This window comes from Felis catus, chromosome C1 (genome assembly GCF_018350175.1).
Source record: "Felis catus isolate Fca126 chromosome C1, F.catus_Fca126_mat1.0, whole genome shotgun sequence".
Classification (NCBI taxonomy): Eukaryota; Metazoa; Chordata; class Mammalia; order Carnivora; family Felidae; genus Felis; species Felis catus.
This window is the reverse complement of record NC_058375.1, coordinates 205,763,703-205,907,272: the sequence shown is the minus strand read 5'-3', so window position 1 is coordinate 205,907,272 and position 143,570 is coordinate 205,763,703. Positions and strand designations below refer to the sequence as shown.

The 143,570-nt window shown below is 45.2% G+C and overlaps 2 protein-coding genes and 2 long non-coding RNA genes across 8 annotated transcripts; 3 read left to right on the top strand and 1 right to left on the bottom strand.

Annotated features, from left to right (window-relative positions):
• Positions 1-21,144: 21,144 nt before the first annotated feature.
• Positions 21,145-24,876, top strand: LOC123379289. The gene is made up of 2 exons (XR_006583564.1): positions 21,145-21,525; positions 23,410-24,876. It is a non-coding gene; the product is annotated as an uncharacterized LOC123379289 (long non-coding RNA).
• Positions 21,545-24,876, top strand: LOC123379288 (forkhead box protein D1-like). Its single transcript, XM_045034530.1, has one exon. The coding sequence runs from the start codon at positions 22,108-22,110 to the stop codon at positions 23,152-23,154; it is 1,047 nt and encodes a 348-aa protein (XP_044890465.1). The 5' UTR covers positions 21,545-22,107; the 3' UTR covers positions 23,155-24,876.
• Positions 24,877-44,658: 19,782 nt separating this feature from the next.
• PAX3 (paired box 3) lies at positions 44,659-142,070 on the top strand. 2 transcript variants are annotated; one of them, XM_011285657.4, is made up of 9 exons: positions 44,659-45,026; positions 46,312-46,547; positions 47,869-47,995; positions 49,148-49,282; positions 109,542-109,747; positions 119,819-119,984; positions 121,081-121,295; positions 139,776-140,022; positions 140,523-142,070. In XM_011285657.4, the coding sequence occupies exons 1-9, from the start codon at positions 44,942-44,944 to the stop codon at positions 140,555-140,557; spliced, it is 1,452 nt and encodes a 483-aa protein (XP_011283959.1). In that variant the 5' UTR covers positions 44,659-44,941; the 3' UTR covers positions 140,558-142,070. The 2 variants fall into 2 exon arrangements, with proteins under 2 accessions (XP_011283959.1, XP_019694290.1); XM_019838731.3 differs by having other exon boundaries at positions 47,866-47,995.
• LOC111561908 lies at positions 89,009-101,612 on the bottom strand. 4 transcript variants are annotated; one of them, XR_002744937.2, is made up of 5 exons: positions 101,185-101,612; positions 99,071-99,126; positions 96,783-98,064; positions 95,556-95,640; positions 89,009-90,215 (listed from the first exon to the last, which is right to left on the bottom strand). It is a non-coding gene; the product is annotated as an uncharacterized LOC111561908 (long non-coding RNA). The 4 variants fall into 4 exon arrangements; XR_002744938.2 differs by lacking the exon at positions 99,071-99,126; XR_006583562.1 differs by lacking the exon at positions 96,783-98,064 and having other exon boundaries at positions 89,014-90,215.
• Positions 142,071-143,570: the final 1,500 nt, after the last annotated feature.

Here is a 143,570-nt window from a genome sequence, read left to right as displayed (position 1 = left end):
AATCAAAGAAAATGTTCCACTCTGATTCTTAAGAGAGGCTAACAGAAAGAACTGAGGGGGGAAATCTGTACTTAAAATTTTTTTATATTAAGAACTACTTAGAATCAACTGCTCTATGTTTCTTATGTTTGATTATTGTGCAAACACACAGTTTAGATTTTATAATGTGATATCCTTATTTTTAAAAAAATTTTAGGGGTGCCTGGGTGTCTCAGTCAGTTAAGCATCCGACTCTTGATTTCGGCTCAGGTCATGATCTCACGGTTCCTGAGATCGACCCCTCGTCAGGCTCTGTCCGTGCTGACAGTGAGGACCCTGCTTGGGATTCTCTCCCTTTCTCTCTGCCTCTCCCCAACCTGAGTGTACTCTATCTCAAAAATAAATAAATAAACATTAACAAAAAAATTTTTTTTAATTCCAGTATAATTAACATACAGTGTTATATTAGTTTCAGGTGTCACAATTTCTTATGTTTTTAAGGAAAAGAGAAGGAAGCCTAGACCTATGCCTTTGTTTTAGTAATTAAAAAATAGTTTGCAAGTTGAAGGTTTCCTCTTACTTCCAATCGGCCCATTACAATGTAACCTGATGATACTTACCACAGGGTGGGTTTTCCTGATACTGATACACTGATAGGCTGATACTGCAGATACCGAAACAAAGTCTGGGGTTCAAGATGTCTACTAAGGACCAACACTTGCGAAAGCATGTGGAAGAACTGGGCACAGGGAGAAACGGAGCTTCAGGCCTCATGAAGCCCACGGACCGGGTGGGAATCTAGAGCAAGTAACGCATATCAAAGTTGTCCTTCATTGGACCAAAGTGGCTGGGCCTTTGCACTTTACCTCTAGGGGCGCCTGGGTAGCACCGTCAGTTAAGCGTCCGACTTCAGCTCAGGTCACGATCTCACGGTTTGTGCGTCTGAACCCCGCATCAGCCTCTCTGCTGTCAGCACAGAGCCCGCTTCAGATCTTCTGTCTCCCTCTCTCTGTGCCTCTCTCTCTCCCTCTCAAAAATAAAAGAACATTTATACTCTACATCTAGAGACAGGCTGCCTCGGACGGGCACGACCTGAGACCCCGTTGCTCTCTGCAGCCCAGGCAGGCCCTGAAGGAGCCACCAGCTGGGAGCTGTGTGGTGCTCGACCTCCCCACAGCCGAAGTGAACCTCCCTTGAGGGGGATGTGGGCGGCCCATCTCCGGGTCTACCTTGCCACTGACTTGTGATAGTTAAGTGCACCTGTCTCATCATGGAGCTACACGTGTGGCCAGCTGAGGGCGTGGTTAGGGGTGCTGTGCCCTGCTGTGGCTACAGGAGGTGGCCTTGCCAGTTGTTTTAGCCATCCCTGCTCCTGCTCAAAAATTACTCTTGCATCCACACCTGCATGTACTTGGAAACATCGTGTCCACCTCTGTTGACTTGGCCTCCTTTGGCTTTGGATCTTGACTCCACCTCTCCACATAGCCTCCTCTGGTTCACAGCTTCGTTTTGGACGATTGCGAAACAGCTTGTAGGAACCTCACCCAAACAGGAAGTGGAGAGCTGCGGATCACCAGACAGGTTCTGGAGCACCTCGCCCCATGCCCCTGATTGTGAGGAGCAGGGTGTCAGACACGCGTGGCACCGAGGCTGGGCAAGTCTGAGAACTTGGCAGAGACAGAGTGAGTCTGCCCTCCGTTGGAAGTGGCTCCAGAGGTCATTGAGCCAACCACCCATTCATCAGTTTGCTCCTGCCTGCAAACTTAGGGGAACAACCACCCCCTTTCTTGGGTCACATGGGTCAGTGAGGCTGACCAACCTTGAGCGCCTGAGGAGGTCTTCTAGCCCATGGTCTGGCTATAACGATTGGGTCAGAAATGGACACCTGACCCAGCCAGGGCAATAAAATTCTACTCCAAGACTTATTACTGAAAGGGGTGCTTTCTCTCCATGGGAAATTCTCTGTGTAAGGATGTTAAACATCGATTCAGCCAGGCCTGACATGGGCCTTTCAGCCACAGGGGCCAATATATTCCTTTCTGTGCCCAAATTCCTTTCTGTGCTTGAAATGGGTTTTTCTATCCTATCACAATCTCCTTACGAAGTGCTGGTCCAGTTGATGGGATGGGGAACTCACCTTGCTTGCACCAGATCAAAACCCTCTTTGGAAGTTCACCTTGTATTCAGGTCCCATGGAGCTGTAACAGGCACAGGCATTCATCCAAATATTCTGTCTACATCAGTGGTTCTCAAACTTAGCAGCACATCAGAATTAACCAGGAAACTTGAAAATGGGAGAGTCCTGGGCCTCACCCTGGGTCTATGGAATCAGAATCTCTGGGTTTATTGGCCAAGGAATGTGCCTTTTTAAAAAGCTATGTAGACAATTTTAACCTGCTGCTAGAGTTAAGAGCTACTGATCCCATCATGCAGAGTCATTGTTTTATTGAGTGTACCATTAAATTGGCCAGCTGAAATATGGTCATGTGCATGCCTCCTACATGTTTGTGTCCTATTTCCTACAGTTACGGTCCTTAACTTCAATAAGCAAACATGCAGCCTCCCCAAAGAAACAACAGCAGCTCTGGTGGAAGAAAATCAAGAAGTGGATTTATCATGAAACCAATAAAGCTTAGGTTTCATGGCCCCTCATGTGAAGCATCTGTGTTTTCACGGCCATGTGTTCTTGTAAAATTTATATTTTAACCACCAATGGTTGAGGCCACTGTCTCTTTCCTACTTCAGTTTCTCCTCGGTCATACTCCCCTTCCTCAGTCACGATGGGTTACGAGCCACGGGCATTTTTCGGACCATGACTGAGGAAGTTGATGGGGATACATATAGTTTTGGTTTAGTGGAATATTTCTGTGCCTCACAGCGCCTTCTGTGTATAGTTTAGTTATTGCTAGCTGCCCCAGTACAAGAACAAGTTTAGTAATGGTCCTAACACCCACTCTACCCACACGGTCCACCCTGATAAATGAAAGTGCAGGGTCTGACATGGCCCTCATAATATACCACAACATTAGGAACACCAAGGACAAGCTGGTCCAAGAGTGTTATCAGTTCACAAAGTATTGAAGCTTAGTTCCTATAACAAACCTCTGAAATGCCTTGAAATCCTGCAAGTCTGTGAAAGACACTTGAGAGAAGTTTTCCTGAAACTGGTAACAGTCCTAAAAAATGTACCAATAATAAGTTGTGAAGCCAAAAGAAACCTTTCCACACTCTCAATAATAAAAACACACACACACACACACACACACATCATTTTGGGGTGCCTGGTTGGCTCAGTCAATTAAGCATCCGACTTATGGGGCGCCTGGGTGGCTCAGTCGGTTGAGCGTCCCACTTCAGCTCAGGTCACGATCTCGCGGCCCGTGGGTTCAATCCCTGCATCAGGCTCTGGGCTGATGGCTCAGAGCCTGGAGCCTGCTTCCGATTCTGTGTCTCCCTCTCTCTCTGCCCCTCGCCCGTTCATGCTCTGTCTCTCTCTGTCTCAAAAATAAATAGACGTTAAAAAAAAATTAAAAACAAAAAAAAGCATCCGACTTTTGGTTTTGGCTCAGGTCCTGATCTCAGGGTTCGTGAGTTCGAACCCTGCCTCAGGCTCTGCACTGTCAGCGAAGAGCCTGCTTGGGATTTTACTCTCTCTCCCTCTTTGCCCTTCCTTCAATTGCTTGCTCTCTTATAACAAACAAATAAACTTAAAAAAATTTTAAAACAAACAAAAATATCATTTCACCCATGGAAACAAAACATCATTTCATCCACCATGATGATTCGCCATCAATCCATTATTGGATTGATCCAATAAGAGGAATGTCTGATTTTCTCCTTCTATTCTCTCAGTGAAAAGTATGACAAAATCACTGTTGCAAGAATAGGCAATCAAAGGGCGTTTGGGTGGCTCCGTCGGTTGAGTGGCCAACTCTTGACCAGCTCAGGTCATGATCTCCCGGTTCGTGAGTTCATGCCCCCGCATCAGGCTCTGCACTGACGGTATGGAGCCTGCTTGGGATTCTCTCTCTCCCCCTCCCCCACTGGCTCATTCACACACTCCTCTCTCTCTCTCTCTCTCTCTCAAAATAAGTAAAGAAGAAACAGTAGGCAATCAAACATATGCAGGCAATAATTTTATTGGGTGGTGTATCAGATAGCCAAATATTAAAAAATGTTATTGTCTGAATTTGGAGATCTTTCCAGAGTTTGTCAGCTTTAAGTCTTTTGTTGTTATGGTGGTGGTTTATATTACAATTCTAAGTGAACATTCAATTCCCTAAGAATTTGAATTCCTCTTCTTCAGTAGGGCCTCCAAAACTGTCTGAGCTTCAGGCCCACAGACATTCCCCTGCTTTGGAGTGGGCATCTCGCCCCTGCAGGCCGGTAGTGGGTGTGATCAGGTCTCATGGATCTGCCCGTTACAGCCTGCCTGAGTCTCCCCAAAACCAAATCTGCTTATCAATAAGTCAGCGAGTGCACTGTGGATGAATTTAATGACTCTGTGGGAATGAGTCAGTAGTGACTCTGAAGGAATCTGTGTGGCCAGACAGATAAATAATACATCATTTAAAGGTTTTTGAAGTCTTAGTGTTTTGGAAGAAGCCATTCTCTAAAAGAAGTTAGGAATGAGAATCTATCATGGCCGGGGACAGAAACAGATAAACAACCAATATGATTAACCATGCTGGATGCAGGGTAATTTAGCCTTTACTTCCCTCTATAGGAAATACTCCAAATCATCGTCATGTGAAGAGACGATTAGGTAGATCTCCTCTAACATCTCATCTGGCCTGGCTCAAAATAACTTCAGAACCCAATGGCTCTTTTTCAGCAAGGGCATTGCTGCAAATAAGACAGTACACGGTTTCATGTAGATGATGGGGCCGCATATGGAAGAAATGGCCCAGGTTCTTTATTACAAACACGCCCGAGTCTCCACGCATGCTGAATGGCACCCCCAGCTGTAGCTCCTTAGGGGCATTCCGGGAGAAATCAGTTCCTATGTCGATGGATGTGCTCCCCTGCCCGATGCATCTTATTTCCAGTAACACTGCACAAACTCAGTATTTGCAATACAGCATTTAAAAATCTGTTCATTTAAATTCTCTGCTCTGAGTGTCTTTGGCCATACCTTAGATTCATGGCACATTAATAGGTTTACTACAAACAAAACAAAACACCAAATGGTGGCCATAACAGTTTGGTAAACACTGGTTTATACAGTACTGAACTGATTTCTTCGTATATACCTCGGCGGGACTTCTCAGAGTTTTAACAATGAATCTCTAAGTGCCGAGTATAAAAGAATGTAGTTTGCAACACTTCCCAAATTATTTGATCACAAAACCTTTTTCTGAGGTAACATTCCAGGGACCATAACTTTGGGACATGCCGCTTTGGACTGAAATAAAAGGAGATAAAGGACTGTCCATGCTTTATACAACATAACGGCAGAACAAGCTGTATGATACCATGACAATCACTATTATTATTGTTCTAATTAAGATTTCTATGCTCGGGGCACCTGAGTGGCTCAGTCGGTTAAACATCTGACTCTTGATCTTAGCTCAGGTCATGATCTCATGGTTTGTGAGTTTGAGCCCTGGGTCAGGCTCTGCACTGACAGCATGGGACCTATTTGGGATTCTCTGTCTCCCTCTCTCTCTCTGCCCCTCCCCTGTTTGCTTTCTCTCTCTCTCTCTCTCTCTCTCTCTCTCTCTCTCTCTCTCTCTCTCTCTCATAAATAAATAAATAAATAAATAAATAAATAAATAAATTTTAAAAATATTTCTATGTTCAAAGGAAACAGCTGATTCTCTCTTCTCTTTCTCCTAGCGACCATTTGATCAGTAGCGACCTGAGAAAAAGACAAACTAAGACAAATACATTTACTTGCATAATTTTCTGCTGTGATCGTTTTGTTTTACAAAGAGGTTGAGAAAATTATACACACTTCTAGTTATCAAGCTTCTGTCTGCTGCCTCAGTAGCTTTCCCTGCTTTTTGAGATTCTCCACTGCATTTAGTAACGAACAGTGGCTGTCAGGGCAATCGCTGTCAAAATCCCCCTGGCATTTTTTGAAGACATAGGAAAATTCATCCTAAAGTTCATATGGAGTCTTAAGAAACCCCAAATGGCCAAAAAATTTTTTTGAAAAATAACAAAATTGGAGGATTCACACTTCCTGATTTTAAAAAAAAAAAATCACAGGGGCACCTGTGTGGCTTAGTTGGTTAAGTGCTGACTTAGGCTCAAGTCATGATCTCACAGTTTGTGGGTTCGAGCCACACATCAGGCTCTGTGCTGACAGCTCAGAGCCTGGAGCCTGCTTTAAATTCTGTGTCCCCCTCTCTCTGCCCTTCCCCCACTCATGCTCTGTCTCTCAAAAATAAATAAACATTAAATTTTTTTTTTTTAAATTACAAAGCTATAGCAATCAAAGCAGTGTGGTACTGGCATAAACACAGACCAACAGGCCAATGGAATCGAATACAGAGCTCAGAAAAGAATCCTCACAAATATGGTCAAGTGATCTTCGACAAGGGTACCAAGATCACCCAATGGGGAAAGCTCTTCAGCAAATGGCGTTGAGAAAACTGGGTAAGTACAAACAAGAGAATGAAGTTGGACTCTTATTTTGCACTCAATACAAAAATTAAATAAAAATGGATTGAATCCCTAAACATAAGACCTAACACTGTAAAACTCCTGGAAGAAAATGAAGGAGGAATCTTCATGACACTGGATGTGGCAAGGATTTCTTGGATATGACACCAAAAGCACAGACAACAAAAAGCAAAATACACAAATGGGAAATGTGTGCATCAAAGGACACAATCAACAGAGTGAAAAGGCAACCTACAGAATGGGAGGAAGTATTTGTAAATCATGTATCTGAAAATGGATTAATATCCAGAGTATATAAAGAACACCACAACTTGGGGCGCCTGGGTGGCGCAGTCGGTTAAGCGTCCGACTTCAGCCAGGTCACCATCTCGTGGTCCGTGAGTTCGAGCCCTGCGTCGGGCTCTGGGCTGATGGCTCAGAGCCTGGAGCCTGTTTCCGATTCTGTGTCTCCCTCTCTCTCTGCCCCTCCCCCGTTCATGCTCTGTCTCTCTCTGTCCCAAAAATAAATAAATGTTGAAAAAAAAATTGAAAAAAAAAATAAAAAATAAAGAACACCACAACTCAACAACAAAAATCAACCAATTAAAAAAATAGGCAGAAGACCTGAATAGACATTTCTCCAAAGACGACAGTATAAAAATGGTCAACAAGTATATGAAAAGATGCTCAACATCACTAGTCATCAGAGAATGCAAATCAAAACAATAAGATATCATTTCATTCCCATTAGGATGGCTACTGTCAAAGGGGGGGGGTAACCACCAGAAAATAACAAGTGTCATTGAGGATGTGGGAATATTGGAACTCTTGTGTACTGTTGGAGGATTGTAAAATGGTATAACTACTATGGAACACAGATTAAGTTGCCTTGGAAAATTAAAAAGAGAACTCCCACATGAGCCAGGCATCCCACTTCTGGTTTGTATCTAAAAGAATGGAGGGGCGTCTGGGTGATTTAGTTGGTTAAGCGTACGACTCTTGATTTTGGCACAGATCATGGTCTCACAGTTCGTGAGTTCGAGCCCCATGCCCCGAGTTGGGCTCTGTGCTGATAACACCCAGCCTGCTTGCGATTCTCTGTTCCCTCTCTCTCTGCCCCTCCCCTGCTTGCACATGCACATGCACATGCACATGCCCACTCTCTCTCTCTCTCAAAAATAAATAAACGTTAAAAAAATAAGAGAATGGAAAGCATGATCTTAAAGAGATACGTGTGTGGGCTGCGTTTGTAGCAGCACTGATTACGAGAGCCAAGATGTCCATCGACAGATGAATAGCTACACAGAATGTGGTGCATACGGACAATGCGATGGGATTCAAACTCTGCAAAGGAAAAACATCCTGACACATGCTACAACATGGGTGAACGGTGTCATGTATGTGAAACAGCCGGTCACAAAAAGACAAATACTGTATTTATATTCCACTTGTAGGAGGTATCTAACGTAGTTCAAGTACTTACTCCAAGTCATAGAAACTTCAAGTAGAATGGTGGTTACCACGGGCTGGTGGGAAGGGGAGAGGGGAGCCGTTTAATGAGTTTAGAGTTTCAGTTATACAGGATGAAATACCTATTTCACAACAATCAACAATGTGAGTATTCTTAAAACTACTGAACACTTAAGAATGAAACACTTAAGATGGCGGGGGGGGGGTGGTGGGGAGGGAGGAGGGGGCGCCTGAGTGGCTCAGTCAGCCAAACATCTGACCCCTGATATTGGCTCAGGTTGTGATCTCGAGATCATGAGATCAAGTTCTGAAATGAGCCTCCAGTCGGGCTCTCTCTCTCTGCCTCTGCCCCTGCTTGCACTCTGTCTCTCTCTCTCTCTCTCTCTTAAAATGAGTAAGTAAACTTTGGGGCCTGGGTGGCTCAGTTGGCTAAGCATCCGACTTAAGTTCAGGTTATGATCTCACAGTCCATGAGTTCGAGCCCTGCATAGGGCTCTGTGCTGACAGCTCAGAGCCTGGAGCCTCCTTCAATTCTGTGTCTCTCTCTCTCTTTTTGCCCCAACCCCGCTCGCACTCCATCTCTGTCTCTGTCGCTCTCTCTCTCAAAAATAAACGTTAAAAAATGTTTAAAAAAATATATAAACTTAAAAAATGGTTAAGATGATAAATTTTACGTTATGTACTTTTTACCACACATACACAAAAGAACAGTGACTGTCCTAGAACTACTCACAGATGAATCGAGGTCATTTACATCTAGACTTTTAGTGATTCTTCTGTTCACCTTTGTTTACCTTTCTTCTAATCAAATGCAGAAATTCCTTTTAAAAATTTCTCTTGGAGCTAAAATACTTAAGAACTTATAAATTGATCATATATGTGTGTAAAACAAGAGAGCTACAGAGTGAGAATTTCAGGGGTGCCTGGGTGGCTCAGTTGGCTAAGCATCTGACTTCAGCTCAGGTCATGAACTCACGGTTCATGAGTTTGAGCCCCACGTCGGGCTGTGTGCTGACAGCTCAGAGCCTGGAGCCTGCTTCAGTTCTGTGTCTCCCTCTCTCTCTCTGCCCCTCTCCTGCTCACACTCTGTCTCTCACTCTAAAATAGATAAACATTAAAAAAAAAAAAGTGAAATTTCACAATGGGTCTGAAATGTTTTTTGGGTTTTTTTTAATGTTTATTTTTGAGACAGAGAAAGTGAGTGCACACAAGCAGGGAGGGGCAGAGAGCTTGGGAGACAGAGAATCCCAAACAGATCAGCCTCTAATCTCTGCTGTCAGCGCAGAGCCTGATGTGGAGCTCGAACTCACAAACCATGAGATCATGACCCGAGCCAAAATCAAGAATCCGAAGCTTAATCGACTGAACCACGCAGGCGCCCCCGGGTCTGAAATGTTTTTATTTTAAATTCCCTTTCCTTTCAAATTTTGCAGTCGAAGATTAAGCTCATCGAGGAGCTGCCTGGCCCTACAGGGTCTGGGAAGCCTTTCACTACTCAGGACGTTGCAAAGCATCCCAGAGACAGCAGTCTCGGAGGCTGGGCCACCTCCTCACCGCTCGTGGTCCAGGAGCACATGCAATCTCTTTCCTTTCCGTGGAAGGTATGGTAAGATACTGCTCACATGGATTTACACCATCTTTGGCTTTTCATCTCTTTAGAGGTCAGGACAATCCCTGGTGTTAGGTCGGAAACGCGAGTGTCTTATATTTCACCACATGTGGGCAGCCTTTAGAGTCTTGGGATTCACTGCAGTGACTGAAGCATCAGAACAAACAAGGGTGAGAAATGCCATCCGGTAGCAGCTTCGTTTTCTCATTTGTGGCATCCAAGAAGCTGATTTTCTTTTTATTAAAAATACTGCACTTTAGCCTCCCAAAGAGGAGATTCATCGCTCAAGGAGAAAGAGCCTTTCTAACTTTAAAACATATTCTCTACCTAATTATAATTTTTAAAAAATGTTTTTGATGTTTACTTATTTTTTGAGAGAGAGGGACAGACAGAATCGGAAGCAGGCTCCAGGCTCTGAGCTGTCAGCACAGAGCCTGACGCAGGGCTCGAACCCATAAACTGTGAGATCATGACCTGAGCTGAAGTTGGCACTCAACCTACTGAGCCACCCTGGCGCCCCTCTACCTAATTATTTTTATAGCATTTAATTAAAGGGCAGACTTACCAGAAGGAAAATATTTTTTTTCTATCAACCATACGGATTTGATTAATAGGGCCCGGCTGTGGAAAGGCTGTTTGGAGATATGTATGTTGCATGTCCCGTTAATTTTGCCTTTGTCATGCGAAGGACACCAAATGACTGGAGGAGGAGAAAGCGTATGGAACTGGGGCTGCGGCTGGCTGCCCCGGGAGGCATGATCTCCAGCAGCTCTCAGAGATTAAGGTGGGGCAATCTGAGCCTCCGAGACTTTCCAAGGTGAGGACGGGCCCCGCCTCCAAGACCCGCATCTCTTTGAATCTTCGAAAAGATCGGAGTAACAAACAGCTTCACTGCACAGGACGGTCCGGTTCATCCATTCTGCTCACATAGCATTCGTTGATAACCTCCTAAACATCCTCTTCCATCTCCCTTGATTCACTCATTCTGGGATTTGGAGCAACGACTCAGAGATATCTAGAATGCTAAGGGTGGGGCTCCGGGCTCTAATGGCTGAGCAGCAATGCAGGAGAAAAGACAGGAGGAGAGAGAACCTGTACATCTTGCACTGGGCAGTGAGCTCCGAAAGGTTCGATTTAGCACCTGGGTTCCCTGCCTCCCTTAATTCTTTCTTTTCTTTTCTTTTCTTTTCTTTTCTTTTCTTTTCTTTTCTTTTATTTTATTATTTCATTTAATTTTTATTTTTTTTAATTTAATCTTATTTTTTTTAATTTACACCAAAGTTTGTTAGCATATAGTGCAACAGTGATTTCAGGAGTAGATTCCTCGATGACCCTTCCCCATTTAGCCCATCCTCCCTCCCACACCCCCTCCAGTAATTCTCTGTTTGTTCTCCATATTTAAGAGTCTCTTCTGTTTTGTCCCCCTCCCTGTTTTTATATCATTTTGTTTCCCTTCCCTTATGTTCATCTGTCTTGTCTCTTAAGGTCCTCATATGAGTGAAGTCATATGATTTTTGTCTTTCTCTGACTAATTTCCCTTAGCATAATACCCTCCAGTTCCATCCACGTAGCTGCAAGATTTCATTCTTTTTGATTGCCGAGTAACACTCCATTGTATATATCTACCACGTCTTCTTTACCCATTCATCCGTCGATGGACATTTGGGCTCTTGCCATACTTTGGCTATTGTTGCTAGTGCTGCTAGAAACATGGGGGTGTGTGTGTCCCTTCGAAACAGCACACCTGTATCCCGTGGACAAACACCTAGCAGTGCAACTGCTGGGTCGTAGGGTAGTTCTATTTTCAGTTTTTTGAGGAACCTCCATACTGGTCTCCAGAGTGACGGCACCAGCTTGCATTCCCAATTCTTTTATTTTATTTTTAAATGTTTATTTTTTTGATAGGGAGAGAGAAAGATTAAGTGAGCATGAGCAGGGGAGGGGCAGAGAGAGGAGACAGGGGATCTCAAGCAGGGTCTGTGCTGTTAGCACAGAGCCCGCCGTGGGGCTCGATCCCATAAACCATGGGATCATTGACCTGAGCTGACACCAAGCGTCAGAAGCCCAACTGACTGAGCTATCCAGGTGCCCTATTTTAGTTTTTTTTTTTTTAATGTTTATTCATTTTTGAGAGAGAGCATATGAGTGAAGAGGGGCAAAGAGAGAGGGGGACAGAGGATCCAAAGAGGGCTCTGAGCCCTCAACTAACTGAGCCACCCAGGTGTCCTATTTTTTTTATTTTAGAGAGAGGGAGAGAGGGCACAAGCAAGGGAGAGGGTCAAAGGGAGAGAGAGAGACAGAGACAGAGACAGAGAGAGAATCCTAAGTAGGCTCCACGCTTAGCGCTGAGCCTGACGCGGGGCTTGATCCCACAGCCCTGGGATCATGACCTGAGCCGAAATCAAGAATTGGATGCTCAACTAAGTGAGCCGCCCAGGTGCCCCAGCTCTTCCTTGATTTCTTAGAAACGGCTGAGACAAGAGTCAAGAAAACATTAGGAATAAAAGAGCTAAACTCAAGACGATTTTCTTTAGACCCTTAAAACCATAGTGCCAGTGAGACCTTCAAAAACATGAGCATTATCAGTGCTATTTTTGTAAGAATGCTGCCAATTTTGAGTCTAAGATTAACAACTGATAGGAACATCTGCAAATATCACAAGAGAAAGTAGTATAAGGAACACCCGAATTCCTTTCATCCAACTTCAACAATTTAAAAAAAATTTTTTTTTACAGTTTATTTATTTTTGAGAGAGAGAGACAGAGACAGAGCATGAGTGGGAGAAGGGCAGAGAGAGAGAGAGAGAGGGAGACACAGAATCTGAAACAGGCTCCAGCCTCTGAGCTGTCGGCACAGAGCCCGACGCAGGGCTCGAACTCCCAGACCGCGAGATCGTGACCTGGCTGAAGTCGGACGCTTAGCCGACTGAGCCACCCAGGCGCACAATTTTTATACATTGTGACAATCTTATTTTTTCTGTTCTCCCACGTTTATATGTATTTATCTATGTATTCGTTTTTGCTGGGGTGTATTAAAGCAATTCAAGACGTCATACTCTTTCTCCTATAATACTTAGTAGACAGAGAAGATAAGAACTTTTTTCATAATCCCATTGTTATTATTATAACAAGCAAAATCAGCAATAATCCCTTCATATCACCTAATAAGTTCTGGGCTCCATCTCACCTGTCTGGGCTCACTGGCCTAAAGGAGGGAGACAGGACACATTTGTCTGACACTTGAGTCTCCACTCTTCCTTCTCCCTGCAGACCCGTCTCAGGAGAGCCTTCTCTGAGCTCCTCAGGAATCCTCTTTTTCAAAGTGGTACTGATTCTTCCACTTCCTTGGAGCTGTAAGGGCATAGTGACTCAGGGGAACTGTGTGTGTGTGTGTGTGTGTGTGTGTGTGTGTGTGTGTGTGTGTGCGCGCGCACATGTGTGTGAAGATTGAAAAATAAATTGGTTTTAGTTTAATATACTTGTGTTATTCCACATTGTCCAATTAACCTGTGCTTTCCTAGGGTTACTTTCATGGGGCCACATGAATGGTAGACCACAGTTAAAACAAACAGGGGGAAGGGCGTCTGGGTGGCTCAGTTGCTTAAGCATCCGACTTCGGTTCAGGTCACAATCTCACGGTTTGTGAGTTCGAGCCCCGTGTCGGGCTCTGTGCTGACAGCTTGGAGCCTGCTTTGGGTTCTATGTCTCCCTCTCTTTTTTTCTCCTTCGCCGCTCACACTCTGTCTCTCTCTCCTTCAAAAATAAATAAACATTAAAAAATTTTAAGACCTTCTCCGACAGCAGGTGCAGTATTATATGCTCCTGATTTATCAGCCTTCCCCCCCATTTTTTTTTAATAACAGTGAAGAACAAAGTTAATGTTGCCAATAACTTGGTCACTTCTTTTCCAGTTTACAAATCACCTTTTTGGGTAACAGGTCAGTCAGTTCCGGACCATGACCCTCTCTCTCCTTTCACTCTGGATGGCATCTGGGGGTCAAGGAGGGCAGAGGCAGGACATGGGGAGGAGCAGATTGGTCCTTGCTGGCCTCTGTTCAGGTGGCCACCATCCCACCTTGGTCCCTTGTATGCCTAACGCCCTGCTGCTGAGACCTCCTGCCTCAGGCCCACCTGCCTCTTCCGTCTCCCAACCATAATCTCCCTCTGGACCATCTCAGACACATCTGCTCCCCTCAGCGCTCAGGAACATTTGTGTGTGCTCTCCAGGAGTGCTCTGGAGCATCGAGAGACTCGACACTGTGGAACAAGCTGTGTCTGATTCTCCCCACGTGGAACTGCTCCTACCCCATCACTACACCACTCTGGGCCTGTGGGTGCGGCTTCTCTTAGGGGCTTAGAATCTCCCCAGGATATGTTCTAGAGGCGAGACACAAACATTCATGTCCTGGAACCCCCTACAATATATCTATGGGCTACAATTACCCCCTCTCCAGTTTTTACTTCAAGAGGGGCTCAACCAGAAAAGCTTTCGAAAACGTGTCTGAACATTTAAAAATTTTTTCTTACCATTTATTTATTTTTGGGAGAGGGAGAGAGAGCATGAGCAGGGGAGGGGCAGAGAGAGGGGGACAGAAGATGTGAAGCTGGCTCTGTGCCAACAGCAGCGAGCCTGCTGCGGGGCTTGAACTCAAGAACTGTGAGATCGTGGCCTGAGCCAAAGTCGGATACTCAACTGACTGAGCTACCCAGATGGCCCTCAACATTCTTTTTCTGCTCTCCCTTCTTTTCAAAGATTTTCCCCATGTCTTAACTTTTCCCTATATCTTCTTCCAGAAGCAGACCCTGAGAGAAGACGTGATCCCCAAGGAACAGCAAAAGGAGAGTAAGAACAGGAAGCTGGGAAGAGAAGACAGCCACTAAAGGGTACCCTGTCAAGCCAGCTCCCACTGTGACTGTCTGGGCCTTAATTCTGCTGGCAGAACTCAGAGAGCAAGGAGAAAGTAGACACCTCAGAATTCACTTGGCTGAGGAGGGAGGAGGGAGCTGGGGTATGTATACACCAGCCTCTCACTAGTCCTTGATTGAGGGCTACTCCCGGGGGCATTAATTCCTCAGTACTCCAGGCAGCAAAGGAGACTGGTTGCAGGAGAAAGTTCTCAGGGATGGAAATTCAGGTGCTGACACTCTTATGACCCAAATATCGGCTTTTACGTTATTATATTTTATGTTGAAGTTTCTCACCAGTTGTACTGCAGTGCACTGGTGTGCCGTTAACGGACTGGGAAATACTGCTTCTCTCAGCTCTTTCGCAACTGAGTGGGGTCTGGGGTGGATGTGACCCAAGGACCAGTCACCAGCTGTGACAGCCTGATGGGGCTGCAGAGCTTACACGGTCAAGAAAGGAATGACACGTAAAGATATCCACATCCTAATCCCACAACCCCATGAATATCTTACTTTACATGCCTGCAAAAGGGACTTTGCAGATGTGGTTAAGTTAGAGGTTTTGAGACAGGGAGGGTATCCTGGATTATCCAGGAGGGCCCAGTGCAATCATGGGTTCCCTATAAGAGAGAAGCAGGAGGGCCAGAGACAGAGCTAGAGATGATGTGAGCTTGGAGCGATGTGGCATGAGGCAAGGAATTCAGGCGTCCCTCAGAAGGTGGAAAAGGCAAGGAAGCGCATTCTCCCCTACAGCCCTCAGAGAGATACAGCTGGTGATTTTAGCCAAATTTACCCCATGGCCTTGGGTAAGCGATTTGGACCTTCATGGTCTAAATATCAGCACCCCTATTATAAAATGGGAGTAGAAAGACATAGAAATTGTGAAATACTGCTGGGAAGGTCTACAAATTTCAGAGCAGAGAAGTCATTTTTCAAATTTCTTACACAAAAGAAAAACATTTTAAGACACAACAGTTACCCAGGTGCCCCAAGAAAAAGAAGAATCTTTTTTTTTTAATGTTTTTTAACACATTCATTTTTGAGAGACAGAGAGAGACAGAGCATGAGCAGGGGAGGGGAGAGACAGAGGGAGATACAGAATTTGAAGCAGGCTCCAGGTTCTGAGCTGTCAGCACAGAGCGTGACGTGGGGTTCAAACCCATGAACCATGAGATCATGACCTGAGCTGAAACTGGACACTTAACCTACTGAGACACCCAGGTACCCTGAAAGCTAAGACTCTTAAAAGCAAATATTAATAGTCCCTGGGGAGCACAACAGATATGTATTGTCTTGCATAAACTACAGTTTAAGCAGAGAAACACACAAGAGTGCCAAAGTATCAAAACGCCACGAATCCAGTGAAACAAGAAAATATATGCGGAAACAGGATGAATTTATTATGTAAGCTACAAAATTTACCTGGTTATTCTTTCTTTTTACCCAAATCTTGCTGAAACAAAATTAAAACGTGCAATGGAAAAAGAAATGGTTTTAAGACTTACAATGAAGTTCTCGAAGAGAAAACAAATATTCTTTTAGAAAAAAGCTCTTCCTTCATAAATACTAATACTAACAGAATAAAAGCATTTTCTTGGATGACAAAATGTGTTGCTAAATAACAACTCAAACTGTCAAAGGATAATTAATGCTTACTATAAAGCAAAGTCATCCAGCCAATAAATTTTGCAAATTGCATTTTTCAAGGACAATGGCCTACAAAAATTCCACTTCTGAGAATCAGTCTTAAAGAATTAATCCAAAATATAGCAAAGGCTATATGATGAAGATTTTAATTGCTTGAGGCGCCTGGCTGGCTCAGACAGTGGAGCGTGTGTCTCTTGATCTCAGTGTTGTAGGATCTCAGTGTTGTAAGTTTGAGCCCACGTTGGGTGCAGAGATTACTTAAAAATATATATATTTAAATAAATAATAAAACTCTCTTTCCTAAATTTTCTTCAAAGTAGTTGAACAATTTCTAGACATTTTAAAAAATTACTATTATCTGCACATTGTAAAAAGTATTAAGATGCCCTAATGCAGTAAATACTAAATCAAATGTTTCCTTGGAAGGTTTTCCAAATCTTGCTTACTGGATTTTACTGGAAGCGATACAAATGCACAGTGAGCAGATACGTCTTAATCCCAAAGAACGTTAGTGGCCTTGTGATTGCAAATTGCCATTATTAACCACATTAAAAAATCATAATAAACTTTTTATCATAGAATAGTTTCAGATTTACAGAAAAACTGCAAAGATAGCACAGAGAGTTCCCATATACTCCATACTCCTTTTCCCCTATTATTTACATCTTATGTGACTAGGCCACATTTAATCACATCTAATGAACCAATCTTGATCTACGATGACACTGAAGTCCATGCTTTATTCAGATCTCCGTAGTTTTTGCCTAATGCCTTTGTTGTTCCAGTAGCCTATCCAGGATATCCCATAATATTTAGCTATCCTATCGCCTTAGGCTCCTTTTGGCTGTGATGTTTCTCAGACTTTCCCTGTTTTTGATGACCTTGACAGTTCTGAGGGGTCCTGGTTCGGGTATTCAGTAGCATATCCTTCTATTGGGATTTATCTGATATTTTCCCATGATTAAACTGGGGTTATTGAGAGGTTTTGGAGAGGAGAATCACAGAAAGTGCCCTTCTCAACACATCACATCCAGGGTACCTATGATTAACTTGACTTATCACTATTGACGTTAACTTGGATCACCTGGTCAAGATCGGTTTTTATTCTGAATTATTTTTATTTACTGAAAAGAAATGATAATTTCCCTAGAATAAGCATCTTTTTTTTTTTTTTAAATCATTGCAGTTTGGGCCTGGCTAGGTGGCTTCTTTTCTCAACATTTTTACGGCACTTTTCACGTACCAGGCACTGTCTGAAGCTGAATAAATATTAACTCATTTTGACCCTGCAGCAACCCTAGGAAGTGGATACTACTCCCCCATTTTACAGGAGAGAAGACTGAGGAACAAAAAGGTTAAGTGACCTTTTTTAGGACTATGCAGCTAGTAAGTGCTGGCAGCAGAGAACTTGTTCTTAACTACTAGACCATACCGTCTCTCCACAATGAGAGGAAACTTACACCAAAAATGAAATATTCATTCTTTTAAAAGTTGTATCTTTGCAGTATAGAGCAATGAGATCTAGCACCTAAAGTAACCTCTTAAATTGATCCGTGTGTCCCCCTTGAGAGTCAGTTCCAATTCTGGCCCACGTATCACTCTCAAGCTCAAAATCCTATGGGCACTCCTGCTATGTGTTGACCATCAACCAGCCAGTTGTCTGCAGAATTAAGCCCTACCCGGCCGGTTGGAAGCATTCCAGGCTTCCCTTGATGGTGCCCTACCCTCTGCACGCTCTCTCTCTGAAGCAGGCCACCTGCCATGCCCTCCACCTACCCACTTTCCCTGATGCCGCCACGAATGTCTTTCTGCATTTTTCTAAACCCTCTACAATTCACTGACCATGAGTCTGTGGAAACTTCTTACATCCCCAGAGCACCAACAATTTCTCTCTCCTCTTTATTCCCACTGGACCTCACCCCTGGACTACAAGCGTGCCTCATTCTGCCTCTAAGTTTTGCACGCATATTTAATATCCTCTTAGTTTCTGGAGGCCAGGTATCTTATCACATAGCAATAATGCCTGCCAGAATAGGACCTCAATACATGCCTAATTGACGCGATCCTGTTTCTATTTTAAAATGTCAGCTTTTTGATGGACTCCTTTACTACTTGCTTCTGAGTGGCACTATCTGCCTCTACATCTATTCTTCCAATATTACCAACGAGAGATTTCACTTTGTCCTCATATTTCATACAGGGCTTTATTTATTACCACTAATGGATCAATAATACGTGGTTAGATTCCTAGGTCAGGGTTCCTGCTCCTTGTCTTTCTGACCGAGTCGCTTCCTGTATCTCTACCTCTGAAATAATGGAAGACTTGGGTTAGGACCGCTCTGTCATTATTGGCGTATCGCCTTGGGTTGGTTGCACAAGCCTTCTGGGCCTCCCTCATAGGGCATTTGGGAGGATTGTTGAGATCAGGAAAAGAAACCCCTGATAGAAACAATAGTGAGTGTTAACAGGGGTTTGGGGTTGTGTGTGTAAGATACTCAATTTTCACAACAGACTTATGTTAACTACTCATCCGACATTTACAGTTTGGAAAACTGAGGCACAAAAAAGCGAACGAGGATATTGAACACTACACAGAGAGGGTGGGGGGAACACCTAGCATTTGGACACAGGACAATGAATCCTAAAACCGAAACATCCTCTCTGTTTGGACAGCTGATGAAGGGAATATATATACATATATATATATATATATATATATATATATATATATATAAAAGAGATTACCCAAGACCATTGGTGTCTTTCATTTACTCAGGTCTTCAAAAAGAACACAAGTCAGACAATACTGATTATCTAATATGTCCAAGGCAGGAGCAGGATTCACAAGCAAAGCCAATGCAAACCCGATGTGAATATTATGTTCCTCGTTTCTGACTTAAGATCCCTTTCAACACAGTTTTCGCCACGAGGAAAGCCTAATTCCTACACGAATGACCAAGCTTTACTATTTACTGCTGCAGGTAACTGTGAGCACTGGGCCCAAGAGCTCATTAGGGCAAATGCCTGCAGCACTCAAACTCACACCCTTCAGGAATGTCACGGCCCCTCACTGAACTGACGAAGGCTCCCATGGGACACCTTTATGAGAGTCCTAAATAATGAGGGACAGGCCCTGGGGTATAAATAATTGGGAGATGCTGGGTCCCTTTAAAAAGCTATCAAATTTCCAGAGAGTAAATTCCAGCATCGTTAACCGAATTCTGGCAATCACTTATGAGCCCGTAGACAGAATGTATTATGGATGAAAAGTGTACCTGGACCTCTCAAAGAGGATGCTATGGTGTCTAAGAGACCGTGAGCTGTAGAAGAAATGCTGGGAGCTGCTAAATTATTACTTTGCCTACCAACGTGCTCTTTGCTCGCACCAGTTAGAAGCTGGGAAACGTTTCTGCTTTTGGGTTCCCCATAACCAAATCTGTGATGTTGGTGGAGACCTGCGATCCAAGGACCGCCCCCCCCCCACGTCACCACTGGGGAAAGGGTTGCTCCTGACATCAAGTGGGTAGGGCCCAGGGATGCCACTACACCTCTGGCAGTGCAGAGAACAACAACAATGAACTGTCCATCTCAGAATGTCAATAGTGCTCAGGCTGGAAGACTTCACTACAGCCCCATGTTCCGTTTCTCCATTCTTCCATCCAGTGCTGAGAACGCAGAATAGAGTGAAAGTTCAAAATGTTCAGTTGTTTGGCCCAAATGCAGACATGTGGACTTTCAGAACTCTTTTTCCACCCCCTTTTGGCATGGAAGTTACACATGTCCCAAGAACTGGGTGGGTGGGAAGGACAAGACATAAACGCACAGGAGCCGTCCTGTTTTTGTGCTTGTTTTTCCCCCATGACCTGCTTTTAAACGTTTCCCACAACAGCACTATGTCTCTTCTCAGTACAGGGCTAGTCAGGGCTTACGTAGAAGGACCCAGTTTAAAACTGCATCCAAAATGCATGATTCCAGGCTCTTCACAATCCTGCAGCTCAAGGAGGGAACGAAAAGGACAGGAAGCTAGCGCCGCCACTCAGAGGCTGGTTGGCATAACTTTGTAATATCCCAAGGCCAGATGAGGGACTTCTCCTGATGTCCCGCCACCCTGCCCTCTACTCATCACAGCTCCCCCGTCACAAACTAACATACTGCAAAAAGAAACAGTATTACCCCAAGTCATAGTTATCAAATCTGAAACCAGGAACTAGAAAGCTAAAGTGGTCTCTAGTAAGTTGTCCAAAGACCCCTCACCCTTAAGACATCTATCACATTCACGATTCACGAAGAGTAAACAGTCAGTTTCGTTTCAAATATCATAGAAACTTACCAGCTGGTTAGGACAATTCCTGCGTTGGTAGCTTACTGGTTCCTTTCCGCCATTTTCCTTCAGCTGATTTTCCATTCATCTGTCCTTTCCACAAACATTCTCTGGAGCATCTTACTGCCTTCCGCAGATAACACGGAGAAGAAGTGGAAACATTCCCATCTCATGGGAACCCAGAGAACCCTCCTCTTCGCCTTCCTTGTTGTGGTTCTCTCTCTTTTCATGGGGGGAGGTCCAACCTGGAGAAAAAAGGGAAGAACTTTCTGGTTAGGAATATCTAAACAGCACCTTTCAGATGCCCCCCCCCCCCCGCCCCAGGCTCCCAAACCACCAATCCTATGTTCTACTGAGTGCTCCTTTCAAGAAACACTGCTTCTTGCTAAGCTGCCCAGTAGGGTTTCTATTAGTTTTAATAAATCAAGAGGATCTCTTCCAGTTACTCAGGGAATTTTTGGCTCTCTACATTCGCATATTAAAAGTTTAAGTGGAAGATGGTGGTGAGTGATGCCGGGGGGTTAGTTTAAGCTAGACTTTGAAATGCGTGAACCTGTTTGAGAACAGCAATTCCCACCCCCACCCCCCCCTCTGAAAACGCCTGCGCACCAACGAAAGAGCTACCTCCTCCCCTGTGGTCAGCGCCAGGAAATCAGCAAGACCTGGCTACGAGTCTCTGTCTTCTTGCCTCCTTAAATCCCAGCAAGCAATATTTCAAGGGGGAAAGAAAGATACCGTTTAGCTCCAAAATTTCCTCCAAACGGTGAAAGGAACATGCCAGCCCTCCGCTTCCACCCTGTGAATGCTGCAGGGCTACCTGGGCTTTGCTAATACAAGTGGAAAGTGTATAAATGGCAGGGTAATTACTGGCTTTCGCCCTTGGACGGAGAAATGAGATCACGATTTTCACGAACAGGAACCGGAGCTGCCGCCGCTGCCCTGGCTGCCGCTTCCCCTCCCTGCGCGGGTCCCGCATTACATCACCGGTGAGCTCTTGCTGGTGGGGGTGGGAGGGGGGCGGGCGAGGAGGCTCCGCCAGGGACTCAGCCCCAAACCCAGGGGAGTAAACATGGAATAACGAGGGTAAACGGGAGGAGGACGAGGGAAAGGAATAAGGAAAAAGCAGGACCAGGTTTCCCACCGCCACCACCACCCCTCGTCTGTTTGCCGGGGAGGGGGAGGGGGTGTGTGCAAGGGCGCCACATCCTGAAGCAGCCGCACCCCAAATTTCGTTCCTGCACCGCCCCCCCCCATCCTCCCTCCACTTCCAATTCCAACAAAAACTGACATCCAAAGGGGCCAGGAGAGCGGCCTTGAGAAGCTCAGGGGGGGACTGCGGAGAGACGCCAGGGGATTGGGAGGGACCGAGGCGCCCGCGCCTTGGGGCAACGTGAGGGAAGGCGGTCGTCGCTGCGCCCCCGCCCGGCCCAGCCAGCGGTGCCTCCCCCGCCAGGCGACAGCAGCCCGAGGGGGGAGGCAGAAGCGCCTCCTCCCTGCCGAGAGCCGAGGCGACGACCGAGGGGGAGGAAGACTCCTCACCTTGCCCCCGATGAGGGGCGGATCATGCCATGGCAGCGCCGGCGAGCGACAGCGGCGGCGGCGGCGGCGAGCGGAGCCCAACCAGCAGCCCCGGGAGCTCGACAGGAGCCGGGGTCGCCGCGGCGGGAGCCCGGGACGGCGGGGACGCGGCCGCTCGGAGCGCCGCCGTGACCGTCCCCGGCCTGCCTCCGCTCGAGGACTACGAGTGCAAAATCTGCTACAACTACTTCGACGCGGACCGGCGCGCGCCCAAGCTGCTGGCGTGCCTGCACACCTTCTGCCAGGAGTGCCTGAGCCAGCTGCAGCTCCGCGCCGCCGCCGCCGCCGCCGCCGCCTCTGCGAGCGCCGCGCCTGAGCGCCCGCTGCGCCCGCCGCCCTGGCACGGCCCGCCCGGCGCCATCGCGTGCCCCGTGTGCCGCCACCGCACGCCGCTGCCCGACAGCCGCGTGCACGGCCTGCCCAACAACACCAAGCTCGCCGAGGCCTTCCCTCTGGCCCTGCGCGCCGCGCACGACCCGCTGCCCCAGGACCGCCTCCCGCAGCTGCCCGCGCGCCGCGCCGCGCCCGCCGCCGCCGCCCTGCCGCCCGCCCCGGCCGCGGCCCCGCCGCCGCCGCCCGCGGAGGACGCCGCTCGCGAGCCCCGCGCCCGCGCCGGCCTGCGCGCCCCGGGCGCCTACGAGAGCTGCCAGAACTGCAAGCGCGCCGCGCTCACCGCCGGCTGCGTGTGCGTCGTCTTCTCCTTCCTCTCCATGGTGGTGCTGCTCTTCACCGGCCTCATCTTCGTCAACCACTACGGCGGCGGCGGCGGCGGCGGCGGCGGCGGTGGCGGGGGGGCACCTCCCGGCGGCGGGGCGCCCCCTGGCGCTGCCCCCGCTGCCGGGTCGCCCTCGCCCGTGGGGCCCATCTGTCTGTCGGTGGCCAGCATCCTGGCGCTCTTCTCGGTCGTCGTCACTTGGGTCATCTGTTGGCTCAAGTACCGGCCCGAGGGCGCGGCCGCTGGCTCGGCGGGGGGCGGCGGGGGCGGCCCGAGGGCGCGGGCGGCGGCTGGCGGCGGCGCGCGGAGGAGCGACACGTAAAGGGGCCTCAAGCCGGGCCTCCGCCAGCACCTCCAGCCCCCGCGCGGCCGGAGATGGGGGGGGGGGCTCCGGCTCCGCGCGCTCGAGCTGCGCCCCCTCCGTGCGGCACCGGGACGCCCGGCCACCACCGGGCCTCCCACGCCCCGCCTCCTCCGCGCGGGGTCGGCGACGGACCCCGAGGAGGCGGGGATGCTGCTGGGGAGTCCCGTCTCTGTGGACTGTGCAAGATCGCCCTCCGCTTCACGCACCACCCAGGTCCTCGCCAGAGTGCACGGCCGTCCCTCCCCCGAGTCCGAGGATTTGCAAAGAGAAGGAGAAGAGGAGTGGGCCCCCCGCCGCCCCGCCCGAGAGCTGATTTTCTGGCTGTCGCGACTGGAGAGTTTCAGGGGAGAGGTGCGCGCGCGCACGTCTGCCGCAGTTGTGAAAGGACTTGAATTGTCCAGAGCAAGGATGAATGAGATGTCCACGTGAAAGAAGGGTGTCCCCGCTTCCTGGCTGTCCTGGAAGGCGAGTGAGCCCGGGGCGCTGAGAGTGAAGTCCACTCCCCGGGGACACCAAGCGGGAGAGCGGGGCGGCGGCACACGAGGCCAGCCGCGCGCAGCTGGGCGCCCCCCGCCCTCCCCGGCAGGTGCGCAGCGCGCCTGCGCGCTGGGGCTGCCGCCACTCAGCCGACGGGAGAGGTGGCGGCGCGCGCAGGGCTGCCGGTGCCGCGGCTCCCAGCTCGGCGGAGTCCAGAAGTCCCATCCTGAAAACTTAGGATTGTTTTATTCACAGTGTTACTATACCAGGAAGTCATTTCATCTTCTGTAACTGGACTCAGGGAGCTTAAAGAGCCCGTTCTCTCTTCTCCTCTCAAAACTGACTTACTGTTGCCCCCACCTGGAAGATACTGAGAGCTATTCGCGCAGAATATAAGCTGTAGGCTTCCTCTGCCTTTTTTCTTCATTTCGTTTTTAAAATAATTTATTCTAGAATGTATACATCTGGAAATTTTGTGCATTTAAATTTCCAGGGAAGTGTTTGATAAGCAGTAATATTTCTCCCGTACCTCCAGTCCAAATACATTTCAAGATTAGGAGCAGAAAATAAAGGCGTGTTAGTGATTGGTTCAAGATTTTATACCGTGAACAACTACTGACTTTCAATTATCTGATAAAATAGAAAATAGCTCCCAAAGACGAAACTGACAAGTCTTTCTTCCTCTGATTACAAATATATGTCACACTTACCGGGAAAATATTATTTTGAATTTAACTGTTTGATATTGGAAATCACTGAAAGGTTCACATCGGTCATATTAGATGAAAAAGAATACATATCTACCTGATTTTGTAACTAAAAAGATGTATTACGAGTGTATGTTGCAGGTGGATTAGATGCCTTTTTAAAGAAAAAAAACCCACTGTTTCAAATGTATTTTATATGAAAACATTCTTTATTCCATCTCTTCAAATTTGGAATAAGACAAAGTTTTCATGTCTGAAAATCACAGAAGCTGTTGAGGGTATGCTATTATTCCTCATGTATTTAATGCAAGCTGTCTGCATGATATCCTGACATTATTCTATTAACTGAACTTGAATGGAGCATTTGTATCTATCATAGAGTGAAGTAATTTATTGGTCACTGATAAGTGATATGGCTGCAATTTAGGAATTGCAATATGGTGTGTTTTATGTCTGCGTTGTCTTAATAAAAACAAGAAGCATTTATAGAAAAAAACCCTATTTTCATGAAATTTATTTCATGGGGAAAGTGCTCCGAGTTATTTATGGCACTCTTCTTGAAATACTCATCCCCATCCAAATCCTAATTTCACATTTTGAATGAGGCTGAGAGAAATAAGTCACACATGGGAGGAATGTACATCGCGAGGGCAGGCATTTTATGGAATTGTTTCTAGGGTTTCACAGGACTTCTGAAGGCCAAGGGAGATCTATCCATTGTATTTTGAAGGGAGAAGCAGCTTACCCATCCACTAATATAACATCCACTAAAACTAAACTCTGCTGTCAGATTTGGTTCTCAGTTTCTGCTAAATGTTTTCAGGTTCCTAATGTTTTTATGTTCCTAATATTAAGAGTCACATTTCAGAAACTAGCTTGGATTTGTTTACACCTCCAGCAAGTAACTTGTGTTACTTCTATGTTCGTTTTTATCTGTTACTCTTTGTTTACTTCCAGTGCTGAGATTCTGTCTGCATTCATAACTGTTTCGTTGCACAAGTAGATCTACACGTGTGTGTGTGTGTGTGAGTGCTACCGACAGAAGTTGGCTTTGTGTATGTAATGATGTGTTCACATGTGCACACACACCTGTTACTTCACACTCTCAAATTGGCAACCTGGAAGTCTGTCTAAAGTTATTTGGGGACCAGCTTGCTTCTTACAGAGTTTATTTACATTCCACAGAGGAAGGTACACCAATGACATAAACTGAATTATTCCTTGTAAATGAGAAAGATGTCTGAATCGCCTCCGTCACAGTACAAGCCACATTTTGCTTCCTTCTTAGGTTGCACATGTAAATTTCTTATAATGAGAAATTTGAGCTAGAATACTCCTAAACAAAATAGACACAGTTAGTAGTTCAGTACCTAAACATGGTGACATTTATTTTTTCTTGGCTGACTTTGTATTGCAGCTCATTTCTGACCTCCTTATCAGGAATTAAGCGACAGGATAGAGCAGCGGAAAACATGTGGTCAATTTCCAGTTGCTTTCTGTTATTCAAGTAGTCCCCATTTTGCAGATGTGCTTTAGTCATCTTAAAGCACATCCTACATCATGCAGGAAGTCCTGGTACACCAGCTCCTAAGACAAAGCAGCTTAAAAGGTAATTATTGAAATGGTCCCATGAGTTGTAGAGAGGGCTCCTGATGACAGTGAGTGCTTTCCTCCCTTCTCATGGAAATTGTCACCTTCTTGGAAGTGCCTGACCCAATTCTGGACACATCTCCACCTCATGAGTGTTAACTGCCAATAAAATCACTGTAAAAAGCCAGCCCTGGGGGCTCCTGGGTGGCTCAGCCAGTTAGGACTCTTCGTTTTGGCTCAGGTCATGATCTCGCTGTTCCCGAGTTCGAGCCTTACGTGAGGCTCTGCGCTGGCAGCACGGAGCTTGCTCGAGATTCTCTCTCTTCCTCTCTCTCTCTCTCAAAATAAATAAACTTAAAAAGGCAGTCCTTCTCTGGCTTGCACACCTGCTCAAGAACTTATGGTTTCCATGGTCCAGGTTCTGCTTAGGTTCTGGAGCATCAGGTTAGAGTTACCATCATGATTCTGTAAAGCCTACGTTTCAAGCAAAAGAAACTCATCTTGCAGGTCATAGATTAAATACTCAGCCTCTGAATGCAATACGATTTGGTGAACGGTATCCATATCTAGAAAGAACATTGGTGTGGGATCTAAAGACTAGGAGCAGCACCCAGGAGATATGAGTCCATACAGGCTCTCCTTTCTTTGAAAGACCTGGTGATTAATTTAACCTCTTTGAGCCTTGGGCTCCCTCTGCTACAAGATGGGAACACCACGTATCAGCCCTGCTTACTTTATAAGACTGGCTTAAGGACTTGTATACAACACGAGGGCATATGAGTGAAAATGCTCTGGAAACTGAAGCCCTACCTATTGGGATGAGCATTAGGTGTTGTATGGAAACCAATTTGACAATAAATTTAATATTTAAAAAAAAAAAAGGAAACTGAAGCCCTGTGTGGATCTATGGCCTTATTTTCACTCAGATTTCCTAGGGTCTAATATCACCTCTCCAGAGAGGTCTGCTGTGATCACTCTGTGCCAAGGGAATATCTACCAAAATTTTCTTTTTTTCTTAGCATTTATTACTGTCTCCAGTGGTCTTATTAAAGGTTACATGCTTTATCTAAAACTCCAGGGCAGATCTTGCCCTCAATCTCTAAGGGCAGGATCCTTGTCTGGTCACACACTTTACCCACAAAACCTTAGTCAGCCCTCAGCATACGGTAAGTGGCAGAGTTTTATAAGTTGGCCCAATGGGACCCCCTGGACTGAATGTTAAGCAGCTTGATTCCCCTTAATAACTCCTGAGACCCTGGGGGGCTTAGGTAAACAGTTGCTTTTCCTGATTTCATAAGAATTTTTGAAAGGTGAAAAAATATACTGGAAAACCACTTTGATTTTTCAGAGCAATCAGTTCATTGCAGTGAAAATCCTAAGTGTGTTATATTCAGTGACAGTGGAGAGGTTGAAGGACATTTGGCCTCCATTTCCATCATTTTCTGCATTGTGAGATTTCAAGGTATGCCTCCTTTTGGCTTCCTTCTTTTATGACCATGACTGCTCAATCTCCTTCAAAGCCAATAGCACCTGCATTGGTGGGACATGTTTACTGGGCAGTGAAATTTCCCCGCAACACTGAATTTAAATTTCTCATCGTTCGTTACGTGCCTTTTTAATTCTTTCATCCTTGCTATTTTAAAAATGTACCCTTCATAGACCGGCTAGATTTATAATCTTAATAGCTGAGTAACCCCCCCCCCCCATGATTCCGTGACCCAACTCAACCTCTTTAATCATTTATTTCCCATTAGCTAATATTTGTGTTTTACATTTCTGCCATGATACACAGTTGATTAAATTCATGTATTAGGCAATGAATTGCATCCCTGCTATGTATGCATTTACGTTTCTTTCCCTTTGAAACAATATGTTTTTATTGTATGCATTACAGTGTAATTTTGAGGAATATCTAGTATTTACTAGTATTTTATTTCTAAAATAAAGGTTAAAACTGACTGCAGCCAGATCTTAATTTGAAGTTATATGAATGGGGAAAGCGTGAGAGAGATTTTATCTATCTTTTGCTAGATCTCTTTTGATTGTCCATTTAAGAAAAGCTTGGTAATGTATACCATAAACATGTTTGTCTCCATCAATCAAACTTGAGGCTTCTGTCCTCTTAGGGAAAACTAAAATGCGCTCAAGAGAAGCAAGTTTGTTTCTGTGATGCATTTACCATCATTCCTGATTATAAATCAGGAAGAAAGAGTGTTTAATATTTACATTTGGGGAAAGCAAAAGTGTTCCATATCCAATTTCCAAGAATATTCCTAGGAGCTCAAGAAGAATGTGTACACTTCCTTTAGAAAAAAAAAATGTCTTTCATGTAAAATTGGATTTTCTTTGGTTTAGAAATACCACATCTCCATGGGGTGGAGTAAGGGAATGTTGAAGGCAGAAGAAAGAAGGTAGAAAAGATAGGCAAAAAGCTTCTCCCCGCTCCTAATATTTAAAAAACACATTTCAAAATAAAGAGGAGAGAAAGTGTTTAATCACTTCAAGAACAGAACACTAGGTATGATCTTGACCAATTACTATTTTTTAAAAAACCATGGCAATCCAAGGGCGGCTCAACTATCTCCCTCCACAATGACAGACTTATCTGCATCGGGTAGAAATAACACATTTCTAAGTCTACTGTGTGTGGGTTTAACAATATTTTATTGTCAAGCTTGAGTGGTAGAGAACAATTACACCTGACTTGTAGTTTGGGGGAAGAATTGACTCCAAGTGAGAAATAAACAGTTACTGCCCAGGAAGAATGTTTGGGACCAATCTCTGCACAGCAACTGATTTGTTCATTGAGACCATTTCTTGTTAAATTCACCCGCAGCAAACTTATCACCCGATGCGAACCTTAGCAGAAGTTCTCAACGCTGACAGCAGGTTAGAATTACCTGGAGCTTAAAAAAAAAAAAAAAAAAAAAAAAAAAAAAAAAGGCACGCGTCTGTCCCCAGAGACATATAGTTAATTGCAGGAGGGGAGGCGCATCAGTATTTTTAAAAAGGCGCCCCAGGTGATTGTACTGTGCAGCAAGATTTGAAAGCCATTGTATTTCACAACGTTTTTATTGAAATACGACCTTCTCCTTAATCTCACTTTAATGAACTAAACGCCACCAGGTCTCTTAGAAACTGGGAGACTGTGGAAAAATGCTTGGATTTTGCAAGTGGTCAAAATTTAGCTAACTGGTTTGGGTGACTATGTAATCGTTGGTTTTGGTCTCTCTCTTTCTCTCGGTCTCTCACACACACACACACACACACACACTCTTGTTGACTTTGTGTTCCCAGGAAAGTTAAGCAAATATTTGCATCTCCATTTGAGGTGCTGTGATCTTTCCTAATGCAGGGCGGGTGCCGCTGCGCCTCCGGGCCCCACAAGACTCCCCTGTTCCTGCAAAATGGGTGAGTGCTCTCCAGGACCCCTGAGTCATCAAAATTCAGTGACAGTGTGAGGATTTGAGGGCGGATTATGTGGATAACCAGGAAAGTCTCGAGGTTAAATTAACAAAACCTTGCCAGTGACAGCTGTGAGTGTCATCGCCAGTGACAGCTGAAGGAATCTGCTGGTCGCCAATAGGATGGTTGTGGAGCAGATCTAGTGGTGTCACGTTTTAAAACATTCACTAGGAGAACTATTAAATGCTTTGAAAAGACCCTTCGGAGCAGTCATTCAGCGTGCAAATTAATTCCACGCTGTTGGATCCAGGTGTAAATGGATTTGCTCTGAGACCCAGTTTGCTGCCCGGTGGGTGGGAGGGTGGGGATTACCTCGATTTCTCTCCTTTTGGACGCAGACGCCCGTGGTGGCTCCCAGTTGAGCCGAAGGACTCTGAGGCGGGGGAGGGGAAGCAGGGCCATTGGAACGCAGTTGGCTGTCCCTGGTTATTCCCGGGGACCGCCCACCCCGGGGGCCGCCACCTGGACAGGTTCCCTGGGGACAGGTCCTAGGGCGGCAGGGGGAATCCCGCATCCTGGGGCTGGCCTGAGTCCCTCATCTCCAGTAGCCTCCTGGGCTGGAGAGAATCTGAGGCAGCTTGGGGTGACAGGCTGATCCCCACAAGGCTGGGGCCAGCCACTGGAGCCTGTCCCGTTCTCAGTGCCTTGCTCCAATCCTCCGCCTCACGACCGGCGCGCACTTGTGATCCAGAAGGGCAGACCAGAGAAGCCGGGATGAAAGGCACAAGGACGCTCTCACGTGACCGCTGGTTTCGCGCGGTGCGGTGGTGGTGGTGGTGGTGGGGACCAGTTTGCACCGTATCTTGTCGACCCCAGCATCCAAAACCTACGCTCAGTTTGTTTGTTTGCGTTTGTATGGAACCTGGTCTTCAGCCCAGCCCTAATGCCCTGGATTTTGTGACTGCTCCTCCCGCATTGAGGGGCTGAAAGGCTGTTATTTGTGATCCGATGATGTATTTACCATCCCTGAATGCCCACATGACCTTCCCAGGGCCCTCCTCAAAGCTCTGAGTTCGCACCTGTTCTTAAAAATAGCAGAGAAGCTCAAAATACGGAGATAAAGAAGAAAAGAGACGCAGAGTGGGGTGGCCGTCACAGCCTGCGAAGGACTTGGAGTGGTGTTAGCTCAGTCCTTCCTTCCTCCTGTGCTTTCTGGGCTGTCCAATACCCCCATTCCCCCACAGCTTTCAAAGACACAAAAGGTGTCCAGACCAACACTGCCTTTGTCCGGGACAGGCCAGCTTGTCGTGAACGTGAAGGGTGGGGGCTTGGAAGTACCTGAAGAGTCCTTGGGTTTCCTCTAGTCAATTCCTTGGAGTTCCCACCACCCCCCCCCCCCGCCACCACACACACACACACACACACACACACACACACACACACACACAGATGCCGCACCAGCTTCCCACCGAGACTTTACAGGACCACCTGTCAGTCCAGCAGAAGGCGAGGTTCGCCCCTGGGCTGGGAGCCTAGGAGGACTTCATAAGCCCCAGTGACGACATGTTCCAGATTTATAGCCAGTCTTCAGGGAGTCAGGAAGACTTGGATTCTTTCTGCAAATATTCAGCCCGCCTACCACATGTCTGGCCCGAATTAGAGGCGGGTGGATGATACCAACCTGTCTCAGGTTCTTCTCCGCATGGAATATAGGCTAATAATTTCTCCCTGGGAGTAAGAAAAAGGGTTGGTTAACATAAGCAAAAATTTTCAGTTGGATTGTATCATTCAGTACGTTTTAAAGGGGGAGTGAGATGGAGTAGATTACCACATTCTTTCCAAGAGAGATAAGATAGGGCGGTGCCTCCCAGAAACATTAAAGGTAACTTTAGTTGAAATTTATTTACAACCAGAACAAAGCAAACAAAGGAGAGGTTAAGTATTGGGCAGCCCCCAGATCTCATCCCTTTGGGGTTTAATCAGAGTGGTGAAAACCTAGGGCTTTCTTTTTTTTTTTTAATTAATTTTTTAAATTTTATTTTTTTAAGCAAACTCTCCTCCCAATGTGGAGCTCAAAGTCACCACTACTCTGAAATCAAGAGTAGCATTCTCTACCCACTGAGCCAGCCAGGCAACCCAGAAACCTATGGCTTTCTAACTGATCAGGACTGTCAACAAAATGCCCTGGGTTCAAATCTTAGCTTTGCCACTTCCTAGCTCTGTGGCTAGGGCAAGTTAATTAAGCTCTCTGTGCCCTCTTTCCCTCATTTTAACTAGATATGATCTGGTTATTTGGAGAAGTCGTAAAACTGTAAAGTGCTTTGAACAATGCCAGCACCTTCAAAGTGCTCAATACTATTATGTAATACATATATAGCATTATATAACATATAATAGTACTATAATATTATAGTAACATAATAAGCATAAAATAGTAATATAATGTGATTATGTAGTATTACTATTATATATTTATGTGATGTTAATGCATCATTGTCATCGAGGACTGTTGTCACCGCATAATGGACTTACGTTCTCCCAAAATGTATTCGAATTCTTCCAAAACAGCTTATTCAAGATTGAGAATCCAAGAAGCTGGTTCAAGATACACTAGGCCTTCCAAGGTCTCATGCTGCCAACCCCAGGCCACTGGTCCTCAGAGAAGTCTCCTGGAAAGTGTGGTCCAAATCCTGGGAGGGAGGCTGAGAGAAGGCAGAGCAGTCTTTTGTGGTAGAGAGTGGATGAGGGAATCCCTTTCCTTGGTTCCTCCCTGGCAACTTCTGTAACTGATACTTTAAAAGGGTTTGTTTCAAGGGTTGGTTTTATTTATATCCATCCTTTCTCCCATCACCCTGCCCTTCGTCAATGTGTAAGCTGGCAAAACTCCAACCTGCATTTCATTTATTTTTGACATAAATGAATTTGAAAACCTTGGGAGCAAGCCACATGGAATTATTCTTAAGTCAATATTAAGCAAGGGTATCTGTGACATGTCTGGCACATAGTAGGGTTACAACTATTGTACTTCCCTTCCTAATGTCCTTTTCTCCGTCTCACTCCCCTATATCCCGCTATCCCCAATATGCAAGTGTGCCCTTCATGCTCACGTATTCTGGAATAGTGAAATGGGGATTCTGGTTACTTCCAGTGCAAATGTGTCCTTCATATCAGAAACAGTCCTTCATCATTGTCTAGTATGAACCCACCTTGATCGACACCAATTGGGATTCATTGTATCAGAAATATCTTGGAGCGCTTCTGTAGCTCAGTCGGTTAAGCATTGGACTTTTGATTCCGGCTCAGGTCCTGATCTCACCGTTAGTGAGTTCAGGTTAGTGAGTTCAAGCCTTGCATAGGGCTCCATACTGACACTGCAGAGCTTGCTTGGGATTCTCTCTCCCTCTCTCTCTCTGCCCCTCCCCCCTCTCTCAAACTAAATAAAACTTAAAAAGTGATTTTTTTTTAAAAAAAGCAGTATCTTAGTCATAATGTTTCTTCTGCAGTCATACTCTTTCTCCTTCCCTTCCTCTCTCCCTCTTTCCTTTCTCTTTCTCACCTTCCCTCTCTCTCTCCCTCCTTCCTCTCCCCTTTTCTGTTTAAAAAAATTTTAATGTTTATTTTTTTGTGACAGAGAGAGTTGGAGCATGAGCAGGGGAGGGGCAGAGAGAGAGAGAGGGAGACACAGAATCCCAAGCATGACTCAGGGCTCGAACTCACAGATCTTGAGATCGTGACCATGATGCTCAACTGACTGAGCCACCCAGGTGCCCCGCCCCTTTTCTGTTTTAAAGCAATCTTCTCCCTTTCCAGGAGTTTTTTTCCCCCCATCCCAAGCCTTCCATTCTGGTGGTACTTCCTTCTTTTTGAGCCCCAAAAGCTTCTTTCATTTCTCCTTCCCAGGGTGACCTGCCACTCTGGTCCTGAATGCCCCAGGGTCTGGCTCCTGCCTTCCTGGGTCACCCCGCCCACCATGAAACCACACTGTTGGCTCTTTTAAAACTGGGGCTTCCTCACCAATCAGACGAGTACAGTGCAGCCCCTGCCCCCACCCCAGGGAAATGTGACCTTGTTCTGAGGGACCTGAAAGTATCATTTCTATTCCAGGGGTGACTCTTACGACCCCATTGCGACAGGGCAGCCTGGGCTTTCTGAGACCCTCTTCAAACAGCTTTGGAGATTGAGAACTTAGGTCTGGAGATGCCATAGGGATTCCCTTTCCACGTAAGCCTGCTCAGCTTCTCCTAGTTACACAGTTTCTGTTTTTCTTCTCTGCTAGGTAGCTCCAAAGTTTTGTTTCATTAGTAGTTTTTGTGGTAAGAACTGCTCCCTTTAGCTGGGCGGTATATCTGCACACTTCTGAGAGAGCTGTGGCCTCTTTTCCAGCCCCCGCTTCAGGGCTCCAGTCTGTTGCCTCCACTTTATCTGTTGGGTCCCTCGGTCCCAAATCTCCGCAGGGAAAAATGTTTTCCAAGCCTTTATATCAGTAATTTGTGGAGCCTTGTGAAGACACTCTCTCCTGAATGTTCCTGTTTTCCATGTATCTCAGAAGACCACCAGCTGGAGAATGATAACTGGTTCTCTAGGATATTGGGTTTCTCTGGAGGTTTCCCTCTCCCATTCCCCAAGAGGTGGGGGCAGCTGCCCAAATCACCCAGGAGACACATACATGTCTGCCCCTACGGTGTGAAACAGGGCACTTCTAGCTCTTCCAACATTTCCCCTGCCTGGAAGGAATTTCCTCCTGTTTGGGGATGGGAGTGACAGGTCCAGTGATGGGGAGTCAGCCGGAGGGTCTAGACAGGAAGAAGCTGGGCCTTCGTTTTCTTTCAAATAAAAATACAATTTGCAGACAATGGGGGCCAAGCTGAGGGCCCCCAAACCCGTGGATTTTTTTTTAATTTTCTTTTTTTGAACGTTTATTTATTTTTGGGACAGAGAGAGACAGAGCATGAACGGGGGAGGGGCAGAGAGAGAGGGAGACACAGAAACGGAAACAGGCTCCAGGCTCTGAGCCACCAGCCCAGAGCCCGATGCGGGGCTCGAACTCACGAACTCACGGACCGCGAGATCGTGACCTGGCTGAAGTCGGACGCTTAACTGACTGCGCCACCCAGGCACCCCCCAAACCCGTGGATTTTTGAGCCACAACTATGAGCTCAAGCTGTGGGAAGGGAGGAGACCAGGAAGTCCCAGTCTCCGGACCTCCAAAGGTGACATCTGCCTTCCTCCCGGAGGCAGAGAGAGGGTTGGTCCTAGGAAGCTTCCACCTGTTTGTGAGAAGATTCAATCCTCCCTGTCACTACTTTGGCAGCCTGAAGGAAGTGTCTTCTCAGAAAGAGGACATCTGCAGGTTTGGCTGGCCAGAGCTTGCCCGAGTTTTCCACGGCTTCAGAATGCCCAGTCACTCTGTTACTCACTACTGTAGTCAGTGTATATGGTTCCTTCACTCCATCCCTTTGGCCTTATCCTTCCCCAGATGCTCCTTCCTGCCCTCCCTTCTCTTCAGCAAGCTACCTCAGAGGATCTGCTCAGGCTTCTGTGGCTGAAATAACGAGGCCCCCCACCCTACTCCAGCGGTTTATGCCCACCCCTCCTCCCCCAAGTCCTTCAGCACCTCCAGACTGATCCACAGTCTTGCAACCAATCTCCTGACCTGTGGCATTTTTATTCTTTAAAAAAAATTTTTTTTAATGTTTATTTATTTTTGAGACAGAGAGAGACAGAGCATGAATAGGGGAGGGGCAGAGAGAGAGGGAGACACAGAATCCAAAATAGGCTCCAGGCTCTGAGCTGTCAGCACAGAGCCCGACGCGAGGCTCGAACTCGCGGACCGCGAGATCATGACCTGAGCCGAAGTCGGACCCTTAATCGACGGAGCCACCCAGGCGCCCCTTTATTCTTTTTAGTTATTTTCTGGACGGTCAGCTCTGCCGGGAGAAGGATGACTTTGGTCTGTTTCCAGGAGGAGTGTAGCCCCAGCGCTTGGAACAGCACGCAGTAGAAGCTGAATAAGTATGTGTGGAATGAATGAAAGTTCTTGCGTGCGCCCTGTGATCTGCTCCGAGAGCCCAGCTGACCATTCAGTGGGAGATAAGGGGTAGAATAAAATAATCAAAACCACACCAGGGAAAGGCTTCAAGGGCCAGCTTTGCACGTGTCTTGGGCCCTGGAGATGACCAGGGAACAAAGGAGCCTGAGCATTTAATGAGAACTTCCTGAGGGGTTCGTGAAGGATTGAATGGGAGAATGTCAGACACCAGAGTGTGCCAGGTCTGGGCACGAAGGAGGCAGTGGGGAAGAGGGCAGTGCTCCGGGCCCTGCTAAAGCCGGGGAGGGTGTTGTTAGCAGGCCACTGGCTCTCATACCTATTGGCTCCCCCAGTGCGGGCTTCTCTTCAGGCCAGTGGGTCCCAGGGCTGTGAGCCAGGGCTCTGCGGTTCCAGGGACCCTGCTCAGATGACTGCGAGGTGCGACTTTCCACTTCCGGGGGACCCTTTCTTGGGCCAAGATCGCCCAAAGACGCAAGGGCGAGCAGGCCCGTCCTTTGGAGGGCGGAATCGACTGAGGGCCCGACCTCTGACGCCAGGCTTGACACAGCATTAATAACTGGGCGGCAAAACCAAGAAAGGGAACTAGGAATGGACCCAGTGTCCCTCGGGGTCGGATCCTCGCCATCAGAACGCAGAGAGCCCAAGAAGAGAGCATGCGCAGTTTCTACCTCATCTGTTAAGGCCTCTTCAGAAGTCACTGTCCTGTTAGATTTGTGTCCCCAAATCCTTTTTTAATCCAGCAGAATCTCTTTAAGGGGAAGAATCTCAGCCCCAATGGTCCAGGCTCAAGGTACAGAGAGGACAGGACCAGCACGATGGAATTGGAAAGATGGGGGTGACAGGGGCTCTGGCTCAAACCAACCCCTGGCCACGTAGAGAGAGGTGGTTGCACAAGACACGCCTTCCCAGGGCACTCTCCAGAGTGAGCATTGGGTCCTTGCCCTCAGAGTTCAGCAGGGCTGCAGGGAACCTGAATTTGTCGACCTCCATCTCCAGCCAGCTTTCCCGCGCGCGACCTGGAGGCTTCGACCTTTCCGGATTTCTCTGCCAAGAACTGGAGCCTCGATACCCCACCCTCATCCCACCTAACCAAAGCAGGCGTCTTCTGACCCCCTCCGTGCCCTGTAGTGGGCCACCTGGGCAGCTTCTAAGATCTTCCCAGTTCCATCCTCTGGGCAGCTTTCCGGGCATCCTTGGGGCCTCTGGACTGGGTTTTCTGTCCCCCAGGCCTGTCTCCTCCACCCGGGGGTAAACTGAGCGCCCCCAGGATTGTTGCTGAGCGCGGATTTGGGGTCCGCAGAATCGAGTTTTCTCCGGCTCCTCCAATGAGCGTCGGAGGCCGGAGGGTAGGGAACGGGTGTGCACCGGGCTAGGGAACGGAGGGTGAGGGAGGAGGAAACGGGCCGTGGGTGTGTTGACGCCACTGTGTGTCGGTTTCTGTGAGTGTGCACGAGTGCGTGCCCGGATGGGGGCGGGACTGGAGTGGGGGGACGGTCGGGCAGGTCCGGCCTCGCGCGCAGAGGGCTCTGTGGGGTGCGAAAAGACCTCCTCGCGGGGATCCGTGGGACGCGACCGCCCCACGGAAGGTGGACGGAAGGGAGGAAACGCCAGCTTCTGGCTCCTTCTCCAAAAGCGCTCTGGGAAGGGATTAGGCGCCCCCTGTACTTTCGCTTTGGGCGTGATTGATGCGAACGGCTCTCCGAGGGCCGCGCAATTAATAAAGATTACGCTCGTTTAGTCGAAACGTCCCTCTTAATTAATGGAGAGAAGGGCGCGAAGGGTGATTTATTTGCATTTGCAACACGCTTTCGGCCTCACGGGATTTGCGGCGAGGGCGGCCGCTGGGGCCCAGGACTAATTGGCTACCACCCGGTTGAGGCCGACTTGTTCCGGACCGAAGTGTCCCCCATCCTGTTCCCCTCACGTCGCCGCCTACGGGACCTACTCCCCGGGCCTTACACCTCCATCCCCCCTAACTCCGTCTGAAACCACCCCAGATGCAGGTGGGCTTCCCTCCCTCGAGAGCACTAGCTCGGCCCTGGCGGGCACTCCCCGTTGCGCCTCATTACCGCCCCCCTCAACGCGCTGGAGGGGATCTCCGGGAGGCCTGATCACCGATCCCCGCCGGGCCCCAGCTTCCGACGGCGCCGTCAGGGAGGGGTTGAGGCATAGAAAGGAGCGCTAGCTTCGAGTCCCCCAGGCCAAAGGGGCTCTGGGAACCTACCCGCTACGTATGAATGTGTGATCGTGTGTCTGAATGTGTGTGGGTGAACGTACGTGGCTGTTATGTCTGTGTTTCTAAGTATCTGAGTGGTGCGTTTTTGCTAAATAAAATACCACTCCCTCTCCCGCCTTGCTGTCCACCTGCTACAGCCCCGGCGGGGGAGGGCAAGTGCAAACTTTCCCCGAAGAAGCGTAGCCGGGTGAAAACACTCTGGCTTTAGCCGGAGACTTTCTGCCCCTGGGTGGGGGAAGCAAGCGCTTCCCACCCAGCAGGGGAGGGGATGGGGGGGGCGGAGAGTTGGGGGGAGCTGCGTGGCCGCGTGGAGGGCGCAGGAGTCAGGAAGAGGCTTCAAAGGTTTCGGTAACGACTCTTCGGCCTTTATTTATGCCCCTATTAATACAATATCCATCATGGAGATATCGATCTTTATCCTTTAAACTGATACGCTAGGAATCAATTAGCCATGCAGATTACATTTCCTACATATCCAAATGTTAATCTTTCAGTCTCTGGGCCAGTGATATATATTTTTGCAGCCAGATAGTATTAGATTTCGTTTAGAAATGGGAAGAAGAAAAAAGGCTCTCTGAAGCGCATTTCTCTTGGGGCTACTTGTCTTAACTCTTGGCCCCCACTGGGCCCTGGGGGTCTGGGGGCCAGGATACTTCTTGGAGTTTCCCGGGGCAAAGAAGCAAGACCGCGACGGCGACCAGCGCGCAGGGCCACCGCGGGGACGCGGGACAGCTTTCTGTGACAGGACTCTGGGCAGCCGGTTAGCGTCAGGTCTACACTTCTGGTGGGGGCTCCTTCCATCCAAACCACCCTGTCTGGCAGGCCCCTTTCGATCGCTTGTGGCATTCTGGATGGTCAGTTTTCATCTTTTCAGTTTCCCCTCCAGGGTTCTCCCATCACCAGGCTTCTAAAATCAAAATTATTCTTCTACTCCTCACCCCCCAGACCCAAGGTTAGTTTAAAGGTCCGTCTCCAGGAAGAGAAACCTAATTTAAAATACGAAATCGGTGTTTTCCTGGGGGAAGGGAGATGGAGAGAAACTTTAAGGTGTTTTCCTGGGGGAAGGGAGATGGAGAGAAACTTTAAGGTCTACGAAGGAACGTAATGGGATTCTTTTTTTTTTTAATTTTTTTAACGTTTATTTATTTTTGAGACAGAGAGAGACACAGCATGAACGGGGGAGGGGTAGAGAGAGAGGGAGACACAGAGTCGGAAGCAAGCTCCAGGCTCTGAGCCATCAGCCCAGAGCCCGACGCGGGGCTTGAACTCGCGGACCACGAGATCGTGACCTGAGCCGAAGTCGGACGCTTAACCGACTGAGCCACCCAGGCGCCCCTGGGATTCTTGATGTTTAAGAAATTGGAAGGGTTGAGGCAACCTGTTTAGCTTGTGGTGATTTCTCTCCTCGCCTCGCCTCGCCTCGCCTCGCCTCGCCTCGCCTCGCCTCGCCTCGCCTCGCCTCGCCTCTCCTCTCCTCTCCTCTCCTCTCCTCTCCTCTCCTCTCCTCTCCTCTCCTCTTCTCTCCTCTCCTCTTCTCCTTTCTTTTTTCCCCTTCCTTTTCTTTTTTTTCCTTTTCATTTCTCTCTTCTTTTCTTTCTCGTTCTGTCTTTTTCTCCTCCTCCCTACGAAAGGCTGGTGGAGTCAGGAACGGATGCGTCCCGGGGCGGGGGGCCCCTCCTCTGTGCACGGTGAGCTCCCACGGGCCACAAGGAGGCAGGGTGCATGCTGCATGCTTCCTACTATTTTCCTCCAGTCCCTGGCCCCAGCCGGCGTGGCTCTGGGAGCCTCGGCCTCTTCCACCTCCCCCCACCTGTTGCGCTCACTGCTGGGAGTTGGCTGCACAGTCTCTCTCGCTCCAGGCGAGATTTTAATCCCTGCGGACTGCGGGTCCTGGGTTTACTCACAGCTCTGCTGCCTTAGGCTCCCGTGCCCTCACTGTCCAGTGCATCCTGGTTCAACTAGACACCCAGGTCTGAACATTCTTCTCGCAGATCTCTCTTTTCTTGCTCCTTGCATCCGCTCCATCCCCACCCCCTGAAATCCTCGTCGGGGAGAAATTTCCCGTGGGGGCTAAAGATACGCAGGCTGAGGAGCTGTGGCAGATCTGAGCTTTGGCTCAGGCAGTGGGGCCGCACAGAGTCAGACCTGGCCTGATCCAAGTGAAAGGCCTGTTAGCTTTCCCCCACCTCCTGCACTCCCCTCCCTCCTCCCACCTTCTTTTCCCACATCCCATCCCCCCCACTCCAGGAGTTCCTGGAATGGTCATTTGCCTTGCTGGTTTTTTGGGGTTTTTTTTTTGCCTCCGGGGTCAAAGAAACCCTACAGACCCTCCCGCCTCCCGCAGCCCTCCTATCAAGTTCTCCAGCTCTACTCCCGCCCCCCCCCCCCCCCCCGCATGTCAGATCATCTGCCTCTTTCCCTGGGCACATCCAAAGATGCCCTGCCAAGACCCCTCAGTCCTTACCCCCAGGCAAACACCGTGCTTGCTCACAAGCCGAGCAATTGTCGAATTAATCAACCCCCCTCCCTGAGCCGTGGATTCTCACCGAGTTGGGCAAAGCATTTTTGAAGATTAGAGAGGACATATTCTAATTTTTTTTCAAGACGCTCCCCCCCCCTCGAGAATTGGGCTCTGACATCTTGTCTTCCTTATTTGCATAAAAATAATTTTTGTAGAGCCAAACAAACGTCTGTAGGAGACAATTTGCTGAGAGATTCATTCTCTCCCTCCCTCGCTGCCGTTAAACTTTTTTTTTTCATTTTTCCTTTTACATCTCTCTTCTTCCCTTCCTTTCCTTTTCCTTTCCTCGTTCTCCTTCTCGTCTTCCCACAAACCATATGTTCTTTATTGAGAATCCACTCACACGTTCCCGGCCGCTCCCCCAGCCGCAGTGGCACCGCAGGGGCAAAATCACTGTGGTTGGCGCACATCACATTTCAGTGCGGCGCCCAGATCCCCATCCAGTCCCTAAATCCGACCTCATCCCGACTGATTTTCCAGTGGGGGAGAAGAGCGGCGCCAAAGTTTTTGACAAACAACTGCGGGGGGCCCAATGATGGTCGCCTCGCCTGGCGCTGCGCGGGACGGCGGGTTTAACCCAAGCATTCACCAACCCCGGATCCTCGCATCGGGCCAAGACGCGCGTGGTCCAGGACTCAGTGCTTTGCATTGCCCTCGCGTGAACGCGGGGCAGCCTTTCTGCGAAATTGAGGGCTTCGTGGTGTTTGCTCAAACCACAGATTGCAATCCCGGGTGATGCCTGGGACCCGGCGAGCGGACAGGCGCGGCCCCGCGAGGCTACCACGCCAGGCTGCCAGATCCCGCGGCCCTCCCGTTGGGGCAAAAAAGGCCTGGGTGGCTGCGTGGCAGACGTCCCCGCCCGCGCCACTCAAGAACAGTGTTTTACATAGATCATAATTTTCTCAAGGCCTTTGTCTGGCTAGAATGAGGTCGCCTCTTAGAGGCCAAGAGAAGTCTGGGGTTCATGAAAGGCTGGGTCCACAAATGCGAGAGCTGCGCGCTGAAGGGCGTCCTGCGGCCCAAAGCAGATGGCACCGGACCGCGACTGGACTGTTGATCCACACATCCAAACCCGGGAGCGGGAGAAGCTTGTTCAAGTGAATGCGGTACGCTCGCCCCAGGCTTGGACAGGCAGCCAGCTGTCTATTTCACCTGACGTTCCTCTGAAACTAGGGGCAGAGGAGGCATTGGCGAGTTATCCTTCTCCCCCGCCTCCCACCATTATCTTCCTATTGCCCTCAAGGCTTCAGTGGCATTTTGCACGTGCACGGATAGCGCGGGTGGACACCACGATCGTTCTTGAAACTGCCGTAGAGACTTTCCTGCCTGCTTTCTGGGTAATTTGTCAGCCTGGGGAAATGATGCTGCCTTCCAAACCTGCGTTCAGTGCCGCAGGGCGAGGGCGCTTGCCTTCCAAGACCCACTTTGGGGCCACTCCTTTGTCAATTGGCGACTGTATCGCACCCAGAGGCGGCGCGGAGACTCTGGCTCAGAGGCTTGGGAACCGGGACCGGGCCTGGGTGGACACTCCCTTCCTGCTCCGGGGAATGGGGGGGGGGGGCGGGGGTAACTTGTGCTTCCGGAGAGACTTCTGAAAGAAGGGAGGCACAAGCTTCGGAGATAGGGAAGGAGTGGCTGAAGTGTAGAACCGGGGTTCGTTCTGGAAACCAATCTGGAAAGCCGGGAACCACCCCACCCTTCCGCGACCTGTTGCGCTCCTCTATGTCCAGGCTCCGGCTCCGGGCCTGGTCTAGTTTGGCTGCGAGTGGGCGCCATGGGCCCGAGAGCTTCAGCCAACGTCGCTGTCCCGGCCTTCCCTGGTCGGAAATCAGGGATACCAAGTTCAAGGAACTTGGACTCCCGAGGTCTTTGGATCCAAAGTGGCCCCGCAGCCCTAATGACCCAGCTGCCGGGAGACTGAGGGTGCCCTCTCACCCACCTCTGAGTCTCCCGGGTCCTCTGACCGCCACCCGCTGGAGAGGGTATGAGTTAATCTGGCTACAGAAGAAGAGCTCTCCCGCAGGGGAAGGCCGGGGAGTAGAGATCCTGGAGCTTGAGGCCCCCAACCCCGCCCACACACACCCTCGTGGCCTCCATTTGTACATTTTTATAGCAAGTGGTGGTCGGTTTATGGATGCGCATACTGGACTGGCTTCCATGGGTACTTCCAGATCCAGTTCAACCCGCAGTACCTCCGTTCCAGGATGCCCCTGGCCCTGCCGCTCACGGTTGCTGGACGCGCAACCCGGGAGAAGGAGTCTGCAGCCCGCGCACCTTCCCTGATCTGCAAGATTTGGGGAAGGAGAACATCCAGCCGGAGCGCGCCGGGTCAGCGCCGCGAGGGTTTGGAGATACAGCCCTCGGCTCAGATACAAATGAGACTCAGTCCCGGATGTTCCTGGGTTCCTTTCAGTGGCGAGTTGAGTCCGCATTTGCCCTCTTAAAATACACCTTGGGTACCTCCCTCTTCCAACTACCGCTGACCCTAGAAAGTGCCCTATCGGCTCCACTCAACTTTTTAAAGACGGAAAACTAAAAAAAAAAAAAAAAAAAAAAAAAAAAAAAGAATTTCTAGCTCGGGGTTGCAATCCCTGAGAAGTGGCTTAGGAAGAAACAAGGACACGGATTTTGGTGATCCCCAACAAGGAAATGAGAACGTTTTCCCCTTGACAAATTGAATCATTTCATGTAATATCAGGTTAAATAGGGCTTCATTTTAAGCGGTGACTGTTCTTTGTACTATGAATGCACGTCAGCCCCCCCCCTTTGGTGAGTGAGGAGATGTCCAGACTTTTTTCCGTGTTTCCAGAGGCCTGTCTCCGCAGCTCGGAAGGTCAGTCAAGCCTTTTAATGTTGAAGCCCAGCCAGCCGAAAACTGCCTGCTTTTCCCACTTGCGAGTGGATTTTTAAAGAACCAACTCCCAGAAGGTTGAGCAGTTATAAGCTACCCACCCCCCCCATCCCATCTTCCCTTTTGAGTTTGCCTTAATTAGGGGGTGGGGAAGTGGAGTTGGGGGCCGCCTTCACGTAAAAACTGTCAAAGGAGTTGGGGGATGGGGGACCTAGAGAGAGGGGTGGAGAACTCCGGCGCAGGAAAAATTCAAAAATCGTAAAAGGAAAAGGGGGAACATGAAGCCCAGAAGTCATTGTTTCCTTTATTTCAAAGGGAAAAACCTGCCCGATTCTCATCCTTTTGATTGATTAAGGCCCTGAATACCTCGCAGCCCCAGAGTGACAGTCCTTGAATAGACTTCAGCGAATAAAGCGCAGGCAGAGCGCGGGGCTGGCACTCGGGGTGTAAAGGAGGCGAGTTCGCTGGCACTTACCAAGTTATAAATAAAGGGCTAGGCACAATGGTACCTTCTCTAAGGACAGACAGCCTTTACAACACTCCTGGCGTCATATCCTGCTGGGGACACTTCAGCTCCTAGCCAAGACTTCGCTCCTTTTATTTTTCCAGCAGTTTAGTCTGAATACCATAATAAATTCCTGAGAACAAACGCAGCAGCCGGGCAAAACTTTAACATATAGACACATCTCTGCTGCCGCATTGGGGATCCATACCTCGAGATTTAGAGCTGGGGCTTCCCAGAGTGGGTTTTTCAATCAAGAGGCGGTTTTCTTCTCCCTCCCCGCCCCAGACTTCAACTAGCGAGTCCTAGGGCCTCCCCAATGGCTGCCGAAGCTCCTCACCACTCCTGCTCCCAGACCGAGAAGACAAAAGAACTTTATCAGCTCTCTCTGGACTCCTCCTGGGAGGAACCCCACCGGGAGGACCCCTATAACAAACCTAGGCCAAAGGGGCATTGACCAGAAGACGGAAAGCTAAACAAGGGGGGGGGGCGGGCGGAGGGTCCCAATGCCTTCTTATTGGAATTGCGCCCCTCCAGTGGTTGTAAAAAAAAAAAAAAATTAGAAAAAAGAGTCACAGAAAAATAGAGACATAGAGAGACAAGGAGACGGAACGGGAAGAATTGAGTCAGAGACGGAGAAAGCCACACAGAGATACACAGAGGGAGACAGAGACAAAGAGAGCAATAGAAAGTCAAGGAGAGAGGGACACACGTGAAGTGAAAAAAAGAAACAGGGACTCCTCTCCTCTGAGCAGCTGCCACCTCCCTCGGGCTGTCTCTCCCAGGTTCCACGGCTCTGCCCTTCTCTTCCGGGGAAGGGGAGCAGCGTGGGTCCCTCTCCGGGCCGGCCAAGGCCTTGGCACCGCCGGGGATGGGAAGAGAAAGTGGCCGCTGTCGCCCAATCAGCGCGTGTCTCCGCCACCCGGGACGGTCTCCCCGTCGGCCAATCGCAGCTCAGGGCTCCTGACCAAGCTTTGGGTGAAAGAACTAATAAATGCTCCCGAGCCCGGATCCCCGCACTCGGTGTCACGACGGGAGGAGATTCAGGCCGGCCGCGCTCCCACCCCCACCCCCCCCTCCCTGGCTCGTCGCGGCGCTCGCAGCCCCCTCCCCAGCGCCCCCCGCCGCAGGGCCACTCGCTCAGACTCAAACCAAACTTCTCCGCCCTGGGCTCGCGATCCCGGACTCTGGGGCCTCCCTGCCCGCCCCTTTCCCCGGTTCCTTCCCGAGCCGCTCTCTGGACGACGAGCGAGCAGCCCTCCTGCCCACGTCCCTCCCTCTCTTTCCAGCCTTTTTGGGGAGGGGCTCCCCACGCTCGGGGGCAGTTCCCGAGAGCCGCCAGCACCGCGCTCGCCTTTCTCTTTCGCCTTCACCTGGATATAATTTCCCAGCGAAGCTGCCCCCAGGATGACCACGCTGGCCGGAGCCGTGCCCAGGATGATGCGGCCGGGCCCGGGGCAGAACTACCCGCGCAGCGGCTTCCCTCTGGAAGGTAAGGGTGGGGGGGCGCCTCAGCGCCGCGCGGAGCCCGGGGCCCGAGCCGGGCTGCTCCAGCGTCGCCACAGGCTTCCTCGGCGTGCCCTGGGAGCCCCATTCCCTGGGTGCCCCGACCCCCCCGCCCCCCTCCCCACGAGCTAACAAGTCGGGGAGAGATCTCCGCTCGATTTTCTCCCTGCAAACAGAGCGCAGTTCTTTCTGCAAACCCTCGCGAAGCTCGGCGGCCAGGCCTGCTCCGGGCCGGTCCACTTCCCTCTGCTGTTTTGCAAGTGCTGCGGCGGCGGCGGGGAAGGGATGGACCGGCTTCTGAGCGCCAGAAAGCACCATCTCCGCACTTTGCCCACCCCAGGGCCTTTCAAAATTGTCGCGGCTGCGCGGACATTTGCTAAGCTCTTGTTAGTTCCGAAAGAATTTTCTCGCCAGCCGCAAAGTGCAGTGGCAGGAGCCCGGTGGCTTCGTGCTTGGAATTTTTAGTATTAACCGATTAATTACTTAGAGTTCCATTCATCTCAAGTGGCATCTCGAAGTTTCCATAAACCCTTTTGGGGGAACTGCCTTGCAGTCATCCAGAAGGGAATCCCAAGGCAGGAAGACTTTGGATAGTCGAAGAGGTTGGGGCAGCAAGAGCGGGAAGCTGGAGTAGAATGTCATACCTAGAGCATGGATGGAGGTGAAGGGGGCTGCCTGCAGACCCTGCTGTCGTCTGGGTCGCCAGGTGTAACAGGTGACTCGCTACCACCTGAGGCCTCCTTTGGGGACCCTCTTTGACCTTTGGCTGCTGCACTCTCAGCCAGAAACCCCAAGGGCTGTCAGCTCCTCTGAGTCCCTTAGAAAAGGAGCGGTTCCAATTGAACGGGGTTTCCGAGGAGTGGAGTTCAGGAGGCCAGCGTCTGGGTAACCTTCTCTCTGCCTGGAGGCTGTTTCTCGAGCAAGCTTCAAGATACTGGCCCGAGGGTCTTCCCTTCCAACCCCCACCCCCTGCCAAAGATGCCACTTTCTCCGGGCCCAAAAGGAAGACAGTTTCTCTGGGGCAAGTTAGTTTGCTGTCGTTGCTCCCCCTTCACACAAGATTATGTGCCCCCGAATTGCTTAATACTTTGAACAGATGTGATTGGAAGAGGGGCTGGGGCTGGGAGCCGGCTGTCTTGCATTTTCAGCTGTGGCTGTAACACGCGGATGGTCCCCAAGCGTCAGGAATTAGGTGGGCTCATCTTCCCGGCTGCTCTCTGTTCTCCAGAAGTGACTTTTCCTTTGCCTCTCTTCTCGCCTTCCGCTCCCAGTGTCCACTCCCCTCGGCCAGGGCCGCGTCAACCAGCTCGGCGGTGTATTTATCAATGGCAGGCCACTACCCAACCACATCCGCCACAAGATCGTGGAGATGGCCCACCACGGAATCCGGCCCTGCGTCATCTCCCGCCAGTTGCGTGTGTCCCACGGCTGCGTCTCTAAGATCCTGTGCAGGTACCAGGAGACCGGCTCCATCCGTCCCGGTGCCATTGGTGGCAGCAAACCCAAGGTGAGTGCTGGGGCCTGGCCCCGGAGGCCTCCAGGCCTGTGGTCTCCCCGGTTAGGGAGGATCGGGGCAGGGGGCAAGGACGCTCATCTGGAGCTTTCCAAGGAGTTATTTTTCAAGACTAGAAAGAGGTGTGTGGGGGGGGGTGGGGTGGGGGGAGAACAAGGTTGCTGCCTGGGCACTGCTCCTTGATAAACGCTAAGGGAAAACTCCAGCCTTTTTGCAAAGGAGATACAGCATTTTTAAGAATGTCCCGGAACCCTAGAATACTCATCAAATTATTTTAATAGGCAAACACATGAAGCATGCAACTGTGCGTGCCCACCTGTTGCTGGTTTCCCAAGAATCTTCCCAGCGCCGACCCACTTTTGCCAGATCTAAAGAGCCACTTTTGATTTTCTAAATGGTTTCTCTCCCACCTTCTGTCCCCAATCTCCTCCAGTCCAAATTGTCTTCAGGGAGTCAAAAGCTAGGGTGATTTGTTTCCTTTGTAATGGGCAGATTACTTGGCATTTAAAAAGCAGTTTGGTACTATCCTCAAATTATTTTGGTTCCTTTTAAAAAATGAAGGAGTCACACTGGCTAAGACTCAGTGGGAGGGGATTGCAGTGGGTCTGCCTTTTCTCCTGGATGTGGGGAAAATCCAATATAATTTTCTAGTTGCCACGGGGCAAAATGGAAAGGAGGATTCTGGCAAACCGAAGACTTCCAAATACCCTCCTTCCTCCCACTCCGAGCCCCCTTTCCAACCTCTCCGAGAATCTCTAGAAACAACTTTTATTGAGAGAGAGAGAAAAAAAAAAAAAGACCCAGTGTTTCGAATTATCCATATTTGTTTATCCACTCTGATTTTTTAAAACCCATATAATCACCTTTTACATTGCATTCTGCTCTTGAGGGTAGCTAAAATCTTGTGCTTATTTTTGGAGAGGTGCGAGTTGTAGCTGTAACTTGATTTTTCTGCTTCTCCTTCAGACATTCCCCTTTTTAGTTTCGTTTTCATGTTTCTGCGTAAGGAGTTGACTTTATTTTCAGGGATCAGAAAGTAAACCCCTCTCCCCCAAGATGTTATAAGTCTTCTTAATTTATCCTAAGTGCCCAAGCTTACCTAGGGAGGAACAGGGTCGACAGGGGTGAGGTGATCTCATTTCTACCCCTTCCTAAAAGTAAATTGCTCCAGAGAATGGGGTCCTTTTGCTAACAAGGGGGACCTTCCCAGGGGATTCAGGAAGGAGCATCCCACCGGGCCTGGAGGCGATGGGGCCACCACATTTGGCCCAGAGTCCTGGGTACCAACGCCTGCCTGCCTGTTCTCTTAAAGCAGGTGACAACGCCTGACGTGGAGAAGAAAATTGAGGAATACAAAAGAGAGAACCCGGGCATGTTCAGCTGGGAAATTCGAGACAAATTACTCAAGGACGCTGTCTGTGATCGAAACACTGTGCCCTCAGGTACGAGGCCCATTAACATCTTCCCCAGGCGCCGCCGTCAGTCGCTATTCCCCGGGCGGGTCATCCAAGCCGCAATCACCCCAGAGATCGATCCGGGCGATCGGGAGGCAGCCCCTCCCAGGGCCCTGAAACATTCACGAGCCAGACGCGCTCTGGGTGTTTTACCCAGGGAGGGCACAGCTGCTGGTCCTGGGGTTGAGAGACCGCCAACGGCTCCCCAAAGAGGATTTCTGTCGAGGACGAAAGCAGGAAACGCGAGGCGGAGGCCAACTGTTTATTAATATTGATGTTCCTTTTTAAAGAGAAACAAATGTTTTGGTAACCCCAACCGAAGGGAGATGGGGCCGCGCCAGCCCAGGCTCTGCCTAGTGCGCAAAGGAGGGGAGGCTTCGGCAACGGCCCGGCTTTTTCCCGAGAGTCCCAGGGACCATCCGGCGCCCCCGGCAGCCGGGGGAAGGCGGAGAGAGGGGCGAACGCAGGGCGAGCGCGCGGGCGCGCGGGAGAGTTTGTTTTTAATTAAAAGGAAACTCCCTCCCCCCCCCCCACCACCCCTGCGAGAACGAGATATTTCAGAGTATGGATTTGTTTACCAGACTGGAATCTGGAAAAAATAAATGGGGGAGAGTGCATTTTCTTTTGATTTTTTACAATAGGAAACGATTCTGCAGTTGAAATTTAAACCCTTTATAGCCTCAAAAAAACGTTGAATTGCAGGGGACGGGTCCGCTGTGGTTCTTCCTCCCTTAACGCGAACCGAGGGGGTCCAATACCCAGGTGGTGGTAGGGGTGGTGGGCTGGCCGGAGAATTCTCTTGGATTGGAGATCCAGAGCCCCGTCTATAGGGTCAAAAAGGGGAATGCTTTCTGCCAAGAGGGACACAGACGGCGGTTCCCGGCGCTAACTTGGGAGGTGCGGGCTTCCCAGGCTTCGGGCTCCCAGTAGCTCCGCGTAGATAGGTGCAGACTGTGTGGTGGGGGGATTGGAGTGGGCGGGTGAATGGGGTGGTAGAACGACGAAGACACAGGCGAGGAAACAGGCGAGTTGTGCAAGGCAGCCTCTCTACGGCTCGGGTCGGGGGTTCGGGGCTCCTACGGCCCGGCCTGGCACGGCTCAGTCGTCCGCGCTCCCTCCCTTCCTCCCCCCCGCCTCCAGTGAGTTCCATCAGCCGCATCCTGAGGAGTAAATTCGGGAAGGGCGAAGAGGAGGAGGCTGACCTGGAGAGGAAGGAGACAGAGGAGAGCGAGAAGAAGGCGAAACACAGCATCGACGGCATCCTGAGCGAGCGAGGTAAGCGGCGGCGCGCTCGGGCGGCGCACGGAGGCCCGCGCCTCGGCCACGTCCGCGCTCTGACGTCGGCGCCCAGAGCGCCGGCCAGCTCCCGCTCGTGTCAAGGTCTCTCCCTTGGTACCCACTGCACCCGCCTACGGAGCATTCACATGAAAGACCAGAGACGCACTTGAAATTAAAACAAAAATCTCTGGTCTTTTTTTTTTTTTTTTCTACTTTGTAAGCCTTTCTTCTGTACCAGCCTCAGCCCCTTGGAGTCTGGAACCGCGAGCTGCGGTTTGGTGAAGGGCTTCCCACTTGCCCTCAGGTATACAGGACCAGGCGTGGGGGGTTGAGGGGCTGGGGACAGTCTGTGAGTCCCCGGAGGCTGAAGGAGCTTTTGCGCCCTCAGGAAAGGCCCAGATTTCCAGAGTTTCCCATTATCAGAGGAAGGGCGGGGAGAGAAGGACTCAAAACTCTTTGGCGCAGCGGGGGGGCCCCCAAATTCCGCGCCATCGGTTGCCTCATACATACATACATACATACATGTAAGTTGGCTGTTTTGTGCTTTAAATTGTTTTTCAAATGCGATAGGGTTGGATTTCTGTGTGTGTCTAGGAAGTAAAACCAGCCTAAGATGTGGGCTCTTGGGCCCGCCTTTTTGGCACCCTGTCTCCACGGGAAGGTACAGGCCACCTGCTCCCTGTTGGCTGTGACCTGGCATCATCAAGAGAAAGTCTCTCCTTTGGAGCCGTAAGTGCGGCTTCCTTCTCGTATACCTGCAGCACTTGGTCTGGAGAGCCTAAAGGTGTCCCGCCCCCGCCCAAGGAAAGGCAGCCCCCCAGGGGAGGCAGAAGTTGAACCAGAAAGGGGTCACTGCAGCAGTTTTCCCGTGAGCAGTTTTGGCCTTGGGGATGGTTGCACCTCTTCAAAGGCATGGACGGTCGGGAGGCACCTGGAGTCCCAGCCATGCCTAGAGTTCCTGCTTCTGGGCCTGGACTTTGGTGGGTAGAGATGAGTTCTGACTTGCCTTAGAAGGGCAGGCGGCTCTCCAGATGGGCTTGAACACCCACGGTGACTTCCAGAGTCAGGACTGTGGCTTCCAGAGTCAGGACTGCGGGTAGAAAGCTGGTTACTGCTTTTGCCTTCATTGCCCAACCTGGCGGCTGGCAGCAGCTTTGCGAACCGAGGCAAGCTCTGTACACAACCTTGAAGGGACACTCAGATTTAGATGTTACAAACCCAAACAGCAGATTTCAGGGATACGCAGAAGCCTAGATGTTCCGGTACACACGGACAACCAAGAAAAGACACCCCCAACCACGGCAGGGAGATACACATGCTGTTGTTTCCCTCCCTTTAAAGCAGGGGACTCACAAGGTCTTAGTCTAAGCCTCTCCTCTGGGAGGGGTGATTTTCTGCTGCAGTCTCTGAGGAGACACCCCAGCTTTTATTCCAGACCTAGATGGAGCAGAGAGGTACTGGTGAGGGAGGAAGGAGAGGAACCAGCTAATCCCAAACCCAACGGGCCCCTGCGGGCACAGGGGCAAGAAGCCCAGAGCTATCAGAGAGGCTCAGGAAGGGGGGGGGGGCACGGCTTTGCTACTTGTTGCTGGAGGCACCGCGGCCGAGCGGCCGCTCCCTCACAGCACAGGCAACCGAGGCCCAGGAGACAAAACGCCCCAAATGAGCTGGTCAAACATTTGTACAACTTTTCCAGCTTTTACAAAGAAGGCCTTCTCTACACAATCTACACTTGGAGATGAACTTGGGAGACAAAGCCTGGAGAGTCCATTGAAACTCACACTTTAGCTCGGCCCAGACAAAGCTCCAGCTCGCAGCAGCTTGATGTGAACAAAGGAAGGCAACCTTTTTATAATTCAAGGAGAAAAGAAGAGAAAACAGCCCCACAAAGGGCTGAGAATAGACATTATGGGCTTGCAATGAGGGATGAATTATTCAATGAGCTCCAATAGCTGCTGCGCCAGGAAGTTTTATGGACTCTCCAGCGTGGAAAAAGTGGCTATTTCACCTACAAAATGTTTCTAGTCTTTTGGGCCGTCTAGCTGGGCCGGCTGCCATTCAAGGGCAATTGCTACCATTTTTAAAATCAGAGTATTCTCCCCAGCGGGGGCTGTGCCGTTGAAAACACACACACTCCGCGGAGGCTGAAGCCTAATTTAATTTGGGGTTGTCAGAGAGGATACAGCGACCGTTTCTTTAGCGGCTCTAGCTCCCTTTCCAGATAAGCCCTGGAGGGCATATGGGGCCCAGAGAAAGGACAAGTGTAGGAGTGAAGTATAGTTTAAAGGGGAATCTAGGAACCTAAAAAAATTACCTCTGTTCTTTGGGCACCAAAAGTTATCGACTGCCCCCGCTTGTAAAACGGGATGAATGTTGATAAAGGGGTCTGAGTTCTCTGGGGGAGGGGGAGGAGGCTGGCCTAGAAAGGACCTTTGGGTGCTCTGAGCAGGGGACGCGCTCTCTCTGGAGGTTCTAGCTTCCTTGCGGGGCCGGGAAGGGGGGGCGACGGAAGCTGAGACTGGCTTTCCAGGAGACGTCTTTCCGCTTGTCAGACTCGAGGGCACAGGAAGAGAGGCACCCTGGAAGAGGTCAGAACTGCCTTCGTTTTCCTCCAGCGTTTGGCCTTTCTTCTAGGTGACCCCCTTTACCTTCTCAACTTTCCCTCGTCCCTTGCCCAATCCAAGGGCAGCGCGGCGTGCTGACTCGGCGCGCTCAGGCCCTTGCGCCCTGGAGCGCACTGGACGCTGTGCAGCCCTCCTCCGTCCGTCCTTCCAGCTCCTTTGCCCGGGTGAAAGGAGAAAGCTGGGAGGCCGGGGGACAGCAAACCGCCCCCCATCCCCACCCCCACCCCGCTTGGTCCCGGCCCTCCGGCCAGCACCGTGATCGGAACAGGCGCAGTCGCAGGAGCCAAGCCCCGGTCGCAGCATCGGGGGCTGTGGGCACAGCCTCCGCCGCGGCCACTCAATGGGCGCCTCTGTTCCTCCCCCAGCGCGGCGGAGCGGGCCCGCGGGCGCCCTCACAATGGGTCGGCCCCCACTCCTGCGCCCTGCGCCAAAGCGCCGCGCCGCGCCGCCCCCTCCCTTGCGCTCCGGCCGGCTCGAAGCTTAGCTCGCCGGGCTGCAGCCGACTCAATTGCCTCCTTTATGTCCTTCTCACTTTCATCTAGACACAGCCCGCCTCCCCCCCTTCTTCTCCTTTTTTTCCCCCCTCTCTTGCCTGAGGCTCACATTAGTGAAATTTCTGCAGCCTCCCCCCATTTTTTTCTTATTTTAAAGAAAGCCCTTAACACAAAAGCAGTGACTAATCAATAGAAAGTGCTCCTTCATCATCTCCTCCTCTTCCTCCTCCTCCCTCCCACCCTCCCTCCCCCCTCCTCCTCCTCCAGCAGGGTGACGCTTTTCCTGTTTGTGAGTTTTGGGAAACATTTTTGCTTTGTGCCGTAATGGAATTAGAGGACAGATGAGGACTGTAAATGGACACGCGACGGCAAGACTCTCGCTTAAATATTTAGATGCAACATTACAATTACCGACTTGTTGCAGAGGCTTTGATGTGGCAGTTCGGGAGTGCGGGGGGGGGGGGGGGGGGGGGGAGAGGCCAGATTGTCCAATTGATGTTTTGATTGAGGCTGGAGATACACTTTCCTAGGACTTTCCTTTCCCGCTTTAAAAATCACTAGTGAGCGTGGGAGGTTTGCAACAGTTTCAAAGATTGAGCTCAGAGACGCAAGCATAGGTCGGTTGGGGCTTATACTCCATTCATGTCTCTCCCTTCCTATTTGACATTTATGAAAAGCAGGTCTGTGTGGTTTTTTTGTTTTTTTGTTTGTTTGTTTGTTTGAGAAAGTAAAAGTGACCAAAGTTTTGCTCGTGTCTCTTTTTGTTTGAAACCTTGTGAGCTTTTCTGAAATAACTAGGAAGGACGCTGTCAGTTTTTTGGCGGGGCAGAAGATAAAGCAAGTAAAAACGCACAGAAGTTTTAAAGGCCCTTGAAATATTTCGTCTCCAATGGAATCATGAAAAGAACACTTTATCATTGACGGGGGCGCTACTGAAGTCGAGAGGAACGAAGGCCATTTCTTCCCCCCGACTTAGCAAGGGAAGGACGTTTTGGCGCGAGGCAAAGCGGGGGAGGGGGGGGGAGGAACTTTCCCACAGACTGAAATCCCGGGGTATAAGATCTTAGGTTTGTGGCATCGGAACCTTTATTAAAGTGGACAGGCCACTCTCCGAGTCCGTTTGTCAGAATCCTCAATTTGACCCCAATGTCGCCTTCTAGTCTTTTGAGTGAAGTTTATGTTTTCTGAAGTCCTTAAAATACGCAACAAGGAAATAGCACCCATGTAAAAGTGTATTGGAAATATCAGCACTTGAATTAAATTAAAACACCAGCAGGCTGGGTCCTTTTCAGGGCCGTAATGGTAGCGATTTTCCTGTTGGAATGATGAGAGAGAGAGAGAGAGAGAGGGAGAGAAAGAAAGAAAACAAAAGAGGAAAGAAAAAGAAAACCACCGGAGTTCAGATCTTTGCAGGTGTTTCTTTTTTGCTTGTTTGTTTGTTTGGCTGCTGTATGCTTACTTTCTGGCCTTATTGAAAACATGCAGAGTTTCTAATTAATGCTTGAAATCGTATGTTTATTTTGGGGCTTGATTTGATTGTTGATAGCACCGGAACGGGGACTAGGGGCTTCAAGTGCGTAATAATTACTGAAGGGTCATTTAAGAGTCCCCAGGGCTTCGCAATAAAACCCACCGGGGCGGTGAGGCGGAACCAGCAAGTGCCCCGCGGTTCAGGAGAGTGGGATATGTGGAAATCAATCAGGTGAATAGGAGCGTTGCCACTGAACTCAATTTCCATGAATAAATATGTTTTCAAGACAAAAAAAAAAATCCCTCCTAACCATAAGGTTAAATGTTTAAGCTGCACATAAGTAAATAGCCAATGAAAGTTAAAAGTCGCAACATCAGCCCTAAACAAAGAGTGAGACAAAGTTTGTTCAGGACTGAGGACAGAGAAGGTTCAGTTCGGTGGGGTTCTAGACAGGTAACTTATTTATGTGGGTAAATAAAGATTAAAGAACCATTAAGAATGTACATATATAACTAACAAGACACTAACAGGCAATTAAGCAGTCAGTTTAATGCCTTATCTCACTGGCTGCTCTGGGGTTGTTTTACAACTAGGAATTAAAATCTGAAAAGGAAGTTTTCAGCAGCTCTGGCCAAATATTGATTAAGTAGCTGTTTGTTGATAGCATTGTTACGAATTAAAAGGCCGGGATCGCGGCCCCTCAGTGGCCATCTTCTATTGTGAGGGATTCTTAACCACAGAGATCAAAGCGGGATCATTTCAACTTATCTGTCTTGGAAAATCCTCCTTTTCCTCTGAAATCTCTAAGGAGGATTGGCCAAATTCTCTTTAAGAAATAGGAACCCAAACCAGTTACACGTCGTAGGTTTGTAGAGAAGAGATTCATGGGGTGTTTTTAATTATCCTATGGTGATTTCTTGTTTAGAGCTTAGGCTAAGATGGTGAATTTATCATCAAATAGATTCTCATTTTTGGGGGGTGGCCGGAGGCATGGCACCTACCGTTCTCTCATCCCTAAATTTCTAAATGTGGAACTTGCTTTCGCCGAAGTTGCCCTCAAAGCTGGAAGGATGGAAAGGAAAGAGGTCAGATTTTTATGTAAAACTAGGTGGGGACTAGTTAAATACCCAGGAAACTGGGAGTTACACTAAGTATGTTTCTCTACATGTGCTTCTATATTTTTTGTTTACATGAGTCTCATGCATATTTTTAACCCTCTATAATGTAGGAGTCGATATGTATTTGTGTATAGTTTGTGCATCTTTGGAGTTTATTTATAAGTTGCTCACTATGAATTATGCTGGCAGTAAACTATATCCAGTTGCGCAAAGACTTATTTGTCCAATGGATTACACTTTCTAGAGTCATCAGAATTTGAGATAATAGCACAACCTTCCAATTCTTATTCAGCCCTTCTGTTTAATGCTAGGAAAAAAATTTCCCTGAATGATTTTATGACTTTTTGGCTGTTGATGTTTAGATGAACTATTAGACTTTTTTTTTTTAAAGTTGAAGAATTCAATATATCTAGATAAATTTTTCTTTTATTATGAGAGTTAAAATTCCTGCAAGACCTTTTTTAGAAATGCCATCTCTGTGCTTAATTTGCAAATTCCAACAAATCACTCTGAGGTTGTGAAATTTATGCCAGATTCAGGCTTTGGCTATTCAAATATGCATCATGGATCTGTCTTTCTGAATCTTCTTCTCTGATTGTGTTCATTGAAGTCCTAAATAATTGTGCATAGGGCTTTATTTTATTTTGTTTTTATTCTTTCTTACTCACTCTTGAACAAGATGAGTCTTGACGTACAGAATTACTAGTGGATATTTTCTATTCTATTATCATCTCCCAATTAATTAATAACCTACCTGTGCTCAAATGTTCTTTGATATAGTCCCAATCATTCAGTGTAGAGCAACTGCCTGAAATAGATTAAGCTGGAAGTGTGAGTCAGCTCAGATCTGTTATGGTTACCCTGTCCTGGGTCCAGATGCAGCATTAGGGCGTTCTTTGTTGCATACGTCATATGTACATGTATATGAAATATACATATGGAGCTTAAGTGACTGTTCCCCCTTGGGTATCAGGCTATGTATTCCTATACTGTGAAGGCGGAGGGCAGCAGAATCGAGCTCCAAACTGGGTCTGATCTCAGTACCAAGGCAGAATTCCTGATATGAGAATTGGCTTATGTCAATTATATCTCAATCAAGTTGGGGGGGGGGAATACGATTTGATATTATTGTAAAAAAAAAAAAAAAGGATGGGCTGCCTTTCACCGAGGAACTATGATCAGAGAAAGTGGAAGGGAATTTCAGAAGTTGTCTTTCTCTTGGAAGATGCACAGCAAATCAGGAACAGAAGACCATCTTCTGCTCTATTGGGAAAGACTTTCTTGCCCTGTACCTGCCAGTCTCTGGTGGAGAGGGTCACAGTGCACCTTTCAGCTTTGCCTTGTGGTGTCGGGCCAAACACTGAGCCTCAAAAGCATGGAACTTTTGCTGGAATCAAGACCTCTGTCTTCTAAGAAATCTTTCTCTCAAATTATCTGTATTAGGATTATGCTCCCCAAACATATAATTTCCAGTTTGTTACTGGAACACGCACAGTTATCAAAATGCCCATTAACATTATAAAACATATGTTCAGGGGAGAGGAGTTAGAAATGTCATCATTGTCAGAAGCAGATATGAAAACCATGCAAAGCAGTTGCTGAGGACACTTGAGGAAAGGTTTTATGAATTTGTACCTTCAATGTTGGTTTTCCTTCCTTCCTGATAAAAACTAAGACTAACAGACTTCTGCTATGGAAGTGACCACTTCTCTTTAAGGTAGAAGAAAGTGCCTCATAATAAAGGGTGATGCAAAATTTAGAATTTGATTCAATGCACATTTCTCCTAAGAAGGGCAATCTTGAGAAAGAGTTTTATCCTGCACATTGCATGTAGCAAAGTTTGTAGCATTTTGATTTTTGTTGCAGGATTTTAAGTAAACAACAACAAAGAAACTCTTCTCGTTGGGGTGAAGCAACTTGATCAAAGTAGTCTGAGTTTTTATGTCCTCCTTACTGCAGTGATTGAGGAATCAATCTCCCTCAGTAAAACAAATTAGAAGACATGACAGGCAACAAGAAGCTAGCTGTATGTTTGTCTCCTTCAACTATATTTTGGGATTTTGTGACTATATGTACTTTTCTTTGGCAAGATTCAATGCATCTACAACAGTATATTAATATAAAATCTCAGTTCTAGGGGGTAATCAATGGATTCCATTTAAAAATAGCTGTTCAAAACGCTTTGTGACGAGGATAGGAGAGACTCTTCTTGGCTGAGGGAGAGGAAATACCACTGATTTTCAGCATTAACGAATGTCCAGGGTCATATTGAGAATTCAAATAGTATAGTTTTACGGAGGCTTAAATGTAAATTTTCAGAATTTTTATGATCGGCTGGTAGGCATATTTCTGGAAACTGCCGCAGAATTAACTGTCCTTGCCTTTATGTCGTTAGATGGAAATAGTAAGTAAGTTAGGGTAGAATAGTTAAGAAAAGAAAGTTAATTGCTGTGCAATTAAACCAATGGGATTGGTTTGGTTTTTAATGTACTTTTATAGTAAATATTTACATGGTCGCGCACAAATTTGCATTTTTAATAGAAAGCTTGCATTTGTAGGCTGGTGACTTTGTAGGTACACAGCAATGCTAGCTAATAGTACAGTCAATATACACCCTTCTTATCTATGTTTTTTGGCAAACCCTAATTTAGACATGACTTATCCAGTCGACAGGCACTTGGGCATTGTATGGGGATATTAATATCTTCCTTATTTTCTTATAGGGCTTATCTTTTTTAAAAAAACATTTTTTAAATGTTTATTTATTTTTGAGAGAGAGAGAGAGAGAGCACAAGCAAGGGAGGGGAAGAGAGAGAGAGAGGGAGACACAGAATCTGAAGCAGGCTCCAGGCTCTGAGCTGTTACCGCAGAGCCTGAGGCAAGGCTCAAACCCCCAAACTGTGAGACCATGACCTGAGCCAAAGTCAGATGCTTAACCAACTGAGTCACCCAGGCACCCCCAAAAGCATTTTATTTTTAAATAACTGTAGACTTATGGAGTCTGTCTTCAAACATATTAAAGTTTGGCCAGTTTTCAAATATATTACCATGATTAAGAAAATCTTGGCTAATGTGTGTGTGTGTGTGTGTGTGTGTGTGTGTGTGTGTGTGTGTGTGTCTCAGTTACCATGGTTGAGCTTAACCTGAACTAAAGAAAATTAATTGGTCCAATTCATTTTGTTATAAGAAAAGCAACAGGTTTCTTCTTTCTGAATTCCTACTTGGCCAGTTTCCTGATTGAGTGTTTCTTGTATGTTCTGACTTAATCACACCCAAAGTCCTCTTTCCTGCCTTTGCTTGCATTGTAAGAGCCCAGTACCCAAGGTGAAAAGGGTTCTTGCCTCCCTCATTTTACTCTAAAATTGAGACCAACCACACTTCAGGTGTGATCCTCTTGAACTTCGGCTTTGAAGTCTATAAGATGGGGCACATCATACTACTTTCCCAGAGTGATATGAGAAGAAAATGAGAAAATGCAAGTTATGTGCAAATTACACGTATGATAGGAACACTCAAAATCTTGGGGGAGAAAACCTTCTGAACGTGCAGAAAATGACCAGCCTGCTGGCAGATGGGCTCTGCCCAAAGGCAGATAAAAGCTTAATTCAGGGCTTAGGAGCAACAATGAAGAAACACACACACACAGAGTCCACTTTCACTGAGTCAAAAAGATTGAGTTTGTAAGCAACTATTTAATGTAACAGATTTTATTGTCTTAATAGATAAGAAAAATAACAAAATTCTAAAGCCATTCACTGAGATGTCAAAAGATATTTCTAAATTATGCTTTTCTCCTAGTTCTACAAAGATTACTTTTCTCTCTTAGATTCACTTGGCTCTTTAAGAGCCCTCCATATCAAACTTTTCTTCGATTTTTTTTTTTTTTTGCACAAGTTCCTTTCTCTCCAGAGATTGACAAACAAGTTGTTGTTTGAAAATCGGTCTCATACATGCATTCTTACTTGTGAAATTCTGTTGCAATGCTGCATTTTCCGGAATTGGTCTTGCATCATCTCTCATTCTGTCTGTCCCCTCTTCAGCCCCCTCCGTGTTCTTAAATATCTCCTTAGCTCCGCACGTGAGATTTTGTGCATTCTTCTTTCTTTGTGCATGATTCTTCTTAACCCCTCTCCTATCAAATTCGAGTTCAGAAATATTAAAGAAACTTTCCAAAGTAGCATTCGTGAAGTTGGAGGATACATTTCGGTGACCTTTCTATTCGATTTCCCTCCATCCAGTTCCCTGAGCTCGGGAACTTGTGTGTTGTGTTTTCCGGGGTGGGGGTGCCGTTTGGAGAGTTGAAAACAAAGTAGCCTGGCTTGTGAGGCTTGGGGGGAGGGGGCTGGAGAGCTCCTGGCCCGCGTTTCCCCTGCTGGAGTGCCTTGCTGGTGCAGCCACTGCAGAAAAGGAAGGTTGTTTTCTTATCCCCGCATGCACTGGTCTGACCTGTCTCCGAAATAGGTCAGGCTGGGGCACAGCCAGTTTATGCAGCTGTTGGGGCTTAGGCGTCCCGGCAGGCGGCCCCCAGTGAACTGATAAAAATTCGCTGGCGAGCCATTGGGCCTTCCTTCTGGACTGTGCTGCACCCCTGCACCCCCCCCCCCAAGGCTTTTAGATGCAAGAGGACTCCTGGATAATGGGGGCCAACTCTCAGCCTCAAAAGGGAAGCGTTCTTTTATTCCGGGGATTGTACTCTTGTTGATGCAAACATTCAAAGGAAATATATACTTTGTCAGATTTCATTTTTAAATCATCCCATTTACTTTGACTGAGTAAAGCATTCACTCTGCGCCTAATTCCAAAGATACAGAAGGATTTACAGGAACAGGTGTTAATAGGTTTTCTTCCCATCTATGTCCCTCAGTATCTTGGTCACCCCTCTAGAGAGTCTACACATAAATAATTACATTGCTCTCTCTCTTTAAAAAATATTCTCCCTCCTTTTGCACAAATGGTAGCTCACTATAGAAACTATTCTGTGCCTTGCTTTTTTTTTTTTTCTTTCCATTTGAGACTATATCTCAGCAATTACTCCACATCAGGGTCTGATGGTCTCCACAGCCTTTTGTATAGCTGTATAATATTCCATGGCGATGGCAAAAGGTGATTTATTTAGCATTAGTTTCCAATCTAACATGTGTGAGTTTATTTATAAAATAATTCCTCCATGGTAGGGACAAAGAGAAAGTGTTTGCAACTTTGGTGGCTTTGGTGGAATTTTAGTACTGTGTCGAGAACAAATCATGGGATACTTAGCGTGGAACAGGAGCGTGCTGGCTACGTGCACGAGAGAAATGAAACAGTTTTCTCTACCGCTGTATGTTTATAGGAGCCGAGATTTTGAAATTTCTGCGTAGGAAGTTGGTCTTCCAATAGCGACTACACTCTGGAAATTTCCTCTACTCTCTTTTTGTTCCAAATGGAGAAATCTCTAAATCCCAGGAAATCTTTTTTCTTTGACTTTTTGGTTCCTCTTTTTTTTTCTTTAAAAAAAAATTTTTTTTTTAACGTTTATTTACTTTTGAGACAGAGACAGAGCATGAATGGGGGAGGGTCAGAGAGAGAGAGGGAGACACTGAATCTGAAACAGGCTCCAGGCTCTGAGCTGTCAGCAGAGCCCGACACGGGGCTCAAACTCACGGACTGCGAGATCATGGCCTGAGCCGAAGTCAGACACTTAACTGACTGAGCCACCCAGGCGCCCCTCCTCTTTTTTTCTTATCTACTGTTCGCTTCACTCCCCACCCCCGTCATTTATTAACATATTTATGTTAAGCCTTCTTAGTTATTTTTCCTTCTGGGCTGGAAAAACTATGGATAATTTTATAACAATTTAGTGGCAACTTATCCTGACGGTTTAGTTACGAAAGAGAAGTTGTCTTTCAGGGTCACCAAATTCGGTTTGAACTAGTAAGAGAGCAGGTCATGAATAGTAAAACACGTCTTGTATTTCTGATTCTTGAGACGGGCTGGCCCGGTGCTCTCGGGGGTTTCTCGAGTTTGGGAAAGGCTGATTTTTAATTTTGCAAACTCTTAAGGGGCATGTATCCATTCCCTCCTATGCACAAAGGACTTTTTATGTTTTTGCACATACCTCGCCTCCCTCAAATCATTTCAGCCTATTTTCCCTTCAATCTGATGCCCAGGAATTCAGTTGTTGATGCTGTTAAATACCTGGCTTACCTAAGCTGGAAGTCCGAGTCTGTGAAATGAGCCAGAGAGAGCTGTGTTCCAACCCTATGAGAAAAACAACCCGCTGCAAACCCTCTTGGGAAAACTGAAGATGTGAGCGCCAATAAATTTTATGAAGTGAAGGTTTCGAGTCATTCCTTTTTAGGAATGGGCCTTGCAGAAATGAGAGAATAAGCTAGGAGCTAGGATTTGCTTTTGAGAATCAAAATCTTGATTTGGTTAAAAAAACAAACATTACCGAGAAACAGAACCCGTCTTCTTTCTTGACTGTTCTTGCCGCCCGTCCCCAGAGCACGGTTGTGCCAGGCAGTGGCAGGAAGGTGAGTTCTCCTGCTAGAACTTTTGTGTGTGCTTCGACAGAACGCAGCTAGGTGGATCCTCTCGGTCCTCTCCCTGCTTCCTCTCTGACTTGCTTATGGAAATCTAAAGGAGTCAGTTTGAACATGCAAACAGGCCTGGTGTCCAGAGCATCTGTGAAGAGCTGAGAAGAATCAGAAGCAGCTTTTTTTCCCCTGCCCTCTCCCAGCTCGGTGCGTAATTTGGATCGAATCAGGCCCATAATTTGTGACATCTGATTACTCCCGGCAAAAGTAGGCAACTCTCCACATAGGATGGGTGCTGGGGGTGGGGGTGGGGGTGGCTAGGGAGGGGTTAAGTTTGAAGAAATGTTGATTTGTTTGTCAGATCGCTGTGACGTTCCCAACAGAAATTTAGACCCCGGGAAAGATGCGGTTTTCAGAGCTGTGTCGGCAGAGTAACCGAACTTGAGATACTTGACGCGTCTTTACACGGTTCTCATCCGCACAGGTACGGGGAGAACATTCTCCAGCGGGCTGGCTCAGGGTCAGCGAGCAGGGATTTTGGTGGGAGAGCAGCTCCCTCTTCTGATTTGTACATTTGCCTTTTTTTTTTTTTCAATAAAAAAGGGACCCATGGATTCATTAGGGGAAATACTTCAACTTTCCATTTCGTGATTCCCAAGTCAATGGGACCTCAGGGTCCGGAATCATTGGTTCAATTTGAAAAATGTTGGAACTTCTAACATCTTCTCAGACCATTTCGAAAAGGGGCTGGGAGTCCATTTCAGGAAGTCCAGCAAATAAATGGGGTCTCCTCACGGTGCCTCCGGCAGACTAGCAACATGCCAGAGAGGAATATGACTTGGGAAGCCATCCAGTGTGGAAACTTTCCAGGCGGTAGGCTTGCTTGGCTTTTGTGCAGACAGGGCACATCCGGGGTTTGTGTGCGCGCGACACACGTTTGTCAGAGGGCGGCAGAAAGGCAACTTCTATGGTTTCTTCCTGGAAGCCAATGTCTGCTTGTGGTCACTGGCCCTGCCAAGCTCTGAATACTTGCTGAATTTTTGTCTGAAAAAAGATGGCAAACGGAAGACTGGGATCTCAGCATCAGGTCAGACACTACAAAGAGCCAGGCTGAAGAGTCCAGGGCTTAGGGGGGGATGCTGGGTATTGGCAACCCCCACCCCCCTCCACACACACACACTGGGGGTTGGGTTCCAAGATGGAGGCCAGGCTGGAAAGTCAACTGGCCTACTTGGGATTTAGCTTCTGGGCTCTTCTCGGGGAACTTTCTGGGCCCTGAATCCTCAGTGTCTTTTTCTTCCCTGTGGAAAATTGTCAGCTGGTGTGTCTCAGGCCATTCCTGAGCCGAAAGCCAGTTGGTGGCTGGGAAGGCCGCCTCACCTTGTGTCCCTCAGAGGCTCCTGTGGTGGTCAGTAGAGGGTGGGGACATACAACTCTTGTGCAGGTGGGAGCAAGTCCTCATTACCTGGTGCACCTGTGTCATGGGGTCTGTCCTTTTTTTTTTTTTTTTTAAATTTTTTTTTTTCAGCGTTTATTTATTTTTGGGACAGAGAGAGACAGAGCATGAACGGGGGAGGGGCAGAGAGAGAGGGAGACACAGAATCGGAAACAGGCTCCAGGCTCCGAGCTGGCAGCACAGAGCCCGACGCGGGGCTCGAACCCACGAACCATGAGATCATGACCTGAGCCGAAGTCGCACGCTCAACCGACTGAGCCACCCAGGCGCCCCTAACGGGCTTTTATTTCCAATGGGGTATTAGCATATACCTTGGGCAGATAAGGAGAGGAACAATTTCCCTATTACAAAATACAAATGACACAGAGCACCAAATTTGGTCTGAATTTGGTTTGCTGTCTAACTTTATCATTTTATTGAATTACTATAATTTAATGTTACTAGTTTAACAATTTTCCCCCGGAAATGAATCCTTTTTATTTTTTCCTTTAGTTGAAGACCCAAATTAAATTCATTAGGAAGGACAATGACAATCTTTCACGTTGCAATTCCTGGTACTTGGAAAATCCTTGGAAAAGCTTCAGGAAAAATAGAACTGTCACTCAAACTGTAGTGTATAGGAAATGATATTACCGGAACAAGTTTGGGCCTTTTACAGGGATGTTTGAAAATCTCCCTACCCCAGTGCTCTGCCTTTCAAATCTTTCGAAAATGTTTCCCCCCATTTTCCTTTCACAAAGGGCTCTCTGGGCTGACCTGGGGTAAAAAGAGGGAGGTCGGTCTTGGATGTCGTCTCCTCTCCTTCCCTGCGTCCCCCATCCCTTGTCCTATTTCCACCAACTCTTCCTCGTTCACATCGAGACTTCAACCCATTACCTCTTCCTGGGATGTTGGCAGTTTCCAGAAGGACCCTGGGAGCTGATAACCTAGCGTGGAAGAAAGAAACTCTAGTGGTAGAATTCCAGGTGTCCAAGTAGGAAGGACATTTTTGTGGGGGGTGGGGGCAAGGGATGGGTTTCTGGTGCCCCTCGATCACACCCCTGTGGATCCTCTCTTCACTGTGAGTGGTGAGACTCGTTCTAAAATGAGGGAGCTTCTTGCTGGTGAGTATGGCCTGCCCGGGTGTGGTACACCACTGAGCTATCCAGGAGGAGGCAGGTCCAGGTAGGGCCGAGAGCATTCTCCATCGCAGGTAGATTTTCCACACTTCCTGGGTGCCAGGGAAGGGCCTTGGCTTGTGTCCTTTGGACTTCCTGAAGAACAGAAAGGGTCTGTTCTGGCCTAGAGCCACAGGCGTGGAGGGCACTGAGGGGCCTATCTTGCCTCAGAGCTCAAAACCCTCCTAAGGAACAGACATCTGATCTGAGCTCTTAACGCTTTTCGTGCCACCTGGACAGATGGCAGAGGTCAGAAGAAGTGAGGCTCCCTCCTCTAGAGGACTAGGGCCCAAGGGGCAGCCATGATGGATCCACTGGCTGGGAAAGCTTCTGCCAAGTGCCCTGAAGCACTTCTAGGAATCTTCTGGATGGCCAGAGACTCCTAGACTCTCAGTACTGGAGTCCTGGAGAGCCTCAGCAGCACGTTGCTTTGGAGAACGTATGCCACGAGCGCCTCAGGGGAACAGCTGGGATTTATTGCATCCATGATATATGGGGTTCAGAAATAGCCTGTCATGTTTGTGGACTATTAACTGATGACCCTGGATTCCTGCTGAGCCCCCAAAGTGGGGGCTTGATCACTCAGACTTGATCGACCTTTTACAAGTGTTAGGTAATGACAGCAGGCACAAGCATGTAGAAACAGTCTACGTCTCCCCCAGGCCTCCTCAGGTGGAGGATAAAAGACGAGTCCTTGTCAGAGAGGTGAGCTTATCACACAGTGAATGAACCTTGAGTTCCGGGGCTCCTCACCTGCGTGGGCCCTTGCAGGCTCTGGAAGGGTACCTACAGCGTCTTCGTGCCATTAGGTTTTTGGCAAATGGTGCAAAATTAAGGTCTGTTCGTATTTACTGCTCAGAAGGGGCTCCCTCAACTATAAAAGCTTCAGGTCCCTCAAAGCTGCGTTTATCCTTGTCCTTGCTTAGTTTCGGGTGGGAAAGGTGGAAGTGAGCAGAGATGGTCCCTGAGCATGGAGACGGCCTGGTACACCTGTGTGAGAGCAAAATAGTAGTAGTAATAATAATAATAATGATAATAATAATAATAATAATAATACTCAATTTCCCTCCACTGTGTCTTAGGCCTTAGAGTTGGCCAAGATGCTTCCTCATTTCTCATGCCTCATCCTGTTTACTTAGGGGACCAAAGTCTGAGCTACTGAGAGTTTACCCACGTGGCCCTGATATCGCACAGCATCTTAGGTCCTTGCAGGGAGCCCCTTAGAGGGATCCTGGACAGATTCCTTACCAGAAGATGAGGAACATCCATCTACTCCCTGGACACAGGGAGGTGGGCAAGAGCCCCAATTTTGGGGGGGGGGGGGAGAGGGCTTTGATTTCCTCAGCTGTAGAAGTTGGATTAGGCAGTTTTTAGATGTTTCTTGTAGGTCTCCAAAACCATTGCTATGACCAGGTCGCTTTCCTTCTCTGGGCCTCATTCTCCTTTCCTCCGAGAACAGAGGCATTGGCGAGGTGAAGGGTATGGTCTGTCCCAGCTCTGGCAGGATGTGGTGGCTCCGGCCACGTGTCGCGTCTGTTCTCAGCAGACTCTGCCGGGAGCCCCAGGCAGCTGTTTGAAGAAACAGTGGGGCCTCTGGGCAGCCGGAGAATCAGGGCAAGGATGTCTTAGAAGGCGAGGAACTCCTATCTGTCTGTGGAAAGAAGGATTCCAGGTGCTGGAACGGTGAGGGTGGGAACAGAAGCTTGCTGTACTGTTGAACAGGTGGACCCATTGGCTCTTCCCCGTCCACGTGGGGCAGTGCACGGTTTCTTGTACCTCCTGTCAAAACTGTGGCTTCCAGAAGCGTCTGGAAACCCCTGGGGATATTATTTGGAGAGCTTCCCTTTAAGCTAGAGTTGCTGAAGCAGGACAGTAACATTCCCTCTTTCAAATCGTCTGTGTCTGGACATATTTTCCTGTGACCAGAGAGGGACACGTGAGATTTCTGGTAGCTGACCAAGTCAGAGCTGGAAACTGGGCTTGAGGAGAGAGAATCAGACAATGGTGCGTTCACTTCATCTGATTCTGCTGTCGTATTTTAAACATAAATTAACTCCCCCATCAGTGGTTGTCAAAAACTAAATCAGATAAAGTGGCTTTTTTTTTTTTTTTTGCCTTGGGTTAAAAGACACGCATAGACACTCGTGAATTAAAAAAAAATCATATTTGAATCAATTAAATTTTTTCATGCATAGTAGAGTTTGAGAGAAAACTCAAAGATTAAACAGTATATAATTTCAAATCCGAAAACTTTTGTTGTTTTTGCAAGGCCTTTGCAATTAAGCGTTTTAGAAATTTGAAAAGAATGTAAGAAATAATTTTCTTGCATTGAAAACAATTCGAGGCAAGATGTCATAGCCTACCAAGACGAGATTTGAATTTTTTTTTTCTCTTCAATGTTTTATTCTTTTATTTTTGCGGAAGAAAATTATTTGAGGAGTCAACATCTACATATTGACTTTTTAGGTCTATATTCTGAAAATAGACAATGAATCATTCAAATATGGTGAACCTTCACTGCAGAGGCAAAATGACAAAGCTAACAATGTAAAATGCATTGTGAAAAATTATTTTTTGAAGAGTTTTTAGAGCATGAAAATATCCAGACTAATCTCTGCATGCATAATTTTTCTTACGTATCTGATAATCTATGGCTCAAGGTTTGTTGAGGCTTTCCTTATCTTAAACAAATAGGTTTGTGGAAACACGTGTGAGCAAATATTGCTACAAAATATCAACTAATCTTCTGAAATAGAAGCTGAACATTATAAAATGAGAACATCAGGAAGGGGAACTCTACCCCTTTATACATTCAGAATAATAAGAACTACTGTTTACCATACGAAAGAGTTTGTTTCTATTTTTCTTAGTCATTATCCTGTAGTCAGATCCAATGTATTGCGATTTTGAACTTTGAATCGCAAATGAAAATTTTTATGTGATAAGAGAGAAAGTCACCACTTGACCTGCAGATTAAAGAAGAAATCTGATCTTAGCTACTCTTAGCCAACATCAGAATTTTTGTTGAGTAACTCCATACAAATCAAAACAATTCAGGTTGTCGACTCCCCTTTCTGTATCCATAAGCCAACCTCTGACTTACGCTGCCCACGAACTGCACTCCCAGCAGGTTTGAAGAAGTTGATTTGGTGAGTTATGGCATATATTTGTTTAATATAGTTTGAATAGTAAGATAACCACATAACTTTTAGAACGGCAGGCATTTATAATGCGTTGCCAAGTTTGGGGTGGTGAGCAGTGCTCGATCTCGTATTTGATTTCCTCCACTTACTTTCTTTCATGTTTTCTTAGGGAAGTGCTAGCAAGATTCGAAATTCGGAGAAGAGTTGCCATTCTATTTAACTGTATGAAAACATTAAAGCATTTTAGGGAATGCAGGAATACATATGCTTCAGGTTAAAATATTGAGACATCTTGGATATTTTAATAATATTTCCACTATAAAGTAGCGAGAGCAGACTTATTTTTTAACTTCCTTTAGACAGGAGGTTACATTCGTTGATTAAAGTAATTTGAACACTTTGGAAGAACACTTCAACTTTCTTGTGGTGAGGCATTTACTGTTTTCTGCTGTGCTGTTAAAAGAGGTGTTTTTTTTGTTTGTTTGTTTGTTTCTCAGTAGAGTGCTATTATGGTTGTTTTGTGATTGCTCAGAGGGATTTTAAAATCAGTGTGAATACAGATTGATATTCACTGAAGAAATGAAATCAAATGCTACAGCTAACCGTAGAGTGACAGTCTATAACGAACAAGGTAGGGATGCATTTCGCTGAAATTATTTATGTTAACGAGGCTGAAAGACTTTGTTGTACAGTTCATTTGGGGTGCTTGAGATTAAAAATATCCGTTTAGGATTTGGAGAAAATGAAAGTGTTGCTGTGTGCAAGGAGAGGGGCTAGCTGAGCAGAAAACGTTCTAGAGAGAACTTATTCTGAACGTTCTTCAAACGCTGTGGATACCGTCTATTTGATTTCTCAAGGTCCTTTGTGAAGTTGATTTCTCACATTAGGATTAAAAAAGTAATTTCCCTAGAAAGCAAATAAACGCCAAAGTCCAAATGCGCTAGCAGGGCAGATTACGATTTAGGCTCGCTTTTATTCAAACGATGGGAATTTTCTAACAAAGGGAATGAGTTGACGAACAAATTGAAGAAATTATAGCACCTACTTTGTCATATTGTGGTTGAACTTTTATTCTCTCATAGTCCCAAGGGCTGCCAGATTACCTAAAAAGAACAATGAGTTTCTCAACAGAAAATTTAAAAAAAGAAAGAAAGGAAAAGAAATTACCGAGGGAGGCTGTAACTTACAAAACAATTGTTCTTGCTAAGCTTTGTGCAGCTTTAAATACAATTGAATATTAATTCTATCAGACCCAGTTGACTTAAAAGCTACGATGGATCAGGAGCTGATTTTTGGCATTCCTTCATTTTTCCACTCTTTTGTTCACTTGACACACAGCTTTTATACACTGGCTTTGCGGGAACCACTGGCGTGATCTCCGAACAATCTGTTCGAGGAGGAAAGGGCTCGTCCAACCAGCAGCCAGAGTTTTAATTAAATACTGTTCATCCTGTCTATCTCAAACAGCTGAAGAAATAGCTGTTGGCATAAAGGTATCAATGAACTTATGTTCTCTGGTGTTAATGGGGCCAAGAACCTTCTTGGCGCTTAAAAAGCAAAACAAAACAAAACGCACACAACGCACACACCCCCAAATCGTGTCATTATTATTTTTTAAGTTAAGAAGAATCACACCGAAGCAACAGTCCCGTTCTGTGGCGCTAGACTCTGTATCATGTTGTAAGGGACGCGCAGGTTGAAAAATTATTTTGTTTATTAATTCAGGTTACACGTCCTGCCAGGCGGGCTGGACGAGAAAGGCAAGAGAGGTGTAACTTTCAGCACACACTGATTTGTTCTTATTACATCACAAAAGTCTATTTCTTTATCATGTTATCATTCAGTTAATAAAAATTAGCTACAATAACAGCATCAACTTAAAAACCCCTCAAAGTCCGGGGGATTTTCTTTCACAATGAACATGAATACTGTTCAGAAATACAAACAGTCAAAGGATAACTTTAGGTCTGAAAGGGAAACCTGGCAAGGGTAATTGAATAAGCCTGGGTCCCTTGACTTTGTCATGGTGAGGGCAGTCAACATGTCATAATTAGGTTTATTGAGGGCCATTCCAACAATCTGCTTCTTTTCTTCCTGCCTTATTGTCCACAGCTAGGCAAATAGCCAAGGGACAAAAGGAATCAAGTGCTGACAAAACATGAAAGAGGAAAAAGATTTAGCTGCTTTTATCAAAGAAACTGAGAAGGACTTTGTGTAAATAAAATAAGCGACTGGCCATCCTGCATTTAGGCAATGCCGTTTTCATTAGAATTAATTCTTGACATATTGGAAGAGTTCCAAGGGAAGGATTTCTACTTCTGACAAGTTTAATTTGTAAATTAAAAACAGTTGGTTAAACATGAGCCTCCATCAACAAAACTTAACCAAAGCCATACACGGCAAAGGCCTAAGCAGGTGAAAAAGAAGATGACTTTGAAAACAGTCTTCCCCCAAATTATGCAAATTCTTATTACTTCATGACAACTGTTTCCCATTGAAGGCCTACAGCAGGATGTCTGCTCCTAGAGGTTTGTTTGGATCACATTTTCTTCCCCTCTAAGCCCCTTTAGTTGACATAACACTCACTCCGGGCTGGTCCTCGGGAGAAGTGGCGAGAGCGGAAGAGGTAGACTTCACGTGTGTTAAGAAGCCGAGCGAATGCGACTTTTGTAAGTCTGCAAATTGCAGGACAGGCTGCTCTGTTTGTTCTTCCCTGAAGGTGAGAGTTTCTTGCGAGCACGCTTCTGATTCCTAACGGGGGATAAAGGGTAGGAGCTGTGGCTGCTGTGTCTTCGGCACTAAATATTCATCAGATCTCCCGGGCCAGGTTGTCCGTGTGGAGGGTGGTGCGCAAGGCCAGCAGCTCAGCTCTGTGGTCATGAGTTGGTGAGAGAGGCAAAGTGCGAACCTTCAGGACGGAGGCCCAGCTGGCCTCTGGACAAGACTCCCATTTACGTTTAGGAGAGCCCTTTAATACAACAGCTGTCTGTGACGTTGGGTACGTTCCTGTTCCCGTTTTGGCACGTTGCAGGTTAAGCTTCAGAGGGGGGTGGTTCCCCCGGACCTGAGTTTCGGAAACTTCTTTTGCCAGCTGTGAGTGGAAAGGCGGCTAGAGAAGAGAAGGCTGGCATGAACGATCTGTCCCTTGGGAGCATCGATTCTGCTGGCGTATCAAATGCCCCTGAGTTTGATGGAGAGTCACAGAGGAAATAAGAAACCCGTTACCCGGGCAGCTTTAAGGAGAAGACTGTTTAGATGTGAAAACTTCCCGATGCTTTCCTTCACCTGACACCAGGGCATATTCGAGATTCACACTGCTTCGTTCCTAGGCGCTTGACATTAAAGTGAAAACGTATTTTTCCCCCCATCTGCAAAAATAGAATGACATCAGGTAGGGGGTGTGAAAACACTTGTACGCGTAAAGCCCTGGACGCCTGTGAAGTATAATCATTACTATTGGCAGTGCTATTATTGCTTCGTTTGAATGGAGCCAATCAATGGTTGCATCTGTATGAGGAAATTGAAATACATGGTCCAAACATTTCTCTTGTGGCCCATTAAGCTGGATTTGCAGTGTGTTGAAGTTTATTCCACTTGTGGCTGTCGGTAAAGAAACCAGAGCACGTTGGGCTGCCAAAATCTATTTCTGCACCAGATGTAACTGTGATTTCATGAAAGACTTCGGAGTTAAATGACTTTACTTTCTGAGCCGGTCTACTCTCTTTACTCGCTGTGTGATCGAGGGAAACTCACTCGCCACCCTGAGCCGGGTTCTTCTGAGGTGGGACTGATGATATTTGCTCCACCAGCTCCGAGCATGGGAGGGAGGTATTAACGCCCTGAACACATTGGGAGTGCTGAACAGATATGAAGCATTATTTACTCCTAATCTCCTCCTTGCTTTTGTGCTTATTGAACCAAGATTTGGGAGCTGATTGAGTTGCCTTAATGCTTTCTGAGTACGGTCTAATAAGAATTAAGTGGCTCTTCCTGTGGTCAGTCCAAAACAGAATTCCTTCCGTATGCGGGACAGAAGGGACCTAGTTGTTGAGATCACACTGCTTTACTGCAGAGCAGCACCCTGGTGCATTTCTGGTTGAAAAGCAGGATGGGAGAAAGTGCTGTGAGGGGTTTGGATCTGGGCAAAATAAGGCTTTTGATTTCCACATTGTTCTGATGCCTCTTGGCTCATGTCACAAGATTAGAAGGCCCAGCAGGCCAGGAAGGAGTTTCTCTGGAAGGAGTTGGAGATTTATGCAGATTGACTGCCTCTCTGACATTTATTTGCTGCCCTTTTCTCCCTCTGTCCTGGCAACTCTGAACCAGATGGACAAGCTCATGGAAAATAAGGCCAGTGAAGAGAAGGTGCTTTTGATTTCTTCAAAGATAAGCTCTCTCTCTCTCTCTTTCTCTTGACCTAGCAGTGGCAATTTTCTAAATTTTCTTAAATGTTTTTATTTATTTCTGAGACGGAGAGAGACAGAGCACAAGTGGGGGAGGGGCAGGGAGAGAGGGAGACGCGGAATCCGAAGCAGGCTCCAGGCTCTGAGCTGTCAGCACGGAGCCCGACCGGGGCTCGAACTCACAGACCGTGAGATCATGACCTGACCCGAAGTCGGACGCGCAACCGACTGAGCCACCCCGGCGCCCCTGCAGTGGCAATTTTCTGCGCACGAATTCAAAATTGGCATCTCACTTTCAGAGGCCGTTTGAACCATTTGAACAAGGACCTTCCTTGTTACGTCATGGAGAGTAAACTGAACTCTGTTTATCAGGCATCCGCCGGGGGGAGGAAAGTCCAGGGGATGGTCCGAATGTTGCGTCTGCCAGAGGCCAGCCATCCATCCACTTTGTAGCCGGGCACCAAGGATGTTGTCTGAGCTTTAGTTAAGATGCTAATTCACTGAGACTGAAACCCTTCCTTCAATCACCAGCCTCTCCAAAAGAAGAATGATGGAGAGGAGAAGCGAGGCTTACTCTTTCTCTGTGATCACTTACGATTTGAGCAGTATTTTACCTTCTGTTGACCTCCGGTGCTGCTGATAGACTGAGTCTATTGTTGCAGCTACAGTATCACAAGGGGACAAATGAAGGCACCACCACATAGTGATTTCCCTGGGACAGATCTCGTCTACATCTAGAGATGACTGATAGAAGCGTTTTACTATTTTAGACTCAAACTAAATTCTCTGCCCTGGAAGGGTTAGTGAAGCATCAATCATTTCAACACAAATGTTCACATCCAAAGTAATTATGTCCGGAGCACTGGGACTTTTTTTTTTTTTTTTTTTTTTTTTTTTTTTGCGAAGGGTACATGTTTTCCCCCCTATGTTTTAAAGTCTTAACATTTTACCTCGGTGTTACCAATGGCACAAAGCGAAAATACTTTATCTCCGGCCTGTTGTTAAGTCCCGCCCTTGGAATTTCGGTGTTGAAATATGGGATTAAAAATGGTGGATGGATTTGCTAACTACATACAGGGGTTTTATTTTTGCTGTTGTTTTTTTTTTTAACGGATGTTTGGGAGGGGATGTGCGGCTCACGAATTTAGCCTTATTATTTATTTTATGTTGTCGCTGTTTGTAGACTTTTTTTTTTATTTGTTTACTCTTGTTTGTTTGAACTAATCACTACTTAAGGTCTTTTCCTCCCCTTCCCCAAGCCTTTAGCGGCGGTGACCATTCAGGCATAAAAACGTGCTTATCTGCAAATGAATGGCAGCTCTTCGCTTCATTAAAGCCCCTTTCTCTTTTGGCACTCGCATTGTGACCCTTTGATATTAATTCAAAGGGCAATTAAAGAATGCGGCCCATCTTTGAAGTAAGGCATTCAGGGCAAGGGTAGGGATGAACCTGGGCCTCTGATGGACTGTGTGTATTCAACAGGCCTTTTCAAGGCAGTTTGAAGTGAGTCAAAGAAAATGGGCAGGAGAAGGTCAAAGAGAAAAAAGGGGCTAAAGAAACAGTCTGTATTTGTTCGGAGTATTAGCCAAGCAAACTGCAAATAGCAACAAAATGAAACAGTTAATAGAGCAGCCAGACAGAGCCATGTCAATCACTTAACTTGGACAGCATTAGGCCTACGGAGGCTCCCTCCGCTGTGTTACCTAATTATCTTGGGAAAGGCAGTAACTGGAAGTAATGGTATTGTATTTCTTTCTGCTTACTGCCCAGAAAAGGTGATAAATACTCACTGCTCCATAATTATGCAACATATATACATAAAGGAGGAGGAGGGGGTAGGAGGAGGCTGGAGGGGGAGCGGGGGCTGCATTGAAGTCGAGTTCCTAGTAAAAAGTCCGAATATGGCACAAATATGGGATTTTCAAACATTAGCATGCTGGAGAGTCACTTAACTCGATTCATCTGGAGCTGGCTGAAATATGCAGGATTTCTTCTTCAGCAACCCTTAAAGACAAACATGTTTACCCATCTAGGAAAGTTCTTTAGGAAAAAAAAAAAAATCAGCCAGCAAAAGCTGTGCTTAAATAATGTGAAGGATTTGGCTAACACTCCACTCTGCCCCCGTGGAGAAGAGGAGATTCGGAGCGAAGGGGGATTCCTGTCTCAGCTTTCCCCATCGTGGCTGGCTGTTGACACACCCTTGGGGGGAAGCGGCTGGAAAGCCTTCCTGGGTAACCGCCGAGCTGGGGGTTTGTAGACGTCACCTAGAGGGGTGAGGTGGGGTGGCAGGGCTGGGGGTCTGATTGGAGGCTGGATCGGTTTCTATCAGTGTGTTGAGCGGGGATAATTTTGGATTCCACTTTTTATGGGTCATTTTGAAAGACAAAAAACATTAACCGAGCACTTCTTTGCAAGTGTGAGCAAACTGATTTTAAAAAAAGATTTCCAGGCTTCCCCAGGGGTGGATAGGTAAGAGAGGGAGAAAACCCCAAACACCTGTATAAATGTCTGCAGATAGGTCGAACCAAAGGTGTCTCTAAATTACAAAACACAGAGGCTGGCTTGTAAAGAGGTCCCTGAGGGCGCTGTTCGGATTTTTTGAAACATGGGCTGTTGCACATTGTCGTTTGATGTCGCGTTTTGTGCATAATGGATTTTGTTTGGAGGGACAGTAATTCATCTGAAGGATCTGTTATGCAGCTTTTTGACATACTGTTCCAGAATGTAGCTATTAATATAAAAGTTTCTGCCTTTGTAAAAAGTCCATTATTGAAGTAAATACTCCATCACTCTGCCTTTTAACGCACCAATCATACCCTGGTGCTTGAAAACTTTCCTTGTTTAAAAAAAAACAAACCCTGATTTGGGGGGTCACCAATGATGGTATACAAAACTAGAAAAACAAATTATATGGTTAATTTTTGAATCTAGTAATGACTTTAGCTATATAGTAGAGTCAGCCTACACATTCTCCCTCCTTGTCCTGCTTAAGGCTACGACAGAACAATGTTTGAGGGGGTAAGAGGTGTTTTCTACCACAGAAACAGTCAACAGAACAGCAGCAGCTTAACTAGCAGGAATCAACTATGTGATTTTGTAAATTCCCTTAGGTGCCTTGGGAGGAAAGTACCGCCAAATACCCCAAATAATAATAAAACCTAAGTAAACAATAATTGTAAAATAAGGGAAAACACAGGCAATAATAGAAGTAGAATAAATGAGCTAGGACATTTCACCAGTAGTAACCACGGAAACTTTTCTACTTCTAGAAGGAGGGCGTTTCTTTTATCAAAGGACTCCTTTGGATGTCCTTTTTCAGGGTGATTAAAAATCATAGTATCTGGAACTATTAGGAAATGTCCATGATCCTAGAATACTGAAAATGCTGGTGTACCTTTCAGATCAAAATCAGCTCTCGTGGGAAAACTGGGGGCCTTTGCTGTCACCATGCTCTCCCCACTTCTGGGTGATTTACAAATTTCCACCAACTTTTACCCTTCTAGCCTCTGTTTTCTTACTCCTTTTCCCACACGAACCCCCAGTTTCTGTTTCAGTAAGTGAAGGCTGGGGACCAGTGAAGAGCAATTTATGATCCTGTTTTTCTCGCATTTTAAATTTGCCCACCGGCCCGAAGTATCAGAATCACACGCCCCTTTGGGTGAGACTGTGGTTCGGAGGTCCAGGTAGATTATTTCATGTGCTCCGCCTATCCCGTGGTGCATTTCAGATTGAAAGGGCTGAATCTAGCTTACAGAGCAAGGTTATAGTAATTAGACTTGCAGCTCCTGCTGTAAACAGGTTCGATGCCCTATGCTTTCTCAGGTTTACGATGCTACCAACCTAGTTCTGTCATTCCAAAGCTGCATCCTAGAAGCACATAGGGAATTCCTGGAATCTGGATGATCTTTGGGATCTATTGGTGTTAATGGTTCCCCCCAATTAGAATTTATCCTTGAATTCTCAGTCAGCCCTTTAGTTAGGGGCCAGACAGATAACAACAAAGCAATAATGAGAATGGACGTCCTATCTGATAGCTAAGGATGCGAAAGTTTAGAGAGGTTGGGTAATGCATCTTGTCGAGGTGGTTCTGGGCTCAGAGTCCAGGTTTGCCTGACTCCAGAACTTGTATCCCAACTGGCACGCTGCTTAACTGGGTCGTGGCTTTTGGGAGACAAGCCGCATTGAGCGAGTATTGAAGAGTGGGTCTGTTTTCAGGGAGTGTACTTAAGTGCTTCTGCAGCTGGTAGGTTTATGAAAAGGGGTCACTAACAGTACTTGCCATATAGAATCGTGATTGAAAATTACATGAGAGAGTACACAGGGACACTTTGTGCCCCGCAGTAAGCACCAGGCTCTATCTTTGTTCATCTTATTCGTGGGGTGTGGCTCAGAGGCGGGATTCCCAGGAACTTACTTGAACCCCTGAGCGTGTTGGCTGTTTGCCGGGTGTTGTAAGGTGTTCTAGGTGGGGAGGGGAAGTCAGGATGCAGTCACGAATTGTTTCTGTGTAGTCGTTCCTAGCAAATCGCCTGGACAGAGACGCACCAGAGGGAGCCCCTAACTTATGGTGATTTTTCTCCCCATTCTAAGGATTTTGTATTTGTAAATCTATTTTATTTTTATTTTTAATTCTATTCTATTCTATTCTATTCTATTCTATTCTATTCTATTCTATTCTATTCTATTCTATTCTATTCTATTCTATTCTATTCTATTCTATTTTATTTTATTTTAATTTATTTTTTTTATTTTAAGTTTTTAAAATCCCTGCAGTTCACACAGAATAACGTTAGTTTCAGGTGTAGTGCCTAGTGATTCACCACTTACACACAACACCTGGTGCTCATCACAAGTGTTCTCCTTAAGACCCACCACCCATTTAACCTGTCCCCCTGCCCACCTCTCCTCCAGTAACCCTCAGTTCTCTATAGTTAAGAGTCTGTTTTCTGGTTTCATCTCTCTCTCTCTCTCTCTTTTTTTTCCCCCTTATGTTCATCTGTTTTGTTTCTTAAATTCCACATATGAGTGAAATCACATGGTATTTGTCTTTCTCTGACTGATTAATTTTACTTAGCATAATACTCTCTAGTTCCGTCCCTGTTGTGGCAAATGGCAAACTTTCATTCTTTTTTATGGCCGAGTAATAGTCTATTGTGTATATATGCTGCATATCCTCTATCCATTCATCTGTCAATGGATATTTGGGCTCTCTCCATAACTTGGCTATTTTTGATACGCTGCTATAAACATCAGGGTGCATGTATCCCTTTAAATCAGTAATTTTGGTGTGCTTTGGATAAATACCTCGTAGAGCAATTGCTGGATAATAGGGTAGTTCTGTTTTTAACTTTCTGAGGACCCTCCATACTGTTTTCCAGGGTGGCTGCACCAGTTTGCATTCCCACCAATAGTGTAAGAGGGTTTCCCTTTCTCTGCATCCTTGCCAACACCTGTTGTTTCCTGTGTTTGTAAATCTATTTAAAAAAGAGAATCTTTCGAAGAGGCGTCTGGGTGGCTCAGTCGATTGAGTGTCTGATTCTTGATTTTGGCTCAGGTCATGATCCCAGGGTCATGGGATCGAGCCCTACGTCGGGCTCTGCACTGAGCATGGAGCCTGCTTGAGACTCTCTCCCTCTCTCTCTCTCTCCTCCACCCCGCCCCCGCTTGTGCACACGCTCTCCCCCCAAAAAATAAAATTTTAAGAAGAAAACAAAGAGAGTCCTTCAAAACCTAGGTTAGCTACTGGATACTTCTGGCACTGTTGTGTTTGTCCTGCTTTTAAACCCTTGGAGAGAAACCCTCTGTAGGCACGGGGAGCCAGGTGATGGCAGGAGGTAGGAGATGGCTTACTTTCCTGATTTGTTGGTTAAGAGTTTGATTCATTCACAGGCATTAACTGAGAATTCTAGCTGTGCTGTCAGATTCTATGCATGTGTACGTGAGCTAAAGAAGTCAAAACCATCATCCTGTTCTGGAATTGTTTGAAGTCTGGCTTGCCAAATGTCCCAACTTCTGGTATTCTGAAAGAACAGAAAAACCTTGTTCCAGATATTAGAAGTCCACATGAAACTAACTTAGAACCACTGGGAAAATATAGAACCTGGAGAATCAGAATTGATCACAAAGCAAGAGTAACAACCTGTGTGAATGAGGAGAGACTAGAACTTATTCAGACACCAATTCAGATTGTTTTATGAGAAACATACGACAATCCACACAAACCAACCACACTTATCAAATGTCTACTCTACAGTAGTTACTGGAAAGAATAATGATGAGCAAAATATGCCCTCTCCTCTTGAGAAGCCTGTCGCCTGGGGGAAAGATGGTCACGTGAGCAGATCACTGCCAATCACTCGTTGAAGGGCTTGTAAAGCCCAGGGCACTGTGGGAATGCAGGGGGAAATTGTTTGGCCATCCCCAGCCTCAGGGATGCTTCCTGGACAAGATCTCAGAGCTGAGTTTTAGAAGATGACTAGGAGTTGGCCAGAGCAAAAAGCACTGAAGAGGAAAGGTATTAAAGGCAGAGGGAACAGCATGGGCAAAGACACAGAGCGGCCAAAACACAGTGTAGGTGGGAATTGGCAAGCAGCTGAACACAAAAAGGGGTCCTGTCACCAGAATTCCTCAGTCTTAAAAGGCAAAATAAGGGGCGTCTGGGTGGCTCAATCGGGTAAGCGTCCAACTTCAGCTCCGGTCATGATCTCGCTGTCAGTGAGCTCGAGTCTCGCATCGGGCTCCGTGCCGACCGCTCAGAGCCTGGAATGCTTTAGATTCTGTGTCTCCCTCTCTCTCTTCCCCTCCCCTGCTCATGCTCTGTCTCTCACTCTCAAAAATAAATAAACATTAAAAAAAAAAAAAGCAAAATAAACTGCCCCCTTTTCATCTCTCTTCTGTTAAAAATTAACAGGCAGTATGCTCTAAACACAGCCACATTTTCCAAAGGCTAAGTGGGTCGCTTCCCCCCCACCCCAGCTTTATTAAGATATAATTGACAAATAACACTGTGTGAGTTTTAAGTATCTACCATGATGGTTTGATACACATTTATGTATTGCAAAATGATTACCACCGTAGCTGAGCTAACACCTGCATCACGTCTCGTAGTCACTATTTCTCGTCCCTTCCCTCATCCTCCAGCCCCTAGTAACCACCATTTGGTCTCTGTTTCTATGAATTTGACTTTTTTAGATCCAACGTAAAAGTGAGATCATCAAGTATTTGTCTGACTTAGTTCACTCAGGATAATGCCTTCAAGGTCCATCTATGTTGTCCCCATAGGTAGGACAGTTTAACATGGTCATTAAGGAAGTGTTTGAAAAGAAAATGAATTTCAGACAGCTGAGGCTTTTTTGTTTTTTTTTAATTGGACAAAACATTCTCCTCCTATGAGTGACCGTCTTGCAGGAGCAGTTTCAGGAAGACCGGAGCCTAATGGACACAAATGGGAAGTCTTCTAGAATGTAACATCTTTACTTTTATGCTCTGTTCAAGAAGGTAATTGGAGCCTGGAGTTATCAACTCGTTGCATTTTTATAATTTTCTTTTTTTCTTTTACTTTAAATTTATTGTTACAAAATTATCCCAGAGTAAAATAGACTTTCTTGGATTTCTTGGATTTGTGAATTTCAAAAAACATGGAACAATTCAGTGGCATTTAATACATCCGTGATGTAGTGCAACCAGCAGATCTGTCTATGTCTAAAACATTTCCATCACTCCAAAAGTAAAGCCTGTACCTTTAAGGAAATGCTCCCTAATCCCTAGTAACCACTAATCTGTGTTCTGTCTCAATGTCCTTAACTCTTCTGGGATAGTTTCTATTTTATATAAGTGGAATCATAGGATATTTTATATAAATGGAATCATAGGATATATGATGTGTGGATGGCTTTTTTCATTTAGCATAATGTTTTAAAGGTTCGTCCATGTTGTAGTATATATCAGTACCTCATTCTTCTTTATGACTGAATAATACTCCATTGTGTGCACATACCACAATTTGTTTACCCATTCTTCCATTGTTGGACATTTGGACTGTTTCCACCTTTTGACTCTTATGGATGGTGCAGCTATGAACATGTGTGCTTGTTCTTTTTTGGAATTTTAACACATATAAATTCATGTAACTGCCTCACAATCAGGACAGGGAATAGTTCTGTCACCCCAAAACTCTCTCTGCTGTCCCATTCAAATCATACCCTCCTCCCACCCCTAACTCCTGGCAACCACTGATCTGTTGTCCATCAGTGTCGTTTTGTTCTTTTAAGAATATCCTAGGGGCGCCTGGGTGGCTCGGTCGGTCAAGCGTCCGACTTCAGCTCAGGTCACGATCTCATGGTCCGTGAGTTCGAGCCCCACGTTGGGCTCTGGGCTGATGGCTCAGAGCCTGGAGCCTGCTTCCGATTCTGTGTCTCCCTCTCTCTCTGCCCCTCCCCCGTTCATGCTCTGTCTCTCTCTGTCTCAAAAATAAATAAACGTTAAAAAAAATAATATCCTATAAATTGGGCTGCCTGGGTGACATAGTCAGTTGAACATTGGATTCCTGATTTTGGCTCATGTCATGATGCCAGGATTGTGGGATCGAGCCCTGCATTGGGCTCTGCACTGAATGAGGAGCCTGCTTGGGATTTTCTCTCCCTCCCTTTCCCTCTCCCTCCACCTCTCCTCCTGCTTGTATGTGCACCTGCTGTCTCTCTCAAATTAAAAAAATAAAAAAGAATATCCTATAAATCGAACCATATAATATGTAGCTTTTTAAGATTGGCTTTTTTCACTTAGTATAATTATTTTGAGATTCCCTCAAGTCATTGCATGTGTCAACATTTTATTCCTTTTTATTGCTGAATAATATTCAATTGAATGGATGTGTCATAGTTTGTTTATCCATTCACCTGTTGAACATTTCAGTTACTTCCAGTTTTTGTTCATTGTGAATAGAATTGCTATAAACATTTGTGTAAAGATATTGTGTGAACACAAGTTTCATTTATCTTTACCCCAGGTTGTGGAATTGTCAGGTCACATGTTAAGTGTATGTTTAACTTTCTAACTTTGTAAGAAACTGCCCAACTGTTTTCCACAGTAGCTATATCAGTCTGCCAGCAACACGTGAACATTCTTTTTTTTTTTTTTAATCTTTATTTTTGAGAGAGAGAGAGAGAGAGAGAGAGAGAGAGAGAGAGAGAGAGGAACAGAGAGAGAGGGAGACACAGAATCCGAAGCAGGCTCCAGGCGCTGAGCTGTCAGCACAGTCCCGACATGGGGCTCGAATTCACCAACCATGAGATCATGACCTGAGCCGAAATCGGATGCTCAACTGACTGAGCCACCCAGGCGCCCCACAACACATGAACATTCTAGGTGCTCTACATCTGTGCCAGGCCTTCGTATTATCAGTATTTTTTTCTTTTTTAAATTTTAGCTATTCTGACAGATGTGCAGTGAAACCTAATCATGGTTTTAATTCACATTTTCCTAATGGCTAATGATATAGAACATCTTTTCATATGCTTTTTTTGCCACCCATATGTCCTCTTTGGTGGGTGCCTATTCAACTCTTTTGCTCATTTCTAAATTGCTATTTTGTTTTCTCATTGTTAAGTTCTGAGAGTTCTTTTTATATTCTGGATACAAGTCCTTTGTCAAATATATGATTTGCTAATGTTTTCTCTCTGTCTCTAGCTTGGTTTTTGTTTGTTTGTTTGTTTCGAATTCTTCCAAGTGTCTTTTGCAGCACAAAAGTTTTGCTTTCAATGTAGTTCAGTTTGTCAATTTTTAATTTTATGGTTGTGCTTTTTAGCATCACATCTAAGAACTTTTTGCCTAGCCTCTGGTCATGAAGATTTTCTCGTATTAAATACAGACTTTACATTTAGGTCTGTAATCCATTTTTAGGCAATTCTTGCCTGTGGTTGTATGTGTAGGGCAAGGTTTGTTTATTTTTTTCATTTGTCCAATTGTTGCCACACCGTTTGTTGAAAAGACTGCCCTTTCTTCACCAAATTGCATTTGCTTTGTTGTCAAAATCAACTGGCCATATTTGTATAGGTCTCTTTCTGTACTTTATTCTGTTCCATTGATTTATGTGCCTTTCCTTTTCCTAATCCCACAATGTCTTGACCACTATAGTTTTGTCGTAATTCTTAAGATCCACTAATGTGATTCCTTCAACCTTTTCTTCCTTTTCAAAATTGTATCCATTTTGTTGCTTTTCCATATACATTTGTCTGTATCTACTAACAATTTCTGCTGGGAAGAATTCATTTATTGAAAGCTATTTTGTTTTGGACTTTAAACATTTTAGCAATCAGAGGGTGATAATAAAATGAATCTGTTTCTAGTCCATGTAAAATTAATAACGTTATCTACCAAATGGGGGATGTCGTTCTGTTACCAATTCTTCCTCTGTGTAAGTGCTTGATTTTAGTGAAATGTTTGGCTGTAAGTCAGAGAGGTTGAGGAAAGTCATGTCTACCCCAGAGATGAACTTTGAATCACCATGCGTTTCACCTGCTTCCTGCATTTGTCATGCAACATTTAAAATCGATCTCGGAGAACAAGGAAGGTATTTGATGTATGTTCATGAAGACCAGGTCAATCTACCCGTGGCTTTTTTTTTTTTTATCATTTATTAAATGTATATGGTTTGAAGTCTTTGGGTCCTTTCAAAAACATTTGTAAATGTGCAATATTATAGGGTTTCCAGGTCAATGGTCTAGCCCATGAGTTAAATGCTAAGATATCAGAAACTCAGGGAGGGGAGTAGACGGCAGGAGGCTTTGCTTTTTTTCTTTCTTTTTTTTTTTTTTTTAACGTTTATTCATTTTTTGAGAGACAGAGAGAGAGACTGTGTGAGCAGGGGAGGGGCAGAGAGAGAGAGGGAGACACAGAATCCCAGGCAGGCTCCAGGCTCTGAGCGGTCAGCACAGAGCCCGACGCGGGGCTCGAACCCACAGTTGTGAGATCATGACCTGAGCCAAAGTCGGCCGCTTAACCGACTGAGCCACCCAGGCACCCCCTTTTTTTCTTTCTTGTTTTGAGTGAAAAAAGAAAACCACCCCTGCTCTGCTTCAGAAAGGAATAATGAGAGAGGTTATAATCTTGGTATCCTTTCCTCCGAGTCTAGAATTTCTTTGCCAAATTCCAGTGAACTTTGAATGCTCTGTCCTAATGTTTTATAGAAATTGACACATATGCCAGGTATTTAACATGGTTTTTTTTCTCCCCACTTTCTAACATGTAGAACAGAATTCACAGTTAACACTTAACCAATGATTCAACACGTGAATCTCAAACGTAATCAAGGATCCAACATGTGGCTCTCAGATTGGCAGAGATGGCTGTAAAACTCCTGGATTTTCTAGGGAGGTTGTTAAAACCGATCGTCCTGGGCAACTTGGCAGCTTGTCATGGGCACTCCAGGTCTGCCAGAATAGTTCGGTGTGTCGGCCTGATTTTGGAAACTTTGGACCAGATAAGTCCGCTGAATTCAGGTTACTCCGTAAAAACCGTACGTTGAAATGAATATCCAAGGTTAATCAGTTAAGTAGTTTCAGGAATTTCGCCTTGAGACTGTGCTGCACTGAAGGATTCGGTGCTCCACGTTTGTGGCTACTTGAGTTCGTTTCCGTGATTCATGCAAAGTCTAGGTGATTCTTCAGTGATTCTAAGCATTACTCTTAAATTTTACATTGCCAGAAATACTTCTAGTTTTGTTCCTCAGCTAAGACCATATGGTGTTGAAATATAGCCACCCGTCAATGAAAAGTAGTTATTGCATTTCTGAGTTAAAGAAAAAAAATAGAAATCTAGCTCAGTAAAACTATCACAATCCAGCCATGATAATTATAATGTGTCATTTGGCTATAGTTCCTTTACGTGTAGTTTAAAAAAAAAAATTTTTTTTTAGCATTTATTTATTTTTGAGAGACAGAGACAAAGCGTGAGTGGGGGAGGGGCAGAGAGAGACAGGGAGACACAGAATCCGAAACAGGCTCCAGGTTCTGAGCTGTCAGCACAGAGCCCCATGCGGGGCTCGAACTCATGGACCGTGAGATCGTGACCTGAGCCTAAGTCGGACGCTTAGCCGACTGAGCCACCCAGGCACCCTTACCTGTAGTTTTTATTAGCCATTTCAGTGTTGTGATGGGCTGTAAAAAGGCATTTTGTTGCCCACCGCAGAGATGAAGAAAGCAAGGCTCAGAGAAGTTAAGTGATTGATCCAAGGCCACTGATAAACTTCTGATTTGAAGGCACAAGCTATGAGATTCCCCTGTCTTCCCTCCCCGCCCCCCCCCCCCCCATTAAAACAAAAAGGAAAAAGGCAAAAGTGTTGAATTCTGTGGCACCAGCTCTGGCTTGGAACTATTTAAACAATATGGGCACTTGCATTTTCTTTCTCTAAACACAGTGTTATTTCCCAGTGTCATTTCTCTGTTTGGACTCGGAGTTATAAATCCCTCTTATTTTGATGTTCTTAATAGATGTTGATTGGTAGAATGCCATGCCTAGTCTTTATATTCGATATATCATGTAGTACCTGCAAAGTGCTTCTTTGCTTTGTACAATCTTTTGGTTTTACCTTTTGATCTAAGATAAAACAGGCAGAAGCAATGTGATTCCTGTCTTTAATGTAATAGGATTCCAGACATTAGGAATTTCCACTTCAGAATGCAGCCGGAAGTGGGGAATGGGTTTATTCAACAATGATGTTTTGTTGGATGAATTGTGTTGGTTGCTTACAAGTATGTGTGTGTTTGTTTAGAAGCAGTAGGAGCAGGTTTTTGCTTTCCAACAAATCATTCTTGGAAAGTGGTTCTCAGCTGCTGTAGATAAGGTAAAATATAGAATACATTTGGTTTAGGAAAATTTTACATTTTAATTTTTTTTTTTTCTTTTGAGGAAGCCATGGGACTTCCAATCTGCGGGAAAAAGTTTCCTCATTCCAGTTTTCTTGTCGAGGTCAGCTTAGCGGCTCACTTATGCCTCAGGGTTTGAGATTTTTATAGTGTGTGTTAAATCAGTGCCATGATTTGACCCAAGAGAATAAGACTTAGGGAAAAGAAAAGAAAAGAAAAAAAAAAATCTCAGCATTGCCAGTAAGAGACTTTTTTTTTTTAAGAACCGAATTTCAGATCCACACTTTAGAAAGATATAGTCAGCAACCCAATGAAATTTAGAATGAGGCAAATTCTCCGTCTGCCCCCGAATATTCTCTCACTGCAAACAATACACAAGGTTTAGGAATCAAGCCTAAAGGTTAAAGGTTCCTGCTGTCAAGCCAAAAAGGGAGGAAAGAGGTATACTGAAGCATGTCAGTTTCCAGATTCTGGGGCCAAGCTGCTGTTCTTGAAAGGAACAAGGCATCTTCAGAAAAATGTGGTTATCAAACAAGGGGTCAAAGTTTATCTCTAGGTCAATGAAAAGGAGGGGGGGGGAGGGCCATCCTTCAGGCTCTGAATATAAGCTTTGTATTTAAATAAATTTGTGGCAAAATATTCAGTTCTTAAAAAATTACCCTATAAGGTTTATTAAAGGTTATTTACTAATGGAATAAAAATTGTTCTCACTCATAATTCATATGGAGTAATAATACTAATAATAGGTGTAGGAAAATAAATCTTCACGTACGTAGTTTAATCGTCAAAACAATGCCGTGAGGGACATACGCCCACTCTGTGGATGAAATACTCGAGGCTTAGATGCATGAGCATCTCTTCTAAGGTTATAGATAGGGGCACATAAATACACTGTTCCTTCCACCCCTCTTCCTCCAAAAACAAACAAACAAAAAAAGGAGGGTGGCGATGTGAATTAGTCCTCATTTGATTTAACATAAAATACAAATGTACCCCAGAGCGTTCCAGAAAACCAAGCGGGTTTTAGGATGGAAGGACGTCTCTCGAATATTCCTCTTCCTTGAAGCGGTCCTTTTTTTTCTCCCCTTTCCCCCAGAAGGGTCTGCGGTTCTGTCCCCGCCTGGGTTCCCACAGCCCTCGGGTGTGGGAACGCCTTGAGGGGGGCGCCACCACGGCCAGGCGGCGCAGGCGACCCCCGGGGGCCCCAAAGCCCCAAAGCGCAAGGTCCCTGCGCAGCCTGGAGCCTTCCAGCCCCGGAGGCCCTGGGCTCCGCGCGGCTCTCAGATGCCAAGGGCCCCAGAGTCCCCAGGACTCCTCATTGTTTCCTGGAAAAATATCCCAGTGGGACTTTTGGATCGGTGGCCACGGGCATGCATGCCCCTGGGCCTTCTAAACAGACCAATGAGCAGGTAGTTCATTTGGTGACCTTTCCTACACATAATCACGAGTGACTTTGCAACAATGTCTGGAAAACAGGCAGTGAGTTGCTTCGTGGAGATCACGGGCAACAGGAGTCCCCGGAAGGAGCGTGATAAAGCCTCAAAGAATTATTTAAAAGTTCACTGGTGATGCAGGTTTTAACTTCTCTGGTAGCTGTTGGGGCAGAAAAATAATTGTCCTAGGCTTGTACGAGTGCTCAAAACATGAAAGTGTAGTATTAATTGGCCCTTTATGTTTGGCTGCATGAGTTAAAAGCGAAGGAAAACAAAATCCATCTTGAATTACGATGATGTGCAAAATTCCAATAGGCAGACAAAGAGGGTGAAGAGTTAGAAATTCTGAAGGTCTGAACATGCGGAGCCATTTATTGAAGAAATATTGATTGGGTCCCTGTTGGGAGAAGGCACCCGGAGACATTTAAACGAAGTGTAGACAGTTTAAAGTGTATATCTATGTGGAACCTGCTCCCCCCCCCCATTTAGTACTGTTTTTCCTCACCAAAAAAAATGGCCTGTGGACTGTTGCCCCTGTTGTGTGCTCATTCTGTGAATATTTTCCAGATTTTACTAGCGGGTTATACAACATGTTGTAACTATTACTAGTTGTATTTCACTGTCTCCGACTTGCCTTATTAAACAAAAGTTATCTCACAGCTCCAGGAGTCACTTCCGTGCTGCAGTTTGAGCTTTAGAGTTTAGGGTCGGGTGGCCGCATCTGTGCTTTGAGGGAGAGTCGGTCTAGGGACAGTGTAAAATTTCAAAATGGAGAGCCAGTTCATCAAATTCAATGCCGGCTTTCTGGGATGGAGTCAGGTTACTTTCCCCAACACAAGTTGTGTCCTGGGAGCATCGCATTAAAAGTACCGTATTGGCACTCACGTCCTGAGTTTCAGGAAAAGGAAATGTGAAAGACTGTCCGTTTCCACATCGCCGTTAGATACAGTATTTTGTTTTTGTATTTATGAGAAATTGAGACTTCCAGGCTACTAGGGAAGAAAAGTTAATTCCTTGCAGTAGAGAAATCAAAGAGCAGTTTCCGAGTCTCCGGGCTGAGCCTGGAGGAGGTTAGGGGGTCTTTGTGCCTGGGGGATTGTCTCAGTGGGAGTGGAGAGAGGGAGCGGGAGGGATCAGGAAGTGCCTTCCTCGGTGTGAGCCCAGGGATCAAGGAGGGATGGGGGAGGAGAGGGGGGAGCGGGCTGAGAGGGAGGGGTGGTGGGGCTCAGGGAATCTTCCAGGGATGGTGAGCACAGTCCTTGTGGCTGGTTGGAGGGAAGAATGGTTTTCTGTGAGTAGAAAAAGTCCCTTATGGGAACTGTGAAAACACTCAAGAGGATGTGCCTGTCGGGCCAGTTTGCCCCCTTGGAATGTGATTGGTTCTGGTACAGCCTCAATCCCAGAAGGAAGGAAAGAGTCCGTGGGCTCTGATGCTTCCAATGACAGGACCTGGCGCAAGCCATAGGGAGGTGATAGCTCATCTTCAAGGAGGCTCTTGAACTGTGGGTTAGGAATATGACTGGGCATATATATCATCACTGCCCAGTTAGGGACGTTTTCTCAAATGCACCTGAGCTCTCATGGTAGGAAGGGTGTGCCTCTGTCAGTTCACGGAGGAGTTTTGGAGCACATCTCTTTTGAGCTTAATGTGTAGCTGATATGCTATCCTCCCCCTCCCCCCCCCCCCAAGAAAAGGAAAAAAAGAAAAGAAAGGCCATCATCACAACACCATGCAAATTAGGAATGATCACCCTTGTTTTACACATGAGTTCCTTGGGGTTGGAGGAGATCAAGTAGCCTTTTGAGGGCCATAGTGGCAGGAAAATGACAGACCCAGGATTTGACTCTCCACGTGTTAGGCGAAAACCTAGCCCAGTGGTACGCCAGCTTCACGGAATCTACCAGTCACACATAAGAGAACCTGAGTTACTGTATGTAAGATGCCCAGAACATTGACTGCCGCGGTAAACGCCAGACAAATGCTGTCATTATTACACTTAATTTCTGGGTTCCTTGCTTAAAAGACTATTTCTAGGATCACTTTCAGGTGATTTGGATTTTGCAGAACAGGGGTCGGGCTTAGATATCATTTTCCTCAAACACCTCGGGTGATTCTGATGCAGATATTGGTAGATGATTTGCACAATATTCCCATGTAATAGTGATGCTAAGATTTTATCACCCAGTGAGGACGCTCCAGCAAGAAGGATACCCCTTTCTCCATCTCCTTGAGACTTTGACCACATTTAGGCAGGGCAGGCATTTCCTACCATACGCCTGACTCATTCTCAGTATTAAAATCAGATCCCATGGCTCAAGGTTTTGAAGACTATATACATTCCCTCTTACTCCGGTGAAATCTGTAAATGTGTTTGGCTATTGAACCAGACAAAATCTCTATTTCTATTGATATCGCAATGTGCTCAACCGAATTGAGACTAGAACGTTTAATTGTAAGCCTTAAGCATAGGACACTCTGTGATACATGCGTTTTGACATTAACTGAGGTGTTTGATATCCTCATGCTCTAGAGCGATAGGAAAATACTATGAAAAGAAGATCTCGAAGAGATCTTTGGGCGTTCTCAGCCGGCCACGATACTCTCTTGCATCCTAAGTAATCATGGCATTGATGTCTCCATCAGTGGAGGGGCAGACCCAGAGGTGGGTCTCAGAGGTGCCTTTGTGGTAAAATAATACCCCGAGACTCTGGGAAACCCAGATTTCCAAAGGTCTTTCTGGACATGGAAGAGTCCTTGAATTTCAGACCTCCAGGGTAACCTTGTATGTTTAAAGCATCGATGGTTCTTATTGTAGGAGGAAGCATGTAGAACAGACCAGCATACTTGGACCCAACAAACCCAATCTAAATGTAAGGGTGGGACAAGACTGTGACGGCCACCCCCTCCCATCCGCTGGCAAAGAATGTATCTACCGAACACATACTGGGATTGGGAGCCCAACTGTCTTGTGAATAAATGAATGTAAACTTAGAGAAAAGTGTTGTGACGAAGTTATTAAAAACTTTGACCTTTTTTTTTTTTCCTCCCTGGGAAAGAATGTGTCTCGACGTATTTATCTTTGACAACTTGTTTTATTGCCATTTCTGGTGGTGTACCATCTAGATTGATTGGTATCGACATCCGGAGTCTTCCTTAGCATGAAGTGTTGAATCCTTGAATCACACCCCAACGTGTCTTCAGTGTTCGAGAAAGTTAGCACACTAATGTCAAACCAGGATATACATTTTATACTTCAACACCGTGGCTTACCTTTAGTTTGCCTTTCTCTAGTACTCTGCATTTTTCAGAGGCTATTCATACCCCTGTAAATTGGTTCCTCATAATCACCTGTGGCTTGTTATTACTTTGTACAAATGGGGAATGTGAGAGCGATACAGTTTAGGCAACGTGCCCAACAGACCATCTGGGTTGAGAACAGGATCCTGGGAATAGAATATGTCTCTCTTCTGTGCTGCTTCTAGCTTCCTTGTTTAGCGGATTGGTAAATTTGCTGCCCCGGTGGTGGCAATTTGGATAAACAGGGCGAGAGTGGTGTATGGGGCATCAGGGGCATAGGATTAGGGAGTGAGGGGACAACTGCGTTTCTACCATTTCTGTGGGTGTAACCAGCGGTTCATGGCAGAGGTCATCGAGTGTATAACATAGAGATCCAAGATATCCAAGAGTCCGAAGATATCCAAGATAATCCAAGGTATCCAAGATATCCAAGGTAATCCAAGAGTCCGAAGTCAAAGCAAGCGTCAACATGAAACTTAAGTAACCACAACAGCAAGACTCACATCCCCTGGAAAACTGTTGTCCAATCAGAAGAGTTTCCTCATTCTCTCTCTTCTTGTGAGCTGAGCAATAGCGTGGTTCTTGGGTGTAATTAGCCCGTGAATTACATGTGGCACCGGCTGTATGAAGTTGAGTAACAACACAGGGACCTGGATTCTTGTGGGAAAAAGTCCCCCACAATTCTGGCTTCATTCATGCCTGGACATGAGGGAATGACAGCAGCAGGAGATGGGGCCAGGCATCCCCTCCTACACACCACAGGAGGATTGGGACTTGAGACATGCTAGGGAAAAGTGAGGGTTTTGGCTCTGTATTTTGCGTGCCCTCGGATGGTGGTAGTGATGATGGGCTTTGGGGATGAAGCTTGGCCCAGAATCAATAAACATGAATCTCCGTATACATTACATCAGACCCGCCATACGAGCTACCTGACTGTTTCCGCGCCTCAGCATTTCATCTGCAAAACAAGGGATGATCATAGTGTTCATTTGCTTTAGATGAATGAAAGGAAGTAAAGGTGCTTGACATGGTACCTGGTGCAAATTGAGTCCCCATAAAATGTTGGTCGTTGTATAGGCCAGGCCATTTTTTTTTTTTTTTCTGCAAAGGGCTATAGAGTGAGTATTTTTGGTTTTACAGACCATTGGTCTCTGTCAGCTTGCCTTTGTAGCACGTGATCACAAAAAATACATAAGCGTGTGGCTATGTCCTAATAATCTGTATTTATGGACGCGAAGATTTCCTTTAGTCTTTCTGTGCTGATGTTATTCTTAACAATTTTTAAATGTTTTTATTTATTTTTGAGAGAGAGAGAGCAAGCAGGGGAGGGGCAGAGAGAGAGGGAGACACAGAATCCGAAGCAGGCTCCAGGCTCTGAGCTGTCAGCACAGAGCCTGATGCGGGATTCGAACTCACGAACTGCAAGATCATGACCTGAGCTGAAGTCAGACACTTAACGGACTGAGCCACCCAGTTGCTCTTGATGTTCTGCTTCCTTTGGATTTTCCCCCCAACCATTTAAGAGTGTAAAAACCATCCTTGGATCACAGGACATGCAGATATCGACAGTGGTTTGTGTTTGGCTGCTCCCTGGTGTAGACCTTCACGACTTTAATTTGGAAGAAATTATGTTATTTCCTAGCGCCACATCTTTGTTTGTGGTGATTCTCATGCTTAGGGTTCTTTCTGTTGGCATCTTCTGGTAATGCGGCAAAGCACGTGACAGTGGGAGGGGTGGGGGTGGGGTTGACAGTCTTCCTCACTCACCCCAAATTGGCTATCCAAATGGAACACTTCTAGAAGACCACTGAAGTGATAGGGTAGATGGTCCATAAGTGCAAATGTACATTTTTAATTGTGGAGTCTTAGCAAGGTCGGCTCAAAATTTCATATGTAATAAATCTTTCTCACATGATGCGGTAGAACTGCTCTGAGATTAGCGGAAAGTAGCGTCTGATGTATTTACAAGTGCGAGGAAATGTAAAGGAATCTAGTCCCCAGTGAGTCATTTGGGGTAAAGCTATGTGACATCCTATACCCTATTCAGGATTTAAGAAATCTCAGATGAGAATAAAGCCACATCTTCAGATGCAAGTAAAGAAGAAATGCAGGGGAGCCTGGGTGGCTCAGTTGGTTAAGCGTCCGACTTCTGCTCATGGTTCGTGGGTTTGAGCCCCGCGTGGGGCTCTGCACTGATGGCTCAGAGCCTGCTTGTTGGGATTCTTTGTCTACTTCTCTCTCTGCTCCTCCCCTGCTCTCTCTCTCTCTTTCTCAAAAATAAATAGATAAACATTAAAAAAAAAAGAAGAAGAAATGGAAGGTAGTATTTCACTGAGTGAAACTCTAATATCCTTGTGCTTGAAATAGTCAAGCACTTGAAGCAAAGGCATTATTTTTCTCTATAACATTGTGATGGCCCCATTTCTTCTACTTCAGTTTCTAGAGTATCATATCTGGCCTACGTCTGGTGCAAGTCTCATTTTTCACGATATTTCTTTCCAAGTCTCTGTGATGTGAATGTTTCCTAGGCAAGGTGTTACAAAGTCAGTTAACACGTGCAACCTTTTTGTGGTGTTTGTAACTAATTACTCTGCTATTTTTTCAAGTTTGGGAGGGTGCGGGTGGCGTCATCTTGTAGGTACAAAAAGACCTCACGTGCTGGCTAAAACGCTGAACTGATGCACGAGGTTGCTTGCAACTTCTCGTAAGAAGACCCAGGCTTTTTTGAGGGTACTTCTCCACACTGGAACTGTTTCCATTATTATAAAAGTCATATGTATTTATTGCAGAAAACATCTTAGACTTTCCCCAAACATTTCAATTGCATTCCGTTTGAGGCCCTAATGGGTATAAGCAACATGCACGTGGAAGGCACCACACTCGTGGTAGTGATTTCGCGAGGGTGTCACCAGGCTCATGAGATCCCTACCTAGGATATGTTCCAGGTTCCAGGATACTTCCTGAAGGTTAGAAGACAAAGCAAAATGGCTTCCCATATTTATCATGAGGGTCTCTGAACGATCTGTGAAGGGCATGTCTCCACTGTTATAGTTTATAGGATAAGCTTTACTCACAGGCTGTGGAAGTGGCTACGTCCAAGAGTTGATTTCAGCAGAATTGGGCAAGAAACGCCATGCCCCTGTGAAAGATTCTAGGTAGCTTATAATTATGACTACTGGTTGACTTGTCTGTCCCTGCTACTTGTGGTAGGATGGGCTGTCATTGCCACTGTTGATGGGTGTTTAGACCTTTCGTGGAGGGACGTGTGGATGTAGAAAGTGAGCGTCTTTCTCTTGTGCACTGCATTTAGGGGCTTTCTGGCTTTAGCAGCGATTCATGAGCGGTAGTGGGTTTACAACAGAGCAAACTTCAGAACCTTCACTGATAAGGATGCCTTTCAAATTCCTGCAAAGGCCTCAACAGTGTGTCCCATGGTCATGTAATTTTGTAAAACATGCCAAATTAAGCTAGTTTTGTGTCATTTAAAAATATTTATGTATTTGTTATTTATTTATTTTTGAGAAAGAGTGTGCACACGCACAAGCGAGTGGGGAAGGGGCAGAGGGAGGGTGGGGAGAGAGAGAGAGAATTTTAAGCAGGCTCCCCACCCAATGTGGAGCCCAACGCAGGGCTCAGTTTCACAACCCTGAGATCATGACCTGAGCTGAAATCAAGAGTTGGACGCTTAACCGACTGAGCCACCCAGGTGCCCCTGTTCTTTGATTAAAAGCAGCATTCCCAGCCACCAAATTGTAGAAACTTTAGGCTCTAGAAAACATCGATCTGCTTCTGGCTCTGTATTTTCAGGGTGGGACTTACTCAAACCTTTTTGGAAGGGAAGAAGAACGTCTTTGTTGAAAGATAAGTAGGATCCTGGAAGTTGAGGGTTAATCTTCCATAAGGCCTACAGTTGAAGAAGAAATTGTGAAAGGGAAAGATCTTCTCTGGGAAAGAAGCACGTAGACGCTGTTGGTGTCCTCCTGTATTCAAAGAAATTTGAGAAGTTTGGGAAAAAGAGGGGCACGTGTCTTTAGCTGATCAAAGAAGAACCTCTTATACACTCATCTTTTTCTTTTCCAGAGAAAGTGAAAGCCTTAAAGTAATGCCATTTTAATTTGACATTGGCTAATACATTTTGTATAATTGGTGCTGCATCATCTCCTACAATAATAATGACAATATGGCGGTGATGGTGATGAGAAAAACATGCATGTTATGCGACCGTTACAGTTTACTGAGCACTTTGCCGTATTTTTTTTCTCATTGGTAATAACCGAAACCAAGAGAAAGTCTCTTTACCTATGGCCTGTGGATGCCTTCCAAGTTAACTGGAGTCCTATGAGAGATTGAGGTAGAATGGGGTCTCTGTGCTTCTTTCAATATTCTTTCCTTATTTTGTGACGGAGCCGTGACACCATCAATCAGCTTCTCTTTTGCAAATTCTTCAGCATCATGGCAGTCAAAATAACCATTGAACTTTGACAAACAAAGCCAGTGCTCTTAGAATGGCCTCTAAGTTTTTGCTTGCAAAACTACTCATCTGGCAAGCACAGAACCAAGATCCCTCAAAACCTGCTCTCGGTGGTGTTAGCATTCGTTAGATTTGTCTGTATGGACTTACTAGTTGCTCTGCTGACCTCTGACTGTTTGACCCATTAAATGAAAAAGCACCATTGGGACGCACAACTAAATTTATAGTAATTCAAAGAAGTGGTCAGAGAAATGTATGGTTGCAAAAGAGCTGACCTCAAAGTTGAGTCAATAGTTCAGTTAAGAAGCACAAGTGCTGAATGTATGGAAAGTATGAAGTGCTCTTGACGTCCAGAGAAAGGAGGGGTATTGATGGGTGGGGGGTTCCTGGGAAGTTTGGGGACCTATGAGGACATCATGTTAAGATGGGCAGAAAGGGCACGCCAGGTTCGGTTAGTTAGGGTGGGAAAATCAAGATAGGACCAGTCCTTGGTCCCTTTTGGCAAGCTCATGGGATTCTGGAAAAGTACGTTTGTTCCAGTCCAGTGAAAATAGTTCCATACAGTGAACCCTTAGTAGATTTTTGCGTATGTGTTCAACTTCGCGTTAATTACTAGTGTTCAGGATGCCTGGGTGGCTCAGCTGGTTAAGCATCTGACTTTGGCTCAGGTCATGATCTCACGGTTCGTAGGTTTGAGCCCTGCGTCTGGCTGTGTGCTGACAGCTCAGAGCCTGGAGCCTGCTTTGGATACTGTGTCTCCCTCATTCTCTGCCCCTTCCCGGCTTACGCTCTCTCTGTCTCTTTCAAAAATACATAAACATTAAAAAATTAAAAAAAAATTAATAGGTTTCTACATTTTAAAGCTGATTTACTCAGAAATACACTAATCATTATTTCTTATAAAATGGTTATTAGTCATCTATATTTGAATATATATGTTACTTGAGCAAAGAAATTTGCTAATGGTACTAAGATGATAGAAATTATTTTCATGCATTTTAAGAGAGAAGGCCTGATGATTATCTTCTCAACACTTATTTGGCTAATGCCTAGCTGGCTTGTTGAGACTTTGGGCAAATCCTTTTAAACACTCCGAGTGCCAACTTTATTTTTTTAAAAAGGATAATACTGTCTAACAGAATTGTTAACAAGATATAATAAAGAGTGTTAAAAGTCAGGAACAAAAACAGCATCATTTAATGGTTAGATGTACATGGAATGGTTGAGAGGCTAAATGTTTACTTTTTTTCCCCCCAAGGCCCAATTTGAGTCCAAAGTCCATCTCATTTTGTTCATATTTATTTAAAAATTTTTGTTTGTTTGTTTCAAATAAGCTCTACACTCAACGTGGGGCTTGAACTCACAACCTCAAGATCAAGAATTGCCAGCCAGGCGCCCCTGATTCATCTTTAGATGCAGTGGTTCTGGGAGGGGGACTGTAGCTACCAGAGCTGACTAGAAAATAGAAGTCAATTCAGCCACAGAGCCACAGAAAATTATGCGTTGACACTGTGATAAAAAGGAAAGAACCAAAATTTAGAATTCAAAGATGTAAGTTTGAGATTTAACTCTGCCACTAACAAGCCAGGTGACGATAGAAGTATCATTTCAGCTGTTTGAAACTCAGTCTTGTTTTGTTTTGAATCTGTAAGGTAAAGTACAGTCTGATGATCTTTAAAATAATTTCTAGCTTTTAAAGTTCTAATGCCAAGCAGCACGTTTAACATAAAGCATGACCGCTAGCAAGTAGTGGTAAAAAAGATTTTAAACAGTGATGTATTCATATCCCCGCCCCCCCCACCCCCCGTAATTTACATTGTTATTTACCTGGATGTCATCTTGCTGTGCTTCTGCTGGCTTTCTTCTCCAGCCGGTGTCCCGCTCTGTGCACATACTGATCCTGCTCTGGCTTCTATCAGCGAGAAGGAAGCATTTTAGGGGCCCCCTCTTACTTAGTGATAGCCTAGTTAGAAATGGGGATAAGGATTGGGAGGAATGGCCAGTAAAGACAACCACCTTGGATGCTTCAGGCCTTTGAGAAGCTTTTAAACAAGGCTGGCTTATTTATAGTGAGATGTATGGGAACAGCTTCTGTGCTCGTTGGAGTGAATTATATGCTGGCGTCCTGTGAATGCAGTGCGAGCACATGTCATTTATCTTGGTCCGTATATAGAGAGATGGGCACATGCTTATATTTGCACCTTCAAATGTATCTGCAGGTGTATATGAGTAAACAGGAAGGAGTAGTGCTACATAATTTCAGAACTCAAGTTAAATTTGCACATAATAATACTATCAACCAAATTTGTTGTTATTACCAAAACGACAAAGATAAATTCATTTGAATGCTTGCTGGAGGGAAGAGTTTCATTTACCTTTTTAAGGTGTAATTAATCAAGAAAGAGTTTTTAAAAACTTACATTTCGTTAGTAATATACACAGAACAAAAGAATGGAAAGAAACAAGTAAAGAAGTTTGGTCAATCTATATCTAACTCCTGCTCTGTCTATCCATTCATCCAGCCAGCCAGCCAGCCAGCCAAACGTCCATTTATAGAATCTAACTCCTTAATTTAAAATCAATAGTGATTGTTTTGGATTCTGGGGTTATCTTTTTTTTTTTTTTTGCACTGCCCAAATTTTATTTTTTACTGTAATGTACATTTACCGTGTGAAAACAAAAGTGCCCCCAAAATAGAAAATGTATTTTGTCCATGAAACTCTTCTTAGGAATAAACTTATCGTTGGGTAGTGAAGAGTAGGACTTGAGTTTGAATTGGATTAAATATTAACACTATCCTGACATGCTGATGGGGTGATTCCCAGTTAAAATCACTGGCTGGCGTGAGTGGAAAACATGAGTAGGACTATCTTTGGTTTCCATCCAAGAGGGTCTGTAATTTATTCAAAGCTGCCAAGGATCAGGACATGTTTTCAGACCCTCACTCTCCCACTCTCGTCCTTCAGAGCAGGCTTTCCCTCTCAAAAGGACTTGTCATCAGTCTTTTGGAAAAGGAGTGCCTGGGGTCAACCCACTGACTCTAAAATCACTTACTGCATTATTACTCGTCTTTGCTAGGATGGACAGCTAACCCTCTTCTCTTCTTTCTTCTCTCCCTCCATTGCTCCCTTCTACCCAGCATTTCCTTATTAATTTCCCTTCAGTTCTGAAAGATTATTCCTGAAAAGGCAACGTAGAGGGGCAAGGCAGTTGTCTAGTAATTCACATAGAAGCCGGCTACTGAAGACATCCTTGTATTTTTTTTTTTTTTCTTCTTCTGAGACTGGGTGCCTGAGCTGTTCACACTGGCTGGGGACACTAATCAACACGATCAGAGAGTGAATTGCTTAAAACTATATTTCAATTTTGTTTTTTAGACGTGTATCAGTAGACATAAAAGCAGATGCGAATTTGCCTCCGAGCAAACATATTCAAAGCTCTTTCCCATGGAAACCAAAATGAATGTTGGCATAGAGGGGAGGCCAAGTATATTTAATTTCTTTTAGGCTAGTTGCCTGATTTTTGATCCATCAGCCTTCTTGTTCAGGCCCTGAGGTACTTGGGAGCACAGAATTTATTTACTTTCAGAGCTACCTTAAACATTGACACACAGCACAGGCACGTGTCCTGGGTCAGCAGGAGTAAAGTACCCTGGCCAACATTTTGGATTTTTAAGGGAATTAGATATGGAGCAAGAGCTGAATATCCTTTTTAATTGGATACATGTATACCGGCCGATTATGGACAGGATCTTTGGAAGAGGTAGCAGATGAGACATTGGACGAGGCTCTTGTTTCACAAATTTGGGAATTTCTACAAGGCTTCAGTGGCCACTTTTCCCTCAGTCTTAATCTAGAGAGAGCATTTTCCTCATGCTGGTCCTTTATGCCTGGTGAGCTTGGACAATATGGTGGTGAAGGGAGCCAGAGGGGGGCCATATTTGGGGAGGTTGAAAAATCGTTCATATCCTCTACTTAGTCATCTCGACCGGTTGGCCAACTTCCCAGACCTGAGCCTCATACCTCTGCAGGCTGAAGGGGCGAAATCACTGTCTCTTCCTCGTTTTCCCTTCCCTCCCAGCCTCGACTGAAGTTTCTTGCCCAGTAGGTATTCCGTGAATGATTTCTGACGGTGACCTTGATGTTGCCACTCATTCCTGTGCCAGCGAGAATTAAGCTCAGCCTCCTCTCTTGCCTCCAGGAAAAGTTTCCTCTTTCGCTTATGTTCAGTTATTACCTCTTTCTCTCTTCCAAGAAGCCATAATTGGCCCAGGTAAGATTTGGATTTTCAAAACAAGCTTCCTGTACTGCCCCTTTTCTGAAACCCTCACGGAATCCTGTAGGAGACAAAAAGCGAAGAAACAATCTTGAAATGCCATATGGGAGGTGTCAGTGAAAGCATCTATGTATGAATTTGATCTCTATATTAAAGATCACAGGCTCACAGAATCTATGGCTCCGTTATTTGGTAAATAATGTATCTAGGTGTTTCAGCCTTGAGAGGCCGTTTGTTTAATCCCCCTGTTGCTGCAGGACACGGCTAATTATCTTCTGCGTGTACCCAGGCTTGGCCTCCGTGGAGAGAGCACTGCGGTGGGAGCCAGGTGATGCGACTTTTGCTTTCTGACTTTAAGTCCACACATTATTCATCTTTGCATCCTGGGTGCCGAGGACAACATCAGCCGCTGTTTCCTGAAGCATGTGTGTGATTCTGGACAACCCTGCTTGCTCTCTGGGCTTCGGCTCTGAGACGAAGGGGACTGGCCTAGGGTTTCTGATGGTTCAGCAATTGCAGGAATGCTTTCCCCTGGTCTGTCCAGGCTGTCAGGCCTCTATCTCTTTATGTAGGTTTCTGGCACAAAAGGTGTCGTATTTAACTTTCTTCTTAAATCTGCCTTTCTTGTGTTTGGTTCCCCCCCCGCCCCGAATATCTCCCGCCATGCTAATCCTGACAAAATTTAGTTGTCGGTAAAACAGCGTGGGTCGCGTGTGTCTTTGCTAGTCCTGTCTCAATAAGGGTGGCAAAAGCGTTCTTTTGTTTTTCTACCCCCTGAAAGGCTCTTTGTGCAACTTGTTATCTCTTTTTTATATTCTGCTTTGGATTTATTTGTCGACGGAAAGTGACTGATGCGCACAATGGCAAAAATATCCAGTCGTGGGAAATAAAGGTGAAGGCAGGGTGGTTCTTTGTCTTTGTCCACTGTGTTGCGAATCAGGTGGTGTCTTATTTTAAAGCTCTGTATACATAGCTAGGGTTTCCGTTTCATAGCCAGCGATCTCTGTTAGTAAGTGTGCATAACATAATTTTCACACACACCAACCACCACTGAGAAGACCACTCACCTTTTATAGTCGTGTTTTCACAACTGATTTGCAGAGTTGACTGTGACATCTGAGTCCTGGCAGTGTAGACCAGGAAGAAAAAAAATGTGATGATATTGGCTACAGTTTTTCTTCCAGCCCACATCAATCTTCCTCCTCAAATGGCAATGCTAATTAGATCTTATATTTGATATATACGATCTTATATTTGGATAACCTCTCTGCGTTCTCATGGATCAGGTAGGTTACATTACTCCCCAGACCTCATTTTTTTCCCCCTCTCATCTATAAGATGGGGGTGACAACACTCCTCCAATAGGGTTTTGGGAAAAATGAAAGAACGTGTACATGAAGGAGGAAGGAAGCAGGAGTTGACTATAGCAGGCAGTCAGTGAGTCAGAATAGCAGCCTTTCATATATCACTGTTGGTACCGTTGACTTAATTTTGCCCAGAATGTTGAAGGAATCATCACAAGAAGGGCTTTGAGGGACCCATGTTCTGTCTCTGGGTAACCAGTTTACAAAGACATGATTTCAGAGGTATGCCGTCCTGCATGGCAGTGGATGAACCACACTTGGACGGGGGGGGGGGGGGGGGGGGAATGTGGTTTCAATTCAGATGCAGTAACAAAAACATTAGCCAAATCTTCTCAGAAAGCAAGTCTTTTGCAACATGGTGTCTCCCACCCCCCACCATAGTAAAGAGATATGGAAGAAAGATACCTGATTACCACATGGAACATCATCTTGTGGTCCATTTCATAGGTTCCCCCCCCCCATTTGTAACATCTTAGAAATGCAGACTTAATCGTGAGAGATTAAAAATGCCTATTGTTCTTTCAAAGGGTTTGCAGTGTTCTGATTCCTCCCCCTGCCCCAACTCCCTTCTGTTGAAAATCTAGAAGTTGTCCCATTTTTAGCAAGTAATAACTGTGTCAAGCTGTGCCGGCAAAAATGTCCCAACACAACTGTTAATAAGCATTGTCATTTTAAGCATGAAACAGTTTAGCTAATGATTTATCTCTTATAATGTAGCACTCGGGGCAGCTGTATGATTGGTCTCTTTAGCAAGTCAAGTAATTTCTTTAACAAAATGTTAAGCACAGATGGGCCAGAAGCTGTCAGTTAACTATTATTGTGTCTACATCTGCTTGCTTTCAATGCACTGTTTTATGTATTCAGTCAGTAACTTAGCCGCAGCTCCGTGAAAAGGCGAACCTACTCTGATTGGCAAATAAAATGTTCATTTGTCTCTTCTTCCTATTGTTTTGTTTTGGTAACACATGTCAGCAGCTCAATTACCCAGTTCATTAACAGCTCCCAAAGGACATGATGGCCAGCCCGTGATAAGAGGGCCATTGTGGCACATATGGTCAATAATGGCCTCTCTCTTGGCAATTGTAAATAAAAGTCACTTGGCCCTCTTCCTTTCACGAGAACTACCGTTTTCCTGTTCCCCTTCAGTGTGCAAATTACCTTTCTTTGCTCCATGCAGCCCAATCCCCGGGAAACCAGAACCTAGCTTGCCTGCTTTTAGGGCCGTGGGGACTTAACACGGAGAGAGCGAGCTCTGGTTCTTAATTTTAATTATGACTGACTTTTAAGCTCTTGAGGGGGGAAATTCTTATCATGGGAGACTATTCTTAGAAAGCTGTTAACTGATTAATTAGTCAACTAATCAGTTTTCCTAATTGAATAGCAACACATTTTCTTGGGGCTTTCCTCTGTTTCTCTTTGAAATGCTCCAGTGGCAGTGACCGCGGCGTTTTTAAAAAGCCGTTAAACAACTGCAAATAAAAATCGTTTGCAGGGGTGGGGTAGGGAAGTGTCACTTCATCTTTTCCCTCGGTGAGAGAGATTCATGTTGTTGAGAGCAATTCTTGTCACGCGCACCTCCAGGTCGTAAACCAGAGGGTTCAAGAAGCCACCGAGGTAATCTGGGTCAGCGTCAGGGTCTCTAAGCAAGTAAGGATGCGTCCTGCACTTGAAGCCTGGGGAGGGAGGTGCTGAAACACTTTGGTCACGATTCTGCGGCTCCCCCAGACGAGATGCTGCTGTATCGCGGGAAGAAAAAGGGCCCAGGCAGGTTTTTCCTTAAATGTATCAAGTGCATATAGCTGTTACAGGCCACTTACTGGCGGGGCTGTGACGAACAAGGAAGCATAAGCCTTTCTTTCTGGCTTTGTTGTTACAAGGGAGGCCTTTGCGGTGACCGATGATCAGGCGAGGCCGTTGGGACGAACTCCACTCCGAGTTAAGATGTCTCAGCGTAACCTAGCTGCAGGTGCGCCGCGCACCTGACATTGCGCCGAGATCGGGACCTTAGGCTCTGGGGGGTCTTTGGGGCCGTGCTGCTCATCGCCTGGGAGGCAGCTTGGCCGCTCTGGCGGCTCCGTAGCTCTTATCTTAAGTAAACACCCAACGGTCCATGTCGTGCACTTTCGAGAACTCCGGGGCGGGTGTGCAGCACGCGCGGCCGGCCGGATTCATAACCAATCTGTACTCTCCTCCCGGGGCGGCAGGCACTCGGGGAGTTGTTGAGTGTCAGGGTTTATTTGTGCTATTTTGATTAGCACCAACCTGGCAGGAGCTTATTTTCCTTCTAATGACCCCGTGCTGGGAGAAGGCGGCTTCCGAGGGAAGGACCTGGGGGCGGGGGAGGGGAATAGCGTTACATCTCTGCAACCCCCAAATGGGGACTGCGGGGCAGGGGCCGCAGTGGGGAAGTGGCTGCGGGTCTTAATTAGATGGAGTGTTCTGAAAAGAACCTTTCTTGGAGAAAGCCCAGAATATTCTTGCCACAGACCGTCCTACCTCCTTTTATTTTATTCTTATTCTTTTTTTGGGGGGGGGGGTGGGGGTACTTGTTAAAGATTCTTGGCTGGCACCTTTGGAGAAGTTGTAGAGGCGACAAAAAGCAAAACAGGACCCCCTCCCCTCCACATGGACCACCGATGAGGTGACGGGCCATTTCTCCCTGTTTATCCACCAGCAAAATAACAGCTCCTCAAATGGTCCCTGAGTCAGGAATTCTGGGAAGTTCTCTTGAACTTTGTTAGGTCACTCGCGCACTTTCTCCGTCCACCTTTGGATTTGGTCGTCAGTCTTCCCGTGTGTTCCTTTCAGGCGGGTATCTCTTTTCCTTTCTGTATCTCTTTTCTTTTCTTGACCTAGATAGGATTTAAACACACTTAAAAAAATAATGTCGCCGATTACTTCTCAGCTTGTGAATTAATGTGGAAGAGAAGGTTCCAGGTGCTGAAGTCTCTAGACTGGCTTGGATTAACCCCTACTGTGCATCCATTTCAACCTCCCCCCCGCCCCTGGAAGAAAAAAAAAAAACAACCAACCTCCCCTTTCTCATCCACTCCCGGCTTTCTTTGTGTCTGCTGCTCCCTGCCAGGCAGGTGTCAGACCCCTGAATGAGGGTAAAATGCCCCGTTGATGGATTCCACAGATGGAGCGTGGAAATCGGTAGAATAGGCCTCAGCCACAGGCCATTTCTTGGGATCCAACAAAAGCCTCCAAATAAGTCAACAAAAATCCCAAAGATCACAAAGGGAAAATGTCATTTGTCATTTACTCTGGGTCTGTGAGGGAATATCAGTCTTGCCTCACTCCTCCTGGCTTTCACCCGAGTAAACACGAGAGAGGTCATTCACATCTCTCTCAGTGGAGAAGGGCCACTTCACATCAGAAAACAGTTAGCTGTCCCATCGTCCCCTTCATGCTGGATGGCAACACTCACAAACGCAGGAGACATTCTGCAGTTAGCCAAGCGGGTGCCTCAAACTTCGAGCTGGCCCGTGAAAGACCTTGTGGAATATACCTGCGAGGTCCCCTAAGACCTTCAGATATGGGAGGAAGTGATCTCAGGGAGCTCTCAGGCACGATTCTTACTTTAATTTGTGTTGTATCCTTGTTATTTTTTAATCAGCAAGACACAGCTCTGAGTACAAATGCTGATAGGTCGAGCTTGCAAAGATTAGTACAGACGAAAAGACCGTCTGATGTGGTCTGGGGCCATCTTAGAGTGAATGACTGATGATGACGTTCGGCCTCAGAGCCCGCGGAGAGAGATCCCCCCCACCTCCTCTGTGTCTGTAAATTGCATCGTATTATATCTGGGACAAACATAGAGTTTAAATGGTTGTCATGTTTTGATTCTTTAATTATTCAAATGAAAGGTCTTGCTGAGAAGAAAGACAGTGTGCCAAATTCATGCTTGTGAATTATTTGGTTTCTCCATTTTTTGCCTGTCTCCCATCCCTGAATTATATTGGTCTGGAAACCAATAATTATAGAAGCCCACGTGACTAAATCCCTATAAAATTGAGGTAAGATCTCATGTATAATAGCGTTAACTAGGATGAAATATTTCTTCAGGCTACAGAAGAGGTCACAAGGGGTTAACGGACAAAGACATACTCTCTAATTCTGTAATTCCTTCTTTAATTAAACTTCATGGTTGGTCCGCTGGTGGTAAATACTTCTGCCTTCTCCTCCCAGTTTGATTTGTTTCCGAAGGAAGAATTTGTAATCCTGTGGGGGTAATGATTGTTGCCTATGCTTGACCTCTTTCTCTCTCTCTCTCTCTCTTTTTTTTTTTTAAACTGATGATGTCCACGTTCCCAAGGTTAATCTTGGGAGTTAATGTGAAATCATTGGGGTCACTAAAAATTTGGCTCCTGAGACCTAAAATTAGCTTGAGAGGGAAAAGGAAGAAATGACCTTTCATACAAAGCACCTGGGGAGAGGTGACTGTTTCCCTGGGATCACCCTGGGGCATCTACTGAATAACTTGTGAATACCCCAACAGATTTCAAGTTATTTATTCCTGCACTTTTGTCTGAAAACAGTTTGAGGTTACTTTACAGGGCTTGAGATCCTTTCACTAAGATGTTTTTAATAGCAAAAAAGAAGGATTTAGTAAAGCTGTAAAATGAGTGATCAGTTCAACTGCTTGTGACCAATAGTATCTTCTAGATTGACGCTGGATCTTATGACCAGGGCTCTGCGATGATTCTTAAGGGAGACTTCAAATGGTCAGACTATTTTGTTTTCTTAAATAAATTCATTCAGCATCTTGGCAAATGGATTAGTTTCTTAGGGCTTTACCCTTGTTTAACGACTACACTTGAATATACAAAGAATTCAATAAATGTTCACTGAATGGAGTTAAATTCGATCAGGAAATTGATTTGGTGTATAATATTAAACAGTTGTGTTTTCATAAATTTCATTTGATTCTAGGAGGTTTTTGAAAACCTGGGACAAATGAGTCATTGGTAGCAATCAGCTAAATAACTTGTATTAGAATTCCTGTTTGGATTTGTTTCTGGTATTTCTCTTCAAAAGGACCGTGTGTGTGTGTGTGTGTGTGTGTGTGTGTGCGCGCGCACACACATGCACATGTGCATGTGTGCGCGCATACACACGAGAGAGAGAGAGAGAGAGAGAGAGAGAGAGAGAGAGAGAGAGAGAAAGGAAGGAACTGAGCACCAATTTGGAACATACCAGGCTAGAAGAAAGAAAGTATGTCCTCCGAAGCCCCATACACCTGGGTCAAATCCTAGCTTCCTTAGTCACGTGATCTGAATAATGTTGTCTCTGAGTCTCAGTTTCCTTTTTTTGTACAAAGGGGTATTTATTTCACAGGGTTTTTGTGTACTTACATTGGTAAGAGAGAGGTTTGCTCCAGGCTCATTGGAGACATTGAATTACACTAATGTATAAGTCAGAAAATGGATTGTGAGGGGGTTTTGAAAATAGAGTCAAAACTTTCAAGGTCTGATAAGAATATGGATTGGGGTAAAATTGGAGAATTATGCAATTTAGAGCAATACAATCTCCACTCAAAAAGTCATGTATCATATGTTGGTGTGGGTTTCTTATGAGAGCGGTTCTGGAATTTCAAGTTGGGGAACAATATCTCTATTTAATGAATAATAAAGCAAACTTTGTGAAGGCGTGTGTAGAATATGACTGAGTAACTTAAATGCCATTGAAAATTTCCTCTTAATATTAAGGCTAGACAGAAGAAGTAATCCAAAGAGATTATATTACTGAAGAGATTATATTTAATCTAGTTGTTATATCCTGGCAGTCTATTTTAGAGAACTGTCTTGTGGGGTCCAAGTCATAACACTAGAAAAACTGTAATTTCTTTGTGTTGAGCTGTCTGAAAAAAAAAAAAGCCTTGTTTTTACTTTGCTGTAATATTTAGGAGGATTAGGTATTTTGTATCTAGTATCTAGAGGAAAGTTGAATATGTGAAATAGATGAACTTCAAAATATTTTTTCTTGTGCTGTTAAAATGTAAGTGTCAGACTTGTTTTTGGTAAAAACGGAATGATTCACATTCATGACATTATTGTGATTCGTGTTCTGCACAAATAATGAATCTTATTTCTATTGGTGATACAAGACACGGTAGTGTTTCCATCTTTAGAAGTAGCTAGTATCTCCTGGCTGGTAGGTTAGTCTTGGGTGGCTGACTTAACATATCTTCAAGCCCACATCCTTTTGGGCTGTACAGATGGGGACAAGTTAGAATTAACTGGTACAACTGTGGCTTCATGTTGCCAGAAAGGATCCATTGGTTCGGATAATTTTCCCGCAGAGAAATCAGTCAAGTCATTTCCTCAGTGTCTTTTGAAATGGTGCTTTATGGAGGTTTTCCTAGTTAGGCACAACCATTGGACTGCTCTTGAATAAGCAGTCTAGAAATACAAGTAGCGACTTATTAGCTTGTCAAAGAAAATTTTATTTTTAGTGGCAAAGCCTGTATTATTGAACTCCTAGACATTGAGTCTTTTTAATTTTTTTTTTAATGCTTATTTATTTTTGAGAGAGAGAGAGACACAGTGTGAGTGGGTGAGGGGCAGAGACAGAGGGAGAGAGAGAATCTAAAGCAGTCTCCACGCTCTGAGCTGTCAGCACAGAGCCCGATGCGGGGCTTGAACTTGGTGAACCGTGAGGTCATGACCTGAGCTGAAGTTTGACGCTTAACCAACTGAGTCACTCAGGCGCCCCGTTCTGAGTCTTTTTAATTACTAGCTGTTGGTGATCAACTTGTTTTTTAAAAAAAATCACAATCCTCAGAAAAAATTGATAATTATTTCCCAGAAAAATACAGTTGCGCAAATACTTGCAAAAACTTCCAAATAATTTTTGAGGATTTGTGGACTCCTGAACCTCATTTCAGTACATGCTGGGAGACTCAGAAGGGCAGCATTTCCATTTAAAGGTGCAAAATAGTGGCAGAGAAATCAGTGTTGGTCCAAAACTTAAATTCTACCTGGTGTTTCCATTCAGTCATCATGTGTTTATTGAGCACCTACGGTGTTCCAAGGCTTCCAACAGTGAACAAGATGGAGAGAGGCTCACAAAGCTTATATTCAGGGGGATGTGGATTGTTCAGGTGAAACACGGTGGCCTTGACCCTCAGAATTAACTCTCACTGGTACTCGCAAATGTAAGCAGCCCCCTTTCTTCAGAAACTAGAGGTGATGTTGATTAATTGACCTGACAGTCCATGGCACATCATATTTACTTGGGAGGATTTAATAGCCCTAGAGACTCCCAGAGGAAACATGAAAATTTCCACATACTATTATCCTAATGGGATCATAGAGAAAGGGGAAGCAAAGATTTAAGGTTCTCGCAGGCAGAGGAAGCTGTTGGTCAGCCCTTAAATGCTGTTGGGGTTTGCACCTGAATTTACAGAAGACAGAAAAGTCAGGGCAACAGAAACTGGAAGCAGGGAAGGGAAACATTTTATGGTGCGCAATGGTCTTAGGAGAACGACTAATCCATTTCTAGAAAAGTGTATTATGTATGTGGAAGTGTTGCTTTGATAAATTACAGCAGGAAAAAATATTATATACTGGGGAATTTGGGGAGAGAAAATGAGAGTCTGGAATATTCTGTAGAGGTGGTTCTCAAAGTATTGTTTAGGATCAGTAAAGTCGGCATACCACCTGTGAAAGCAGAAAACTCTGGAACGAGGTGGGGGCAGCAATCCGTGTTTTCGCAAGCTTTCCAAGTGATTCTGATGCTCCAACAGCTCAAGATCCACTGCCCTACAATGACGCACAAATTACCGCTCTTTTAATCGGACTCACATTTATCAAACACATACACACGTAAGTTGTATTGGGAGCGTTTGAAGTTTATAATGCAACGTATGGCACATTTCTTAGCGTGTTACTGCTCCTTTAAAATATTCCCACACTTAAAGAAAGGTTTTATTTCCTAAGTATCCTAAAACAAGATTTATATCAAATTAGACCATTTTAGGGGCGCCTGGGTGGCTCAGTCGATCGAGCATCCAACTCTTGATCTCGGCTTATTTTATGATCTTCTGGCTCGTGAGTTCAAGCTCTACTGGGCTCTGTGCTGACCGTGTGGAGCCTGATTGGGATTCTCTCTCTCTGTCTCTCTCTCAAAATAAATAAAATAAACTAAGAAAATGAGACCATTTTATGTTAAATTAGACAACATAATTGAAAAACCAAGCCTCATGGCTAACATATAGCAGAGCATTATATATGACGCTTCCATTTTGCTTTTACGTACAGGAACTTGTTTTTCTTTAATTTGTCACATAGATTATTAATTCACTCTTAATTTTCAAGTTTGAGTGTGAGTAAATTACAAAAGCATTAAATATTAAAAAATTAAAATTATATTTATGGGTTGTGTTGGACGTGTACCCCTTTTGGGCAGCTTATAATTGATACTGAAGTAGAATGCCATTTTTGATTTCTGTAGGGCAGAGTTGTTGGAGTTTAAGATAAATGAGAATTGGTACTTTTTTGCATTTTGTCATCGCTTCTGGCGCCACCTGTGTTTCCTCGGGTCCTACAGCCTGGGTGTGCAAAGGAGTTACCTTGACAATGACATTAATGATCTACAATTCCTTCCTCATTTGCAGATAGCACACTTCAGCCCCTTCCCCAGAGGATCCCTCAGCTATTTGGGGAGTTTTCAGAGTGCATTTGGATATGCTCAGGAGCAAGGCCCTTGGGTGTCCTGAGCTCTGCTCAGAGTGTGTGGCCTGAGAGCCCTCTGATGGCCCCCTGCTACTGCCCTGATGTCCAGGGCCTCCGGGAGATGGCTGCGCTCCTGCCCAGAGCCCTGTGTCTGTTGTGCCCACAAACCTCAGAACACTCTCCAGGCTGACAGTTATTGTGTTATTGCCAGAACTCACGGATGCCATATTGCATCATTAATGCAAATTCCTATCTAATTTCCCGGTTCCTTCCTCTCTTTCGGAGATGCTCACACACTAACTATGGAAAACCTCCTTCCCTGATGTCTGCTAACACAGACAGACTCAAACTTGCTGGGAAGGGGCCTGCCACGCACCTGGCTTCAGGGACATGTGACCTATGCAGTCGCCCACTCATGGCCCCGTGCTCAGAAGGGCTCTGTGTTTGCTTTTTATGCTCTGTTGTGGCCATCTCACAATTGCGATAATTTTTGAACACAGGCACTCGTATTTTAATTTTTCACCGTGTTCCTCAAATGAGGCGACAGCCTCTGGGCAGCTGCTTGACATTCAGCAGAGACCCAGACTTTGAACTTTGGGTGTAGGGACAGGTCACTAGACTATGCCTGCTTTTTCTGGAGTCAGTTCAGGTCACTAGACTATGCCTGCTTTTTCTGGAGTCAGTTCAGGAGGTTTACATCAACAGTATCTAAACTCTTCTTAAATATTTCTCAGTATCTGGTAATAAGATACTAACTATAAGTATGATTTCTTCTGTAGGAGCAGTAGAGTCTATAAATTTGTTGGGATCCTGTAACAGTTCACTATTATTGGCTTTTTAGATACTACATTAGTTTTGGAATTTTTTTCTTTAAAAAAAAATTTTTTTTAACGTTTATTTATTTTTGAGACAGAGAGAGACAGAGCATGAACGGGGGAGGGGCAGAGAGAGAGGGAGACACAGAATCAGAAGCAGGCTCCAGGCTCTGAGCCATCAGCCCAGAGCCCGACGCGGGGCTCGAACTCAGGGACCGCGAGATCGTGACCTGAGCTGAAGTCGGACGCTTAACCGACTGAGCCACCCAGGCACCCCTGGAATTTTTTTCTAAAGAACCACCGTTTTAAACAGATTTCCTCATGGAAAAGTTGGAGAAAGTTAATTTGGAACCAAATTAAATGATTCATTCATCAAACACAGATGGAGTACCCATTAAGTGTTAAGGACAAGGGCCATAAAAGTGAAAGAATGCCTGTCCCTGTTTGCTAAGATCTCATAATGGACCACGACTGACAGATGCAGAGAACAATGATTTCTGCCTGGGGGGCCTGGAGACAAAATAGGGGAGGAGATATCATTTAATAATATAATACTGCAGAGAGGGGCTTGGTGTCCCAGGGAAGACATTGGGGATGGACGTTAGGATTTGAATCATTAAGGCTTGGTCACCCTTGTTTTTTGACCTCCATTTTATCACCTTCTCTCTCTTGTGCCCTTAGCCTCAGCACCCCAATCGGATGAAGGCTCCGACATTGACTCCGAACCAGATTTGCCCCTGAAGAGAAAACAACGCAGGAGCCGAACCACCTTCACAGCAGAACAGCTTGAAGAACTGGAAAGAGCTTTTGAGAGAACCCACTACCCAGACATTTATACCAGGGAGGAGCTGGCACAGAGGGCGAAGCTCACGGAGGCCCGAGTACAGGTACTGACTCCAGACAGCCACGTCCTGATTGAATCCGGACAGGCAACAAAAAAGTGTCCTCTCATCTGAAGCAGATTTGAAACCAAGAAAATAAATATGTTAGCAAAGGCACTTCATTGTGAACTGTAGCCTTTAGTAGTATAAAGGTCCCACCTTTCTCTCTAGTGCCTTTTTGAAAACGTTTATTTATTTATTTTGAGAGGAGAGAGAGAGAGCAGGGAAGGGGCAGAGAGAGAGAGGGAGAGAGAGAATCGCAAGTAGGCTCTGTGTGGTCAGCAGAGAGGCTTGAACTCACAAACCGTGAGACCACGACCTGAGCCAAAACCGAGAGCCAGATGCTTAACCGACTGAGCCACCCAGGCACCCCTCTCTCTGGTTAAGTTGCCTCATCTGGAAATGCTGTGTTCTTCCCGGCGACTTGACTTTCATAGTCAAAGTGAGGTTGGAGACTCAGCAGCGAACTGCTCAGTTGACCTGGTCTCTGGATTGATCAGTGCGTCTCACATGCAGCTAATTACCTCTCCTGTTATAGACTTTTTCAGAAATAGCCTCTTCCAGGTTACAAAGCCTTGTCAGAAGAACCGTCTCATTCAACTTGGCTTTCCGTGTATCATAGTGCTAACAAAGTGAAGGAACGCTAAGAGGGATTAAGAGAAATCTCTCAAGGAGCTGCAGTCTAATATGGTTAAGGAAGTCAGCACAAATAATAGTAATAAAAAAACCAGATATAATAAGTACCCTAAGACAGAAACAGAGTGCAGTGAGAGTTAAGAAGAGGAAAGAATGAGATCTTGCTGGAGTAACAGGAGAGGCTCACGAAGAAGGCCGATTTCAGATGAGCTTTCGAAGCTAAAGAGAAATTCACTGGTCAGGGAGGGTGGGGCGAGTACAACGTGAGTCAACACATGAGTTACAGACCTGGTGGCATTTCATTTCCATTCATGTTGAAGGCACAGTGAATTGTTCAATTTGGCTGGAGGCTAGGGAGAGGTAAGAGGGGGCAGGGAGGAATATAGTTGGCCATCTAGGCTGAGCACATCCTGTGGAGGGCTTGGGTTTCAGGGGAAGGCTCTCACAGTTGATGTGATAGGCAGTGGAAGCCGTGGGCATGAAACGGGTCAGTGGCCATGGGAGTGGAAGGGAAAGGACGGTGGCCAAAGGTAGCCAGAGCTGGAATGTAGGCAACCGATTGTGTAAGCAGGACGTGGATGGAAGGGTGAGTGAAGAGAAGGGCCACAGATTTGGGGAGGTGTTATGGTGCAAATGTTTTACAGCTGGAACTATTGAATCTCTCTACCTGTTACATTGGGATACAGTGTTCCTCTCCAGAAATGACCACCACTAACCACAAATTATGATACTATGTGTACATAAATACTGTATTATATAATATATGTAGTGTATGTATTCTGATATGACATATAACAGTGTTACAAATATGATATACCTCAAATCTAATTGTTTTATTATAGTTCTGTGATGACCTGATTTAAATCTGAAGTCAGATCCATTCCTATCTCTATTCTTCCAGCAAACTTTTATTGAGTGCCCACTAGATTCCAGGATTTGGTCCCTATACTCCCTGTTGGTCAAGCCCACATCCCAAGTCTGTCCTTTATTTTATTTTATTTTATTTTATTTTATTTTATTTTATTAAAAAAAATTTTTTTTTCAACGTTTATTTATTTTTGGGACAGAGAGAGACAGAGCATGAACGGGGGAGGGGCAGAGAGAGAGGGAGACACAGAATCGGAAACAGGCTCCAGGCTCTGAGCCATCAGCCCAGAGCCTGATGCGGGGCTCGAACTCATGGACCGTGAGATCGTGACCTGGCTGAAGTCGGACGCTTAACTGACTGCGCCACCCAGGCGCCCCCCAAGTCTGTCCTTTAGACAGACAGAAGACAGCTCTGAACTCGGAGTCAAAAAATAAGCACGGGTTTTAAAGAAATCAAACAAAGAGAGTGACGGGAAACTAAAAGAATGTTCAGTGTTGTTGTACCTCGTTCCTGCCTTTGCCAAAAACAAGGACTGGGGACAGAATAAATCTCAAGCCCTTGCAATTTGCGCAGTGCCCCGCATTCACATCTGGCTCAGTGAATGTCAGAGGAGAATGAGAAAGGCCCATTAACTTGCAGAGGACATGGGATCAAACCAATAAAGAGTGGTTCATATTTTTCTATACAGTGACCTCCTCTCCAAAGCAGGGCCCTCATTAACCTAACAGCTGTCCTAATGTGGCTTTAACCCTGTGACTCTTTACATTCCTTATAGCTTCATTAGTTCCCTTGAGACACATCATGTCTTGCACCACAGCTATGATCTACAGCCTAACAAATTCCCTACAACACCCGGCATATGGATCTTTTACTTAACACAGCAGGAAAAAGAAGGGAGTAGTTAATCACTGATTAAAATGCCAGAACAAAATCCTTTAGTTTTTAGAAGGATCTGGGAAAGCAGTAGCAAAGTCAACTCAGTTTGAGTGATAGCCAGAAAGTGTGAGTTAGTTTAATTTGGGGCACCTGGGAAAACCAAACACCAAACGAACCCCCCCCTCCCCACCCCCAAACAAGTCTACATTCTATTTTTTTCCCCTGAGTAAAATATTTCTAAAGTCTTCTGGGTACCGATGGCATTAACGTATAATAACTTAGGCGTTTGTCAGTATTTCATAAAAATTTGTTTAGACAGTAGCTATGTTGTGTTTATCACAACCGAATCTGAGTACACAATCTAAGAATTACACCGAAGACTGATTTGCCCAATTCCCCTCCTGGGTATTATTATGCAAATAACGGGAAGCATTCGTTTTGTGGGGAAGAATGCAAATATTTATGATGTGCAACAGTTTTGGTAAATATTCCATCTGAGAACTCCACAAAGCAGAGAAGTATCACTTTTCCCACCAGGATAATGGAAGACAGCAAAGGAAACTGTTGGAGGAAACAGCATTTAATTAGGAGTCACAAGATGTGGGTTTTGGTCTCAGCTTGCCAAACGTGTTTTGTTGAGGAAGTCACTTGATTCTGCTGTAATCCTGCTGGCTTCAGTTTTTTGTTGTCGTTGTTGTTTTGTTTTGTTTTGTTTTCAAATATGGGATAGGTTAGATCAGATGATCTCAGTTTGGGTCCACAGATGACCAGGATAATCATGGAAGAACTTCAAGAAATCTAGGGGACTTGAGATTTGTACACACAATTTTGTGCCTTTGCCTCTGCCTCTGTGTGTGTGTGTGTGTGTGTGTGTGTGTGTGCGCGCGTGCGTGTGCGTGTGCGTGTGTGTGCGTGTGTGCGTATGTATGTGTATACACAAGGGTTAACCAGAGAGGGGTCCCTGACTTTGTCATATTCTCAAATGTCATCTTCCCCTCTCCCATCCCCCGATTAAAAATAACTAAGGGGCACCTGAGTGGCTCAGTTAATTGAGCATCTGACTTGATTTGGGCTCAGTCCACGATCCTGGGATCGTGGGATCAAGCCCTGTGTTGAACTCCACACTGCGCATGAAGCCTGCTTTAGATTCACTCTCTTGTCTCCCTCCGCCCCTCTCCCCTGCCCTCTCTTTCTCTCTTTCTAAAACAAAATAAGTAAATAACTAAATATCTAGGATGCATGATTTCTCATCAGTAATGTGAGATTCTCAGGGAAATCCAATAGGGACTGAGTGATTGATTGATTGATTTTAATTTCAGTATAGTTAACACACAACGATGTATTAGTTTCAGGTGTACAATATAGTGAACTTCAACATTTTTGTACGTTATTCAGTGCTCATCACAATAAGTGTCCTCATAATCCCTTTCACCTATTTCATCCATCTGCCACTCACCTCCCCTCTGGTAACCATCAGTTTGTTCTCTATAGTTAAGAGTCTGGTGTTTGGTTCATCTCTTTTTTCTTTATTTTATTTCTCAGTTTTCACATGAGTGAAATCATATGGTATTTGTCTTTCTCTGATTTCACTTAGCATTATAACTTCTAGATCCATCCATGTTGTTGCAAATGGAAAGATTTCATTTGTTTTTATGGCTGAGTCCATTGTATGTATGTATGTATGTATACGTATACGTATACATATACGTATACGTATACGTATATGTATATGTATGTCTATCTATCTATATATATATCACATCTTCTTTATCCATTCATCTATCGATGGACATGTAGGCTGCTTCCATAATTTGGCTATGGTAAATAATGCTGCAGTAAACATAAAGGTGAATATAGCTTTTTGAATTAGTGTTTTCATATTCTTTGGGTAAATATCCAGTAGTAGAATTACTGGATCATATGATCGTTTTATTTTTAAGTTTTTACGGAATCTCCATAGTGTTTTCCACAGTGGCCGTACCAGTTTGCATTCCCACCAATAGTGCACGAGGGCTCCTTTTTCTCTACATTCTCGCCAAACACGTGTTTTCTTGTATTTTTGATCCAATGGGAATTTGAAGCCATCCAGCAAATCTGTGTCGTTCAGAAGCTAAGATAGGTATGGAACATTTGGGCCTGAATTCCGTAATGATGCAAAAATATCATCACCCTGAAATTCTCAGCAGGAGTTTGCTCTTGGGGTGAATGAAGATGCATGCAGTTGAATTTGCCTTTCTGTGTGTTCACGGTCCTCTGACATTCCTCAGAGCCTGGCGCTTCTCCTTGTCAACCTTACCCATTCTTCCCCCCGCCCCCAACCCGTTCTCTGTACAGTGGTCACAGCTGGAAAGCAGCACTGGGAGAGTGGGATGTGGAAAGAGAGGGGGTGTGGAGTGAATGAGAAGGTCCAGGGATATTGCAGCTTATCCTGAATTTACCTACTTGGAAAGTACTATGTTGGCCTTGTCACATTACACATCGCTGAATGTTGTGTTTAATCAAGCATTTTAAACGTTGTGAATTCCCTTTCTAAGCATTAAGTATTATATCCTCTCCCCATTTTTCCAATTACATTTGAAATAACCCATCTGGAATAATGTAGGTTAGCTTGCCTTTGAGAACCACACCAAAAATCTGAACCAGTAATTTCTTGATGGGCAAAATTAGACTTACACCATGGGATAATTAGCACTAATCCATGAAACTTGGAAGCAAATTTAACCCAAGTCTCCATTCAAGCCAAACTGGCTTTCAATTATTTGAGGTGTTATTTGGGCACTTTCCTGTTTGCTCATGGGCACAAAAGGCTTTGGCTGTAGACCACAGAGCTGGCAAGACAAAGCAAGGGTTTAATTCTTGGGTGTCTAAGATAGTGACGGCATGATGTTTATACTTCATAGCTAACTTTTTTTTATTATTATTTTTTTTACATTTGTTTATTTTTGAGAGACAGAGAGAGACAGAGCATGAGCAGGGGAGGGGCAGAGAGAGAGGGAGACACAGAATCAGAAGCAGGCTCCAGGCTCTGGGCTGTCAGCACAGAGCCCAATATGGGGCTCGAACTCATGAACCGTGAGATCATGACCTGAGCCGAAGTCGGACGCTTAACCGACTGAGCCACCCAGGCACCCCAATAGCTAACTTTTATTAAACACTAAATACTTCCTAGGTGTTCTTTCAAGGGCTTTAATTGTAGTGTCTTATTTAATTGTCACAACAATCTTGTGAAGTAGCTTTTTGTTTCTCCCATTTAGAAGATGAGAAAGCAGAGGCCCACAGATAGTCAACAATTTGTTCAGGGTCACAGAGGTAGCAAGGTGGGGGGCATGGGATTCAATTTTTGCCCGGTCTGCATTGTACCTGGGCGAATAAAAGGTATTATTGTATCTTTTAAAGCACAAAGCTTTCTTCAACTTGTATTGTTGAAAGTCTGGACAAATTGGTTACGTATGTGACCCAAGAAGAGAAAAGTTTAAGAAAACCTTATTCTCTTTTTGTGGATCCTTATCTTTTTTTTCCCACAGTTATCATGATGTGATGAGGATCTTTCAATCAATTTAAATTTTGCTTCAAAAATTCATTGGATATTACAGTACCTCAGAAATGGGTCTGAAGATCATTTCCAAAGGCAGGAATACAGCTTTGTGGAAGGGGTCTGTTGAGGGACCAGTAGGGAAAGATCCGGGGGCAGATGAAAACGAACCAGGTGGCAGTTCATCAGATGAATTAAAAACTTGCTTCGAGGGAGGGTTTTGATGCCCTGTGGTATTATACAGGTTAATTATCAGCATTTAGCTGTAGCTAATATCATTATCAACCAACGTATGCCTCCTGCCCCACTTCCTTACCATGTTAGGTGTTATGTGGAAGGCCAGGTAATGTGTGGGGAGGGTGAGATTACATTGAATTATAGATCATAGACTTATATTTAACACGTAGGTAGCCAACTTTGTAAAACTTGTTCTTTCTGCCCTACTGGCTAAGAAATTGATGCAAGACCCATATTCTCCTTTGGAACATCAGAGGCCAGTTTGTTTCTGTTGCCCATGCTATTCTTTTCAGAACAAAGAGCAGTTTCTAGTAATTGTAACAACTGAGTCATAAATGCATTCCACCCGTTTCAGATGAAGTTATTCAGTGTTGTGCACTCACCCAGTTCATTTAGTAGATGAATCATTGATGTTTAGGAATTAGTGATACAATATTGAATACAATGTTAGTGATACAACATAAGACCTCTGAACACTAAGAGAATGTCTTTCAGTCAAAGATGGGGTCATAACAGTACCCCAGGATCCCTGTGCTTGGTCAGTTTAGATATTGAAAATGAAGGTTATTTCAAGGACACTTTTTTCCTATTAAAAACAGTAGATACGGGGGCGCCTGGGTGGCTCAGTCGGTTAAGCGTCCGACTTCAGCCAGGTCACGATCTCGCGGTCCGTGAGTTCGAGCCCCACGTCAGGCTCTGGGCTGACGGCTCGGAGCCTGGAGCCTGCTTCCGATTCTGTGTCTCCCTCTCTCTCTGCCCCTCCCCCGTTCATGCTCTGTCTCTCTCTGTCCCAAAAATAAATAAAATTAAAAAAAAAAAAAACAAAAAAAACCCCCCAAAAAACAGTAGATACGTCTTTTATGAGTTTCAAAGTAGACAGAAGGCAAGGACTACTTTCTGATATGTATGTATATATATATATATATATATATATATATATACACACACACATATATGTAATTATAAAATTATATATAAAATATATATAAAATTATATATATTATTGTTAATATATATATTAATGTTTCTTTTGGCAGATACAGCTGGTTCTAGGAAATGCAGAAGGCTGGCAATGGCAAGATAATAAAAAATCTGGTTCAATGGCTAGAGACAGGAAGGACAGTCCTTAGTAATCTCTGGTTCTCTCAGGAATAGCCCTCTGGATTTATTTATCCTAAATTTAAACATTATTTAAATTCCTTCCACTGGCAAACTCTTGAACCTCCTGTCGAAGGTTTGTTTTGCAGTAAAGATTTGCTTCCCCAAACGATTTCTCGTCATCTTTTGTTGTAGGTATAATAGAAATCGCATTGTAAATACTTTAAGAACTTTTAAATACAACTCCTGGTAGGTTTACTCAGTGTCTTCAGTATTTGTATCATTTTGGAAAAATGAAAAGAAAACCCCCAAAAACCATACATCCCTAGTCTTTCGGATGCCTGAAGATATTTGTAGGAAGTCATGATGTTTCTTATTACTTCTTGTTTGAGCAAAGACATTTTTCATGTAAAAAAAAAAAAAGTGGGTTATGGAGGAGTTAGAGTGATCTTGGATCAAAAGTAGGTTGAGATTGAAGGAGTGATCAGGCATCACCACCCACTGGATAAATCAAACTTGGTCTACTTATCTAAAGGTTACAGAAGGAAGTTGGCACAGAGAGGTTGGGAGCATGTTCTGATAACGATGGAAGTACGGACTCAGTTCTTCATAAACGATCTCAACAGAAGAAGGGAGGATAGCCAGTCCGAATGAGAGAACTTTTGAAAATTCAGCTCTCTTCCCAGCCTACAGTGCACATAGGTGTCAGAGATCACGTCACCTGGGCCGAGTGTGACTCATTAATCTGAAGGGTTTATAATATAAAATACGACCACGGTGTGTGGGATAGTACAATACACTCAGGCTTGAATACAGCCCACATTCCTTACTCTCAGCCTCCTTCAGCCCCAAACAGCTTGTGCTAAGCACTTCTGGGAGTCATGATAACAGATGCTTAGCTTTGCGGTGAGAAAACACAGTTGATACAAACCTGAAATTGACTGCTTGCTGTTCATGGTTCTATTATCCCAGGTGGCAATTTATTAAGTTAAGTAAAACTCTAATTCAATTATGTATCAACATGGGAAAATATTGACTTACCTTCTTTTCCTGTTGGAAACTTAAGGAGTATTAAATGCTAGTATTTTGAGGAAGTTCAAATAGCTTTCCTTACCAGTGTCTTACAACATGCCGGGAGAAGACCAGACTCCTTTCCAGGCAAATGCTTGGGTGAATCACAAAAGTTTAGGCAGATACCTTGGCAAGGTATTTGTTAAACTGGGTTTTCTTGCTCCAAGATGGGGAAATTCTTCCCCCCACTCTTTTCAAAGTTTCCATGACTTAAAAACAAAACAAAACAAAACAATGAAGTTGTCTAATTGTTAACTTTGCTCTGTAAGGAAATCAGGTCTTACCTTTTCTTGGACACTCTGGTCTCCTGTATTATCACCTCCATCAGGAGTGACCTTTTGTTAAAATCATATCCATATTCTAAAATGAATTCAAATTCCGTCTCCACTCCAAACGCTCCCTGATTCTCTGCATTTCCAAATATGGAGCTTCTGCTTCCAGGGAGAGATTATTTTGGTTTCCTTAAGGGCTCTGTGCATTCCAGAGGACAAGTCGGAAAGCTGCTGGGGTGCAGGGAATTCTGGCTTATCCTGACATTTTATTCATCCCTTTTTCCCTCTGACCCCCAAGCCCAGTACTTTATCCATGTGAAGTTTTCAACGAACTTCTGATATAGGAATTAGACTATCTTTAGTTGGTAGAAATACTCTCTAATTTTAAGGGAAACGTCACATACACACTGGCTCAAATCATCCAAGGTTCCACATTTAAGGGGTGCCTGGTTGGCGCAGTTGGTTAAGTGACTTCAGCTCCGGTCATGATCTCATGGTTTGTGAGTTGGAACCCTGCGTCAGGTCCGTGCTGACAGCGCAGAGCCTGCTTGGGATTTTCTCTCTCGGCCCCTTCCTGCCCTCAAAAATAAATAAACAAACTTTAAAAAAAGGTTCCACTTTGAAGCTGCAGCTAGAAGAATTGAGCAAGATGATGGGTCCCATTAAAAGCCTTATATCACAGTTCCTTAACATTTGGGTGTAAAGTTACATTTCTCACCCCTATGGTTGCCATTTCTCCGGCTACTTACTTTGAATTCTTTCAAGGCATTTTACTATATTATACCAAAGTTTTTCTGAGTATATGTGGTTATCATAGTGCTTGGCATAGTGTCGTATAGGTGCTTTAAGCTGTTGTTGAGAGACATAATAAACTAATTATTTAAGGGATCTTTTTAGATAAAATGCTTTCATTTCTTGAAATACTTACCTCTTTGGCATTTATTTCCATTAAGACCAGAACAGTGTGTCAGCTTTGAAAGAGATGGTAAGATGGCTTCATTTAATCAATTATCACGACACGGGAGCTATGCTTATAACATAGAAATGCTAAGTCAGACTGATGAAAATATTAAATACAAAGTTAGCGTGATAGGCAAGCCCTAATTAGGATATATGTCACGTACGGGTCTGAGAGGTGCTTGTGTCCTCGCTTCGATGTGGAAAGAGATGGAGGTGGGTAGGTGTTGGTGATGGGGACAGTGGAGAGCTCCTGTGGTTCCCAGTCATGCTCGGCCATCCCTGCCCATGGTCGCCATGGGGCTTGTGGGGGCTCCGCAGGCCCATGGTCGGTCCTGGAAACCCCTCTCCCGACCCCTGACATTTAACTCTCCTTTCTCCCCTGACAATACAACACAGAAGGTGGAGGGCCCTTGTGTCTATTTGCCCCGTCCGTAAGGGGCCTTTCATCTGTTTTAGCATGAAAAATTCTTTAAGAATGTACTATTATTTCATCAGTGAAATCCTCAAATTTTAAATTAAATCCATAGGTTTGGTTTAGCAACCGCCGTGCAAGATGGAGGAAGCAAGCTGGGGCCAATCAACTGATGGCCTTCAACCATCTCATTCCGGGGGGGTTCCCTCCCACCGCCATGCCGACTCTGCCAACATACCAGCTGTCGGAGACATCTTACCAGCCCACAGCTATTCCGCAAGGTATGGGGGAAGGGGGAGTCCAGGGGTTGAAGCGCAACTCCCAAGGCTTTCTCTGCTGCTTGTTTTACACAGCCAGGGGAACCCGGGGCGATGCTGACGTTGTTGCTACTTGTAGGTTAATTGCATGGTATCAGGTGATCCTACATGTACCTGTCACATTTCAGAAACATAGTTGGCTCTATGACATTATTTGGATCTCTCTAGACGAACCGTGCTACAATGTAATACTATTTCATGATTTTAAAACAAAAACAATCAATGAGACCAAACAAAACAGCTCTCCTAAATCAATATGGGATTAGCTTTGGCTTTATTAAAATTTTACTTCGTTTGAACTCCAGTCTGCAGTTAACTAAAGTCCTATGATGGTTACTAACAATAGTAATCGAGCGAAGGTAAGCTTTGATAAAGTCACTGCTGGATGGCATACAGAGGTAAATGGGATAAGTGATAAATTACTTGGGATTACGAAAGATAGCACTGCAGACGTTCCACACGAATATTTAGGTGCTTTGAAAGTACGTTTGACCGGAGGCATCTGGGTGGCTCGGTCGGTAAGTGTCTGACTCTTGATCTTGGCTTGATCTTGGCTCACCGTTGGTGAGTTCGAGCCCTGCGTTGGGCTCCGGGCTGGTAGCAAAGACCTTGCGTGGGATGCTCTCTCTCTCCCTCCCTCTCTGCCCCTCCCCTGCTGGTCCTCTCTCTCTTTCTCTCTCTCTCAAAAATAAATAAACATGAAAAAAAAAAAAAGAATATTTGACAAGAAATGTGAGCCTTGCGATTCTGACACTGGTTAATCCTTACCCTGATTAATAACATTCGCTACCAAAATAGGCTCGTTATCATTGTTAACGTGATTTCTGCTCTGGTTTTCTGGGTGAGTATGCCAGGAAAGTATGGACGTCAGTTATGTACTTGTGCGTAAGTGCAGAGATGTGGCTGTGGCTGTTACGAGTGGCTCTATACGCATGTTATGGAATGCAGTTTGAAATTACTCTTTGGTCTGAGCGGTAGATACCGCCGGTGGCTCGGTGATGTGACCGTCTTCTGCTGGCCTGCACCGGTGCCTCCGAGCTGACAGTCTTCTCCCTTGCAGCCGTGTCGGATCCCAGCAGCACCGTTCACAGACCTCAGCCTCTTCCTCCGAGCACAGTACACCAAAGCACTCTTCCTTCGAACCCAGACGGCAACACTGCCTACTGCCTCCCCAGCACCAGGCATGGATTTTCCAGCTATACAGACAGCTTTGTGCCTCCGTCTGGGCCCTCCAACCCCATGAACCCCGCCATTGGCAATGGCCTTTCACCTCAGGTCAGTCCCGTGTTTCCAGACAGACGATTTGCTGTATACTAGAACCGAACAGTCAATTCCCCGAGGCGGTCGTATAATGAATTGCCAAATTTAAACCATAATGTATTCTTTCTACAAGCCACATGATTTCAGTTTTCTGGTTTCCTTTCTCTCCACCCTTCCTACGGGCCCGTATCAAAAGTTGGAGCTTGGACTTAAAACCCAAGTGATTTTTAAGGTCATCGTGGATATTCTGTGTTTACACCGAGTTGTCAAGGGAGTGGTTGGCTCCACCCCTAGGTCTGAGCTTTGGGTCAGAAGCTCACACACATTTGTTGCTGTTGTTGTTGTTGTTGTTTTCAAAAAGGTACTTGATCAGCTGATACGGTTGTGAACAAAAGCACCCAATATGAAAACACCAAAGCTTTTATAAAGCGATCGGAGGGGAAGCAAACAAATTGCGTGGGGAGAGATCAGCTGATGACTACAGAACTCTGGGATAAATGAGTTATAAACACACAGATTAGGAGAATTACTGCTACTTTGGGAATATATAGATATTTGAATGTTGTAATTGTTTTTCTAATTTGCATTGGACTGTGAGCCTTTCTTCAGAGATCATATTAATAAATTGCCTTGGTAATTGCATGTTGGAGGGTTGGATAAATTTCCTACATGTGGCATCTGTGTGAGGTTGACATTATTAGCACTGGTTTAAATACAGATCGCTTGATTTTATTGAGAGCTCTTGGCCCAGGTGGCGAGGATAGCTGCCCACTAAATTTGGAGAAATGTCACAAAGGGGTTGCAATCTATAATTGCAATCAAGAATCTCTTCAGGGCGGAGAGTGAGAGTTTTAACAGCTTTATCTTTTCTTAACCCCCTTTTTCCTCTTGGTGGTGAGAGAAACAGAGAGAAGCTCAGAATGACAGAAATGAAAAGTGAAAAGACAATTATACTCAATTACACACTAATCACCGACTATCACCGCTGCCTAAGCACCAAGAGGGCATTCTAATAGGCAGAAAATGAGATTTTAATGGCACAAAGGGTGGCCAAAATAACGACTCATATATCTGCGCCTTCTTCGTTTTCTTCAACTTGTGGTTTGTGTGTTGGGAGTGCAGTTCCTGGGCTCTGCACGAGGGTGATAACTCTGAGCAGCTGAAAAGTTCAAAGCCGTCGGAGTTGAAAAGAATGAATAGCAAAGGCAATGAAATAAACATTTCTGCCTAAAGGCAAAAGTTCATAAATCCTTTTTTGTAACAGTCAATGTAATTAAGTTTCATAGATTCCTATAGCACATCCTGGGATAAGAAATAAGAGGTGGCTTTAAACCTCGGCTGAAAAATAACAACATGAAAACAATGAACGTGCTTCCTACAGGACTCTAATACATTTAATTTCCAAGTGCTGGCATTTGTAAATGTGCTTTTGCATGAAAACCATAGACTTCGATTAGTAGATTCCTCTTTAAAATGCCCAGATTTAGAGGGTATAAGCTTCTTCCACAGTTTAGAAGTTACATCAGAAGTAGTTATCTCTGCGGTTTTTAGCATCAGTAGTCTGGGGCCATAGCAGAGCTGTTTTGAACACGGTTTGGTTGAATGTTTTAATAAAAGTAACCCTCAATAACCCTAACTGCTTCTGTAAGGTGAGACCCAGCACTCCCTTGGCATTTCTTTCCTGTTCAGCGGCAACCGGAAGAATGACACAAATCTGTATTCTAGAAGTGAAACTCCTGGCTTCGTGTAAGCGTATGAGCTTGTATGTTATAATCAGTATATTATATGTTTTATATTATATAATTGGAGCTACTAGCACTTAGTCTTGAAACTGTTAATCTTTCATTTTATGATTCCAGAGTTGACAGTAGAGTGGGAATCATTCCAATATCAAGCAATGGAAAATTCCACAGGCAACTCCTCTAGTATTTCTTTTCTATGCTCTTCCATATTCTGTTAATTTCTCACCTATTACTTCATAGATATTCAGGATATTTTGCATTTCAGCCAGACATTTCCCCCTCAAACTACCACGAGGAATCCATGTTGTTTTAGTCCTCACAACATCCCCAGTGAGTTGGAAAAGGGACAAATAATGCATGATGAAATTCCTCCTTATTTCTTCAGGCAGAGTTGGGGAGTGAAAGATGGCGAGTGGATCAGAATCATGCCAAACATTTAAAAAACAACAGAGTAGGAGAATTGGAAATTAGAACTTGGATTTCTATAGCTTTGGGATTCATCACTTCTCAGGATCGCCTCTGTTTAAGCAAGGGGGGAGGACCAAGCCTTGGTTGTTTGGCTTTGTTAGGAATATTGTAAAGACAACTTGAAGACGAGGCCACTTTGAACAGCCCGGTTTACCTATTAACCAAAGAAGAGAGTAAAGAAAGGGTCTTTAGGGGCACCTGGTTGTCTCAGTCAGTTAGGCATCCGACTCTTGGTTTTAGTTCAGGTCATGATCTCATGGTTCACGAATTCGAACCCTGCATCAGGCTCTGCACCAACAGCATGGAGCCCGCTTGGGGTTCTCTCTCTCTCCGCCCTCCTCTCTCTCTCTCTCTCTGCCCCTCCCCTGCTCACTCTGTCTCTCCTTCAAAAATAAACAAATAAACTTAAAGAGAAAGGGTCTTCAGCCTTATGACTTATTATATAGAAGTGCTTATTAACATGTTAGATCATATGATATTCAAAATGGAACTAATCCTTCCATGTCTCCTCTTCCTCTCCTACTCCTCCATTTCCCCTGCTTCTCTCTGGACCATCTGATATGCAGACAAATCAACCGAAGCTCAGAGAGCTTGCTTGAGGCCTGCTGAAGACCACCAGATAGAGATTTGAGGTTGGAAGCTGGGAGGCTTGGCCCATAGTAGGATCTCCCCCATGAGAGTACACAGTTGGGCAAAGAGGAAACAGGTTTCATGAAAAATAGCAGCGGGTCGGGGGGGGGGGGGTGGCTTTTGTCATATTTTAAAATCATTTAGTAGAGACAAATTTTCTAAACTTTTGGTTCAGGTTAACCGATACTCTTGCTAATACATTTTGTACATGCTTTTTCAGCTTCACTCAGTTTGTCTACCAATCTTTTAACTTCCCCCAATAATAAAGGTACTACATGGTTATTGTAGAAAATGGAAAACATTTTTTTAAGAGTGTCTTCAGAGTGGAAAAAAAAACCTCCCCTGGGCAACACTGTTAATATTTTTGCATATTGCCTTCCAGCTTTTTTGAGTCTTACGCCTTTAAAGAAACATATAACTGGGGGCACCTGGGTGGCTCAGTCAGTTGCACATCTGACTTCGGCTCAGGGCATGATCCCGCGGTTGGTGAGTTCGAGCCCTGCGTTGGGCTCTGTGTTGTCAGCGCGGAGCGCGCTTTGGATCCTCTCTCCCCCTCGCTCTGCTCCTCCCCTGCTTACACTCTCTCGGAAATAAAGAAACTTTGAAAAAAAATATATATATATATAACTGAGATACTAGTGTATATAGCTTTCTTCTTTCTACCTCTACATTTCATCAGAGGCCTTTCCCTACCTACTAACTTAAATGGAATTGGGCCTAGTGGTTTTGGAGTTATTACGGTCAATTCATTGTAGATCTTTCCAGTGGAGGCTGGTTGACATGTGGAAAATAACTTGCCCATTTTATTTGACTCTTTTTCTAGTGGTGTTGGCCATTCACACTTGGAACTCACGAACTAGAATGTGTGTGAACTGTGATGGCATGGGCTTTCTAGTTTCCTGTCAAGAAATTAATAGACACCACCATAAAGGAGGGCGGATTGTTTCTCTGTGTGTGCGTGCGTTTCTTTTGGAGCCTCCAACACGTCTGCTCCCTCAAGCAGAGCTTCCTCTGAAGCTTGGAATCGGAGCCATTAGCCAAATGGCATTTCTTAAATGTCCTCAGTGCTTTTCTCAGGGAGGGTCTCAGCCTCATGAGGGACAGGTGTGAAGCAGCGACTCAGGAAGGTCACACTGGTCCAGCTGGCCAGATTTGAGCAGCAGTGGACTGACACGTATCTGAACAAAATATCAGAATATTGACAAAACCTGTTAGGAACTTTGGGCATGGCCTTCCTCGAGTTGCTGAAAGGGTCTGTGCACCGCCTAATCGTTGGCAAGTTTATCTTGTTCTGAGGAAATCAGTAACTATATCTGAGGAACACGGCCATTTTTCTTATGGGAAAACTGAGGCCAGTGCAACACGGTCATCTAAATGACAGGGTGAGTTACCGGCGGACTTATGAGCCAAATCTCTCTCTCTTCCAATTGTTATTCTTGTATAAACACAAAGTACACACATTTCGCTTGCTGAAGAAGCGTCATAGCCTAGCATGTTTTCCATAGGCTCTGGCACTGACGATATTTGACCTGATTTCCCTGCAGGCGTGGCCAAAAGCTTCACAAATGGAGGGTTTGCCTTCATATTCCCCTAAAGACTGGATCTGTCAGGGGGACCTGAGGCAAGAGTCTCAGTGATGGGTGACAGAGGGGATAGGCTATGGCCCGAACCTTTTCTGCCGTCTCTGAATTGCATTTTGTTTGAACTACATAACGCCTTTAGGAGATGGGGCTTGTATCATGAATGACAAACAGCCCCGGAGAAGAAAACCATTTGAGTCACTCTAGCGAGGACTTCCCCTACCCCCCTCGCCGTGGTAGCAGCCTTCTTTCGAAAAGTTGTGTTCTCTTGGTGTGGGGACAATGCAGACAGAACGCAGGGAAATAGAGACCACGCGTTTCCCCCTGCAGACCCGGATGGCATGTTACCAGCACCTTGCTGCACATGCAGGAGAGAAAAAGGAATGTCGACTTGGAGTATGAAGTGCCGAGGAAATACTACCAGATGCTTAAGACATGAGACTAATTAACATTTGGCCCATGTTCTTCCAATTAACTTTCCTTTGCAAGAAACACTCCCCTCACTGCCCCGCCCCCCGCCCTGGAACACACATAGCCAAACCCCAAAAACAAGGCCAATTAATTTCACAAACTTCTATCATTTCGTGCCCCACCCCCATCCCACGTCTACAGTCACTGCAGTTTTTGGTCACAGCTTCTAATGATTTCTTGAGTAAAATACAGTATCGGTGGGGTTACATGGTTTCTAGAAAGCTCTCTCTCCTTTTTTTTTTTTTTTTTTTACTGTTATGTTGTATACAAAAATGGGCCAACTTGGCTGCATTTAGGGTTCATCAACCATTGCAAATGATTCTTCAAATGTTTTGGGTTTGGTAAAACCTAAAACACATTTTGCCAGGCACTTTTCCTCCTTAATTTTTCAAACTGTGTATTTTAGGGAAAATTTGATCCATATGGTTTTGATTCATTTACTCTCATATCATGGACCTTTTTTTTTTTTCTTTTTTTTTCCTACGGAGCCATTTGATATCCAAGAAGCTTTCTGAGCCTTTCCTATGTTCATTTTAAGCATTTTCCTCCTTAAAAAAGAGGAAATCCTCTTTGCAACCTCAGAGGCCATACATTTTTAGTGCTCTCTCGATTCAGCAATACTTAAAAATACATTTGGTATAAATCTGGATTATTATGAACACATTTTATGTGTAGAGCAGATGGGCAGATTTTCATTTCTGGTTTATGGGTGAAACCAACGACAAAATAAGAAAATAGGCTTAAATTACAAAAAAAAAAGTTTTGTGTGAAGCAACCTATAACTGTTATTAATAAATCCCCACGGTAAGAACTATGCTCGGAGACCTCATCTCAAATTTTCGTCCCGGTCTTGGATAAGATGTAACTGAGTAACCAGTACACCTGTCCTATTTCATGGATAATCTGCTGAGGAAAGAAAAAAATTCTCCTGCAGACTCGTTGTGTACAAGGCTTAAAAATGCTCGAATGTTTGCTCGCCGCTCGTCACCTAAGGAACAAAGCACAGGTCTGCACGTCTCATCAAGGCTGTCGACCACTCATCTGTGAAGTCCGGTTGTATCCTCGCAGCTCGGAGGGGATGGGGCAGACCCAAGAAAGAGCCAATAGCTCCTCACAGTAATGAGATCGTGGTTAACGGCAGAGGACAACCAGGATCAACTTTTGTTCTTATTCGCATTTTGCAAAAGAAAACCTTTAGCTCCGCCACCCATCCAGTCGCTTTTAAAGAATAATATTAAAATTGAGATTATTAGTGTGTAATGTATGTAAATTGCATATTTGGTGGCAGCCGTGCCTGTTAGCGAGTGTCCTCATTTCATGCATATATGTATTAGACCGTCGTGGTTCCATTTCAAATTAGACTTCAATTGCTCAGCGCAGTTTCTTTTGACAAACATTTGTTAATCCCGAAACTTATTAGGGAGAAGCATTTGAGTGTTAATATGTGTACACAAAACTCAAGACTGCTTTTGATTTTGCTTGTCATTTTTTTTTTTTTTTTTTTTTGCACCACAGTGTTCGCATTATCTCAGATTCCTTAGCTGCAAGGCCAGTTGATGGTTCTTTGTCCAGCGAAGGAATAAGGGCTAGCTTACCGCAGATCAGCTTGTTACGTGGATGAGGTGTAGTCATTAAGAACGGTCGCGAGGGGTGCTTTTCTGTTTCACGCAAGGAGCAATCTTCTTCACTGTGGCGCGGTAATTCCTTGACCTTTTCTTGTGCCGCTGACCCATGGAAAAGCAGTAAGATTTACCCTGGTGGCGGGGCCGGCTCCTGTTTCAGGAGAGGGGTTTTTCTAGACGTTTTCGGGCGTACACGCAGAAGCCGCTTCATGCCAGCCCATTTGTTTTGGGTTGCAGGATCTGTGCCCTCCGCCCTCTTTTATCATTGCAAAGAGCCAGCCCGGCAGCCCATGTCCCAAAGAGGCGCTTCCCTCTGTCTACACTTTCCGGAAAGTCACCTGTGGAGCAAAGAGGAGGGATTTTGATTAAAGAGGTTGGTGGGGTGTCAAACAAAGCTCGGACGGACGGAGAGACAGACATGCCATGCAAAAGCAGCAGCCCTTCCGAGGCTCGAGTCTCATTGTTTCATTTCTGAAGCAGGCGGTGAGCTCAAATCCAAGGCTGCCAAAGCCTCCCGTGTTGAGGAAGGCTCCAGGATGTTTATGACCATAAATGAGCCCATTTCAGCCACACCAGGATCACTGTTGACCGTGTGCATGTTTCTGTTCCCCGCCTAGGTTTTCAGATGTTCTCCGTGGTGAAAACATCGTTGCTAATCCATCTGTTGAATTCAGTGCAGGCTGTAATTGACCTGGTGCCTTTGGATTTTCTCCGAAGGCTGTGGTTGCTACCCTTACAGAATATGAGGAAAGCCCTGGTTTGTGTCAGCTCTGGCCACAGCCTCTTGAGTTAGTTACAGATTGGGAGAATTTTGAAAGAAACAGCTACTTGGCCAAAATCTCCTTTTGAAAGAAGGGCGGGAGCAGCATCAATGACTGAATCTTACATCATCTCACTGAAATGAGCCACAAGCAAACCTTTCTCGCTGAATTAAATTTTTTGTGTGTCTGCTGAGTTGATTTAAATAGAAACTCCATCAGCTGCTCTCTCCTGTACATTGCACAAATCAAACGCAACACGCCCATGGTTTTTAGGCCCATTCGGATTTTTTTAGCTGTGGGGGAGAGAAAAATTGTGTGTGGTTGCTGGGTCTATAACGAAGCTACTAGAATAAAAAGTTTTTCTTTGTCGTCGGTAAAACACAGGAAGACCATGCTGGATCCTAGTGTGAGGCCACTGGTCTGAATCAACCCTTTATATGTGGTTGGAATGCAACGTAAAGCTTTTAATTTATTACTGCATTTGCAAAATGGCAATATCTACAGAAATCTGAATACTTGCATATTTATTCAATTAGGGGCTGAATGTGTGCTTTGTAGTGCAGACGCAGAAGACTGGCTTTAGTCATTAGTTGTGTACTATTTTTTGTTTTCTTTTTTCCTAAAGAAATCTGTTTTTGCGAAACAGTCTGGGTTTCATCAGAGGTGTGTATTTTTCAATGTACTGTATGATATTTAAAAATTACGCTTGACATTTAGCTGGAGTTCGGTAAACCAGAGTTGCTGAGATGAGCGACAGCACTGTTCCTGCTGATTGTCCCTATGAGAACGATGGGGGATTGTGAGACAGTGCATTTTGTAGACTCACAGCGTAGTGTTTCCACCTGGAAGGGGATATTTCCTCCTGGTGAGAGAACCTCAACCCTGAACAATGAAGGAGGCAGGCATTCTTGAAAGAAATATCTTTTTATCTTACAACAAAACAAAACAAAACAAAACAAAACTGATGTCTCATTTTGGACCGTTTGCATTAAAAAAATTTAACTGAACTTCTGATTTAAGAACGCTCCGTAGTGGTGAGCCTCTATTTATGTGTGACTCCACAGGAAAATTTCTAGTTCAGTGTCAGCCCGTCCATGACTCTCGCAGGCAGAATTTTTTCTTTCAGCCTCTGTTGATGTACATCGGTGTGTTTGCACCTTGTTAAAACACGTACCAGGCTGTATTACATAACAAAGCACCCATTCCCCCTTTTACTGTGAGCTTCTAGAGGAGTGGTGCTAGGTCATAATCATCTTTGAACACCCAGAAACCAAACAGCGCCTCATAATCCAGGCTCATTCCCCATAGTGGGCTCCCTGAAACAGTGGTTTGGGGAAAAGGGATTCCGAGTCAACAATTTGATAAGTGTTATCTTTCAAAATCCCAGGGCCCATGAGACTACTAAAGGCTCTGACAAGGCTTGCAGTATGGAAGCATGTTTGTCTAATTCAGTGTTTTCTAATTCAACTGTGGAGCCCTTTTGTTGTGTATTAAACTACCAGGTTTTGTGGAACACTTCCTAGGAATTGCTAAATGAGAGAAAACATGGGTGGAGATCTGCTCATGAGTTGTCCATTTCTAAAACGCTTCCCTTGGTTTTTTTCCGCAAGTGAATTTTCTTTCTATTTAATGTCTGATGTTATCTTTTACTTGGACACATTGTCCGCACCATCCCCACCACCCGTATAATAATAACGTAGCATGCGAAAGAGTAATTCTAAGGAAGAAGCTATTAACTGCTTAATAATGTTTAGATAAGGCAGAGAAGGGTGTAAAGAGAGGCAAGAGAATTCTAGTGACTAGATTGCAGTGTGCATGTAACCCATTGATCTCAAGAAGGAGGCCTCAAGGTCAAAAGCAACTAAATTCCAAAACTGATCAGCTGTGTGTCTTCAGGCACGTTGCTTAAACTGTCTTCACTTCTGTTCCATCTTCTTGTTAAACTGGTACAGAAGTAAGGACTCCTTTTGATGTCCGCTTAGAATGCAGTAATTGTCATGTGCCTGAGACAGGAGAGTCCCCAGAAATACAATGTACAACACTTAGTTTTGTTTGAGAGATTCAGATCACGGGGTGCCTGGGTGGCTCAGTCGGTTAAGCGTCTGACTCTTGATTTCAGCTCAGGTCCTGATCTTACCCTTTGTGAATTTGACCCCATGTCAGAGCTGTCAGTGCAGAGCCTGCTTGGGATTCTCTCTCGCCCTCTCTCTGCTCCTTCCCTGCTCTCTCTCTCTCTCTCAAAAATAGATAAACCTTTAAAAAAATTTTTTTTTAATGTTTTTATTTATTTTTGAGACAGAGAGAGACAGAGCATGAGCAGGGGACGGGCAGAGAGAGAGGGAGACACAGAATCCGAAACAGGCTCCGGGCTCTGAGCTGTCAGCACAGAGCCCGACGCGGGGCTCGAACCCACGGACCGCGAGATCATGACCTGAGCTGAAGTCGGAAGCTCAACCGACTGAGCCACCCAGGCGCCCCTAGATAAACTTTTTTTTAAAGAGAAATTCAGATCGCAAGAATGTAAGAACACTCACTCCAGCAAGAATAAGGACCACGATCCTTCATTCCATGGGCCTTAGAGTGGGGAGGAGCAGGGTTATCCTAATGGTTCCTTTTCTCATTCTCATTTTGATTTATTGAAATACAATATTGACATGAACACGTTTTGAAAAATCTACGGTTCAGCTCCTATGGGACTGGAAAGATAAGCGAATCTGATGAACGCTATGCTTCTCTCTCATCAGTAGAAGATAAAGGTAGCTAAAATAACAGGTACAGTGGAAGGATCTTCGAAAGTAAGGGACAATCTGAGTAGTTGAGTTACTAATTGGGGAATAGTCTTTTAGTCAGTAAATTACAAAGACTCTCTTTTGTCAAGATCGGGAGGCGCAGGTTTAGTTTCTGTAGCTCAGAGAACCATGTAAGTGGTTTCACTGTGGGCCCCATATGTTCCCAGCATCTATCAAGTTGCCTGTGCAATAGGAGACATAGCCACTGTCCAATTGATGATCGCAAAGTACACAAGTACATTTCAGGTAGATGAGCAACACAACATCTTTGTGTTGGCTCGGTGTCCCTGGAATTGGGTAAGAAAAAGAATTAAGGTACATAGGATTTTAGCTTAGTGGGGTAGTAGCTTCTGGTTCTTGGAAGACTGTCTTCTCAGACGTCCCATATTGATGGCCTTGCTGCAGGTGTCCATGCATCTCGGAAATCCTGTGAAATAGGCAGGAACACATTTCTTAAAAGGTATATTCTTTGACGTTTGCAAGGCTGCCTTCTGCTTTCCCGTGGTTAATAGAAATCGCCTTCCTGAGATCTACTCATTAAATTAGTATGACTTGGTCTTTTCAGTTGGCTCTTTCCTCTACCCTGAGAACATACCTTCCTTCACTTGAAGAGAAGGGTAGGGAAGCTTCTCTTCTGTAATTTTAGGCATTTAGTAGATGGAGCCTTAGGACTCCATCTTAGGACTTGGGCAGCCATAGAAATATTTGCCTACATCACACATGGTCTAGAAGGAAGAAGAGATTTCCTTGTTGAGATGGGCCACTGTTTTTCTCCCTTGGTAGGCTGGAATGTCTGTCCTCCATGTTGTTAGAGCACCGGGGGGAAGGGAAAATCTTGGGGGAAAGAGAATACAGGGTAGCCCAACATCCATGGTTTCAGAGGGGCAGAGTTGAAGCCCTTCTTTCTAAAAGCCAACGTGGACTTCAAGTTTATTATAAGTTTGTGAGTGTGTGTGTGTGTGTGTGTGTGTGTGTGTGTGTGAACCTTAAACAGAGCTGGGCAGTTAAGGTGCAGCAAGATTTGCATTTATGAATGGTTATGAAGGTGAATCAGCCCTCCAGTTCCTGGAATGCAGGTTTAGTTTATGGGCAATTAGAGATGAAGTTTTAATCCCTGAAGTATTGTGGGATACCCAAGTGTAGAGCTTTTCGCTTTTGTGATTTGGAATCCTAGATCCCAAAGGGTCAGTGAATATTTAGCAAACATGTCCTGAAGTGGTCATGAAATTAAACCCAGATATATGTTTGATTTTCTACAGTCATGTGCTCAGGCAGGTTTTTGAAGCGGTGATGGGTTTGAGTACTTACCTTGAAGAGGACTGTGGTGGTGATGGGAAGAGTTAACAGCAGGTAATGCCATTCCTTCCAGAGAGAGTTTGAGACTCTCTGTGGTAAGTGATGAATGAGGGTATCTGACCCACATCTGTTTTCCATTAGAATGGAACATTGCCCTGACATCGTTAGGAGCATTTGTCAAGATTCCCTGGACAGAGCTTCTGTAAATTACATGCTGCAAATGTGTCAGGGTCAGATAAGAGGATATCATTAACTCCCTCAAGTTTACTCAGGGCTCTGTCAGTCCCTCTTAATATGCTAACAGCCAACGATTTTCCTTGAGCCGTTTTGTTATATTTTTCATTCATAGAAGAAAAAAGTCTACGCTATACTCTCCCCCCCCAATATTGCACATGTTCTTTTCCCATAAATCATATTAATTGTAGACATGGTCACAAAGCATATTAAATGCAGGCATGCGTAAATGAATTAAAACATATGAGAATTTTATTATGACCCATGGTGGGTCTAACACAGTCAAATACCGACTGTTATTAACTGGCATACTTTTTCATTTAGGTGGAATAAGCATTTTCTTAATGGGCTTTATTTTGTTGGTACTAGGTGGACGTGCTCATCATTGGCCAGAAGTAAACACTGTATACGTGCATGTGTGTATGTGTGTGTGAATGCGTGTGCACATAACACGTCATTACCGCAAACCATTTCTGTGCTGAGTCTTTGCCTGGTTTTAAGTGTTAGTCGGCGGGGCCCAAAGAGTATTGCTATCAATTTAACAGCTTAGCTCTATTGAGAAATAGGTGCCCTGGAGAACTGATGAAACAAAAGGTATTCTGTGATTGGCCAGAGGGCTGGAGATGAAAGGGCATCTAGAACTTAGGGTTTATCCGAGACAATACTTCCTGTGCTCTTTTCAAAAAAAATCTTAGAAATACGCGCAGCGTATGAACCACACTTGTCCGGCGCTCATACTTTTGAATCATGCATTAAACATAGCTCCTTGCAAAATGTAAGCTAAGGATTAAAATTAAAAATAAGGATGTGGTAGCCGTTGTATAAGCACTGGTGTTCTATCTGGTTAGGTAAAGGTCGGCCATGCCCTTCCCATAACTGTGGGTGTGGGTGAGAAGGTCACCATACTTACCTTAAAGAAACTCTGCCCTCAGGCTTTTAAACGGACAGGGCCAAAAATCTAATTATTTCGATACTAATCAACTGCAGGATAACTCCTAAGGCACTTGAATCTGAAGGCAATGTTCTGGTTCTCCCTTGTCCAAATTTAGGCTTTTCAAGCCTCAAAGGTACAGTCACTGAAATATAACCATCAGAGGACTCCCAGAGCAGCTGTGTTAGCAAAACACACACACACACACACACACACACACACACACGCTCTTAAACGTTCGAGTATTTTTGTTTCATTTTGAAAATAAATTAGAGCCAAATTCAATATATATACAATCAGTATATAGAGTTTGGGAGGGGAGGGTAGAAGCTAAAAAAAAAAAAAAAAACCAAACTAAAAAAAACCCCTTTATATCCTACATAGCTATATTTCACGACAGTTTTCTAAAATGTAAATAAATGTGCATCATTAAATGTGACATCACAAGATTAGTTCGGCACAAACAAGAAAACAAAGACACCAACCAGGATTCCCACTAAGGAAAAAAAGATGCACCGAGATATACACCATAATTTGCTAAATCATTTGAGATTTTTGATGAGCTCTGAGCCCTTCCGGCTGATGGCAAAAACCGTAACCCGCGAAGACAAATATTTTCCAGACACGTTGTTTTCAATGTAAATCTTCATTTGGCCCATAGTTTTTATCTTTTATATTTCATCTTACAAAAGGAAAATTAATTCAAGAGAAAGATGTCGTGGAACAATTGTCGAGAGTTAGTTTTTCCTGAACCGTATAATCTTCCAATCAAGATCTGAACACCCTGGTTGGAATTCTGAACCTGGAGAATGACTTTAAGGAGATCTTCAGAAAATGTCTCTGATCATTCGAATAACTGAGGAATCAGCGTTAGCGTCGGCACATGATTCTAAGGCTTTGAATTTTTTTTTTAAAAAGCTTATCCATAAAACAATCTAGAAACAATGTCTAGGAAGTGTTTTTGGAGGTAACAGTTTAGAAATATACTTAATAGGCCTTTTCAGACTCCTCACCTGGGAGCTGTACTCAAACTCAAAGGAGCTGTATGTCCCAGGGGGACACGACAGCGATCTTGGTCATTGTATCTTCTGGGCTTCTGTGGCATTTAGTAAGAATGTGGTCAGTGTTCCGTAGACAGAACTGAATAGTTCCAAGTGCACTTATTTTCCTTTGAAATTGTTTGTGAAAACTGGGCAATTATTCTTCCCTTGACTCCAAATTTAAAAAAAAGTTAGCGAAAATGCCAGTCCTGTAGTAGAAATAGCTCACTAATGGTTTATGAGGGGGGAAAATACCCCACTTTGCAACAAATGGAGATTTTATTTTAGGCTTCAAATGACAAATTGCTGTAGGAAAAACATGTATAAAAGAAATCGTGACAATATTCTTAGAAAGAAAATATGGCTAGAAGACATTCCATAGCCATATTGGGGGAGCTCTAAGAAGTTCGTTTACCAACTTCTTTGTGGAGCACAAAAAGAAATTTCCATAGCTTCTCTTGAACCACATGAAATACAAAATAGCTTTTAAAGAAATGTACATGAAAGTGTAATGGGACCCTTCCATAGAGATTTGAGGTTTTAAATTATGTTAGGGGAAAGTAATGCATGTTGCCTTGATATATTCACTATTTTACTTCCCGACACAGATATCCTCTTCAGTTTTCAAATGAGAAGTTATTTGAAAAGATGTACATTTCTCAAGTTTTCTCCATGTGAAATCCTGAAATCAATCATGTTAGTTTAGAATTATTTGTTAGTGTCCATTTTGGGCCAGTGCCTCTTGCCCATCCTTAAATAATTCTGGAGAAAGAAATGATGGCAATATGTGACCATCACAGTGGAAAGAACTGGTAGGAAAATGTAGGTCTCTTAGGCTCTATCAGGGAAGACCAAAGTTGGGCTCTGGTCCTTTTAAGTGTTTCACATTGGCCACTACAAGTCCTGGACTGCTGAGCGAAGGGCTCTTGCTCAAGCAGAAGCTGTCACTTGCTTTCTGTGTGTGACATTGGCAACACTGATAGGAAGACCCAGTGCGGATTCCTTCCTGTTCCATTTACGCAGTAGCCATCCCTCCTGACCGGGTCATGCTCTGCAACGTCTTAAGGACGCTGTGCCCTGGAACCTTAAGGAACTATCTTTCCAATGGCCCTGGAAAACGGCTCTGGCAGATACGGCTGTATCTTCTCCATCCTCCTGCAGATACACTTCTAGGTCTTAGATTTAAGTCTTGTCCTAAAGTATTTCCTAAATTCAGAACTGCAAAAAGTTTCTCCCTGAACAACGTAAGCTGAATTTTGCTTACAGGAAGGACTCATTTCTTCTCTTTTCGGATCTTCAAGGTTTTCTCCAATGGACAACATTATTACCGCTTTCAAAGTTATGCAGACTAAGAAATATATGGCAGAGGATGAAAAAAAAGTTTATCACAAAAATGTACAGGATACCTCATGGGCGAGTGTGCATGTTTTGAATAACATTTCGCTGTCACTCTTCAACCTTCATTGTGTATAGAGTACTCCTTTTCTCCCTTGAAGTGACATAATATTAACTATTAATATTAATATATTATAATTACATAACATAATTATAATATACTATAATTACATAACATAATTACAATATACTAATATTATATATTTTATAATATACTAATATATAATATATATTATATTTGTAATTATAATATAATATTATAACATAATATTAACTACAAGTATTTTCACAAGGGATGCTATTTTAGTTTAAAATGTATTTCCTTTTTACCCAGTGCCATTGGCCATTTTTCTTCTCTGGATTCATGTAATTACCAAACGGCTTTTTCTAAGTACTTGTTTTTACTCAGCACAGTTTATTTGCAGTAAAGTATTTGTGCCCTGTGTCCTTACCCCCCTTTCATTGAAATAGTTACATTTTTCATGTTGTTATTTTCTCCATCCAGATACCCATGATTTGAAGGGATGTGCTTGGCACTGAAAGTCTTCCGTTTTAGATCCTTTTCTTCTAAGAGACACGAATGGATAATTTGGGCTGAAACAAAATACTTAATAAACTAGACTGTCAATAGCATTTTTATGAATGTTCCAAACATATTCTGTAAAATCATCTACACAAACTCAAAGGCAAAAAAAGAAAAAAAAAACCCATGCAGGTGGAAGAACATTCAGGAAATAACTCAAATGCATTCTGGGTTATGTTCACAGTTTTTAGAAGGAGAAAATGAAGCAATCAACTGACCGTAAACGGCGTCGGGTAGGGCCCATGAGAACCCCATGTTCTAGAGACCTCTGTCGTACTGCAGCTCTGAATCTGACTGATTCTTTATTTTGTGACTTTCGTTTTCTCCAAATGCCCAGTAAAATAAAACTATGCTCTGTCACATATGATTATTTTTTAAAATATATGTAGTCTTTAAAGCTTTTTGAAAAGCTATTCCGCCACATAACTCAAGGAAATTTAGAGCCCCTGGAACATCTTTAAAAATTTGGGTAGGGGCGCCTGGGTGGCACAGTCGGTTAAGCGTCCGACTTCAGCCAGGTCACGATCTCGCGGTCCATGAGTTCGAGCCCCGCATCAGGCTCTGATGGCTCAGAGCCTGGAGCCTGTTTCCGATTCTGTGTCTCCCTCTCTCTCTGCCCCTCCCCCGTTCATGCTCTGTCTCTCTCTGTCCCAAAAATAAATAAACGTTGAAAAAAAATTAAAAAAAAAAATTTGGGTATTGCTGTGTCCCTTTCTGCACGCTGGCCCCCCTTTCTCACATGCTCACACACACAAGTCAAATGAAAGGCAGACAAGGAAACAGAGAATAGCTCTTAAGGGAAAAGGTGAGGGAAATCGGTGACTTGTTAAAATACAGGAAGAAAGGGTAATCCATAGAAGGTGGTAAGCAGACCCCCCCCCCTTTTGTCTCATGGGGCTAATTGAAGATAGATCTGTTTAAAGCTGCATTTCAAGAATATTTTGTTTGGCTATGAGGATTATGCAGACTTCTCCCAAAGGGGATTGTGGCATCCTCCGTTTTGAAATCTAATTTAGGATGCCTTTTCTGGGATGCAAGAGTAGTCCCTTGCTGGAACTCCTACATCCAGGATTTTGTGGTCTGAATTACCTCGGGGACAGCACGAGGCCAGAGATGGGCTTGGGGTTCATTGCTACTCTCTCCTCCTGCTCTTATTTGTACTTTTAATTTCTTCCTCAGATACAACAGGAATATTTTTTAAATAATTTTTTAAAGCGTTTTTATTTATTTGAGAGACAGAGAGAGCGCGAGCATGAGCAGGGGAGGGGCAGAGAGAGGGAGACAGAATCTGAAGCAGGATCCAGGCTCTGAGCAGAGCACAGAGCCCGATGAGGGGCTCCAACTCATGAACAGCGAGATCATGACATGGGCCGAGGTCAGATGCTCAACTGACTGAACCACCCGGGCGCCCCGATACAACAGGACTATAATGGCATTGCCTGCAGTTGTGGGCTCCTGCACTAAAATACTTGGGAAACAGGTAATATTTTGGGGGGGGCTCTACACACAGTACCGGATTTCTTCTGCAACTGCTTCTTGACCCCGGCTGCTAGATCAGAGCAGCCGAGAAAAATCCCTCCCTCTCTCGGGTGGCAGTTTTCCAGCTGCCAAATTAATTAGCCACTTAACTTCCATCACAAGGGGCTGTAAGGGTCAGCGAGCTTGAGTTTGCGAAACCCTTCCCCATGCGCATCTGAAAGTCATTCTGTTACCACAAGGTGGTTTTTCTTTCTTTTCTTTTCTTTTTAAACTTCTCTTGCTCTCCAGGGTTATTTACAACACCGAATGGACTTTTTATTTTATTTTATTTTATTTAAAAAAAATTTTTTTTTCAACGTTTATTTATTTTTGGGACAGAGAGAGAGAGAGAGAGAGCATGAACGGGGGAGGGGCAGAGAGAGAGGGAGACACAGAATCGGAAACAGGCTCCAGGCTCTGAGCCATCAGCCCAGAGCCCGACGCGGGGCTCGAACTCCCGGACCGCGAGATCGTGACCTGGCTGAAGTCGGACGCTTAACCGACTGCGCCCCCCAGGCGCCCCCCGAATGGACTTTTTAGAACATGTTTGCATTTCCACCTTTTCTTTCCTTTTAACACTTCTTATATATGAAATGTTTAGAGAAGAAGTGAAAAGGCGGGTAATGGAGGCAGTTGGTTACTACTCCCTTCCTTCCTTCCATTCATCCATCCTTCCCTGCCTCCCTCCTTCCCTCAGTACCTAATATGTGACAAGTATCAAGTTAGGTTCTAGGACTATAAAAGTAAGTAGGTTATTAGCCTCAAAACTCTCATAATTCAAAGTAGGTGAGCAAAGTCATGACCGCGTAGTGGGAGGGATGAATAAAACGCTTGGGAACATCGGGGAGGGAGTAATTATTTCTAATTACTGAAAGATGGCCGTGTTAGGGAGAGGAACCTTCTGGAGAGGGAACGCTATGAAAGCAGACCTAGACATCTGAAAATACACAACGAGGATTTCATTTGACTCCACTGAGCTTTTTAAAAAACATAAGCAAACGTGTGTTTAAAAATCACATGTGAAACTTCCAGATGTAATCTATGATTAGCCAGTGCTCTACATGAACAGATATAATGTCTCCCTCTGTCCTTCTGTCCCTCCTTCCTTTCCCCTTCTTTGAAATTCTAGTCCGATTTTATCACGAGAGGCATGGTGAGTCTCTCTTTCCACCTCTTTTTCTTTTCCCTCCCCGCTCCCCCCTACACCTTCCTCCCCCCCCTTCCTTTTTTCTGAAACTGCAGTCAGATGTTATCACTGCGCACGAGGCGGTGTCCACGCCCCTTTGCCTTGCAGTCATCGTCTTCTGGAAGGCCCTGTAACAGCAGATTTCCGAAGAAATAAAAAGGGGACCTTTCCGGTGATGCTTTCAGCTTTCGGCTCTGATCTGGTCCGCCCTGCATTCTTACTTCCTCCCAATCTGCCTGTCTACTTTAGGTAATGGGACTCCTGACCAACCACGGTGGTGTGCCCCATCAGCCCCAGACCGATTATGCTCTCTCCCCTCTCACCGGGGGCCTGGAACCTACCACCACGGTGTCGGCGAGCTGCAGTCAGAGACTAGACCATATGAAGAGCTTGGACAGTCTGCCAACGTCTCAGTCCTACTGTCCACCCACCTACAGCACCACGGGCTACAGTATGGACCCCGTCACCGGCTACCAATATGGGCAGTATGGACAAAGTAAGCCTTGGTCTTTCTGGGGGAGCGTTCCTCCTGAAAGGGCGAAAAGTCCCCACCCTTCCTTAAGAAAGAGGGTGGGGGGGCAGAGGCACCATTAGGCCTTACATCCCAGTATCAATGTTGCGGCAAAGCCAGCCGATTGTCCCGGCAAGGGCTCCCTTGTCTAATTATTTTCTTAACTGATGTCAACGACATCTTGCGGTTATTAATTGCCGAGATGTGAAACCTGATTGCCACTAGGTAAAACACGAGGGTTGGCCAAAATGAAATAACCCCTGGCATTAGAAACACATGTTCTTAATGAGGTCAGCTCAAGGATCACATGGGGTATAATCCCAAGGACACAGACTTGTGTCAAACTTGTCCCGGGAATAAAAATATTGGTCTCGATCCTTTGATACCGTGGTATGAAATATGACATCGTCAGCCTGTAGCTGATTTTGCCTCTTGCTGTGAATTGTCCCAACGTGACCTAAAGAGCTGTGTGTGTTTCCTTACAGGTGCCTTTCATTATCTCAAGCCTGATATCGCGTAAGTGAACTGTCCACTTGGAGCTCGAACTGGCCTTGTTTCCGGTCTCCCCAGCCTACACATGAAGAATCTCCTCAGAAAACAAAAATCAGCTTTTTGGGGGGCAGTCTCGACAGGAGACCAAGAAGAGTGGTTTTTTTCTTTTTTTCCCCCCTCCGGTAGTTGGTCTCAAATTCTTTTGAACATGTTGGACAAACGCGATGGAAGAAAGGAAGGCCTGGAACCGTAAAAAGACAAACACAACATTTGAAGGCAATGATTTAACATGGCTACATATCAAATACCCCAACTCTTCCGTGCTGATGATCAAGGAGCTAAAACATTCCATTTGTGCGTGCGTGTGTGTGTGTGTGTGTGTGTGTGTATGTGTGCGTGAAATTTATCTGGACTGGTTCAGGCAAGCAGAATGTTCCTAAAGTAAAGTCAGAAAGTACTCTAAAGTATGACATGTTTGATGTTTCAATGCTGACACTTCTACGATCTTAAAACTGCTCACGTGACGAAGCAGGAACGGAGGAATCCTTGACCTTTACACACTGGAAATCGATATAAAAATAAGTGGCACCATTTTTAGGAAGCTAGACTAGATGTAAAGGGCCTCCCAAATAAATTATTTGTGATCTCACCCTCCTTTGTAACCCAGTTGTCAATAAATAACGTCCCGGGCGGGCAGCCTTGCTAACAGGATATGGGGTAACAGGAAGAAAAGCTTGTTTTCTTTCTCGGTGTGGGGAGAGGTGTGTGACATCTTCCCAGTTCGTTTCCATTTGGAAGCCAACCTGGCCAACCTGGGGGGAGGGCGCGGTGGAGAAGAAGTGACGCGCGTTCCCACAGCTGCTTATCGGTGTGCAATACTGTGTACCTCACGGATGCTCTGGCAGTGGCCAGGGCCGTAGAAACAGAATCAGAACTCTATTTTTGCAGGTGCTTTATTTTCGCAACCCATGATTCATTGCGGCAGAATGCATGATGTTCGCCATTTAATGGACAACCAACACCCGGCTTGCTCCTTTTGACTAGAGACCGTGTTCGAGAATAATGCTTTTAACATGACGACGTTTACATTCTTCTCTTTTCTATGAAAGGCAGGGCAAGAACAGAAATGTCCACGTGGCTCTCATGTACTTTTAAATTATACAAGGATACCCAACATTAAAAGACCAGAGGAACTGAGGTTTACATACGTTTGTGTGGTGACATTTTAGAATGTCAATAAATTTGTTTTTCGAGGTGTTACGAGGAACGAGAAGGTGGAAGGCAGTGTTATTTATTTCTTTCTATTCTTGGAACCATGAGCGAGGTAGGCACAGATACATTCCCTTTAGAGTTAAGGATGATGATGTAGTCGGTTAGTGAGATTAGGCGTAGTTCCAGAGTAGTTCATACGTTGGTCCTAGAAGGCGACGGGCTTTGTGTCGCAGCCTCAACCAACAACGATGTGTTGTAAAAATGTCTTTCATGTAAAAAGTGCAGTAAATATTTACTATTTATAATGAATAAACAGTTATGAAAACTTGCCCAATACTGCTTTTTTGGGGAATTGGTGACTGTAGGGTTAATAAAAATGCGGGTATGGGAAGTCCACACAACACACACTTCACTGACAACGGTGACTTTTGGATCAGACTATACCATGGGCAGATAGGGTCATGTACCTGACAATTGTATTGCCTTGAACAGGCTTGGTTGAGCACACTTTTTAAATGACGGAAGGTTTCTTTTTTTTTTAATGTTAATTTATTTATTTTGAGAGAGAGGGAGAGGGAGAATCCCAAGCAGGCTTCTTGCTGTCAGTGCGGAGCCCAATACGGGGCTCAAGCTCATGACGCATGAGATCGTGATCTGAGTGGAGATCAAGAGTCGGATGCATAACCTCCTGAGCCCCCCAGGCGCCCCTGAAGGTTTTATTTTTGTATATGTGGTGTTTAAATAGACCCCTTTGCCCTCTTTTCTCTCTCTGTGGTTCTCCAAGCGATCGAATTCCTCAACTACCACTTGGGAGTGTGTCTTCCTCCAGACTACATTCTCTGTCTTCATCTTCAGTGGTCACCCTGCTGAAATTTTTATTGAGAGCTTTCATATTGTGTCATTTATTTTATTTTAGAAGTTGTCTTCACTCTTCATGAAAAACCTTACTGCCTACTTCATTCACTCTTCTGTCCTCCTTCATCCCCGCCCCCCGCCTTTCGAGAGAGAGAGAGAGAGAGAGAGAGAGAGAGAGAGAGAGAGAAAGAGATTTCTAAGCAGGTTCCATGCTGTCAGTACAGAGCCTGATGTGGGGCTCAATCTCACAAACTGTGAGATTATGACCTGAGCCCAAATCAAGAGTTGGACGCTCAACCACCTGAGCCACCCAGGTGCCCCATGAGCACTGTTACTATTGAGTAAATGATCATAATACCCTTGGAGACTCTTACTTGCATTAATCTATTTATTCCTCCCAATACCTTATATGAGGCAGGCATCATTAGCATTACTCTTTCACAGTTGCGGAAACTGAGGCATAAGGCACTTTTGTGAGATCCCCCAGTGGCAGAGCTGGGATTTGATTCCAGGCACACTGCTTCCAGAGCCTGTGAGCTTAAAGTCACTCTTCTGGCTCCTCAAGTCCAGTGTGAGAGAAAGTTCTAGAAAAATCTAAAGGACCGCCGTCTAATTCCATAAGCAGCTAGCCACGTATGACTGTCATTTATAATAGAAGGAAATAAAACTAAAAAGTCCCTCGGTTGCACTAGTTACATCCTGAGTGTACAATAGCCACATGTAGGCAGAAGCCACTATACCAGGCAGTGTAGACATGGAACATTTTCATCACTGCAGAAGGTTCTGTTGGTCAGCTCCGATCTAAGGCATGTCTTTTTAAAACCCCCAGGACTTGAAGTGCAGGAGGTAAAACTTCCAAATTCTTTAAATGTGTCAGGTGTTCTTAGCTCACTTGTTTCCAGTCAAGTATGTTGCTCTTTTTTTTTTGACAGTTATCTTTTCCAGGGGCACCTGGGTGGCTCAGTCAGCTGAGC

What these genes read in the sequence shown, in the direction of transcription:
- LOC123379288 (XM_045034530.1), top strand. Translation starts at nt 22,108, where the DNA reads ATGGCAGCGCCGGCGAGCGACAGCGGCGGCGGCGGCGGCGAGCGGAGC.
- PAX3 (XM_019838731.3), top strand. Translation starts at nt 44,942, where the DNA reads ATGACCACGCTGGCCGGAGCCGTGCCCAGGATGATGCGGCCGGGCCCG. An exon ending in CGGCATCCTGAGCGAGCGAG is followed by an intron (nt 49,283 to 109,541) that starts GTAAGCGGCGGC and finishes TTGTGCCCTTAG; the next exon opens with CCTCAGCACCCCAATCGGAT. An exon ending in ATATGGGCAGTATGGACAAA is followed by an intron (nt 140,023 to 140,522) that starts GTAAGCCTTGGT and finishes GTTTCCTTACAG; the next exon opens with GTGCCTTTCATTATCTCAAG.